Source organism: Genypterus blacodes, unplaced genomic scaffold (genome assembly GCF_046128005.1).
Source record: "Genypterus blacodes isolate CSIRO-AG114 ecotype Tasmania unplaced genomic scaffold, CSIRO-AGI_Gbla_v1 ptg000072l_1, whole genome shotgun sequence".
Classification (NCBI taxonomy): domain Eukaryota; kingdom Metazoa; phylum Chordata; class Actinopteri; order Ophidiiformes; family Ophidiidae; genus Genypterus; species Genypterus blacodes.
Window position 1 is genome coordinate 2,607,450 of NW_027466882.1, and position 144,179 is coordinate 2,751,628.

Here is a 144,179-nt window from a genome sequence, read left to right on the forward strand (position 1 = left end):
GTCATTGGACATTGTAAGCCTCCCACGTTTTGATTCACTATTGGGTCATTGAAAGATTATAAAGGAGCCTTTGTTTTACAAGAGGGAGAAGTAATGAATGTGCACCTATGGAGACACTTTCAGAGCAACCACCTTTATAAGCTTATCTGGACACATCACATTCATAGCCGGGGTGGAGTCGAAGGGGAAAGCTCTCAAGAAATTCACCCACTGATTTGCATGTAATTGATGTTTTGTGAATTTTCCAGCAGGGGGCCTCAGCGAACTGAGACTGCAGCAAAAGGCTGACTTTTTTTTCAGGAGCAGGACTCTGCTCTCAGCGCTGCAGGGCAAAGCTTAGCCCTGCTGTGTCTGACCCATTCACAGACTTAATCTACTCTGCCAGTACCTCACTGTAGAAAGTCCAACAGTCACATAAATGGCTTGTACCACACAGCAGCTCATTTGACACAAACTACTTGTATGTGTCAATGCTGAGGTAATCAATCGGAACAAAAAGCACCCATAGGACTTTGTGGTTCATCATCAATGTGTAATTAATAAACATGAGAGTAGATGGAAAGGTATTGTAAAAAAATGCTAGAGGAGCACTGAAGACACTCGGTGGTATCCAAAGACAGAGGGAAGCGAGGGAGTAATAGATTTGAGCTGCTTGGCCACCCTTCCCACACAGTCGCAGTCCCAGCTGTGTTTTCTGTTTTAATAGGGAGAAAAGGGTGAAGTCAGCAAAAACAAAATGCCGCCATTAAATCATCTTCCTGGATCCGGTGTCAGAACAGTAATGGGAAACACACTTATCATCTGAAAGGTTGCTTCTCTTCCAGAACCTCCCTGCTAGCTTCTCTCTCTCTTTTCTCCCTGCACCCTTCCCATGTCTGTTTGTCTTATCCTGCAACCAGAACACAGCTGGACTTGGACTGATCTCTCCAGTCTACTGGCCAAGGATGGAGGGTTTGAGGCATGTACAGTCCACCATGGTCAGCTGGTCGTCAGTCCACTTGTCTTTATCCTAACTGTCATGTTGAGCAAAAAATCACTACCAATCTAACTACCGACAAACTATTGTTATGTGGTTTAATTGTATCAATGTCGATCTCCTGTGAGTTTGGTCTCAAGTGTCAGATTGATATTAGCTTTATACTTATGCTTTATACTGTCTGATTTATACTTTATCAGACAGTGTATCATCCAGGTTAAGATATCTGTGCACGACACGACACGAATTAGGCTACCAAGGTCCGCACCTTGACAAATTTTCAGAAATTACATTACAGTCATTTAGCAGACGCTTTTATCCAAAGCGACTTCCTTAAGAGCGTTCAACATAGGTAGGCAAAAGAACTTCAGGTCACAAGAAATCGTAAGTGCATTTCCTTCCAAAACCAACAGCTAAGAGCATAACTAGTGCTAGAGTAGGAGTGCAAAATCTCTAAATAAACATTTGGTTTTATAATTGATACATACAGGGTCTCCTTTGATTGTCTTTCCAGCAGCTGAATGTGTGTGTGGCATTGGCGACTGAGCCCAGTGTTGACAACTTTTTTTTTAGCGGAAGCTGCTACAGGCAAAATGATTTTAAATGACATAATGACACACAATGACAGTACACAAACTGACTGACCACCCCTGAGGCAAATATGATTTTGGCAAATATGAATTTGTTGATTTAGATTTGTGTGTTTATTATCACATATTTTGATTTCTTAAACCAATATAAACACATCCCTTTTTGATGATATCTTTATTTTTAAACACAACACACTGAATTATTAAAAAATGTAACATTACACATCATTGAAAATTAGGTTTTATTTATTTTCGAGAAAACCTTCACACCCTGAACAATTTAAGCAGGGTCTTGGTAGTTAACATGCAACAGAAGTGATGGAAAATTATAGGTACAAGCTAATAACAAGGTATATCATGTATGCTATCTTATCAATGGCAGCTAACAAGTGAACTCAAATATGATGTGAGCTGCTGCTGCCTGTGCCTGTTGGGCTGAGCCGTCATTACTACTGTCAGTCATGATGCAAGCAGACAGACCAGGGGAGTGTGTGACAGACAAAACCGTTGTTGTGTCATTTAGAGGGAAAATGTGCGTTTGAGTCACTTTTCAAAAGTTGGTAAAAGTACCAAAATTTGTTCCACTGTGCTTAAAAAAAAGTTGCCAGGGCACTGCAAAAACATTACTCAGTTGGCATCACTGAGTGAGCCCACTGCTGTGGCCGCTCCCACCCAACCTCTGCTGACGGGACAGCTACAGATGTCAAGCAGCTAACCCACGTGAGCTGGCAGATGATGAACCGCGTGTGGTAAAGCAAAAGGTAACCTAACATTACAAATCATAACGTACGGTAAATGCCAGTGACAACATGTGCATGTGAAAGATCATCCAGGCTCCATATGTGGCTCAGGGCCAGCCGTTCCCCTCAATGACTCACAGGACTGGAAGATCGAAGCAGTAACTTATGATCACAACCTTCGTCTCTGTATCAGTATTATTTTTTGAGCAGTCAGTGAGCCATGAAGTGAAGAAAAGGAGGGAAAACAACCCCCCTATGTCATCCACAGGGTCAAAGTTCTCATTGTGTGTACCTTTATGCCTGACTTATGTTTTTATACTCCCAAATTTGAACAATTGACACTGAAATTGTTTTAGTTATAAATTTTTTTATTGCATCACAGAAATTGCAATTTCAATTATCAGTTGAACAAAACATTGCAGAGTTACAAACATACAAGCACTACTTAAATTTGAATGTCACTCAAGTCTGAATATATTGTCATTGTTGTCTTGGTTTAATTGCAATGGATTCTGGGAAAACACAGCAGTTTGGGAAATTCAAGGCCAAAATGTGTCCGTCTTTTAAATTACATGAAGATTACATTTGAAAGCTTCTTCTAAATGTTTCTGTCTAGTGAAGGTATATGAGGTAAATACTATTAAAATGAGACGTGCAAAGGAAATGAGACACAACTCCTGAATGAACATAACTTATATTGCAACCTTGTGGTAAATAAGGTGCATAACAATCCTGAAGAGCAGAATGTAAACCATGACATTCAACATTAAGTTGAATCATTATTAAATGTCTTCAGTTCAATAAGAGTTTAATATGGCTGATACAGGTCATCAGACAAAACTGTAACTGGGGAGGCAGTAGCTCAGTCGGTAGGGCTTCCGCTTGGCAACCGGAGGGTCGCCAGTCCGAGTCCCTGCCAAGGTGCCCCTGAGCAAGGCACTGAATCCACCCTCTGTAATGGGTGGTAATGTAATGTAAGTTGCTTTAGATAAAAGCGCTTGCTAAATGATCGTAATGTAATGTAATGTAACTCAAACACATATAAACATATAAAGAAATAAATTGGTGTAGGTAGATTTCAACAAATGTTACTATAACGGTATACAAATACATCACTGTTGAATACAGTGAATGAATGACTCCCTTGTCAGCGTCCAATGAAATATGCAGCAACTAAAAACATGTATTTCTCTTTTGTCTTCAACAACCTATGAAAACACTATTTACCTAAAATGTCATCAACCTTTTTCTAACCATCCAATATATGATCTCTCTCTCTCTTGTTGGGCTACATAACACAGGTGAGTAACATTTACGTAATACCTCTTCTTCGAATTACTCCAGCTAAAAGTATTTTTCATGTTTGGGAAGAGAGGAAAATGAAAGCGGCCAATCAAGTAAGTAGGGTGGATACGGAATTGGTTCAAAGTCACAAATGTATCCATGTATCCATCAGAACAGTTGGTACTTGCACATTTGTACCTTGTAACTTGCACATCTAATTTTTTGCACATTTTGTATATTGCACATTTGGTTCATACTATATTTATCTCTGCAGTCCGACCCATTCAGTTACACTTTCTGTATATAACAATGTATGTTTTTCACTGTAGATTTACTGTTGCTCTATATGTTATACCTCATCCTTTTGGTGGTAGCTCAGTTCATAGGGACTCAGCATGGGAACCGGAGGGTCGCCGGTTCAAGTCCTGTATGGACCAAGAATGTGGACTGGCAGCTGGAGAGTTGCCAGTTTGCCTCCTTGGGCAAGGCACTGAACCCCCAACACTGCTCCACGGGCAGCCGGATCATGGCTGCCCTGCGCTGACCTCTCTGTTAAAGTGTGTGTGTAAGAGGGGCACGCAAGACAATTCCTTTTAAGTGAAATCTTACTTGGCAATAATAAATCTATTTCCGATTTTCTACAACTTACAAATCTCTGGGGAGCTCTGGAATAGTGTCTAATGTTCAAAAACATTAACAGACTAATATTATTTCCAAAAACATGGCAGCCTTGGATGGAGCTATATTCTGAGCTGGTAAATGAATTGAATCAGATACGTCAGAAGTGTATTCAGAGCTGCACCACATTCAGATGATGATGTCCACACCTGTTAGACTGCAATAACTGTGTTATTTTAATTGTCCCAAATTTGGACTATGGGAAAGGTGGACTGATACACACCGACACCCACTGTGTTGTACTGATCAAAACCATATATGAATAAAGTATACATACCGGTGATGTAATGAAACTGATAAACACGAATATGAAACCTTCAGATATAGTGCCATCATGCTAAATTGTGACTTTTCTTTCTTGGCTGCAACAATTTACAGAACCCCTAAGCAGTGCCCATCCAGCTTTTTAACAGATCTCTCTGTTATGTTTCAGTTTCTTTATGCAAAATATGACATTATTTGAAATTGTGATTTTAACCTACCCTGATAATTACATTACATTACGATCATTTTTTTATAATCAGGCAGATATCAGAGGAAGTGATATTCAATCGACTGTATGGCTTTATAAAACCTGTTAATGCGCTGACTAAGATGTGACAACGCACATTAGATTTTGTGATATAATATAGACACAAATTCAGTGTACAATCTTTTTGTATTATTTCTACTATTACTATATACTATTAGTTCCATTGAAAAATGAAATGACTAAACTCAAAATAGATTGCAGGATTGCCGAACACCAATAGAAACACAAGCAAAACTACATGTCCACCATTGTATATGTTCAACCAGACATTCTGTGCATTAACACCAATATCGACAGTCCCAGAATGCTTTTTAAAACAATTTATGATGTAACCACAGACTTCAGCAACCAGTTTGTATCAGTATGTTTGTGAATAAATCATGCAATACTTCAGAGATAAGATAAGATCTCTACCATTAGGTCTGATATCTGCAAACAAAATAATGTGGACATTTAAGATGTCACCTTCATATGAGATCATGTTAAAATGTTTCAGCCTGGTTGATTTTGAAGCACACTGAAGAAGCAAATAGTTACGAATAAAATAGTAACACCTGCATGTCCGCTCAAACGGTTTGTAATGATGTCTAAGAACGTTCTATCCATTATTGCCTTCTTGTTACGGTTAGGATTTTTTCCCACAAGCATATCTCATACCTCACCCTTTTAGAAAAATTGGTTTCAAGCATTTTTTTATTATTCTGTAGCTTTACGAACATTACATGTGATGACGTCTCTGAAAGCCATGAATATATTTCTGGCATCTGTCAAAGCATTTGCGCAAACTGAATTTGTGTGTGACCTGAGTGACCAAGTCACATGTACAGTAAGCCCGGACGTCTCACAACACACGCAGCCAAAATAAAGGAAATTGATGAAAGGGTGAGGTGATATGGTGGATCTCTGATTTGGCCCACAGTTTTCATCTTTCATAATTCTAAGTTGAGGTTAGGGTTAGGGAAGGACCACAACAAAAATGCAGCTCCCATTTCATCTTGTAATGACAAGTTGTACATCGCAACGTTTTTGGTCATGCCTTCACCAGATGCCCTTGTTATCACAAACAGCATTTATTGTCATTGGTCTACAGCTGAGTGCAATGGTCAATGGCATTACCATGAGTAATGAATCCATAACAAATTTATGATGGCGAAGAAAACCAGAGCACCCAGAGAAAACCTATGGAGACAAGGGGAGAACATGCAAACTTTCGATTCAAATCCAGTGGGTAGACAGGACGACAGAAAACGAATCTAGCTTTCACAATGAAGCTGACGATGAGAGCTTTGAACTCAGGTTGATGATGTTTGTAGGTAGGTCATTAATTGGTCATTGGCTGTTCATAAGATCGTTAAATCTCTCAAATTAGTGTAAATTGTATGAATGGGTGTACACAATGAAGGAGTTGACAGAACAAAGTTGCTTGAGAATTTTCTATCTATATACTGTATTTGTTCACAACATGACAGTAAGAAAAAAAAGTTGAGAATGTTGAGAAAAGCAACATTTACCACCAACAAAGCTGACAAATGTTTACAAAAGCAAGCAATTTACAAAAATAAAAATGCAAGAAAATCACTCAAAGTATGTGAAGACTCGAAGTCAGTTCAAAAGCTGTGTAAAAAAAAAAGTTTAAAAGAATGAGTCAGAAATGCAAAATCAATCATAGCATTTCTTCTGTCGCTGAGAAAGATGGCTGAGAGGGGCTCTGCTTTATTGCTGCCAGACAACATTGTTATTGACAGTAGCTGTCAAACATGCTGTCATTAGGTCAATCAGTTACATAGCTTCATGATCAGGACACTGCCATGCTGTCCAATCTCTGTACACTTCTGCCTTCAGAAATTTACATTACAGTGCCTGGCAGGTCTGATGGACTTCTTCACTGTAGTCATGAGGAAATCCATCAGATCAGTTCAGTATTTGCTAGAAGTTAGGCACTTGTCAAATGACAGAGTGCATGACACTCAAACAAACTGCTTTACCTTTACAACAACAACTGATGACTGCCACCCATTTATCACTGGGGTGAAAAACGTTTAACGGGTTAATTAGAGCTCAGGGTCAGAGGCTGAGACACTTCACATACACAACAGCAGCAACATTCACATTCTTACTTCATACAGTGTCATAGTAATACAATACACAATAATCAGAAAAACTCTCTTAAAACAAAATAACAAATTAAGAGTTTCAGAGTATACACAGTACAAGTTTACCAATAATCAATTATTCTTTGAGTAAGTCGGCACAAAAACAAACACATGGATGTGTGTCCATTTCAAATAAATACTGTACACAGTCACACTACATATCTACCATTGGAAGCCTCCAAAAGCTTTTCTACATGAAATGAACATACAGATCTGAGGAAATAGATTCCATGCATTGCAAAACTGACAAACACTGGGTATGAGTAGTTATCAAAGGACTGGTCAGGGGGCAGTACTATGAAGTGAGACTAAGGGATAAGGTAGGTATCTAACTTCAGGCTCAAATCCTCCACAAAGTTGCCTCACTTTTGTTTTCTGTTGCCACATTAATTTGTACTCCACCGCAAGCCTTGTATGAAATAGCTCATGTTGCAGCTTAGTCAGGCTGAAATATAAAGCACCGGCAGATGACCGGATGAACTACTTTGGAAAATACTGTCACCGTTCCTGTAGGATCCTGTTTACATATGGTTTGGTTACAGGTCTCTCTGTAGGGTGGGGCAAGGACATTTAGATACTGGCCAAATCCAGGTGGTTTCCCTGAGAATATTTTTCAACAACGCTATGGATTCTTGGCGGAGGGCATACTCTCTTTGTACACTTCTTACTTGGTTTGCTGGCCATTTTGAGCTGCTGGGATTGCAACTACAACAATGATAATGAGAATAATGCTTAGTCTAAGACTCTAAGGTATTTAACTCAGGCTGTTCAACTTCTGTTTTGTAAATTAGGTCAAATCAAATCCAGCTTTATTTTAAGTGCATTTGACATGAATGTCTACATACATTTTACATACAATCATAAAAAATAGGGCAATACACACGCACGCACACACAACCAAACCTTGGTGTGATTGCACAAAGATTTCAAATACTGCCTTAGCTGAGCCTTACTAGCTCAGGAAAGCATTTCAGAGTGCACTGAGTAATAAGGTACATGAATTAACTTACGCATTTACACGATATACAATTCTCTGGCATTATTTGCAGCAGTGGTGTTGCTTTTGCTTTTTCATTACAGCTTTATAGCTGTAATAACAAAGCTAATGTAATTCTTTGCTCCTCTGACGTGAAATATAGTGCACGTGACAATTCTACCATAAAGTCGTCTTTGCAGACATGGCCATATTTATGGGAGCATGTGCATCACCACATTAAAAAAGCCTGTGTTAACAAAGCGTGTTGATTACCAGCAAGTGATACCGATTAAGCCTGATTGCGGTGTTTAGATTTTGTTGAGCCAGCTAACGCAAACAAGGCCAAGGTCTGTTAAGCTGCCTTTTAGTAGAGCCCCCAGGAGTCGAGTCACTCCAAAAAGACAAAGTCGGCATAGTGTTCTTTCTGGACACATAACCAGCAAAACAAAATCAGAAAACTGCACTGGTTTGACTGCTCCCAAATGCATGCATATAGGGCCTGTGTTAGGGAATAGAGTGACATATGAGGGCAGAATGTGACACTTGTCATTAACCCAGACAGTCCAGCTGGCAGCTGTTGTTCTGACAGCCTGACTGTGGGTCATGAGGGACATAGAGAGTACGCTGGGCTTCATTCTGGTGTCAGTTTAACTGTCACTTCAAGATATAGAATGAAGAAAGGAAGACTCTGAAAGGCCTAAAGACACTGAAGACATATGAAATTTGAGCTCTATCACTGCTTACTATACTATTATGTTTCTACTTCAGATGCTTCATGGTAGCATTACTGTACTGCTATACCTGATATACCACAAACATTTCTTCTGTACACAATGACTACATAACAACTTTTCTGAATACATACATAGCCTTACTTAACTAAGAAACACAACATAACATCATAGCAACACGGTGATTCGGTTGCAATTGGCTTCAATCAAAATCACTGACTACTCTGATGGGAGAGCTAAAGAACACAGCACTGTCCTAGTACCATTGAGAAAAAAACGTTTGCTTATCTAAAAGAATTTATATGTATGTTATATACAAATGAGCACCAAGAAAGACTGAAAAAAATGTAGTCAGGACTGGGTCAATAGACTCATTGCCAAAGCTCATAGCACTGTTTTCAAAGAGTGTAAGGATGCCTGTGCCTGTCAGATCACCAGACGTTATAAGCCATCAAACTCACTGGAAATCCACTGGAGGTGCAAAATGAAAGCTTTCATCTAACATTAAAACTACAGGAATCAATATCTTACACTGATCCTTAGACAATAGATGAAACCTTCGACTGAGTCAATACTAAGTACACTTCTAATCAAATTTCATAAACTTAAATTCTTCCCAAATAGCAGTTGAATATACTCACCTAATTATTTAATAAATACGGAACTTCACTTTCAAAAGTCCACAGATCTTGATCACAACACAGATAAAAGACACTTTCCCGCCCAGAATCAATCAAAACAGACAGACGATCAACCATGTTCCTAAAAGCGATTATAAGCAAGTACGAGTCAACACATAAACAAAACGTAGGCTCAAAACAACACATGAGCACTGAGATACCACATCTTACATTTTTTACAATCCCACTCAATTTTATTTAGACAGTTGTTGGTCCAGTTTGGATCAGACGTCGCTGTAGGAGGGTTGAAGGTGTTGTTCTCCAGTCTGACCCAACTCTCAGCCTTCAAACGCCTCAATTTGCCACTCTCTGTCTCTAAGCCAAAGGTCATCTCTGTCCCAAGGTTTTATGGGAGGCGAGGTGGCTGCCTGGGCTCTCACAACCTGTGCAATGCAAAGATAGAAAGAGTCAGGTCAGCACGCCTCACACCTGACCAGCAACCCGTATAACTTAAACGCTGCTACAAATGAATCACAGATATTCTTTCATTAAATCAGGTTTCCCACTTGCAGGAACAGTGTCTTTTTCGGTTTAAAATTACATAGAGAAGATGTAAATTTAAATAATTCAAACATGTGTTTTTGCACCTTGTTTCTTCTTTGAACTCTAGTACATTTTGCTGTATTAAGTAGTGCAACCATACATAGCGAAAAAAATGGAAACCGAGTATTACTGTCACAAAATAATTGTTTTGAGAAATAATTGCAAAACTTAATACATTTGTAGCATGAGAAGAAAAACTACAGTCAAAGTTTGTTCAAACTGCTTCAGTTCTGAAAACAGGAATGATACATTTAAGCCTTAAACAGGATTAGCAGGGTCAAATAAAACAAATTAGAATTACTGACTTACTGACTCCAGCATGACAGTTATTTTCTCACATTTTCCCTCCATAACATTTACGTCTGTTCGATTTCTTTCTGTTAAGTGTTTTTCTCCTTAAAATCTGTGTGGGATAAGCTTTATATCGGTTGGCATTATGGAAAACCATGATGAAAACGTGTTGCATTTAAAAAATGGCTGCTATGTTACAATTATGTTACAATTGTGTTGTAACTTAATTTTGAGTTCTAAATGTACGTTATAACATTGATTAAAAATTGATGGAAGGACAATATACGATAATGAAGGGAATTGTCTTCAATCAGGATCTAATGAGAGCGGAGATGGTTTGGGTGAAAAAGACTCATCACATGACAACATGCTGACAAGGTGCCTGCTCTCATTTAGATTTTTTTTCCTACAGAATTCCAAAGTCCAAGAAAAATCCTGTTTACTGGATGCCTGAAACATGAAATACTGAAAAAGGCCCAGAATAAATTGTGCTATTCATTGTGCCTTAATGGACTGTGCAAATGTATGTGGCAGGTCAATATAGGGGGCCTATGGAAAAGATACTCTCAGCCCACTCGCTCTGCAGAGCCAAGGCGGCGAGGGCCTAATGAAGACTGAACTTTAATCATCAGGAGGATACGGCTGCCTCACATGAGACAGTCACACTCACACAAACAGTGCATGTCTAATAAACCAACGCCCGTTCCATCACTGAGCCCAGCACGCATTTTCTCACCTCACAAGGGTTTCGTTGTCACCTGGTCCTTTGCAGGTTGTACACTCAGTGCTTGTGTCGTCGCCTTTAGGTTTCTTCTGCATTGCACTCTGGCGTTGCCTGCGCTCCCGTGGTGCTGGTTCCTATGGAAACATGGCTGATTAGAAGGGCTGTAAGAGCTCTTGTTATCTGGATGTAGAAAAAATAAAATGTTAACTTGTAAAAAGATAAAGAACACAATGTTGCAATATTTCATGAATATAATTCAAAAATCCCAGTGGGTTCATTACAGCCAATGCAAGAAGTGAATTTTCTGGATTAAAGATTTTTGGATTTATCACTGTTGAAGATGAAATAATGAGAGGATCCATCAATCAATAAAATACCACACAACAATTACTTGATACTTATAAACATATACATGATATATATACACACATATATACTCACTCTCTCTCTCTCTCTGTCTCTCTCTATGTATATGTGACAAAATGTTTACAAAATTTACTGAGAAAGCGCAAGCCAAGAGTGAAAGACATTAAGCTACTATTGTTAAGAAAATGCGAGTGTGTTCACTATGTATGGTAGAAATAATAGTATATAATTAATAGTACTAGAATCAAGTGACAAACCTCCGTTTTATCCTCTTTGTCTTCACAAATGGGCAATCTCTTCCTCTTCTGCCCTCTGGTTCTCTGTGGAACAAAAACATGTTTAATTTAAGTAATGCTCATAATCAAGAATTTCATCAGTTTCTTAGGATTGGGGGAGTCATCCTAAACATTCTAAAAGCCAGATTTACTAAGCATGACGCAAATTACAATTCAGCCCTGATCAGGTAAATGCGCACAGCCACAACCAAATTGAACGCACCGCGCCACAACTTAAGATGCTTCTCTCGACTGTCAGGAAAGCAATAACAAAATTGCCTCTTGGTTTGGAAATATGATGATAAAGCGCAACACAGAATAGCTTTCAGCACCAGGGACAGCGCATTTGATAACAGACAGTGAGATCCCGGCTAGTCTAGTGACCCTGCGCTAGAATGAGGCAGAATCCATGAAATGCAGCGTGGAGAGAAGTTTTGCCGCTGCAGGGATGGCATGGCTTTGCTTTGTTGTTGGCTCCAGATCATATGCAAGCTCATCCAGTAACTGGAGTATGGCATGACTTGGGAGCCTGTAGGTCAGGGGTGGGGAACCTCCGGCCTCCGAGCCGATCCGGCGATCTGGCCCACCCGGCCACGATTCGGCCTGCCCGATCCGGCCTGCCCTGCCCGCGACTCGGCCGTCAGATCGCTGTGCAAACTTCGGGGCGCGTTTTGTGTTCAATCGCTGTGTTATCGTTCGGTAATTTAGTATGGCCCCTGAGGGCTGATGACAACTTTAAAATGGCCCACAATAGGAAAAAGGTTCCCCACCCCTGCTGTAGGTTATGCCAAAAAGTGATATTCTATTCAGAAACACTCTCCTTTTGCAAATGTACTCCACAACGCTGACGATGTCTCCTATTAAGAATAACAACCGCTACCACTTCAACAGTCTAAGTCTGCAAAATAGCTAACAATTGCTTTTTAAAGACAATAAATCACAGACACAATTGGTACCTTTGCCGCAAAGGTGACCAGCCATGATGAATCAATTACAGCTACCCATATACATACATTTCCACTCTCTCTACCCATTTTGTTGTGGCTTAACGTCATAACACCACGAAATGCAAATACATTAACCCCAAAACACACACTTTAGGGTTGCTGCTTTTCTCTTATTTTACCAGTGCCCCAGTGTGTCACATTAGTTAACTAGTAAATTTGGCCCTAAATATCAAAGCTCGAAACGATTGTAATGAATATTATTTGGAACTGATTTGAGCTCTGGGTTGGGCTGTTAGCATCCATTACTTTGCTAATTGATTAATCATCTTATTATTTAAATTATGGAAGTATGCAAGTAATCTTTACTATTGTGTGCTCTGAATATATGAAAATAATTGTCTTTGTCTTGCTTTAAGAGAGAAGGAGAAATTTATAAAGCAAATTCCAAAGCCCAACAAATAATTTCGAAACAAACCCCAATTCCAAAAAAGCTGAGAGCGTGAAAAGTACATATAAAAAATATTTTTAATTCCCGTCTCTTTTTATGTATAGTTAATTGATAACAGTACAAATGCAAGATAATCAATGTTTTAACTGACCTAAATTTCATGCTTTTTGTAAATATACACTCAATCTCAGAGCAGGTGACTGCTGGTTAAGGATAAGCGTAAACATGGTAGGATTATTACTCAAGCCGGCTTGAATGACACGGAGGTCGCCAAAACTAATATTGAGTTGGTGTGCACATTGGCAAAAACAGTTTACAGACTAGTTTTCTCTGGGCCCCTCCCCAATCTGACCAGGTGGTGTCCAAAAAACAATGTGGGCTTTACAGATAATTGGCAGACTTTCTGGGGAGGACCTGGTCTGAGAAAATGTACAGGGTACTCTCAGGTACTCTTTTGCCTAAGGTTTCTTCCCGTTAAAGGGGAGTTTTTCCTTGCTGCTGTTGCCAAGTGCTTGCTCATGTGGGGAATGTGTTTAGGCCAATTACTGTTCACTTTATATCTGGTTCCTTTAGGCTTTATTATTTGGAAACACTCCATAAACTTACATTGCTATGCATATGATACCGAACTTTATCTGTCAATGAAGCTAGACTGACAGCTGATTGGCTTATGATCATTTTGTGACGACAGAAGGGGGTGGGATGTCTGTGAATTTGATTGGATAGAAATTTAAACAGGTTTACCAAGTGGCGTTGTGTTGTCAAACTTATGTATTCTTTGAACCTTTAGCAAGCTACTAAGAAATGGGTGGCGATGGGTTATTCTGCTTTAAACCTGTTTAAATTTCTATCCAATCAAATTCACCGACATCCCAAGTGGCGTTGTGTTGTCAAACTTATGTATTCTTTGAACCTTTAGCAAGCTACGAAGAAATGGGTGGCGATGGGTTATTCTGCTTGGCCTTAAACACTTTAGAAGTGCATGATCTAATGACAAAGCCACTGTGGATAACATTACCCTGTCCTCCAGCGCCACCGTAAGGAACCTAGGAGTTATCTTTGATCAGGTTATGTCCACACAAAATTCCACATAAAACTAATTTCAAGGACTGCCTTTTTTTGCTTATGTATCATTAAACTTCCACGTCCACGCATTTGTTACCTCGAGGCTGGATTAATTCATTATCATCAGGCTGCTGGTTCTGCTTGAGGTTTCTTACCGTTAAAGAGGAGTTTTTCCTTCCAGCTCTCGCCAAGTGCTTACTGATGGGGGAGTGTTTGATTTCTTTAAATGCTCTATAAGTAAAGTGCCTTGAGATAACCTTTGTTGTGATCTGGTGCTATATAAATAAAGTTAAACTGAATTCTAAATTGGATGCATGCAACAAATGACAAAAACATTAGGACAAGGGCATGTTTACCACAGTGTTGCATCATAGTATTTCCTATTAACAATGCTCAGCAATCATTTTGGAACTGAGGACACTAATTGTTCTAAACTTGAAAGCTGAATATTTTCTTCATTCTTGCTTGATATAAGACCACTGCTCAACAGTCCAGGCTCTCTGGTCTCGTGTTTTCCACTTAATAATGTTCATATATCGGAAAAAGGTGTGGGCTGCGGGTAGGCTGTTACACATACAGAATGTGGCTTAGCATTGCCTTAATGAAATAAGCAGGGACATCCCTGTAAAACAGTGGTCTCCAACAGGTCGCTCGAGAGCTACCAGTAGCTCGCCACCCGTTTCTGAGTAGCTCGCGAAAGGTTCAAAGAATACATACCACGTCACTTGGTAAAGCTGTTTAAATTTCTATCTAATTGATATCTCAAATGCTGATTGAGTTGTACTGTGGGATAAGAGCATGCTGATGTCAAGTGAAGAGGAAACAAGCAGTCTGACTAAAGACAATCTTATGATTGACTCAGACAGTGTGCACCAAGATGTTTCCTGTTGATATAGACAAACTGATAAAGACTGTGAATGACAGGGACAAAGTCCTGCTGAATCGCCAGTAAACAAGACAATGTCCTGGCACGCGCAGGGGAGGTGACCTCCTGTATAAATACTACTACTTGAGCTGTTGAAAAATCAGTCAACCCAGACTACATTGATAACCTGTATCATTGTAACGGACTTGGCTCCTTGCTGCAAGGAATAAGTTCAAACCCAAGTGTTCCAAAGTCTCTGTGCCTGAAGAGAAGAATTTTCTTAACAGACATCCTGCCCCCTTTTGTCACAAACGATTATAAGCCAAACAGCTGTCAGTCCAACAAATGACGCTGCTGTCATGTTTGGTTACATGACACCATAACATTCAGCTAGCAAGCGCATTTGACGATGACCGCCCCGAAAATAGCCCTGATAAAAGGCAACAAATATACTTTTTTCATGTGTGTGTGTCTCATTTGCGGCGCGGATGTTCACAGTAACTTTTCACGGGACTTTCCGGCTGCTAGCAGGGCGTGATGTGTCATTCCCGAAGGAGCCGGCTCAAAGACCGGCTCTTTTAGGTGAACGATTGGGAGCTGGCTCCCATCTGAGAGCCGTTTTAAGTTTATCTGCAACTTAATACGAGACAGAATGAAAGGATGGTCTCTGTCTACTACAGGTACTATAGGTACAGACGCGAAAAGATGAGTGACAGCTGGAAAAAAACAATTGTGACAACACAAAGGCAGAATGCAGAATTTGCAGAATTAAGCCGTCATGTCGAGCAGGGTCCACAAAAAACCTACTGTCAGTGCTTCTACAACTGTTGGGATTTAGAAGCTCCACCCAGGCTCTCAATCCAGTGTATGTTCTTCCAAACAGGAAAACACTGCAAGAACATTCCAAAACTATTTTAATTCCTTGTGAAAATAGTACTACACTCTCTGTCATCTCACTAACATCAGAACAGACTGAATGCATGTGAAGTACAGATGATATGGGAACTACAGGGAATTTCCTGAATTACAGGGAATGTGAAGGGAAATTGTGACAGTGATTTGTGGACAGACAGAAAATGTGAAATATGAAAGGTATAATATAAGTAATAACATTGTTTTGTTTCCTATGAGATTACCTTGAGATTAATATGATGTGATTAGTGTGAGCTTGGAAAAACATGCTCATGTTGCTGAATTGAAGTGCATTTTGATACAAAATGTGAGTGTTAAATGTTGGATATCAACATTTTGTAAATGTTCACACAAAAGACGCTTATTCAGCTGGTTTGGTTGGAGAATCAGCAATGTGGATACATTTTACTAATAATGTAAAACAAAAGTACCTCTCAGAGAAAAAAAGGTTGGAGACCACTGGTGTAAAATAAGTTATTTTGAGAGCATTATGTGTAATGTAAGTAATGGTATCTCCCCAGATGTGAGATACCTTTATCATGGGCACTAACACTACTGATGGTGAGATGACGCTTCATGAAGCATTGAAGCTTTCCATCCAATTGATTCACTCATGGGCCGAAGCTTCACGGTGCTTCATTTGCTCTACCAAATGGTAGGTATCAATTGTGTCTGTGCCATCAAGTGGACAATAAATGAAAAACAGTCAGCGTGATTATAATGACGCGATGGCTTTGGTGTGTGAAGCTTTGAATTGAATAAATCAGGAGTGGTTAACCAGTCCAGCTCATAGAGCCACAACACATCCCAACACCATTGCGAAGAGCCATAGAGAAGAGGTGACAGTGAATAAATCCAAATACGGGCCGGCGGTAAAATAACTAACAACTCATTCACTCACTCACTCACTCACAGAAAGAAAAAAGTACAGAAAGACAACCCATGACTTGATGGGAAAAGAGCTGGAAACAAAAGATAAAACCCACACGGGTAAAGTGCTTAAAGATGAACTAATAAAGAATGTTCAAACTGTAAACAAAGAGACCGGCCCATCCTATAATCAGACGGCCTCGGGAGACAGAGACACAACAGCGCAGCAACGCAAAACATCCAGTGTTCATCTTAATATTTTCGTTGAGAAAAAAAATCAGCTTTTGGTCTGTATTGCCAAATAAAGGCATATGCATTTTGTTTATTTTACAATATGAAAATTCTGACCAAGAGATAAATCAGTGAGCACTCGAGCCAAGCTGCATGTCAGTCGGCAAAGAGCCGCAGGTTCGCCACCCCTGCTCTTAGGGGTTCTCCAATCTTACAATGTTTGTTTCACCCAGGTACGTTTGGACCTCCACTGATACGTCTGCAGTGACATTTTGGGTCCTCGCTAAAAAACGCGCAATAAAGTCCAAACGTCACCAACACAAGCCTCAATACGCGCTTTGCAAAAATCTTCCTGGATTACTCAAACACGCTTCGAAGCCTCGACACAAAAGGACACATCTCTAACTAACACACCGCCACAGATGCTGGCTTTTGAACTTGGAGCTTTTGAACCTTTTCCTCTTTGCCCCTGAGAACTCAACATCCATTATTTATAGAAACAATCTGAAAGGCCAAAATAAAGTGTAAAGTAAATCAGTCCATTACAGATGCACTCGAGCCCAGAGAAAGAGAATTTCTGGAAGTTGATATATGGCCTAATCTTTGACTTCGTTATTAAATACGAACAATATTAAAAGTACAATGCTTGGCTTGGCATTGGAAAAATAAGTAACTACAAAAACGTGTTATGTGAGCAAAAATTTGCAAAACCCAACTAGTTAGTAAAAGTAGTAAATGGTAAACTGAAGACCAAAAGGAACAACACAAAAAGGGAGAATACAAAAATTAGACAAAGAAAAACAGAATGGAAAAAGACTGAGGTTAAGAGGAGAGTCTCCTCTTTATCATGTCTCAGACTGCTGCATGTCATAGTCTGGGCCAAAGCTTTCTGGTACCAAACCATGCAGTTCTTTATCCTGTCAAAACTTAAATTACGGCGGTTGCAAACGCCCTATATTTGAATCCTGCATGTCCAAAATTCACCATTCACCCATTGAAATGTTTGAACACAATCAAGTAAAGGAGATAAATACAGACAGGTGAAGTAAAAGCAGCATTCTTAACAGTTACTTTGACTTGATGTGTCTAAATTTATGATAGGCGTTATGTTAACATACATTTACTAACTGGACCGTAATAATTCACTATTGGATCATTTTCTATAAACAATTTATCGTAACACAAATTAATATATCTACAGCACATGGGAATACAGCCCCCACGAAAAAATTCTGTTCTACAAAAGGGGGGCCCTGCAGAAAAAGTTTGGGAACCACTGGTCTATACAAATGAAGTGGACTTGACTTGATTTGGAGAGACTTGTGTGTATAGCCCATAATAAAAATGAGAACATACACTCACCGGCCACTTCATTGGGTACACCTGTTCAACCTCGTTTATGGACATATTTAATGAGCCAATCACATACCAACAAGGTAATGCATTTAGCCTGTTGACATGGTCAAGATGACCAATGGTCCATGGTCAAGACAAGATTTCTGCTGTGACATTCGGATGGTAAGGTCAGAATTCTGCGTAAACAACATGAAAGCATCGATCTACCTGTCTCACCTGTCTCTCAGGAACCTCAGCTGTTTTGTCAATCAATTCTGGTGGACCCCAGATCAGTGGTAAAACCAATGAAAACCTGTCATCTGGTTTGGCCTGGAAAGCTTGCTAGCAAAATCATCCTTGCTGGGTCAATTGAGAGAGATGATAGAGCTGCTTGACCCCCTCACCGGCTGTGCCGTGGTCAGAGAAGGGCAACATTCCAGCAATAGAGGTGTCAGATCAATTGCGGCTAGTATATTTATTTAGTTAAAAAACATTAATTTATTGGCAATGGTTTGTCTGTAAGCAGACTGCAAAGGGTCAATGTAACAGAGTTTGCTACTGCTGATATAAGATTGATTTGATTGAATTGTCTTTATTGAAACTGGGTTTGATCAATTTCCTTCCACATTAATCAGTAAATTTTGCTCACGTATCGCTTCCTTTCTCCTACATCTTAAACTGGCATATTAGCTCATGCAGTTTTTTTGCAAATTGACCCTCAAACCATCTTTGCTCTCAAATGACAAAGACATTCGTGAATGCTTATTTGATTGCCAATTATGATTGTGTCACCTTTTACCTACAGTATTAACCTGTTTACATGTGGAATGTTTTTAACCTTTCTCAACATTCCCAGCCTTGCAATGCCCCTCTCCCAACATGTAGTATGACTATATATTATATTTACTATATATACTGACGATGGCTCCACACACAACATATAGTTTTTGTTTTTTTTATCTGTAGTGTTTTTACTTACTTAAATTCTGCACTCTGTTGCTCATTCAATATGACTGACAAGCACTTATGGTAATCCGTTTTTCATTGGACACAGACTTTTTCAACACTTTCCGGAGCGCAAGCTGGGACTCCTTGCCAGGCCACTGTGGTGTTTACCAACACGTCAGCGGAAGAGGAAGAAAAGAGGTAAACGAGCCAGTATCCTCTGCAGATCCCGCCACTACCGAGCATTTTACTGGCAAATGTTCAATCCCCGGACAATAAAATGGACGAACTACTCGCAAGGATTTCCTTCCAGCGGGACATTGCAAGCTGTTGTGTTCTGGCGTTCACTGAGCCCTGGCTGGATCCTGCGGTGCCCAACTCCGCCGTATCCCCAGCTGGATTTTCCACCTTCCGGCAGGACAGAACCACGGAGTCAGGTAAATGCACTCACGCTGGGGTATGGATGTATCAGTCTAAACAACGCACTGCTCACCAGGCCTGGAGCTACTAAATGTAAAAGTACGTCCCTTCTACCCCCCACAGGAATTCAGCTGCGCCATCATCACAGCTATTTACCAACCCCCCCCAGGCAGATAAACCCACGCGCTAGAAGACCTGCATAGGATTATCACTGGACTAGAAAATGCTCACCCTGAGGCAGCTTTTATTGTTGTGGGCGACTATAAAAGGGCTATGATGAGGAAAGTTTTGCCCAAATACTACCAGCACATCAACTTTCCTACCCGTGTTATCAGACCCTCGACCATTGCTAATCCAAATTGCGGGACAGCTACAAACCCCTCCCCCGCCCTGCCTTTAGTAAAGCCGACCACATCTTCATTCTCCTCCTGCCCACCTACAGACAACCCCTGAAACAGGAAGGACCGCTAATTCGGTTATTCGAGCAGTACAACAGCTTGAGTGAGGAATCCACCGCCATCCTCCAGGACTGCTTCGAAACTACAGACACACAGACTCTGCCTACATCGATGATGTAGTTCCAAAGGTCACTGTCAGGACATTCCCCAACCAGAAACCCTGGGTTAATGGTGAAGTCAGTGCTAAGCACTTGGCACGGTCGTCTGCCTACGACTCAGGGGACCTGGAGGCCTTGAGGAGATCCAGATGCGACCTCCAGAGGGCCATCAGAGATGCCAAAAGATCCTACAGGGACAAGCTGGAGTCTGTTTACCACAGCCCTGACCCAAAACGCATGTGGAATGGACTGTGTTCCATCAGAGCCTACAAGGGGAGGAATAGCAGTGATTAACCGCCCACCACATTTCTCCCAGATGAACTCAACACCTTCTACGTATGGTTTGAGGCGAGCAACAACACCCTCATAGTGAGGCTAGGACCAGGACAATTGCACTCTGTCCCTAGCCACAGCCGATGTGAGGAGAGTTTTCAAAAGAGTAAACCGACGGAAGTCTCCAGGGCCAGATGGAATTCCAGGTGTCCTCGAGTGTGTGCCGATCAACTAGGGGGGGTATTCGCCTCCATCTTCAACCTCTCCCTGAACCTGTCTGTAGTTCCCACCAGCCTCAAACAGACCACCATTCTCCCTGTACCCAAGAAACCCTCCATTACCTGCCTGAAAGACTACCGCCCTGTAGCACTGACATCCAGCATCATGAAGTGCTTGGAGCAACTAGTCAGAACCCACATCTGTTCCACCCTTCCTGACACCCTGAACACCCTTCAATTCGCCTACCAGCGAAACAGATCTACAGACGACGCGATCGCCCTGACAGTGCACACCGCCCTCTCCCATCTGGTGGACACATACGTGAGGATGCTGTTTGTAGACTACAGCTCAGCATTCAACACAATTGTGCCCACTAAGCTAGTCCCCAAGCTCAGGATCCTGGGTCTTAACAACTCCCTTTGCAACTGGATCCCGGACTTCCTGGCAGGCAGGCCCCAAGTGGTGAGAATGGGTAACCTCACCTCCTCTGAACTGACCCTGAGCACTGGAGCCCCCCAAGGCTGTGTACTCAGCCCCTTGCTATACGCCCTGTTCACACATGACTGTGTGGCCACACGAAGCTCCAATGTCATCATAAAATTTGTTTATGACACCACCATCCTGGGTGTCATCTCCAACAAACATTGAGACCACCTACAGAGAAGAGATTAGTGCCTTGGCAACCTGGTGCCAGGAAAAACTCTCTCTTGCTTGTATGCAAGCACCATTATGGCACATTACCACCACCAAATGTAGTGGGGTGATATTTCCAAATAATGAATTTAATTTTTTGTTTTGAATTGAGCAGTTGATTTTTGCTTGAGAGATCACTACATAAAAGTGAAGCAGTCTCGAACCTACAATACACAAGCAATAGTTGTATGCCATAATGTAAACACTGGGAAAAAGTGATAGTTCTATCTTTTCCATATCACAATATAGACACAATTACGCATTTATTATTATTAGGCGTTACAAAGTGTTGACATTTTAAAAGCATGTGCAGAAAGATCAAATGAAACTAGTATGGATGGACAGAGGTCAGCTACTGGTAGAAATATCAAATGTGCATGATCACCTGAAGCAGAGACACATGCGGCCTTGTTTATAAAACCTTGTGCAGAATCAAGACATAAACATAACAAACAACTAAAACATAGTGTTTGCTAAGCAACATGGCATAGAGAAAGAAAGAAGTATCTGATTGTTAAGACCATGCACATAAACTTCTTCGCAATGTTCCGTTTATGAATCACAACCAATGTGAAAAAGTTTACATGTGAAAAAATGTATCGATGTTTAAAAACTTGAGATGCAATTTACGTACTTGCACGCATACCAGGAGTGTCCCTGCGCCACCCATCTGTGTTCTTTGGAGGATTTGGAAATGCAGTGCAGAGCACATGAGGGCGTCTGTCACGACAGGATTTACTCGAGAAAACCTTTATCTAAGAAAAAAGTAAATCAGATATTTAAATGGTCTGATTATACAGCATATGTCCGCACATGGGCATTGGCGAATGTGCTTATATGTGGCAATATGAATAATAAATTCACACATTTAAATTCAAAATATTTGAGCCACAGAATTTACACATTTGAACCATAAATGGTACGACAGTGGAGAGGTATTGTTTGGGAGCTGGTGTTGCTTAACTACAGACATTCTGACATAAACACATTTGTATTTGCACCGTAGGACATTTTATGAGGATTTTATAAAATCCTTTTAGAAGGATTTTTTTAATAAGGATTTTTTATTAGGATTCTATACATTTTACACTAAGGAGGAAAGAATTGGGTTGGTATGATAACCTTTTTAAGTAGATTGTGAATATGATTCCATCTGTTGCCTCATAGTTGGAACCACTCAGCAGATGGGTTATCATTATGTTCCCATTGGAATTGTACAGCCCTTGACCATTTCACCATCAAACAAAAGAACCAACATTATTCCATAAGTTCTCAATTAAGGTATTGTGTCAGGTAAAGTAATATTAAAAGGGCATTAAATGCTGACAGAGAATTCAGTGCCTGCTTGGGCTCAGAGTCATTTGAAAAACACTCCATTAGCCATAGAGCTAATCACAGGCTCTCCTCGGGTGAGGAAATTACAACTACAGGCAGTTTAGAAGTCCCAGGCAAAATCAATCTTTTAATTAAGTTCATCACTGCATCTTTAACAACCATGAATCATTTCACACAGGATTAGAAAGATTAACAGACCATAGAAAATGATAGTAACTATACATTATCTTAATTCTAATAATTTCCAACTGACGGCATACATTCATATGGTATTATTTTTAACGTTTTTAGTGAGGGTGGGTATTATGCAAACTCGGATTTTTTCCTCAAAGGTTGGCTTAATTTACTTAACATTTACAATAGGAACTGGCACCTGGTTGTGCCTTTTCAGTACTAATGATAAAATGAGTTAGACCAAGGTTTGTCCACTTATTCTGCATAACAAAGCCCGAAAATCGGTTTCGGTCACAACTAGATCACAGCAGTCGAGTGAAACACATAATCTAGCCTTAACACTGTTAACACAGTAGAAAAATGTTATACTTATTACTGGGGCAACATCACAAACTGTCAATTTGATTTACTGGTAAATCCATCAGCTAATTATGAGAAATAGATCTCCCATCATCAATCTTTCAATTAATACAATCAGTATTTTCAACTGAATTGGTGAAATTGTCAAAAATGAATCACTTGAGGAAGAACAGTGAGAACGACCAAGTCCGAAACAAAGGAAATAATTATAGAAACAAAAAAGAAATAATGAATGCGGTACTGGAGCACGGTTCGAGCAGAATGAGATGTTGGTTAAATATGACAAATAATTTAACTATTGGATATGTTTACTTTGGCAACAGTAATACTTCAAAAAAAATAGATTTGGTTGGTTGTACTGTTGTTAAACCTATTAAGAGGGATATTTTTAGATGCAACTCGGACAGCGAAATTCCTACTTGTTGATGAGGATGAAATTGGCTGCTGTGATCTTTCGCCAAACACTGACCACTGATGATGTTACGATGGTATGATGTCACAAGGGAAACAGCAGAGTTTACCAGTTTCTAGGTGCAGCAGTGATAATGTCATTGCCCGTGTAGGAGACAGTGGCTCAGTTGCATGTGGTCAAAGTGGTGCAAAATGGAAAAATCTGTAGCAAAACCAAGTGGGCTGGTATTTAAAAAGAGTAGTGGAAAAGAGGCTTCCAAAGTTATTTGACGTATTTTGATGAAAGAGGAATGTAAATTCTCCAGAAAGCTATAACTAAAAGTATAGTTTCCAAAATCATGAATTGTGTTCATGGTATCCTCCTCCAGAAGCATTTTTTGATTGAGTTTTAACATGAAGTTTACCCTGTCCATCCTGAGATGAGAATACAAAGACAGCTTGTTCACGCAATTCAAACTATTTCAATGAGACAAAGAACAGTCATACCATTATATATTCACCCTTTATTGTTCTCCACATTGATATATGTGACCTAAGATGGTGCCACAAATGGCTGCCTCGGTGTGTTGGTGCGCTTAGTTTTTTGTTGATTTTGTTGTTTTTATGGCAAATTCTGCTCTGTAAATAACAGTGTATGTTATTGTTTAGATTTGCTCTTTTTTTTGCTCTTAATATGTTGATTGCACCAACTACCAAAACAAATTCCTTCTAAGTGAAATCCTACTTGGAAATAAAGCTCTTCTGATTTTAATTCTTCTGTTTCACATACACACACATCTTCCCTAAAATGGCCTTTTTTGTCACTTTTTAAGCCAAAGTTTGTAATAACTGCTTAATAAGGATCAAATGTAAAAAAATAAAAAAAATAATAATATAAAATGATATTTATATATAACATTTTATATTTATATATAAATACAAAATTGACTATAACAAAGACTGTAACAATAATCATATAAAATTAATGTCCTATCTACCATGGAGAAACACTGGCCCCCTGATGAATGTTTCCTCCAATACTTTGTGTTCTGGTCATCCCATCTTCTTGGTTAACTCTTTCTATTTGTCATATGTAAAGAAATGTGTTTTAATAGCAAGTGTGTGAGTGGCATACTGTACATATTGTACATATTATTGTTATATTATATCAAATTATTATAATGTTATTAACATTGAAAAGTTAAGCAAACAAATGCAGATTTATTGAAGACCATATCTTTAATTTAGATCAGCGGTCCCCAACCACTGGTCTGTGTTGCAGTACCGGGCCGCACAGAAAGACTGATATCAATCAAAAAAATATTTTTGTATTCAGTCTAATGTGTCTTATTTTGAAAATTTACTTAACATCACAAAATTAAGCCCAGAAGCTAGCAAAAATAACTGACAAAGGTCTAATAAGAGCCACCATTCTCCGCGCTGGAGATTACAAATGACAGTGGCCTTAAAGTTAGCTTCAGACAACAACTCTGCCGGTGTTCTTGATTAAAATCAAGGCAGAATATCCTGGGATCGCCAAAAAAGCTCTGAAAACCCTGCTTCTATTTCCAACATCCTGTCTTTGTGAAGCGGGATTTTCTGCAGTGACAGAGTGAGTGAGTAGACTGGCCATAAGGAACACACTTCGGGTGTCATTGTCTCCAATAAACCCTAGATTGGACCGGCTCGTTGCAGAGACACAAGCTCAGGGCTCCCACTAATTCAGCCTAATTGTGAGTTGTATTTTTGATGCACTTTATATTTGTTTTTATGCCAGTCGTATTATTATTATTATTATTAATCCCCCCACACCTTGAATGGCGGTCCATGAAATTATTGTCTTATGTGAAACCGGTCCGTGGCCCAAAAAAGGTTGGGGAGCTCTGATTTAGATATCTAAGACAACACAATTGATTTATATAAATGTCAATTTCACATGTATGAAGTATGGAACCGTATTCATGTTATTTAATTTAACAGTGTTTTAAAATCATCACTACATGGGTCATGGTGAAATTTGGAAATGTAAGATTCAATGGGGAAGGGTTTTGTAACTATCGTAAATCAAACTGAGTAGTGACAAGACTAAAAACTGAAGGTAGAGCAATGGTTTTGGCGCAAAAAGCCTCAGTTCAGCATTTTATATGCCCATGGCCTAAAGCCAATAACAGTTTGAAGTTTTCTCTGTTCTCAGTTGTTCATTTAGTTATTCTTTGTTTTCAGTTTCTGTGTGTTTCAGCACATTCTGCCCCTCCAAGGAATTCACACCTTAATGTGGTTGAAAGGTTTGTGCGTCTCAGTGACCCTGGGGGCTGTGTTGTCGGGGGCATCAGCCCCTGGTAGGGTCGCCCAAGGCAAATTGACCAGAAGAAAGGGCTGCATGGTCTTTAGGCTTAAGGCACTACAGTGTCAAGGTTGCCCCATGTCACCGGTCCTGTTTGTGACATTCATGGACAGGATCTCAAGGCGCAGACGAGGTGAGTGTCCGGTTTGGAACCCTAACCTCAGAACTGCTTCTCTGCTTTTTGCAGATGATGTAGTTCTGTTGGCTTCATCAGACCGTGACCATCAGCACGCATGAGGGCGATGCAGCTGGGACCTGAGGACATGGTTCACTGCTGGAAAATGGTGGAGTCCCCTCTAAGGGTTAGGAGTGGGTTACTGCCTCAAGCAAAGGTTCAGGTTTCTTGTGGTCTTATTTATGAGTGAGGGTGAGCAGTGAAGCAGATGTTGTACCGGACTGTCATGGTGAAGACAGACCTGCACCGAAAGGCAAAGATCTCAATTTACCAGTCTCTTCTTCTTTCCACCCTCACCTATGGCCATGAGCTTTGGGTAGTAACCGAAAGGCCAAGATCATGGATATAATCGACCAATGAGTTTCCTCTGCAGGGTGGCTAGGTTCAGCATTAGAAATAGGAATGAGGAGTCCAGACATCTGGAGGTAGCTCAGAGTAGAACTGCTGTGTCGAAAGGAGCCAGTTGAGGTGGTTCGGGCATCTGATTTGGATGCCTGCTGGGCAGCTCCCTTGGGAGGTTATTTTAGGCACGCCCTACTGGGAGGAGACCCCAAAGTAGACAAATAACCTGCTGGAGGGATCATATATCTCATCTAGCCTGGGAACGCCTCAGGATTCTGAAGGAGGAGCTGGAAAGTGATGCTGGGGAAAGTTTTTTTTGGTATTCCGTCTCTCACTGTAAAAATAAATCGACAATTAAAATTATAGTTCATGTATTTCTTTGTCCGTGAAGAGACGAAATGCAATTAAAAGGCAGCATCTATCCTGGTGTGGGTAACTACCTTATGAAGGCACCATGAATGCAGAAGAGTACATATGCATTTTGGAAGCCTGGTACAGAGAGGTTTGTTATATTGGGAGTGCTGACAAATAACGTAAATAATTAAAGTATAAAAACTAATCAGGAAGTGTCCTAGGCTGCACTAATTTTACAGCTAAGCCTTTACTTAGATGTTCAATACAATTCAGTCACAGTTCAAAGGTTGACAGGTTAAAGTTTCTGTTCCAGTAGGCACCACCCACTAACAAGGGATATCAGCCCCAACAGGCTTGGGTTTGTGATAGTGCCATCAGGCCAAGTTAGACCTTGTGGCCAAATGGACACATACAGAATTGTATGTGTCCATTTGGCCACACACTAGCACATACACTTCTCACAATAAATAGGGGCTAACTGATAAATTTAAACATAAAAAATGCTATCCAGGGCCCTTTTAGCATCTGGCATTGCACACCTTGCATTTCAAGAAGTGCTTAAGTGAGTGCCTTGCCCAAGCAGCTGCGGCTACAAAAAATCATTCTAACAGTGTCCTCAGCAAACAGTTGGGCCGATGGTGTCCAAATTAAAACAGAAAAACACATTACCTATACTGGCGCAGGCTCCTCCACTTTACAATTTGTCCTATCAGACAGTGTAGAGAGAGCAGAAACGCAAAACATTCATTTTTTTCTTTGTTAATTTCTCTATTTGTAACAGACACTTCAGGTTAGTAGTATTGGCTATGCCGTGTGCATCCACTGTCAGAAGTGGAACGTTCTTGTAAGTCCCAGATGAGGGGCACTGGGTCAAATATCGACAATCTAAAACAAAAGGGAAGGGAAAGACAACCCCCATCTTCAGAACCCTGACACAACAACCTCTCTGATAATAATCTTCAGTGTTTCTCCAGGGAGCAGGGAGGGGGGCTGTATATCTGAGGATCAGGGCATGGTCGCAACAGATAAGTAGGATCCACTGAGGACAGGAGAGTGGTTTTCTTTTAACTGTCAGCATTGAAAAAATATGTTACACCATCTAGGACATAGTCCATAAATTGTAGCTATTTTTTTCTCAAAGAAAAAACAACTAAGAACACAGCAAGCAGATTTGAGGCAACATGCCAAATTCAAAACAAGACAGATAGAGAAATTGATTAATCAAATTTGTGTGTTAAACAATATAATCATCTGCATTCCACAGTATTTCTCACACTGCCTGCATATACAACATTGAGGCAACAGAGAGCATCTCACTTTTTTAACAGATGTAAGAGTTGATGGGATCATCAAGAAAGGTAAGATTTCTCACTTGGTTATACACCAGTGTGCCCGTTTATTCACATACTCCAAAACACCTCAAGCTTATATTGCCACAACGCGCCCGCTTTAATACAAATATGGTGCTGCTGTTGCCATGGCCACACTATGCTCTCTTAAGGGGAGCACGGTCATGTTAACTGTGAGCAGCGTGAGTGTAATATACCCTGCCCCCACAACCCCACAGTGCATGCAAAATCCATCCTACAAACACCTTTTGGTGAATTATGTCTTTATGTAACCATGTACCACTACACAGCATTCATACTGCATGTGCAGTGTGGTGAGGTGTCAGAGAAATGTATTGTGAGTGAAGCAGATGTTCAGCAAGTTTTTTTACTGGGTTCTAATGTCTAATAATCTGCTGCAGCTGAAAATGGGAATATAGTGGCTTGTGGGAACTGTTTAAGTATTATTGATGTAGCAATGTTTTTAAGTATATATAGACTGAATGAACATTTTTCAGGACATACTGTGTACAATACAGTGTATACAGGACATATGTACATACATAACAAGTGTTTGTACCTTTCCAATTAAAAACAAATCACAATTTTCTCACAAATGAGTTTATACCCCTTAGAAGTGATAATGAATAATTGGATTGAAGTGATATTTCAGGAAAACTATATTCTTTCATTAGTATCGCCAGTGTCTTCAATCTCTGTCTTATAATCAGTCATTCAGCTAAATTAAATAGTGTTTGGTATGCTAGTGTGCACAACCCTGAACATTGACAAGAGAAAGAAGAGAATCATCTGAAATGGTAAGGAAGAAAATTATTGCCTAACCCTACCATATATGGATTATGTACTATTTTTTGACATTGTAATTTTCATGTATCATTGTTAAAAGTTATTCTTTCATTATGCAATTGTAGAAATCCCATACAAGCCTATACATCCAATAACCCCTGACATGTTCTATCCCAAGGGTCAGCAACCTTTACTATCAAATGAGCCATTTTCAGCCATTGTGGCCAAACAAAATCTGTCTGGAGCCACAAAATGTATTTGAGCCTTGTAATGAAGGTAACACAGTCTAGTAAGTCAAAATAAGTCAGCATTGTTTTACCACATGTGACTAAATGTGGCTACATGTGGCTAAATATGATTATTTGGTACTTAAAACTCTGCATTTCCATTACAATAATACATTTATGAAATTATAAAACTACAATAAAGAAAAAGTTTTAAGAATTGTGTTTTTTTTGTTGGGGGATGTTATTACCAACAAACTGAACCATAGTGAAGTGAAGAAGTTCTGTTCCGTTTGGCCCATCAGAGCTCATATACCTGCACAGCAGCTCTGTCTGCTCTGAATCATTTACATCCCAATCACAGGTAACTGGAGCTGAACTGAAACATCTGCAGACTGCTGATATTTCTTTTCAGTTTCATGTCTCTGTCTCTGATGGCCAGTTAGAGGCATAGCTTTAATTTTCTGAACTATCTGTTTTGTTTTTGTCTGAGAATAGATGCACTGATAATTCAATGAACGACTCATTCATGTATTCAAAGTCCGCAAACAGATTATTAGATTTCAGCGCTGTATTATCTCCAGAGCATCAAGCAACAGTGGTGGAGTTTGGAGATTTGGTCTGATTCTGCTCTGCTCTCTGCAGCAGTTCTGAAGTCGGTCTCTATCTCTCATCCCCAGAGAAAAAAGTAAGCTATGACGCACATTTTAGTTGCCGAAACGTTAATGTTAAATTCTGTGGATAAGCTACACAATTCCAATAGGAGAATGTAAAATTCACAACAATAACACATGAAAATTGAAAATGTAAAAATGTAATTTTCATAGAATTTAGTCAAAACCACATGCCCCGCAGGTTGCCCACCCATGTTCTATCCAGAGCTAGAGGATCACAATTGGCTGAAAAAGTTCCTCTTCATGGTGGAGATGACAAGTCAAATTGAAAGAGCTGGAAGATGTTTTAGTGTTTGATGTACACTCCCCTCCCTGAGAGTTCAAAGAACGACACAATTATATCAATTGTGATCTTTAGAATGCAAACTGCATTTGGGGAATGATTCACAGAGTTCAGAAAGGAAAAACCTTCACTTGTTGCTGTTGTGTTAGCTCACACCACTGGACAGTGATCTATCCTTTTTGAACATATCCGCAATCAAAGGAGTTATTCACTCAAAATCTATCTATCAATAAAGCCAGATAAGTCCAGTCCGTTGGCTGAGTCAGTTACCTGGCTGAGGAAAAATGAACACTGAAATGCACTTTAGTTGAAATTATACTTTTCTTTACTATTTTAAACAATTAGGCTTCTATATGTTTTCATGTATCATCAAGTAGGATAATTGTTTTCTATTATTACAGATTTATTCGTAATTCGATGTGGTATTCGTTACTCGATGTGTGCTGTGCACTTGTCAGTCAAACGTGTCACTCTGACCAACAATGGTCATGTCACACCGATGGAGGATGACTGCATGGAGGACTGCATAAGAGAAAAAATTAGAAAAACAGATAACCTAGACCAGAAGGCAGAAGCAATGACATTTTTTGTGGTTGAATATTCCGGTGCAACTTTTATATATTTTGATATTTTTAACAAAAGTCAAACAAGCATTTTCAAATAGATGTAAATGAACGTAAATGTTAATGTAATGTTGATCAAAAGGATTGTTGATCACAGACACTATTGGCTTCATGATCGATGAGCATTTTGAATTACTCGTTTAGTGTGTCCACTGTAAACTTTGGCTTTCGGGATCAATTTCTTCCAGCATTTGCAATCCTACTGTGCTGTATACAGATTCAGCATACCAAGGGAATCAACGTCATCATGACATTCTATGAGCACAGATTTGGAATAGACCTTTTTGACCAACATATTTTGCACCACACACACACAATTTAGTGTTGACATAAATCGATAAATAAATAATTAAATTATAGTATGCATTAATAATAGTGACCATGTTTGTGACACACATCATTTGACGAATCAATGATGTCATTGTGATCGGCAATTAGGAATAAAGCCTGCAGACTAATCAAAGTACTGTATACAGAAGTTGCACCCTCATCACAAAAAAATGACACACTCATTGCATCTGCCTTCCAGTCTTGATGGTCAACATCACTAACCAGATAAACAACGGTTTTTGGTCAAAATCATATCTCTACATGCTAAATAATTTACCAGTAGGTGTAGTGGAGTCATAGTAAACCAACAGACCCAACAGTCATGACAAGCATGCTGCTTGAACCAGAAAGACGTGAAAGTAAACGGAAAACTACAATTTGAATGGATCGAAGAATAGACTCAGCCAAAGGTCAGCTCCAGGGTGAAGAAGGTCTAAAGTTACCTGTGAGTACTGTAACTATTAGAAGACGCCTGTGTAAAGCCAATCTACCGGCAAGAAGCCCCTGCAAAGTCCCATTGTTGAAAAAAGGACATGTACCGAAGAGGTTACAATTGCCAAAGAACACATCAATTAGCCTAAAGAGAAATGGCGCAACATTAAGCTTTTTTTGACAGTTTGTCAGAAGACCCCAAATGCTGAATTCCAGCCACAGTACACTGTGAAGACCATGAAGCATGGTGGTGCGAGAATCATGATATGGGGATGTTTCTCATACTCTGGTGTCGGGCCTATTTATCGCATACCATGGATCATGGATCAGTTTGAATACATCAAAATACTTGAAGAAATCATGCTGCATTATGCTGAAGAGGAAATGCCCTTGAAATGGGTGTTTCAACAAGACAACGACCCCAAGCGAGCAAAATCTTGGTTCCAGACCAACAAGATTAATGTTATGGAGTGGCCAGCCCAATCCCCGGACCTTGATCTAATAGAATACTTCATCAATAACGCTGTTTCTGAGGCAAAACCAAGAAATGCAGAGTGTAGTCCAATCGTCCTGGGCTGGAATACCTGTTGCCAGAAGTTGGTTGACTCCATGCAACACAGATGTGAAGCAGTTCTTCAGAAACAGTGGTTATACCACTAAATATTAGTTCAGTGAGTCCCAGGAAAGCTAAATGTTAAAACATTTTCAGTTCATACAGTAAATATTTGAGTTAGTAAAGAAAAATGCAGACACTGCTACTTTTTTGATAAGCCTTATATTCCATTTTCTTCACTTTCTGTGAAGTAAAAAACAATTTGATAATTCTTTCTTTTTGTTTTGATTTGGAATTGAATGTGCAGTGTTCCCAATTATTTTGTGAAAATCAATGCTATTATAAGGATTTTGAGCTTTACTCACTTTTTTTAAACACACTGCTATTATTTTTTTTATTTTGAACACAACTGTATGTGCATTATATCCTGAAAATCACAACTTCATTAAGAGGAATTTAACCAATTTCACACACAGATGTCACAGTTAATGACATCATTGACACACACACACACACACACACACACACTCACTCACTACTTTGAGAATCATGAATGACACACTGCTTCCAGGCTATGGATCTCCCTGCCCTCACACAGTCAGACAGACACCATATCAGCATTCAAATCCCACCTCAAACCTTGCCTGTTCAAAGTAGCTTTTCTCACACTGCCTGTTCAAACTGGCCTACAGTGTTTTTTAAAATATTTTTTACTGTTTTGTCCCCCTCCTGGTCGTGCTGTCTCTCTGTCAGGAGATTGCCAAGTTTTTTTTAATGCATGTTGCCTTGAAAGGCGCTCACAAATAAAATGAAATATTATTAATTCCGTCACATTATGTTATGGGAAGGGCTTTTAAGGGATGGTGATATTTTAGGGGAGGGCAGGGAGGAGCACAATATCAGCATATTCATTCTACATATGTATGTACACAGTGGGTTCCAAAAGTCTGGGACATACTGGAAGCTGAAGCTTGAAGGAAACTGAAGGAAGTCGTGCACAAGACTGTATACAGTACATCAGAAGCAAATTTCTCTGCATTGGCTAACAAGAGATTCAGCTCCTCTGTTCCTTCTAAATAGCCTCATAAATTTATTACCAGACGTGTTCCAGAAAACTGCAAATATATGTCCACTTCTTGGGCAGCTATAGTAAACACTGCATGAATGCCCATAGTATAGAGAAGGAGTGTTTGTTACCAGTGTTATGTAGTTTAGTCTTTTACTTCAATAATATACAACTGATATAATGACTCTATGCTGTTCCTGTGTCTGACTTCCTGCCCGGTTTGGCACAGTGATTCACGGCTCGTGGACTGCGGTTCCCAACCACCGGTCTGCGGGCCGGTACCGGTCCGCACAGAAAGACTGATGATCAATAAAATATTTTGTAGTCTGTCTGAAAGATGACAGGAAGCATCCTTCTGCGTATGTGTATCTTGAGACATGTCAAGACGCTCGTCTCAGTTAAGTGATACTCTCGTCGAAAATTAAGCCCACAAGCTAGCAAAAATGAGTGGAAAACAAACGTCTTTAAAGAGCCATCATTCTCCGCGCTAATTACCTGTCTTTGTTTTTAAGTGGTACTTCCCAACTACAAAAGACCCAAGAACTGCAAAAGAATGGATCAGCGACCCATTTGTGAACAAACCAGGTGAATCAAGCCCGTCTGTGCCAGAAGATGATCAACTGCTGGAGATTGCAAATGAAGGTGGCCTTAACAGTTTGTTTCAGACAACAACTCTGTCGGTGTTCTGGATTAAAATCAAGGCAGAATATCCTGAGATCGCCAAAAAAGCACTGAAAACTCTTTTTGAAGCAGGGATTGGAGAGTCTTTAAAAAACACATTCTGCATCTGTAATGAGGCTACGGTTGACTCTGGTCAATTTGGGTCTGCCTGATTGTGTTTTGGATACAACTAATACAGTTTCAGCAAAGCTTACATTTGACTAGTGATATAGGAATGCGGAATCTTAAATATTCTCTCTTCATTTTACATGTCATAACTTTTCTTTGTCATAAAATGTTCAATGTTTTAAAATGGTTTATTTCCAGGTTTAAATGGAAACAAAATCCCAAATTTTCAATGTGATCTCGGATGTTTGGACCCCACTGTAAATGGCAATTTTGAATGTGCTTTTGTTGCTGCTAGACTTGCATCTCTCCAGCAAAGAAAGAAGGTCACATTTCAACCTATGAGCACTTCTGCATTTGAGCTGCTGGACATAGCTTAGTTGCTGTTGTGTTAGCTAAGTCAATGTGCCATAATGAGATGATTGAGATGTGCTGGAATTGTACAACTACAATACTTTGTTTTGTACTTTGACAGTTTCCATGTTAACTTGGCCATTTAAGTTAGGTAGAAGGTCCATGGTGAGACATCTGTGTGCTACTCATGTTGACTTGCAAATTCTGTCCAGGCGCAAGATACTGTAGTTAGCTTCACAGTCAAATGTCGAGTTTTGACAAAACTTGTCCATGGACAAGGTAGTTACATAGCTGAATAACTAGCAAAATGTGCAATAGATTGTTTTACATTTAAAAATGTATTCTCCCTCTGTGCAGCGGTATATGAGTTGTATGTCTCAAGAATCATGATTCATGACAAAATGATTTTTTTTCCCCCAACCCGAGAAAATAGATCTTCTCTTCTGATGGTTCACATTTATGTTTGTAAGTGACTTGTATTCAGCAGGCCTTTATACTATTATGTGCTTACTTGAGTGTTACATACAGTGGGTTCAGAAACCATTCAGACCCCTTCCATATTAGCACACTTTTGTTCACACATTTTGTTGTAGATTTAATTTAAATCGATAAAATTGCCCATCGACGTAAACCAGCAATTTCCCTTGGGATAATTAAGTTTTAGCTTGTCTTACTCAATGACAAAGCAAAAACATATTTTTAGAAATTTGTGCTAATTTAATAAAAATCAACAACTGAAATCTTTCAGTTAAATAAGCATTCAAACCCTATATTTAGTACTTATTTCAAAAACCTTTGCTATTACAGCCTCGGGTCTTCTTGGGTGTGATGTCAGGGTTTTGCCTACCATTCTACACAAGGCACAGCACCTTAAAGTGTTTGCACATTGCCTGAGCCGAACGACCAAAAATAAACACATCGATTTTATTTTATTGGGGGTTTTTTTCGGCGGGGGGGAGGGGGGAGGGGTGTATTGCTGACTGTATATAGATTGAAAGGGAGAGAATAGTACACAAATGCAAATTGAGGGTTTTCAACATATTTTGCCATAACAAAACAAAGACCAGTCTCATATTTTCACGAAAGGACTTGATCCTAGATGTCTTACACAGTTGCTTTCACACACATAAACATAAACACACACTCATATGCACTCAACATAAAAGCTATAAATACATCAGTCAGAGTTGGAGCTTAAAACACAGGATTGGATACAGTACAATATCATAGAATTCCTTTTTATTACATAGTGTAAAGGATTCACTGTAACCCTCGTTTTACCAAAGGGGCTGGACGATGTGATTGTGAAATAGTACATGTACGCAACATACAGTGCGTTTAATCAAAGTCTACTTATTACACAAATGTGGTAATGCTGGTGGTCCAAAAAGATGAGAAAATTATTATCGACAGCTTCATTTCAGTTATCACTGCAAAGGGTCTGAATACTTATGGGGATGTAATAAAAAATTTCGATAATTTTCATTTTGATTAGGTTTGAAACTTCCTCTAAACTTCTGTTTTTGCTTTGACATAATAGGTTGATGTGTGAAAACATGAATTTAAAAGATTTCAGCACAAGGCCATAACATAACAAAACGTGAAAAATGGAAGGGGTCTGAATACATTCCAAAACCACTGTAGGTATATGTAGGTTTGGAAGCCAAACTACGCTTAGCCAGTATAAATGTTTATGGTTGCGTTTTATTTTATTTTAGTTGCGTGTGTTTTATATGTGTCTATACTGATCTCTGTAAAAAAAAGTCCCTTTTGGACTGAATGGTGACCTTGTGCAATCAATCACTGGGTGGTGAAATCAAGGTTTCATAAGATTAACAACACTTATTTGTAATACATGTTTCTTTGTCACTAAGCAGAATGTGTCTTTCACCCACAACAGCATTGTTGAGTCCTTTCTATAATGTTCTCTATCGGCATTTAATTCCAAAACGAAAGAAGAAAGGCTAATGTTCTTCTTTCCAGTGTGTTGATTGCTCTTCTGTCACCTCCTGCTCTCCTGGATGACTTTTACATAAATTCTGTTATTGTCATATTTACTATTCAACATATTCCTCTGTTTCTGTTGTCAGGGTGCACATAATTATTTGGATCTGGTACTAAAATGAGAACCAATATGATTTATGTTTGGTGCAGAATAAGCCCGAATATGCAGCTTTATCTTTGGGATTGGCCAAGAATCAGCTTCTTCTAATGTAGTTTGTGGAAGGTGAGCTAAAAAATTAATTTCCAATATCAACATGTAGGGGTAAAAAAAAAAATCTTTCAACTTTAAATAACAAATTTCCGCTGACTGCATATTTTTTGCCCAATTTTGCAAAGTCAGTAAAGCCACACATGTATACACAAACCTGTCAGGGAGTACACTGCTCCAACTCACAGAGCCTTGAATGCAACAAAGTTATCCTGATACTTAAAAAAACATGTGTACTGAGCTGTTTGTGTTCTGCTGCAGGTAGATAAAGTTCAATGTCTCTTACCTCAAGAAAATATGCTCGAGACAGGGTGAGAGAGGAGGAAAGGAGACAAAGTTAATGCGAGAAGGACAAAGTGACAGGGAACTGTACTTGAAAACGCAAGGGCTCTTTGGTCATTTGTTCAAAAAAATGTGCATACCAGAATAAATCTACTGGTTCCTCTCAGACCAAAAATTTATGTGTACCCCTGATTATTACTATTGGCATTTTTCATTTTCAGTGTGTTAGTACACACCGTGCCTCTCACTTGATGTTTCTTGGGCTCTGGTGACATGTCCTGGGGGATAAATTTGATTGGTCCTTTGATCTGCCTTCTGGACCTCTTGGTGCCATCTGGTAGAGTCTCCATGGCAATATCGGCCTCATCACTGCTTGCCTGGTCACATTCTGAACATTGCCTAAAGAGAAGGAAGAGAACCAATGAACTGTATTGATTGTCGTTTTTATGAGTGGTGAAAATCTTTCCTCCTTATGGTTCTGAATGGGGGAAAAAAGTTTTACCAATTCAGAGTTTGTGACTTAACTGGGGCACTTAAGTGGGATTGCTTAAGTCACAAGATGTGCAAGGAAAGTTATTTTTATTCATTGGCAACACACTCAATTTCTGGGCAGCACATTCAGATTATTGAAATAAAAAAATGTTTCATTGCTTTAATCTCAGGATGTTAAGATTTCTTGGATATTGGAGATATTTCAAGGTGTCTTGTCCATTTCTTTAAAAGAAGCACCTGCCTCTTTTATGTTTTATCTGTTTCATTTATAAAGATGGCTTCCAAAGATGGCTTCCAAACGATGAAATAATAATAATAATAATAATAATAACAATAATACAATACTCATATTCCATGTTTTGCCTTAAAAGGGAAGAACAGAGAATGACATTTTTAACAATATTTTTAATAATTATGACTTTCCCACAGAACCGAAGATCTCTCAGCACCTGGGTCATCTCAATTCCTCAGGAGAGACCCACCTGATACCACCCTAGGAAGCCAAGCACACCCTCCAAGAGAACAACTCGAATGGCCCAAGATGAGTGACACCAAGGAATGGCACCAACTGCTCTTAAAGTAAGCTGATGGCAGAGGGATCTACACTGTCCACTCCTCCCCCAGCTCTTCAGCCATCGACCCCCCTAAACCCTCCAGCCCCACTGATTTCCCTCCCCCACCATTCCTCCACAACAACACCAGGGGTGGGGTTACGCGGTGACGTAAACTGACTACGTAAATACGTCAGTTTGCATAACCGTGCGCCGACGCGTCATAATGACGTAAGATTGCTGCGCCAGGTGGACTCATGCATGCAACCGAATAACAAGCTGTGGCGTAAAAAAGTTGCCCACGGTCTACAGTGAAAGCATTGCGGAGCCTTTGTGTCACCGCCCACCAAGCATGATACAGTAGGAAAGGGGTGGCGAATACGTGGCTCGCAGGCCGCATGCGGCTCTTTGCCAGCTGGCTAGCGCCCCCCCCCCCCAACACACAAACATTATTAAAATATAATGGTAAATATAATACAATTATTTATATTAATATCTATTTAAGAGGATTTTATGTTGGACTGGTAAACTTAAGGTTGCACAGTTATTTCTTCTGACTTGAATATCACACTGACTTGAAAATCCCATTGCCTATTGTATTTTTGTTGTTCAATGCAGATTGCGCTCAATCACTTGAATTGAATAAGCAATATGTTGGATTGTAAAACCGAGATTATCAGTCAAAAGGTGGCTATTTGTGAAATAATGCATCGCAAAATCTTTGTGACATTTGTTTGTTTTCAAGACAAGATGATTGAAGAAAATATTGAAATATTAATCATAAATCATAAATATAATCTAGATTAATCAACTAATCGAAAAAATTATCTGTAGATTAATCGTTAAAAAAATAATCATTACGCGCAGCCCTGAACAATACCATACCTTTGGGATTTATGGAAACAAACAATTGCGTATCGTCCGCATAAGCATGAAAACCTATGCCAAACTGACAAATGGGAGCATAGAAATTGAAGAGTAATGGGCCCAAAACAGAACCCTCTGGAAAGCCAAACTTTACTTTACATGTTTTTGTGTCTGTGTTTGTGTCTCAGTGGACAGGAATTTCAGGATATTTTTTTCATGCTGAATAGCCATTAAAGCAGGAGTTAATACAGCTCCCATCTTGGAGGGACCAAGTGCACTGAAAACAATTTAAGTCCCAAGTTTGAATCACAGAAAACTGCAGACTCTGAGGGAGAAACTCTATCCTGTTCACATAACTCACACAAGGTGCTTAAGTCCATAAGTCTGAAGCCTGAAGCCCAGAAGAGCATAATTATTAATTGTATGAAACCCAATTTACACACATATCTCAGCACTGAATCGGCCCGAACACGTTCAGTGCCATTTCTTTTAAATTAGGATGATAATCCAGGGGTAGAGGGTTGCCCATCTCTTCAGTACAATTGTTGTCTTTCCAGCATGTGGAGATGGCTACATTTGCTGCCAATACACTGGTTAAATGTATATCAAGTTGGGAAAATCAGATATACCAAAGTAAAAGTGTCTTCTCACTGGATAAAGAACCCCAGAACTTTGTTGAAGACACTGTGACATTTCCACCATCTCAGCATCAGTTTTTCTGCTGCTACTGACAAGAGGAAAATGTCACTCATTCATGAACTTCATTTATCCTGACCCTTCCGGCCACAGGAGGAATATGAGCAGCATTTCAATTAACATAATGGATGTTTTATTATCTGAATGTTAACTGGAGTTGTTCAAATGTATCATTCATTAACCCAACCATAAACCATCAATAACCAAAATCTAAACCAACGTATATGTTGGTGGTGGTAGTGGGTATACTATTCCTGCTATGTTTGTAGGGTTCTCAAACTTTTGTTTGTTTGTTTGTGTTACTACAACAGGAGGTATGTGACCAAAACATTATGAAGTTGGATACAGTCACAATCTATTATTACAAATACAATTTCTTAGGGGAATATTTCACAGTATGATTGACATTACAAAATTAGTACTAACAATAGTAAGGATTCTGAATGTAGTTTCAGTGATATCATCATGTGGTTACTATGCAACGGTACAGTAGTTAGAACATTACTTCTTTATTCCTTTACATCTTAACTTAAATAGTGTACTGCTACTCCTGACTTACTCACACAATACAACACCTCCTCTCTCTGCACCCTGTCATATGCTTTCTCTGCATCTGACCTTCTACATACTTCTCCATCAACATTCTCAAAGCAAATATCACGTCTGTAGTGGCAATAAACCATACTGCTGCTAAATAAATATCACCTCTCCACCTCGTTCCCAATTCTATTTCCCATACGGTCATGCTGTGGCTGATCAACTCTATGTTTCCAAGATTGTGTTTAACAATCAAATTAAAAACTCCACCGCACTCTCCCTCTACCGGTACTGTATGTCAATGGGACCAACTGCCTTTCTGCGCTTCACCCTCTTTATCTGTCCTCACTTCATCCTTGTTCTCTCTCTCTCTCTCTCTCTCTCTCTCTCTCTCTCTCTCTCTCTCTCTCTCTCTCTCTCTCTCTCTCTCTCTCTCTCTCTCTCTCTCTCTCTCTCTCTCTCTCTCTCTCTCTCTCTCTCTCTCTCTCTCTCTCTCTCTCTCTCTCTCTCTCTCTCTCTCTCTCTCTCTCTCTCAAATCAGTTTGGTAACTCACCTGTGATCTATATCCAGGACTTTTACATGTACATAAGTAATTCCTATGTAATGTTGCCAATACAAAGGATGACAATGGAAGGAAGGACGCTTGAAGACAGGAGATTTAATCACCGTCATTTGAATGAAATAAAAGAAGCTGGATCAGCCTCTGTCAGTAGTGCTCACAGCTCCAACAAGACAGCCATTAACAAACAACCCAAACAACACTGGAGAGATTTGAAACCAACAACCTGTATGTCCAATAAATATAATCTTTTTCGGTTTGATTATTTTACTACAACAACAAAAAAAAGAAGAATCACAATAAAATCCATTTAATGGCTGCTGTGGATTTCTTTTAAAGCTCCAACCCCACTGCCCTCTTTCCCAATGTTTCTTACCAGTAGCTGTTCTTTGTCTTCTTGGGCATACGTGTTAGTGGTGGCTCTAGGCACCCCAGGTGATAGTATAGCTTGCAGGTGTCGCACAACACGAGTAAATGCTGATCCTGGTTCTTCTTGCAGATCCCACAGCTGCAGGGACACAGTTCCAACAAGCAAACAGTCAACATGACACCCCCAACCAGTGAGGCAAATTAATGTAAGTCTTAGCAATATTTCGTAAGTGTGCAAATCTCCAGTCTGTCAAAATCAGATACATGATCTAGTGACTCCATTGTCAGACTGTTACTTCTTTGAATTGGTGAAACTCATGAGGCTCCACTGTACACATGATGCAGGCACTCCATTAATGCAATAAACCAGCTTTTTCCAAACATCATGTATACGCCTTAATGTGTCTGAAATTGGCAGAAAACTAGAGTGTTTACTTCGAGTAACAGATCTAGTTTACGATTGCAAATCGATTTCCTCAGCCATAGACGTGTCTTAATAGGAGTGTGCTGCCTTCGCATGCATTTCCTCAATGGGAAGACTGACTTTCTACATTCTATGTTTGATTTCACGCATGTATACTGCATTATCACTTTTGTCTGTAATCATGGTAAGGACAAATACTCAAGAATACTGCGTGCATGTAAATATACTGACTGCTGTACGTCATAGGGCACCGACAAGAATGTGTCATGGTTATTCCCCTTTTTAGAATATCCTAGATGCTTTCATTCTCTTCTTGCTTCACTCCAGTAGTGCCTGCAGAGTCACCTGTAGAGGATTGCTGGTAGGGTGGCTGACTTCCCTGGGGTTCCTCCTTCTTTCTTACTGGGCTTCCTCTCTTTTGGGGCTCTTAGAACAGCTGGGGTATTTAGTTTCTGTTAAGACACAAAGGAACAAGCCATGTGAGGAAAATGTTGAGGTGTTGTCCACGCTTGTCCAGATAATTTTGAAAATAATCTTTGTCGGTGCTCGCATGTCCACAGCGTATTAGAGAAGCCGGCTGTTCACGCAACAGCATGTGAAAATGCATAATTCCTGTATGGAACCGAGTGTTACATCTTATAGCAGGGAATTCCCTGTAGTTCCCATTGCATCTGTAATTCACAGTCTTTCCGGATGTTAGTGAAACGAGAGAGTGAGAGTGTCTTCAGGAGTGTCTTCTCTCAAGTTAGCTCTTATGGAGCTTGTTTATCTTCTCTGAGCGTAGCCTGCTGGCATTCCCGTGAAAAGTTGCTGTGTGCTCGACACGCTTCCTCATGAAAATAGTACATTTGTTGCCTTTTATTAGGGCTATTTTCCGTCATCATTGTCAAATACGGCATGCGCTTGCTAGCCTGCTAACATCGGCTCATGTTACAGTGTCACTAACGTAAACAAACATGTCAACGGCGTCATTTGTTGGACTGACTGCTGATTGGCTTATAATCATTTTGCGAGAGAAGGGGGAACCTTTAGCGAGCTAATCAGACAGGGGTGGCGAGCTTCTGGTAGCTCGTGAGCGACGCGTTGGAGACACCACTGTCTTATAGTACATAAATAAATACTAAGTGGAAGAATTAAGGTTTCATTTTACACATATTGACCAAAAACTAACTTTAACCCTGAAAATAAGGAACTGGCCTTTTTAATATAATCTTGACCATCACATCACAAAAGAAAGCAAATAGAGAAGTAACTAAGTAAGGAATGTGATAATGGATAATTATTTCCTTGCCACAATAAAAACGTCAACGCATCTCTAGACAGAATCTGAATAACTGAACTTCGATTCACCTCCACTTTGTCAAGATGTAGATCTATGACACCATCGCATACACTTTTGCGGCGCAAGAGCATCTGAGGAGAGCCACTTCACTAAAGTCCACAGCAACTTTTTACAGGACTTTCCGGCTGATAGCAGGCTACTATAGAGAAGTTAAAGGAACTCCATAAGAGTGAACTTAAGAGGATACACTCCAGCAGACACCACACACTCTGTCATCTCACTAACATCAGAACAGACTGAATGCATGTGAATACAGATGATATGGGAATTACACGGAATTCCCAGAATTACAGGGAATGTGAAGGGAAATTGTCACAGTGATATGTGGACACACAGAACATGTAAAAATATGAAAGGTATAGTATTAGTAAAATAGTAAAATAAGTAATAACATTTTGTTTTCTATCCGATTAATATGTGTGAGCTTGACACACGGAAAATGTATACAGAAAAAAACAAGCTCATGCTGCTGAATTTAAGATGTGATGATAAAATGTATGTGCTGAATATCAATATTTTGAAGATGTTCACACAAAAGACGCTTATTCAGCTGGTTTGGGTGGAGAATCAGCCATGTGAATAAATGTTACTAATAATGTAAAACACGAGTAGCTCTCAGATACTTTTATTTTGTCAAATTAGCTCTCAGAGTAAAGAAGGAGACCCCTGACATAGATCCTATCATTCTAGACATCTTATTCAATCTAGACATCTTAAGTCAAATAATTGTTCATGCAACTGCTGCCTTTATTTCACATGTCTGTATTCCTGTTCATTGATTTCCTTAATTTGATTATGTGGGTCATGATGAATTTTGGATATGGAGGATTTGATCATGTAGGGTTCTGTAATGTAGTGACAAGTAAAAGGAAAAGAGAAAGGGAGAGCTATGTTTTTTTTTCGCAAAAGAAACCCTGCCTCTCACACGCCCTAGTGCAGCCGAGACTCTCTGGGCTCCCAGTTCTTGTTCTCAGTTCTCAGTTTTGAGTTTTTGTATTGTGTTCTGTTAAAGTTTTTTTTCAGTTAGTCTTTAGTTACTTTAGTTTAGTCTTTTTTTACATCCTCAAGCACAGGGGTGGCGGACCTGCTCATGTGGCTCTTTGCCACATGCCTTTATTCTCTGTCACCTCTTCTCTATGACTCTTTTGTTATGTTGAACCATTTCATGCCATTGATGGTCAGGTAACTCTTCGAAAGGTTCTTGGGTTTTGTTGTGGCTCTTTGAGCTGGATTGGTTAGCCACCCCTGCTCTAGCACATGTACAATTTTTATTCTATTTTGCGTCATTTTTCTTTTTGCCAAGATATGCATAGTAATTCTTACACAGGTGATAGTCAACTATATTTTTAATTTAGCTCACACTTTGTTACTTGAAGTTAAGTTTCTTTTGGCCGGTGAAATTATTTTTGTGATTTTTACGTCGAGTAATAAATTAGTGACATATGAAACTCAGAGACTGATCAACATTAACTTTTAAGATCCCTTCTGAGATCTTGAAACTGACCGTGTCATAGCAGTTATCCAACCAAGCTCTATCCACCAACTCTGGTTAACCCCAGATCACTGGTTAAAATCCACTGAAAACATCTGTTATCTGGTTTTACTCACAACGCTCGCAAGTAGGAACCGGCCTCGCTGGGTGAATTGAGAGAGACCTCGTGATTCCCTTACCAGCTGTGCTGTGGTCAGAGAAGGAAGTTTTCCTTAGTTCTATTCAATTCAAATCCCAGGGAACTTAAACTTCCTGAAAATATGAGCAACAACAACCTGGAATTAGGAGCATCAAGCTGGTTCTTGTAGCCTTTACCATGACCATGCTTGGCAATAATTGTTAATTCTTATCTTCTCAGGCATTCTCTTGTCAATGATCAGTGTGATGCACACACTATTACACATCACATGGGGAATATTGCCCCCATGTAAATACACTGACAATGACTTGATATCATGAGATATTGATATCTTGATATACATCCAATTATTCATCACTCCTAATGGGTATCAATGATGGCCATTTTCATTTGGCAAAATGCCAGTTCTAATAATATGGAACAGAGACTGGTGGATGCCAACATAAGGAAGCAGAGTGGTGCATTCCCCATGGGGCACACGTTTGCAGCTGCTCCTGACGCAAATTCAGCACCTCATTTCCAAACTAGTCGGTATTAAAAGAACTGGGCAACATGGAAAGGGGGAAAGTGTAGCCAGCATTGATGGGAAGATATGAAATGTGTGTATGCAAGTGTGTTGTGAGATGGTATTTTATGTGGTTTGAGAAAATGGTTTAATGTTGAGGGGGCTAGATGGGGGGTCAGTCGATTGGAAGTTCTCAGCTTACATTGTTTAACAGGATTAACAAGTAATAAATAATTATACTGTGATAATAATCCCCCCGTCAGACCGGCTGATCCCAGCGCAAACTGTGGCTCCCAAGGAAATACATTTAGAAATATTTGTTTTTTTTGGATCTCCCACTTAAAAAGGTTGCCGACCCCTGGGCTTGATAATTATAATGGCAATTTCTAAAGGCCTTTGACCAATTCAGGGTGGCTTTCCACTCGCACGCAGCTCCATGCGTGTTTATAATTTGTGACATCCACTGTTAGTTTTTACTTTGGAGACCTGGTTTGTTTCAGTTGGTTCCTAGTTCACAGTAATCTTGAAATTTAATTTATATGGTTCATTTCTTTATTTGTGTTTTATTTATTTTATGTCCTTTTTGCTTACGTTTAAACACTATGGTTAGAGCCATTTCTGTAATAACAAAATGGTTTGCACTTCGCTCTGGCATTCCTGCTGCCTTTTGTGGCTTTCCTCCCCAAGCCCCTCTTACATGCAATTACATGTCAGGTTCAAATCATTTCAGAGAAATGTTTTTGGAAAAATAATAATAAAATATTTTATCGATAATCTATAATATTTTCTATCGTTTTTATTTGCTTAGTTTTTGCTTGGGTTGTTTATATTATTATTATTATTACTATTAGGGGTCCAAGCACAAAGTACTGCCCAGGTTTTGTTAGTCATTGCTATTATCATCATAGGCCCAAACACCAGTGCTGGAGACATATTATTATTATTATTATATTGTGGGTCCATGCACCAGAGCCTGTCTGTACTGAGTCCAGTGTGGTGAGATGGCCGTTTGTTGAGAGAGCATGTTTCATTACCACTGGGGCAGAGCTCCGAGATCACTTCCTCCGAGGGATATTCAAATCACCCACTGGAAGAGTTTTGTTCCGACTGCTTAACAAAATTCAGAATTCTGCAAAAACCACTAACTAACTTCACTAACATGCAGATCCATTCTATCATCCTGTGCATGTGCTTGCCAAACACAAGCCTGAACACAAGCCTGAATCACACTGTCAATATATATTGTTTTTTATTGGCGTAGTTTCATTGTAGAGCAGTGGTACTCACTAATTTTCATACAGGATTAAGTTAAGTCAAATTAATTTCTGTGGCCCAACATCACATACAAGAGATGTGGGATATTTTTCATATGTCTGTAGTTTCCACAATGCTGGTGATATGGCAATTTTAGGGCTAACAAGCAAACAGTCAATTGACACTTGTTGTTCTGTATGCAACCAGCGACCACACATCCCCGAGGAATCTCTTATCTGAGTGTGCTCCTGAAGTGGCTTAAGTGTCCCTGTAGGGCAGTGTGATGGACGGGGGCCAAGGTGACCAAAACATAAACGGCTACAGGGGCTACAGTGTTGGTCACATACACTTGTAAAGAACATGTAAGTCATGATGATAGTTTCCGATAATTTTTCTGTGATAGAGTGATAAGAGCACACACTTCTTTGTCACAGAAAACATTCATGAGGTTTGGTTCTTTTATGAATTCATTATGGGTCTACTTAAATTGTGACCGAATCTGCCGCAATGCCCAAATTTGGTTACATGTCCCATAGCCAGTTTCACCTCAATTAGGCCCTTTTGGTAGTCATCCACAAGCTTCTGGTTGAATCATTGACCACTCCTCTTGACAGAATCAGTGCTGTTCAGCTAAATTTGTTAAAATTTTCAGTAGACCCATAATAAGATGTATGTTGTTCAATCACTCTATCACAGGAAAAATAAGAGTTGTAGAAATGACTGGAAACTCAAGACTGCCATGACATACATGTTCTTTACAAATGTATGTAACCTTTTGAACACAACTGTATCTCCAAACATCATGGCTGATGCTTCCCTGCATCCAGCCACGAGTAAACCCCTGTTGATACAGTCATTGCAATACTACAGTTACTACAGTTACAGATACTACAGTAACTTGGCTTATCATTCAGATGAATAAGCTCAAAGGCATAGATCAAAGTGAGTGAAAAGAGCTACATACAGGTTTGAAGGCTTTTAACCCAGTCTGCGAGGTTTTTTGGGGAAACTAAAAAGTCAACTGTGCACTTTCTGTGCTTCAGAACATTTTCTTCCCATTCATTTCCCAAATTTCCCTTTAATTTTTAGATCTGTGCGTTATGTCAATGAACAAGTTTACAACCTTGAACTGGTTAAGAGTTGCTGAACTGGAGTGAATTACTAAGGAATGAAAAACTGCTGCATGGGCTGATATAGCTGAACGATTATCTTCAATAGCTCACACCACCGATTATAGGGCAGTTGCTAATGGCCTACGACAAAGAGGCTAAGTGGCGCTATAGCGACCAAGTGCAGGCTTACATGAAAGATTGTGACATGTGTGGAATGAACAGACAATCACGTACTCTCGACGATGAGAGTGGACAACTTATATTAACACTAAACCAAATCCAAACACACAGATGTGTATATATGGATACAGTTTCTCATCCCTATTTTCTTTACTTATCTTAACATAACACACAAATACTTTGCACAGAAACTGAGTTTCCCCTTCAATTCCCTGCATGTTTTTCTTTGTAATTCTGTGTATGTGACAAATATATAAGACTCCCTTTCACACTCACAGAATGACCCATCACCCATAGTTGGGAACAAGAGGACATTTTAACCTTTACACACAGGTCTGAATTAATGCCAAATGACAGGTCAGTGGTCACATGACTTGATTTTATAACCAAGGCCATAAAACATTGCGGTATCAACCCACCATGGGTCCTGTGTGTGCTACTTGTCTTTGTATTAAAATTTTTTTTTTTTAAATAAATAAGAAAATCTTCCATACAACATTTTTCTCCAAAAGCAAGGGGAACAGGATGGGTGAATAAAAGCAGATGGGAGGGCAATATGTAAAAGGGGCACTGGTAATACCTGTCCCAGGATGCCCCCCAGCAGAGTCCACATGGCCTGGCCTTCATTACGTAGGTCTCCATTCACGTTCAGAAGCTCCTCCAGAGACTCACACAGCTGTTAAGGGCACACAACAGAACAAAAAACAAAAATTAAGACATTACATAAATTCAATGATTATCTCCAGCCATGTATAAAGTGATGAAGATAAAGATGTGGATTAAAAATATAGAATTATTCTATGAATTGATTCTATTTTTCTTATAATGTAGATGATTGTGCAGACTTTGAGGGGGTATGCACTTTAGTGAAATATTTTTTCAAGATTGAATATATATTGTATATAATATATTATAATATTTCACATGTGCCTCCTTCTTCGCTGACAAAATCCAGAAAAGACAAGCAGTCAGTGCCTCTATCACGTACAAGACATGTGTTGCCTTTGTGTCCACCTAAAATCATCTCCAATACCATGACACAATTTGATCCAATAAACCATAAAAACCTTGAGGACATTATACAACATCTGAAATCCTCCTCCTGCTGTCTGGATATTCCACCAACAGGCTTTTTCAAAAATGTCACAGACCCCAAAGACTGCAGTCATCAGGCCACTCTTAAAAAGAATAATCTAGACAAGTCGTGGATAAACAATTATAGGCCCATATCAAACCTCCCGTTTTTAAGTAAAATAATTGAAAAAGCTGTTTTTCAACAGGTGAACAACTTCCTGGCACTAAATAATTGTTTCGATGTCTTCCAGTCAGGTTTTCAAGCACACCACAGCACTGAGACTGCTCTTGTTGACGTATTCAATGACATCCACCTAAACGCAGACAGTGGCAGAATTTCAGTATTGGTATTACTGGATCTCAGTGCTGCATTTGACAGGGTCGACCACCACATATTACTAGACCGACTACAAAACTGGGTAGGACTTTAAAGCACAGTACTAAGCTGGTTTAAATAATATTTAAAGGACAGGGACTACTTTGTATCTATAGGTAACTACACATCTTAACAGACAAATATAACGGCTCCCTAAGGCTCCATTCTGGGGCCTCTACTGTTTAATATCTACATGCTTCAACTGGCTCAGATTATGGAAAACAAAATAAGTTACCATAATTATGCAGATGACACAAATTTACATAACCCTGTCACCAGGAGACTATGGTCCAATACTTCACTTAGTAAATGCGTTGAACAGATCAATGACTGGATGTGCCAGAATTTTCTTCAATTAAACAAAGACACAACTGCGGTGGTTGTTTTTGGAGCCAAGGAGGAGCGATTAATAGTCAACGCCCAGCTTCACTCAGTAATGTTAAAAGCCGGAGACAAGCCAGAAACCTTTGTGTAGTCATGGACTCAGACCTGAATTTCAACAGCCACATTGAGACAAGTACAAAATCAGCCTACTGTCACCTTAAGAATATATCAATGATTATAGGATTTAAGTCTCAGCAGGATTTAGAAAAACTCCTCAATGCATTTATCTTCAGTAGACTTGACTACTGTAACGGGATCTTAACAGGTCTACCTATAAAATCCAACAGAGAGCTGCAGCTGATCTAGAATGCTCATGCTCGAGTCCTCACTAAGACCAAGAAAGTGGATCACATCACTCCAGTTCTGAGGTCCTTACACTGGCTTCCTGTCTGCCAAAGGATGATTTCAAAATACTACTACTGGTTTATAAATCACTGAATGGTTTAGGGGCAAAATACATGTCTGATCTTCTGCTAGATTATGAACCATCCAGACCTCTGAGGTTGTCAGGTTCGGGTCTGCTTTCTTTCCCCAGAGTCAAAAGTAAGAATGGAGAAGCAGCGTTCAGTTTTTATGCCCCACATATCAGGAACAACTTCCCAGAAAGCTGCAGGTTAGCTGCAACCCTCACTTCTTTTAAATCAAGGCTGAAAACTTTTCCGTTTGCCGCTGTCTTTCATTAAACCAAATCATCTTTCATAGCACTGTGACTTAATTTAACGTAATTTTGACCTGTTTTATTCTGTTTTTTTTATTTTTTTCAATTGTTTCTCTGTTTTTAATTGCAAAAAAATTTAAGTGTCCTTTTCTTTTCTCTCGATGCTTTTAATATTTTATTGTAAAGCTCTTTGAATTGCCTTGCTACTGAAATGTGCTATATAAATAAAATTGCCTTGCAATTCCAGCAGCAGCATTCCAGGCAGATAATTTAACTTTTTGTTAGGCCTATTTACGCATTTATGTAACAATAAAAAAATGAAAGAATTGTTCAATGACGCCCTTTTTTGAGGAATAATAGGATCAGGAAAAAAAGTCTGATTTCTTGCATTACTTTTTAAGCTTGTAGGTTTTGAATGACCATAACATAAAATCAAAAACTGATACACAGGCTATAGTTTACACTTAAAATCAAAAGCATACAAGCATAACAATAAGAACATCTCTGTACATGAAGTTTGAAGTATAGAGTGGCTTTTTAGGCTGTAAGCCCAAAAAGCTCACTTTTCTGCACTAGTGGCCTATGAAGTCGTATTTACGCCATTATTGACTTGCACTGTGAGATCAGAGTTCACAATATACAAAATGTGTCAAGATGTGACACAGTTTTAGGCTTTTTAGTGTGCTACTGATTTAAAATAGCACATTCTCTGCCACACATTATAGCAAATAATGTTTTCATCTGCCCGACAACTGTGCGCAATACTGGCTAAATGCAAGCTTTTAGCCAGCTGTGCAACTTGTTTTCTAGTTGGCATTCATTTAATCTGCTCACTCGTGCACTCGTGTGTAAAAAAAAACAAATCAGCCTGATTAGCCATCTATGCCACTGTTGATCTTCGAGCGGTCCTGAGCCGCATGTGGGTTGCCAAGCTTTAAATTACATCGAACTTAGCAGATAATAGTTCAAAATAATGTAGACAATACATGTGACAAAACCAATAGTGGATACTATAGCCATGTTGACATAGTTTTGAGTTTCTGCTTGAACTCGGACCCGTTGGAGGCTGCACTGGTTGGTGTGCAGGAAATAAGACCCACTTATGGAGGAGGCTTCTGCTCCTACCCGCAAAGAGAGAACAAGGAGCGGAATTTGTCGTACTTATATCTATTACAGTGTTTGAAGCACCAGGCAGTGTGGGCAGAGCTGACGGTTACCCACTTTTTCAAGATTTCACTACGACATGAGTTTCAAGATAAGGAAATAACCCTTCACAAAATGTGATGCAACAGGTTATGCATGTAGCACTGAACCAATTAGGAAACCACGGGCCCAGAGTTCAGATATATGGATGTAACTGTCCTGTATAAAAATCATTTACAAAAACCATTTGGCCACATTTCTGTAGGTTGGCTCCTCCAAGACCACTACCTGCCGGCTTGATCCTCTCCCTGCTAAAATTGTAAAGGATCTATGCCTCTCTGCTTAATATTAAAAATAAGTCACTCTCCATGGGGGTTGTGCCTGCTGCTTTTAAAACAGCTGTTATTAAACCTCTGTTTAACCTCCTCTAGACCCAGACATTGATGATAATTACAGACCAATTTCTAATCTTCCTTTCCTCTACAAATTGAGCATCTAGTAACGGCAAAGCTTATGGACTACCTACATCAAATAATTTGATGATTCTAGTGCTATTTCGGTTCTAATTCTACTCGATTTAAGTCCAGCCTTTGACACTGTGGATTACTATACTACTTGATCATCTTGAAAATCACATTAACAATATTGCAATGTCTCAAAAGGCTTTACAGGCCTACATCAGTAGTCCAGTCTTGAAGTTACAAATACACAAATAAGTGTTTCAGCATGTGATATTGGACTTTACAAATAAAATAGACTTTACTTGAGTCTGAGTTTGTCCAACAAAGAAGAGGATAGGTCAACAGAAAAGCGTTGTCAAGTCATATTTATTTCTATAGCCTAATATCACGTGCAATATCTCAAAGGGCTTTGTCTGATATTCCAGGTATTGCGCCCCCCATCCACATTAGGGTGGCAGCATGAAATTTCCCATATTGCAGGTTAAGTGATCATTTCCCTAAACCATAAACACAAAAACCAGCAACTCTCTGTCCAAGTCAATTTAACGCCAATTCTTTCTCTTCTTGTTGTTTTACTTCTGATTCAGACCAAAACAAAACCACATTTAAAACAAATAACATATCGAGATGAGATTCTGCAACCAGTGGCTATCCCATATCTCCACAGTCTGGGACCGTACTCCATCCTCCAAGATGACAATGCTCACCCCCACAGAGCGGGGTTTATCAGAGACTGGTTGAGGAGTGGAATGCCATCCCACAGCAGTGTGTGACTAGGCTGGTGACCAGCATGGGAGGAGGTGCCACGCTGTTGTGGCTGTGTATGGTTTTTCCACAAGCTACTTTGGCTCCTGACTGTTTGTTAAATGAATAAATTGTAAAATTGCCAACATGTCTTGTTTCTTCCTTGTTACTGATAGACTTCAATCATCCAATCCACCAAACAAGAGTCAATAGCGGGTCAATAGCAACAGGACAATAAGCTGTTTGGCATTGGCAGAGAAGATTTGGCAAATTTTTCATGAGCGCAACCCTCATACTCAGCTGTGCTGCTCATCCCACAAATGCATATACCTAACAAATGGGAAAAGAGGACTAAACAGGCTTTCCAACGGTATAAAATGTATTGCCAAGAAGCATTGTTACAACAGAGAAATAATCTACCAAAGACACATTTCCTGACTTTTTGTTCGATGTTTATATTCATGATATATTTTAGTTGGCAAACAGCCTAAAAAAACTACTCTAAAGAAATCTATGCACATAACTGTATTTTGCAATGTACTGGATGACGTGTCATTTGAACACGTACTGAATATGTTTTCATCTTTCTTATTAGAGAGATTGTGTGTAATTACAGATATACCGCTACTGTATCAGTCCAGTCTAGAGTTTTAATTTTATTCCTCTACCATCATTCTCTTCAAGGCGAAATCCATGCAAAAGCAACTCAAGCAGTACAATTAGCTACACACACTCCATTAATAATGCTTAACACACATGGCAGTGGACTGAATGCACCATTAACTTTTCTGATTTTTACCCTGTGGTTTTATTTCCTTTCCCCATTCTGACAGATGGAACAGCAGCCTCTTGGCAGAGGTCACATATTTCAGGAGAAACGAGAGAAAGGGAGGGTATTTTTTCCTTCAGTTTTCAGCACATTTGACAAAGACTGTGGTCAATCAATTTCAGAGGTCAAGCTCAACATTTGTTAAAAAAAATAGAGGCAAGGATGCTTAAACTATAAACTACTATGATGATAGGCCAAATATAGAAATTAACATTGAGAGGCAGAAGTAATCCAACTTGTAAGTAAGTAATCCAATGTAATATTTGCACCAGTACATATACAATGACTCAGATACCTTTTCAGGCCCATAGCAGCAAGGCTTTCTAACACAGACCAAGCTCTCTGCTCTCATTGTCGAGGAGAAACATTGGAAAGAATGATTCACTCTGCACATATTCTGCCAGATCTGCAATAGGAGCTGCAGGTGAGTGAGCAGGCAATTAAAAAATACATTTGTTTCAGTAAAAAAAAAATCTATCTTTAATCATATTATTGATGATGGACAAAGTTTGCAAAGTTGATAAAATATGAAATAAATAAATAAATAAAGAGCTGGTTAAAAACATCATGGAATGTTCATGAAGTTGTTGACCAATATTACATGAATATTCATTCTGCTACTTACCTTGTTGTACTCCACGTGCAGTTTTTCCTGCTCGCTCTCTAGCTTGTCTTTTAAGTTCTTCTGTTCAGAGATGTTGTCTTGGATCTGGATCATTCGCATGTTTCTCTCTGAATATCAATAGGACAAAAATCAATAGTGTGATCCGAATCTATATGCAAAAAAAGGCATGAGAAAGGGTACTGATGCTACTCATTAAACTATTATATATAGTATATATAAAATATAAACTATTTGTGCTTTGCATAAAATTGCAGAATTGAGATTTTAAACTCAACTCCACTTTGAGTAATTCCCTATTAATTTCACCAAAAGCCATATTCTTACCCAAATAGTAATTGACAAAGTCTGCTGTGAGGGCAGGTTGCTTGTGTTTCCTCCGTCCATCCATGCTGGTGTTGGTGTCAGAAGTGTCAACTGGGAAAATGTCTGTGCTGATACCCATCAACTCTGCTTTCCTCATCAGCTTCCTGATGGCCGAGGCACTAGATGTCAAAGGTCGGGGCAGCTTTTCCCGGGGAACCCATGCCTGAGGCCTAGTGTTCCTGGACAACTCTGCTTTTGTTCTGTACTGCTGTAGTCGAGTAGTAATACGGGCCTACAGGTAGAACGAACACACACAAAAACATGTTAATATAAAAGCAGGAACTATTCACTTCAAGCATGTGTATTTTTCCATTGGTGATACTAGTGCCAGGAGAATTATAGAGTTATTTGCAGCAAAACATTTGGTCATAAAAAATGCTACATGAGCACAGAAAAATACTGATGGGTGCATGCAAGTTACATGTTCTCAAATAGAATGATATACTGCAGTGTTTTCAACCTTTTTTGAGCCAAGGCACATTTTTAACATTAAAAAAATTCCTGAGTCACACCACCAACCAAAAGTGTTACAAAATGACACAAAACTTGCGCGCTTTGAAATTTGGGCTGCGATCTGCCGGTCTGTATCGCTGGCCGGATCGACGGATCGATTAGCCATAACATAAAAAATCACCTGCCTAATATTATGTACAGTCAGGTCCATAAATGTTTGGACATTGACACAATTTTCACAATTTTGGCTCTGTACACCACCACAATTGACTTAAAATGAAACAACCAAGATGTGCTTTAGGTGCAGACTTTCAGCTTCCATAGTTCCATGGCCAGATGTGTGTTATTCCCTTCATTCGCAAGGAGCCAATAAAAGGTCTAGAGTTCATTTCATGTGTGTTTTTTGCATTTGGAATCTGTTGCCCTCAACTCTCAATATGAGGTCACTATCAGTGAAGCAAGCCATCATTAGGCTGAAAAATCAAAACAAACCCATCAGAGAGACAGCATTAGGCGTTGCCAAATCAACTGTTTGGTACATTCTTAAAAAGGAAGAACGCACTGGTGAGCTCAGCAACGCCAAAACACCGGGAAGACCACGGCAAACAACCGTGGTGAAGAATTATTTCCCTGGTGAAGAGAAAAACCTCTTCACAACAGTTGGCCAGATCAAGAACACTCTCCATGAGGTAGGCCTATCGGTGTCAAAGTTATGCTGCAGTAGGCCTAGACTGCTGGGGGACTTCCCATGATGAACTGCATCCCACTAACTGTACTTCTTCCCCGGAATTGAATTGAATTGAAAGTCAACAATCAAGAGAAGACTTCCCCAGAGTGAATACAGAGGGTTCACCACAAGATGTAAACCATTGGTGAGCTTCAAAACAGGAGGACCAGATTAGAGTTTGCCAAAAAACATCTTAAAAAGCCTGTACAGTTCTGGAAAAACTTGTACCAGAATGATGGGAAGAGAAGAGTATGGAAAGGGGAAAGGAACTGCTCATAAAAGCAAAGCATACCACTTCATCTGTGAAGAATGGTGGTGGTAGTGTTATGGCGTGGGCATACTGTATATGGCTGCCAATGGAACTGGTTCCCTTGTATTTATTGATGATGTGACTGCTGACAAAAGCAACAGGATGAATTCTGAAGTGTTTGGGCTGGGGGCTGGCAGAGCATCAACAGGGACGAAACCCAGCCTCTGGTGATGTCTAAGTCAGTGGTTCCCAGGGTCGTTCTGCAGGGTCGCCCTTTTGTTGATAACAAAATTTTCACAATTTGTCCCTTATCAAAGTCACTCAGATCCTCACGCTTGCCAGTTTGTCCTGCTTCCAACTTCATTAACTGATTCTTTACTTGCTGACTAATATATCCCACCCCTTGACGAGATGATCAATGTTATTCACTTCACCTGTCAGTGTTTAATATTTTGGTTAACCTGCATTTATTTCCTGGATCGCTTTAAATTATGTATGTATATACTGAGTTTACAGTATATGTATATACAGTATCCGATGTGAATGAAATAGGAATTAATAAGGAATGTTGCACATTACCTGAGCTTCAGGAGTAAGCTGTTTCTCTCTCTCTTGAAGGGAGACCTTACAGTAAGACTGAAGGGCCAGATAATTTTTTCTTTTCCACTTTCTGTCAAAGCGGTCTGCATGCTGTTTGCAGTATGCAAAAAATGGATCAGCAATATCCTGAGGGAACACAAATACACATCTATGCATGACACAGGACAATACTTGAAAAAGAACATGGACAAGACATGAGAAAGACTAAAAAGATCAGAGACACTGCAGCTGGTGGGTTACAGGAAATCATTTAAAGTTCTTTTCATCAATGTGAGATAAGTGATAAGTGACATAAGTGCATAATACTGTATGAACTACACTTCAGTGATTTAAAGACCTTTTTGTTAAAAGTTGGACATTTCACAACACAAAGTCACTTCGTAAAGCCGTTTAAATTTCTATCCAATCAAATTCACAGACATCCCCTTTTGTCACAAAACGATTATAAGCCAATCAGCTGTCAGTCCAACAAATGACGCTGCTGTCAATTTTGGTTACACCGTAACATTCGGCTAGCAAATGCACGTCGGATTTGACGATGACCGCACCGAAAATAGTCCAAATATACTATTTTCATGAGGAATTAAAAAAGTGTATGAATGTGAATGACAAGTGTGTGCGTGTCTCATTTGCGGTGCGAACGCGTCTGTGGAGCGGCACTTCACCAAAGTCCATAGCAACTATTCCGGCTGCTAGCAGGGCGTCATGTAACGTTAGCGAATGTTTCTTGAATTTTCAGTGAAAGATGGGAGCCGGCTCCCGTCCGAGCAGTACAGTATGTGCTTCACTGCAAGAACATTCCAAAACTATTTTCATAGTACCACACTCTCTGCCATCTCACTAACATCAGAACAGACTGAATGCATGTTACATGACATGGGACCTACCCATAACCATGGGAATTCCCTGAATTACAGGGTATGTAAAGGGAAATTGTGACAGTGATATGTGGACAAACAAATGTGAAATATGACTTATCATATTTCACATTTGTTTTGTCCACACTATACTTATATAGTATTGGTAAAATAAGTAACTAATATAAAAAATAATAACATGAATTTATTAGTGTGAGCTTGAAAAAAAAAGATGTATACAGAAAAAAACGTGCTCATGTTGCTGAATTGAAGTGCATTTTGACAAAATGTGTTAAAATCGACATTTTGTAAATGTTCACACAAAAGACGCTTATTCAGCTGGTTTTGGTGGAGAATCAGCCATGGGGTAAGATGTTACTAATAATGTTAAACATGAGTAGCTCTCTGACACTTCTATCTTGTCAAAGTAGCTCGCAAAAAGGTTGGAGACCACTGTCCTACCTCCTCTGCTGCAGCCTCAGAGAGAAGACCCTCCCTCTGTGCACAGGTGACGTGGAAGAAGGAGCGGCACATTCCGGCATCGCAGCTAATGCACACACCGGTCCTGGCAAAGCGTGTATCTTCACAAAAACTGCACTCCTACAAATACAAAACAAAAAGGGGTCAAGTTGAAGCTGCAACAAGGACATAGGCACATAATTAGACTTGCCAAATTAAGTTGGCCTTACTGTATGAATGGGGCCACAGAGACTTGTGATAAGCAGGGAAAGACTATGAAGTTGTGCTGAATTAATGCTTGACAGATTCACAGTAGAGATGAAAATATTTTCCTTCAATCATCAGTCTGCACTTTACTTTGACACTACATCAAAGTTGGGATCATCCTGATTTAGATGAAGTATTGAGTCTTCTGTATTTCACCTCTGATAAGCCATAAATTAATAATCAGCAAAAATGGAATTGGAATTTAGTATAGTATTCATTGTTTAATCTTCTTTTCAGGATGGATAGCACATTGCCTAATTTAGTTGAAATGAGGGTCTAATTCAGGATGTTTACAACTCCAAAGACATATTATGCCTGATTCACAAAGAAACTTATACCCAGATTGCCTCATCATGTGAAAGGTACTTGCCTTGGACCCATATTTTGAATAATTCATCTCTGTGAGTGTCACTGGTCGTAGTTTATCAATGTCTCCAAATGCTACTCCAGGAACATAAAGCGCACAAACCACATGTACCCATCTGAAAGACAGTAATAAAAAAACGTATTATTGTTTGAAGCAGAGGACAATATACAATAATACAATATAATGCATATTTTTTTTTAAATTCAGCAGTTGGCCATTCACACTTGTTTTAAAAAAGGTGGCATTTTAAATATATTGATTTATATTTGATGATTCCAAGGAACACTAATAAGATAATAAGATACTGCAAATGCAAATGTTGCAGTAAGTTCCACATACAATTCACAAGAAATGGATTTGCAGATTTATGTAGCCCTATACTCTGGTTACACATTGCTATGACACAATTTCAAATGCAGACTTTAGGGGAACAGATTCCAAAGTCCAATATAAAGATATCCATCTCAAGCAAGCAAGCGCTTCACAGTTTAATTTGCTGTGTTTTTCATGCTCTAGTGAAGTAATAAATTTGGGTGCAGCCTTGCTGAGGAGCACTATCACTGATAACGTGGCTGAAGTCTCCACGCTTCACATAACACCCTTTTCTCTCACTCATTTTTCTTCCTCCATCCCATCTCTTCTCCTCCACTCTAGGTCTCTCTCTTAATCCAATCCTTTTTTCTGTCGTACTGAATATATGTAGAATTTAGATAACCTTTGGCTGCCTTCAGCATTTTGAAAAGCAAAGGTCATTAGGTTATTTGTTTTGGAAGATGTTCTACTCTAAACCTTAAATGGCAACTGACCAGTGGGCTCAAGTGCTGGTGCATCTCACCTCCCAGCATCAGTCTCTTTGAAGATTCCATCCTGGTTGGGGCAGAGTTCACAACTGGGAGCCACTCCATTCTTACATGCATCACAGAACCAAGGCTCTGTCGAATTTTCCGAGGCAGAGCTCATGATTGAGTCACTCTCACCATCAACACCATAGCATCCTGGAAACAAAGAAAATTAATGCAATGTAAAATTAGACTGCTAATAAAAGACAAACTCAGTCATCCTAGTTTCCATGTCACTAACTCTCCTTAATGTCAGTAACATAACCATTAATGTCTGTCACCACCATAAAAGAAACAGAAGCCAATGAACGGTTTATACCTCAGTGTAAATCAACCATGAAAACATACTAGTAAGCAAGGTAGCTCACAAATCTAACATCATGCTTCAGGGGGAGGCGCAGGAAAAACACTATTCCATAGTTATAACTAATATAAAGATGTGTTATTTTACTATATACTAAGGAGGTCATGTTTATACGTGTGTTTACCACACATATAATCGGCGTAACCCCAACCCATGTCTTTTGAACCATAGTCAGAGAATCACAATTCTACATATAATTTCTTCCATTCAGATTCTTTCCCAAAGAAGAACAAAATGAAGAACAAAGCTATAACTTTGTTTGGGGGCATTCCTTACTGTTTTGCAATAACTGGCTGGCGAAAAAAAAGGTTCGGTGGGAGTGGCTGATTCACCCAAATTGCTGTATATCAGAAATTGCTATATCTCATGAATTAATGAATTAATCAGTCTATTATTTTTAAAAACTTGATGCAATAACTGCTTAAGCAAAAAATGAAACATCGATCGACTGTTAAATTGAGCGTTGGGACAGAGCCATAATTGGGGAACGTTTGGGCCCTGGCACAGGTGTGCTGTGCTCTGTAGTTACAGCATGTATAGTATTTGCTGCTGTCAGAACCTGCTCTCTGCTCAACAGCATTTGCCTTGCATTTCTTAAAAGGTTAACACAGCTAGCATAGGCATTATGCTCATTTCATTAGATACATTGCGTTTCCACAACATAACTTTGTAAGGTCACATTCATAGTTAATCGTCTAGCAATACTAGATGTAATCATCAGACATAATTCAAAGTGGAAATATTTCTGTGCAGATTTACGTCCCAATCTGCCACAAGTTTTTTTATCACCAGAAATAACAGCACTCAGTAAGTACAAAGTTTCTATTATAATAGATAGCAAAAATAGCAAAAAGAAAGAACCCTGTACTGTTTTGAAAATGGAAGATTGTAGTAAAGACACTATCCATAATGAAAATCATTATTTCCTCAGCAATTGGCTAACACTACTGCCCTATTCTTCTTGGAGCTAATGTGGCGGACTTATGTTGCTCATGAAGCTTCAAAAAATTAAAATCAAAAGGGCGTCACCAATGTTGGTCATACACTAGATTCTACAAAACCAACAATTACACAGAAAACACAATGAGGACATGTCATGACACAACAGCACCTAGATGGCCACTGAAGTGAAAACTTCAAACAAGCCTCAACAGAATATTCTAATAATACTGTACATGATAGGAACATATAACATAACAACAAATAATATTTTCCTTGCTTTGACGCCATAAATGTTAGAAATATGTAAAAACTCTTCGCATGCTCTTGAGTCAGCATCATCTACAATAGTTTGTCCTATCTGTCTTTAGTGCCCCATACGTGGTCCATGTGCTCTTATTGAAAAGTCTCATGGAACTAATAAGCCTTATTTTTCATTGAGGTTGGTGTAGCTTTTGAAAGAAGAAATATGAGGGGAGGGAGGGGTTTGCTATGTTAAGCAATCACTTATTCAATTAATTAGTCTATCCGTGGATGGGTAACCTGGGGCCTTGGTTATAACCGTTGTGTTCATGCAAAATGGGGCTTGAAACCTGTGTATGGCACTCACTACGCAGAAATGTGGATACTGCGGAATGACTGAGGATAATCACTAACACAGAACCTCTATGATGGAAGAAACGACAGCAACAGGGTAAATGTATGCGTGTTTATGTCCGAATGTCATAGCAGTTGACAAAACGCTTACTCTCAAACAAGTCTTGTCCATAGCTGATCCATTCATGGTTCAAATGACTAATTCCTGGCAAATAATTAAAATTCAAAAGGAGCAAATTTGTTATTGGATGATACAATTTCTCTGCTGATCAGAGATTGTGTTCAGCACAGAGCTGCTTAAAATGCTGCCACATTTTTTTATTAAGCACAATCCTAAACCTCATTCACTGCTCTGGGAGTTGCTGAAAGCATTCCTTAGAGGTCAAATGATCTCTTATTCCTCGTACCATTTGTTTGCTTTTTGTTTTCATTGAAGAAAATATTTACATGAAACAGCGCAAACAATTATAGGACATTTTGGAGATAATTTTTTAAACTGAAAGAGGGGGAAAAGGAGAGAGAGAGAGAGAGAGAGAGAGAGAGAGAGAGAGAGAGAGAGAGAGAGAGAGAGAGAGAGAGAGAAGAGAGAGAGAGAGAGAGAGATAGCAAATTTCGAACCGCGCACCCCCCCTCAACAGAAGTGTTGCGCAGCGCAAATTGCGAAGGCATTATACATTGTATGTCGCAAGTACAAGGACAGTTACACAGTTTGGGCATGGGTTACACAGTATTTTGGTTTAACTTAACTTATTTTTAACATTTAATTTATGGCTGAATTAACACTATCGACAGAATGCACAAACTTTTGATTACAAGGACAATAAAAAACAGGGTGCGTGGTCTAAAATAGCTGGTGTCCTTGATACAAAAACATTTATTTTTCTGGAAAATAAATCCACATTGCAATCTGAAAGAGAGAGCAGGGAAGAGCAGACTGCATTTAGAGCAATACTTAATTTGAGAGAAAGAATGATTTGCATGACCTCAAAATAGACTGAGCACCTACTGTATATGGGTGGAGGAGTATGCATTTATGTAAACAAATCATGGTGCACGGACTCTGCCGTTGTGGATACCTATTGTTCTGCTGTAGTAGATCCCTTCTACCTGAGTTTACCTGCATTGTTGCTGCTGTGGTTTATGTCCCTCCAGATGATAATGCATAAGTGGCCATGAAAGAACTTTATGCTGCCATTAACAAACTGCAGACCATGGATCCAGGTGGGGCCTTTATTGTCGCTGGGGACTTCAACCACTGCACTCTACAGCCTGTTCTTCCAAAGTTTCACCAGAACATCTCCTGCACCACAAGAGGACAAAGAACTTTGGACCACGTTTACACCAGCGTGGCTGAGGCATACAAAGCCACACCCCAAGTACTCCCTCATCATTAAACAGGTAACCCACAACATGGACCATCAAGATCTGGTCCGAGGGTGCTGACTCTATTCTACAGCAGCAATTCCAACAAACAGATTGGAATGTGTTCTCCGCTCAGGCCACCACAGACTCTCTGATCAACATTGACATGCTCACAAACTCTGTCCTGGATCATATCAACAGGTGTGTGGACAGAGTGACATCACTCAAAACAATAAAAATTTTCCCCAACTAGAAGCCCTGGATGAACAGAGAGGTTTGCCTTCTCCTCAAAGCCAGAGATGTAGCCTTCAGGTCTGGAGACCGGGAGGCCTACAGCTCAGCTAGGACCAACCTGAGGAGGGGTATCTCACAGGCCAAACATTGCTACAAACACACTCTCCATCTCAGAGGTCTGTTCCATCCTGAGCAAGGTGAACACCCGGAAGGCAGCTGGCCTGGGAAGGCAGCTGGCCTGGGAAGGCAGCGGCCCCGATGGAATACCTGGGCACGTGCTCAAAGCCTGTGCAGAGCAGCTGGCCGGGGTCCCTGGCCCAAGCAGTTGTTCCCACTACCTTGAAGACCGCCACCATCGTACCAGTGCCGAAGCACTCCACCGCTACGGCACTTAATGACTTCCGTCCTGTTGCCCTCACCCCCATCATCGCCAAGTGCTTCGAGAGGCTGGTCCTCTCACACTTGAAACCATGCCTACCTGCTACTTTGGACCACAGCTCACTAGTTTGCCTATCGCCACAACAGGTCAACTGAGAACGCCATCTCGGCAGCACTTCACTCCACATTGAAACACCTGGACATCCCGAACTGTTACGCCAGAATGCTGTTCATTGACTTCAGCTCAGCATGCAATACTGTGATCCCTTCCAAGTTGATCTCCAAACTCAGCCAGCTTGGTATCAACACATCCCTCTGCAACTGTACTCTGGACTATCTAACCAACAGACCCAAGTTTGTCAAGACAGATAACCTCTCCTCCTCCACTATCTAGAATAGTGATTGTGGTATTATTGTATAGACATGCAAATAGAAAATGGAGGTAAGGAAGGTGGGTATTTTAGTCCGTGGGAAGAAAAAGAAAAGTGATGAGCAATTCATCAGAGTGATCAAGCCATCAGTTATTCCGACAGCACATTGGTGCCACACATTTTCAACTTGGAAGCACTTTCATAGTAATAATCTATACCCTTCATCATGCCCAATAAATATATTAGTGACTAATAATGTTTACTCTATAGTGCATAGTGTTTGTGTGTGTGATGTGTAAGGGGGAACAGATTTCAAGTTGCATGTGATAAACAATGTGAATTGAATCTGACCTGACAAAATAAAGTATCTTAAATCTATAAGCAAGGGGAGGGGGTCGGGATACACTTATGAGATTGAATCAAAAATGTTTAGTGCTGCCTTTACCCCTGTCAACTGTCTCCTACTATTGAAGAAGTTGAGCTGCATAACATTCCGCACGTCAAGCATACTGAAAATAAAGCACTCGGTGAACATCTGCTGGTAAGCCTGCTTAAACAAAATTTAATAATGAAAACTGAAACCTGCAAAATGTGACTAATATTAGCTGTGGTTTCCATTTAGAAAAATGCTAACTAAATTATATGACTTTACCTCCTCTGGCCACCTCAATCACTAACAGGGATGGAGTGGAGTTTGCATGTTCTCCCCTGGTCTGCGTGGGTTCTCTCCAGGTACTCCGGCTTACTCCCACAGTCCAAAGACATGCAGGTTAATTTCGGTGACAAATTGTCCGTAGGTGTGAATGTGAGAGTGAGTGTTATGTGTCTATGTGTGCCTTGTGATGGACTGGCGACCTGTCCAGGGTGTTGACAGCTGGGATTGGCTCCAGCGACCCTGTGACCCACTAGAGTAGTGGATGAGCTAGTGCGTCACAGGGAATGGATGGTCGCAGCATATACAGCCACACATAACAGAGGTTTTTCAGAGGCACACAAACTAAGTCAAAATCTCTAGTAAGCGATCTCTCTAATAACTGGACAGTTCAGTTTTCCTGTCTTTGTGTTTGATGCTTTTTCAGAAGTCTATTATACAAAAGGCATACATGCGTTCATGTGGCTTAAATAACAATACATTACAGATTTAATTTATAATACTACATTGCCCGACATGGTTTGCAATCGCAATTATAAATTGTTCATGCTATTAAAAATGTTTAAAATCTTGTTACACAGTGGTTGCCCAATATGAAATCCACAATTTGACATCATGGGTAAAGTATGTCTTACTTGTGCTTCATTATTTCTTTATCACAGTATTCATGATGATTTTTTCCTTGAAAATAAAAGTAATGGCTCGGAAAACAATAAAAAGAAAACAAATTTATTAAAAGAAGGTTGAATCGGAATTTGATTTAACACTGAGGGAAATGTCCTTTTTTAAGATTTTAATTGAAATTATGTTGATTCAGCTTTTATTGAAATTCTTTCTACTGCTATCTTTGAAGGTAAAATGTTTACCATTGGTTGCATTTATAAACTGTCAGATGTAAATATTAATTAACACAACAGATTTTATATTCTTTTCTCAAACTATGCATATCATCGTATCCCTAATTAACCAAGCAACTATTACCTCTTCCTCTGATCTGACTTCACAATTTCCATGACACTAAATACCAGAATCAAAAAACATGATAGCTAGCTAGCTAGATAGATGGACTTTATTTATCCCAAACTGGGAAATTATTCATTAAATCAAGTGCCGAATGTTTAACAATAGAATTATAATCCATTTTCAGTTGCTTAGGGAAGCTTCAAGTGATGAGTGATGTCTCATTTGTTACCTTGCCGCTAGATTATTGTGACTCAATATCAGGCTTCCCTAATAATTCTCTAAAGACTCTCCAGTTGGTCCAAAATGCACGTGTACGTGTGTTGACAAAAAACAGAATAGAACTCCTCCAGCACACTTGGCCTGAGCTCAAAGCTCTAAATAGTGCAGTGTTGAGGAATGTATTTTCTGCTTGTTTTATACTTATAACTCTATTAACACATCAGAGATACGAAAAACAGATACAACTCCATGAGTTGAATGTCGAGATTTATCGTTCTAAATGAAAATACAAAGGTTGTGTCAGCAAAAGATCATGAAATTATTAAACTTTTATATCTATAATCCTCCACAGGAGTCATAAAAGTCACTAAAGGATGCAGAAAAACCCCAACAATTTCCTCTTGTTGAAATTGGTAGCAAATTTGAACCATGCGTTTCACTGGGAAGCAATATAAACCCCATTATAAAACCCTGATGATGGATGGATCAAACTGATGGGTAGCTCTGATCAGTGTGGTATGGATTATAGTTGAAGGACTATTCAAGCTTCAAAATTACAGTGAGTGTGCAAATTTATTCCATATTTTAGGGGCGTTATGGCTGAGAGAATGTCATAACTCCATGTCAAAGTTTAAAGGGCAGTTCTGTTTGCAATTTTTTGTCCAGTGGCTGTACAGGCATGTGTGTGTAGTGCTAAGCTAAACGCTACTTGGTGTGCTTGGGGAGGTTGCTAACTACTTTGTTGTAGTGAAATAAGTTGTTCAAACACTTTTATAAAGCATTTAATGGCTGTTGTATGGATATTGGTGGGTTTGTTGACATAATATTTGTACAAAGAGGTATAAACTCGTATTTATTACAGGAAAACCCAATGGTTTCCCCCCCTAGACTCAGAGCCAAACAGGAGCATCCACCATAGGTGGTGCTAGAGACGCATCAGGTCAATGTACATAAAACTCATGTGGGAGGCATCGCATGTACTGGTTATGTCCGCTTACAGTAAATGTAGTCCTACTGAACCACACACATACAGTAATATATCAGTGGAACCCTGCAGCTTACCCTCGTGGACAGTTACCCCACAGTTGTCACACTGGATGATCTCATCTGCATCCTCGCTATTGTCTCCCAAACAAACACAGCAGATGAGAATGTGCTCCATTCGCTGAGAGGTCCAGCTCTGTATTCGGTCCAGCGATGAATCCTGGGGAACCAAGAAGCAAAATCACAGTTACACCACTTTCACTCCCCAACACACACACCTTTTAATATCTTAGATCCAGTTACTTACACTAAGCCAATATACAACAACAGTAATTACGTTCAATTACTACAACGCCAACTAGCTGGCATTATTGTTAGCTAAAGTTGGTTCTAGCAAGCAAACCAACTTGAATGAAGTGGTGAGGACAGAGGATCATAGAAACTTCAACCACTTTCCAACTGTGATTTTGACTGGTTCATAACACATCATAATGTGAGAGCACTGCTACTGAGAATTAATCAACACTGTAATACTGCAATCATACACCACCCCTACATTTCAGGTTGTCATCATCTTGTTAAGCATCAATGTTAATTCAGCTATATGTTGAGCTAAGTTGAGGTGACGTAAGTTTCTTTTTGCAGGGTTCCTACACTGCATATGTATGTGTTCTGTTGGTAATTAACACCAACTTGCACTTTGACCCACTGCTTGTTACATCTCGGTGGTGGCAGGTAATGTACATGTGGCTTTATATATCATTCATCATCGAATAATCAATGCATTTCATTTAATTTCAGATGATTTTATATGATATCACCATACATGAATTGAAAACAGGACAAATACTGTACCCAATAGACAGAAGAAGTTTATTTAATTACCCTACAAGCAACAATACCAAGCCTGAATCCTGAAACCATGTGAGACTAGAGTTCCACTAACCTCATTGCCTTTTCCCTGCGACATGCTGTCATTGGTTAGCTCTTCATCAAAAGTGCTTGAGCTCCTCCCCTTTTTCTTGGGCATTTTGACCTCCTTCTCGCTATCACTACTACTGTTATTGTTGTTGTCTCCATCTTCCCTCTCATCTTCTTCACCATCATCCTCATCCTCATCATCTTCATCATCTTCATCGTTGTCATCGTCATCATCACTAGCGCTGCCAGCATGCTCTTCCTCTGTCCCTCCTTTCTGGGTGGTTACTTTGTTTTTCTTCTTCCCTGCTTTGGGCCTCCAGTCATTATCATCCTCACTGTCATAGTCATCCATCTCATTCAGGTCCTCCATAGTGGTAAAGTCCAACAGAGGGCGGTTTCTGCGGAAGTTCCATTTCTTGGGCTCAGCCTGAGATTCTTCTGTGTTCATGCTGCCAGATCCTGACATTGAGGAAGAGCCATTACCACTGTCGGTAGTTGTAGCAGGCTCAGAGGCTGAAATCTTTTTGCTTTTACGACGTCCCTTTGATGGGGTCACAGCAGGGAGGTCTTTGGTGGAACCGTCTGAGGATGGCACTTGTTTGGCCTTTCCTTCATCCTCAGTTAGGGTGTCGTCAGCAGCTAGGTCTTTGGTCTCTACCTCATCTATACAGTCTTCTGCAGAGCCAGTATTTTCTGACTCAATGTCAGAAGCGACAGCACTTGCAACAGACCCTTCCTCTTCGCTACCGTTTCCTGTGGCATCCGATCCTAGAGGGCGACAAACAATGGTGACAGCTTATGAGGCAACATTGAGAAGACTTGAAAGGTGGCAAATAAAAGGCCTGAAAAAATGCATGTGTGTAAAACGTCTTGGAAGTGCTACTAAAAACTGTCCTAAATTTAGATTTTCGGGCTCTTAAAGCTCTTGTAGACCCGCAGGATTAAAATGATTTTACTGGAATAAAACAGTGAGGTTGATCTTTGCAAAACCCCATGAATTATGTGTTGCCCCGAGTCATTTTAGAACAAGAGCTATGATTTATTAATCCAACACAATTTGAACATACAGGGAAATCTTTTTCCTGTTAATGTGTATTTCCTCATTTAAATACAAACAGACCTATGAGAATAAGCAATGATTGAAAAACACAACAGAAACTTGCAAACCTCATGAAAGTGGATTGGTTTTGGTGTATGGTTATGAGCAACTCAGTACAGAGAGTTAGTAAAGTGGTGCTGTTTGGACAGTGAGAACTGTAGATCCATCTTATTGTGGAGGGTTGCATCGATGCATTTTTACAGTTGAAAAAAACATGGTCATTATTAATAACTTTATTTCTGCATGTATATACCTTTCTTTCATAAAGTGGAGAGTTACTGAATTTTTAAGCACACTGGAGAGACACCCCAAGGCTCCAGTGGAGGTGCGGTAGATTAGCCCGGTAGGCAGCCTATATAATACATATCGCCAGCTCTCATGTTATTACATTACATTACGATCATTTAGCAGACGCTTTTATCCAGGCGACTAACATTACATTACCACCCATTACAGAGGGGGGAGCAATTGAGGGTTCATATTTTTCCACATACGATGGGTGTAAGATTGTCCTTTATTTTCAAATTCAATTCCTATCCATCCTCCATCATCTGACTAAATTGTAGACTGCTTATTGGAGAAAAAAATCTGTTATGCCCAATTTGATAACAGGGTTTGATCTCAAAATAATAACCATTTTCCAAGGTGGACATGAGACATCAAAATACTATGCAATGCTAATAAAGCCGATGTGACAGGCCTCAAATCTAAAAAGAACCTGGGAGGTCAATCTAAATCACTTTTCCTGACACAGACTGGAAAATAATTCTACGCAACTCAAAAAAGTCCAATGAACTTAATTATTAATCGATCAGCACAATTAAAGATATTCAATAAAGTATATCGGACATATCAACAAGACTGCATTAAACTTAGAGACAGCCGACTTGCTGGAGATGTGGTGATGCTAATGGTACACTCCCTATGGGAATGTCCCATGAAACACAGATCATTGGCAAAGATATTCCTTGTACGCCTAGTCCAGTAGTCTCCAACCTTTCTGGCTCTGAGAGCTAAAAAAATAAAAGTGTCCGAGAGCTACTCATGTTTAACATTATTAGTAACATTTATGCACATGGCTGATTCTCCACCAAAACCAGCTGAATAAGCGTCTTTTGTGTGAACATTTACAAAATGTTGATATCCAACACTCAATTCAGAATCGGGATCAGAATCAGAATAGCTTTTATTGCCAATTAAGTTACACTTAAAAGGATTTTTTTCTGGTTATTGGTGCGATCAACATATGGGGGGGAGTCACACTGATAAGTTCTATAAGAGATGACAACCATTTTTTTCTTTCTTCACAGATCTACAGGCTATGCCATACCAATGACTTCAAACGTTGGGTCTTTAGGTGGGATTCCTTCTCTTTGTTTTATTTCTCTCTCTTTGATCATTGCATCAACATCACTGATGCCATTCGAGACACTGCGTCCACACTTATATGCCATGTTCTACCTGCTGTTTTCTATTTCAATCTATTTGTACTTCATATTGCATTTTTTATCTCAGGGCCTTCAAAAAAGTTAAACAACAATAATTATAATTATACAACTTTCTTTCCATTTATCTATCTCTCTCCTTTTCCCCCTCTTTCTGTCCAAAATGTCCTATAACTGTATGCGCACTGATATGTCAAATGCTTGCTTCAATAAAAATATACAATATAAACAACAAAAAAGAAAAAAAAGGGGGAGCTTTCCTAACGCTGTTGCCAAGTGCTTGCCCATTGGTGAATGTTGGGTCTCTTTAGATGCTCTGTATGTAAGTGCCATGAGCCATAACCTTTGTCTTGATGTGCCGCTATATAAAGTTGAATACAATAGAATTTGGAGAGCTTGAGAGGTATTGGTGGTTCCTTACCCGCATTAGGAAACAAAGCCTCTACTGCAGAAAGTTAACAAATAACAAACATAGTAACAGCAATGTAGAAACACATTGTCCAATATACTGAATACATATTCAATTCAATACAACTTTATTTATACATCGCCAAATCACAACAAACGTTATCTCAAGGCACTTTACACACCAGAGTATTTAAAGAAGCCCAACATTCCCCCATGAGCAAGCACTTGGCAACAGCGGTAAGGAAAAACTCCCCTTTAACAGGAAGAAACCTCAGGCAGAAACGGGCACTAGGTGGGCAGCCATCTGTCTTGACCGGTTGGGTTGAGAGATGAGAGAGACATGATATTCAATATGCTGACTGACACTGAATTGACTAATTAAGATTGAGAACACCCATGATAAAATAGTGTGCTATCACTAAAATCCATTTTTATCAGTTTTAATGGGTATCAATAATTTTGACCTTGCCATTTTCATTTGTGTTATTACTTAAAATAATGTTGAAAATGAATGTTGAACCAGTATCGGTTCTATGAAATATGGAATGACAAATGGATCCACTTACATTTGACAGTTTCAAGTAGTTTCAGAGAAAATTGTGCTTTTTGTGTTTTTTTAAGCCACATGTGTATATCTGTGTGTGTGTGTGTGTGTGTGTACTCACCCATATGATAAACTTATTGATGTAGGAAATCTCAGACAACAATGATTGAATGATCTGTAACTAGAGGCAATGGCTAAATCATGGTTGAGAATAGGGCTAGGTTGACGCTTCAACGTAATCGATTACGTAATTGCAACGATTTGCATAAACATGTGTTGCCACGTCGCAATGACACAAGACTGCTGTGCCAGGTTAAAAAAAAAACAAGCTGTGGTGAAAACAGTCGCGCAAGGTCAAGTATGGGAGTATTGTAGACGCACACCAAATAATATAAAGCTCTGCAAAATAGAAATGACTTTTCACAGCAGTACAACTGCTCTGCACGAATACCTAAAGCGAAAGCATCACGGAACGCATTGTCAAGGCAGCAGCGAGACCGCAATGTAAATCTGGTTTACTTTGAGTCCCCGCCCACCAAACATGATACACTAGGATGATCAATACGCCAAACGTATTTCTGTTTGTAGGAGTCACTTCAAATTGAATTTGTGACTGTCCATGTCTTAAGTAATTTCTGCACCGCTGTGAACGTAATGTTACAACATGCATTGTTATTCAGCCGTCTTATATTTTCTGTAAACTCATACATGAGAGCTGAATGGCGAACTATGTTTCTACTCAGGACACACGGAGACCCATGAAAGAGAAAGAGAGAGAAGGGGAGTGAGGAAGAGGGAGAGAGTGTGTGTATGTGCACGGGTGTTTTAATTGAAATTTGATTCAGGTTGCTGTTTTAGTTAATTGAACAAATTTTACTGCAAGATGATTTTATGCTGGGTTGCTAAACTTGAGGTTGCAGTTTTTTATTCTTAAAGTGGCTTGAATATCACATTGCCACATGTATTTTTGTTGTTGAATGCAGATTGCACTCGAGCACTTTTTCTTGTATTGAATTAGCAATTATGTTGGATTGTAAAACAGAGATTATCAGTCAAAACCAGGCTATTGTTTGTTGTGGAATAATGCATTGCATACTTTGTTTTGTTACCTTTGAAGATGATTGAAAATATTGAAATATGATTGAGTTTGATATAAATTTGATATTTCTTTTAGGGGAAATAATTGTTATATGAATGTGTAATAAAAATAATCTGAAGATTAATCGACTAATCGAAAATGTATTGTTAGGTGCAGCCCTAGTTGAGAAGTAGTTGAAGATGTTTGTAACAAGATGCTGGTCATCATGCAACATAGATCTCTGTAGCTTACCGCAGCATCTGCTAATGACAAACTATCCTTGATTTACTGCCTATCTAGCTGTAATTTGGTTTATAGATGTTTGTCTTGGCTTATAAATAAATGTCAAGTGCATTGTGTATATGTAATATGTTAAGGGGGGCGGCAGTAGCTCAGCTTGGGAACCGGAGGGTCGCCGATTCGAGTCCTGTATGAACCAAGAAAGTGAACTGGTGGAAAGTGGAAAGCTGGAGTGCTCTCCAGCTGCCAGGTTTGCTTTCAGGGCACAGTACAGACCCCTCTGTAAAAGCAAGTGTGTGTGTGTGTGTAGGAGGGGCACGCAAGACAAATTTCCGATTGCCGTGTTTGCATGGTGACGCGTTCACATGTGTGATTTGATGATCAATTAAGACATGACATTTTATTTCCAGGTTACTGGCTGGTAAGCACTGCACAGACTGTAGTTACCTGAGGCATCACCCACTTTAAAGTCACTATCATCTGAGCTGTCGTAATCCAATGCATCTAGGAGAGAAGCAGCAAGTGGCTTTACCTGCCGTCGCTTCATTCCACGGTCCACTAAAAGAGGAAAAATACACAAACCATATACATATTTACATAAGATCTCCATGTAATTGGAATAAGGAGCATAACTTCTGTAGCCCAATTGAATGCATTGAATTCACTAGTTCCGCGAGTCACTTTAGTTTTCAAACTTGCGGTTTTCAGCACCAACATCACAAACAGAAAACTTGGAATGTCATTGAGGAGTTTCCTGAAGTATCCACATCAAAACACATCAAGTATGTTAGAAACAAAGCACTTAAAATGCTTTGGGTAGATATGCTGGAGATCAGTATGTTTACATAGACATTTAGACTTTATACTACAATTAGGGCAATATATTATTTTTCTTCCCAAAGCAACGACCATAATGCCACTGAATTCTGCACAACTTGAGGTATGCTGACTCTAAATATCAAATAGAGATTATGCAAGTGGAAAGTCACTAGCACTGCTATTCTAAGCATCAGAGGACAGCTGTACTGAAACAAAAGAGGGCTAGAGAGGTGTGCAGTACATACTGTATTGCATACAAAATTCTACACTAATAGATGCTAGACGCTTGTGTTTACCTTGCACCACCTTTGTGGTGCATCATCTGTGTATTATCATTTTATAACGCCAACTTTCTCTTTAATTTTTGATGGAAACCCAAAAAGTCGATTGTGTAATACTGGATGTACTAAAACAGGAAAATGAACAATGAAATACATAAGTCGATCACATTCCAGTAACTGTGTCGCCATTGGTGTTGTGTTGAATTGTTGACCTTGATTTGGATTGGTCTGAGGCTAAATTTTGATGTAAGAAATAACACACTTATTCACTACATTCAGAAAATATCATTTAATGTGTAGCATGGCTAAACGATGTCAGAATTTGAGAAACACCTTATTTTATAATACTGGCTTTACAACACATAAAGCTTCTCTACATAGGCGGTTGTGGATAAATGTTTCCGTGTAGTAATCACAACATAACGTGTAGTTAGATCCCGTCTGGTGGCTTTGATTGCGCGTAACACCGCTAAGAGACGTTCACGTACACCTCAAAATTAGCAAACCGCTAGTAAACAAAGAGCACCGTGTTCGCTTTAAAACTAGCAGTGCCGGACTGTAATCTTACGTTGCTCCGCTTGACACAGGTCAACCACACAGACAACAGTTGTTGTAAACAGTAACAAGTAGTATCAATTGAATACAGTGTATATATTTACACAGTTTAACTCAGATGCTCCAATTGTTTAACCGCACCTCCGTACCGTGTAGCTAGTAGTGGCTCGCATGTACAGCGGCTATTCGCGTTAAATTAACTTTGTCTAAGCACTTTGGGAAGGTTGTGTTTAGTCACAATTTAACATGGGTAGCGTAATTGAACAACCAGAGTGGAATGGTAACAAAGCAAATACAAAATAAGATAGTATTATTAACAACGCCTGTCACTAAGTCATGCTGGGCCTAGCTTACCCTGCTAAGTAAATAGCAACAGCAAGAAATAGCAGATAATTGTTGCTACATCAGCAAACTGACTTTTAAATTACATTCTGACGTACTGGGAGAGACAAGACAAAGTGGAAAGCACCACTCACTTAATCGGCCTCGTATTTACTACAGGAAACAAAGCAGATCTCCTTTTAGCGGCATGTTCTGTAGACAATCAACGGAGAGGACTGGAGTGACGTAGAGACATGTTGCTGACCTGGGGTCGGTGGAGGACAAATAGCAGAAGATAAAAAATTTAACAAAATCGAAAGAAACTAAACACAGAACAATCTCTCATTCTATACATCCTTTACTTTCATTCAAGTATAATTTTTTTTTATTTAATACACTGAAAAGTACATCTCCGGTTTTGGAGAAACAATTACGCAATATAAAACATTTGTATCTATGAGGTAGAAAAAGCAAGAAAACGAGACTGTAGTATATTGTTATTATTATTACATATATAAATAAATATATTGCATCAAATATATATACAACACATTGCGAACAGTCATGACACGTTTTATAGAAAAAAGATTTAAAAAATGATACTTTATTCATCATCTTGTTGCATGCAATTCACAGCAAATCGCAGGCAATTGAAATCTAACTTGTTATTGTTATTGTCGTTGGTATGAATTAGTGGTGGGCGGATCGATCTCAAATATGAATGTATCAACAACAACAACGTTAGTATCGGTATTGATCAATACTTGAGTGGTGAGATCGATACTTAAGTTTCAGTTTCTCTTCTCTACCGTTCAATACAAAACTCCCGTAACATCAGGGTGCAAACAAAACACCGCTCCTCTCACTCACTTCGCTCTTGCTCGCTCGGCTTGTCGCTCCCGGGAAAAGTCGGCAATGATTGAAATTTTACATGATAAAAATACTAAATCAAATTAAAGAGATATTAATGAACATAATGATATGTATAAAGCAGTGACTTAAAATAAAACTTCAGTCAACAATGACCATTATTTAATCACATCTACTGCTGCTTGATGCGCTGGAGATAATACAGCGCTGAGAGCTAATAATCTGTTGGGGACTTTGAATACATTAATGAGTCGTTCATGGAATTACCAGTGCATCTATTCTCAGACAAAAACAAAACAGAGACAGTTCAGAAAATTAGAGCTATGCCTCTAGCTGACCATCAGAGACAGAGACATGAAACTGGAAAGAAACATCAGCAGTCTGCAGATGTTTCAGTTCAGCTCCAGTTACCTGTGGTGATGATGATGTGAATGATACTGAGCAGACAGAGCTGCTGTGCAGGTATATGAGCTCTGATGGGCCAAATGGAACAGAACTTTTTCACTTCACTATGGTTCGGTTTGTTGGCAATAACATTCCCCAACAAAAAGTACCAAATAATATATGTAATTATATAGCCCACTCATATATAGAGTGTCACATGTGGTAAAACATTTGATTGAATGCTCATTTACAATGATTAGAAATGTTGACTTACTTTGACTTACTAGACTGTGTTACCTTCATATACATATAAGGCTCAAGTACTATTACAAAGATGTAAGTTCAGTGGGGGTCTCGCCCTGCCAAACCTCCAATCCCAATACTGGGCATTCCACATCGCCAAACTACGCTACTGGGTGAATTCAGCAGGCTTGAAGCCCAATCGTGCTCCCTCCCTTCCTCCGCCACTGCCCTGATCTACGTGTCTCTCCCAACCAAGATCTCTCAATTCACCAAGAACCCTGTTGTTCTTAATACTCTAATGATTTGGTACCAATTCAGGAAACGCTTTAAATTCGTAAACCCCTCCCCCTGGGTCCAGTATGCAACAACCACCTGTTCCCACCCTCATTCTTGGACTCTTCCTTCTCAGCCTGGCACCACCAAGGCATACAAAGTTTCCTTGACCTGTACTCCGATGGCAGTTTCAACAGCTTCTCCACTCAACTCAACACAGACTACATGCTAACCAATTATTTAAGTACTTCCAAATCGGACACTTTGCCTGCAGCAAATTCCAAAACTTCCCTTCCCCTCCCCCTCAACTCATGTGGGAAGACCTGCTGTCGTTCAGGACTCCGCCAAGTGGGACCCTATCTGAGATTAAAACCCGTATTCTGGACCTTCGGGACCTATCTAATTTGAAATCACGGGCTGCCTGGGAGACGGAACTCGAACTCCATCTGGACATAGACTGTTGGGACGAAATCATACGCAATCTGCATACTGCCTCATGCAAGGTTCAAATTTTCTAAATCCAGATCGGCTGAAATGTACACAGACGTAGATGACAAATGTAATAGATGTTCGATGTCTCACTGTAACCTAAGCCACGCCTGCTGACGGCGCCTGCTCCTACATTGGAAATCCCTCACCCCTCCCTCTATTTCGCAATGGCTTAAGGATACAATGTACTTTCTTAGACTCGAGTAAATCAAGTACACTATAAGTTCTATCAGAGATGGCAACCTTTCCTCTCTTATTTCACAGATTTACAGGCTATGCCAGACCAGTGACTGGATACCAGAACACCGAACAGTTCCTTTTTATTTAATTTTTTCATTTAATTTTACATTTCAGGCAGGCCAGGACGGGGTTGTGTGAATGCGGGGTTGGGTGGGATTTCTGGGTGGGATGTCCCCTCTCTGTTTTTTTTGTTGTTTTTTTTCTGTTTCTTTCCCCTCTCTCTCTCTCTATCACAACCTATGATGTGATTTGTACTAGCCTACATTGCTGTTTGACATCAGCCTGTAAGAACTGTATGTACCCTATGGCATCATTGCAATTCCAATCTACTGTACTTGTACTCTACCTCAGGGTCTATGTATAAAGTTTAAGAATAGTAGTGATAATACAACCTTCCTTCTCTCTATCTCTCTGTCTCCTCTTCCCCTCTTTCTATATAAACAATTATCTCCAAAATATCCTACAACTGTATGCACAATGTCATGTACAATGTTTGCTTCAATAAAAACAAATCAAATACATTTTGTGGCTCCAGATAGATTTTGTTTGGCCACAATGGCTGAAAATGGCTCTTTTGATAGTAAAGGTTGCTGACCCTTGACCTAGTGACTCAGCTTGGAAACCGGAGGGTTGCCGGTTGGAGTCCTGTATGGACCAAAATAGTGGACTGGCAGCTGGAGAGTTGCCGAGGTGCCCTTGAGCAAGGCACCAAAGCCCCAACACTGCTCGACGGGCGCCGTATCATGGCTGCCCTGCGCTGACCCCTGTCTAGTAAAGCGTGTGTGTGTGTAAGAGGGGCACGAAAGATTGCCGTGGTTGCATGGTGATGTTTTAGCATGTCTGATTTGACCCAATAAAGTATCTATTAATCTAGAAAGACGAGGAAAAACTCCTGAGATTCCCCCTCCGCAAATGGCTGGGTGTGGCGTGTGACTTGGGAAGTCAAATTTAAGTTATGTAAGTTATTAAGCATGATACAAAGTATGACATACCAAACAAGCAGAACAGGCAGAACCAACAGTCAACTCACTAACTCTTCCTTCTATAGCTCCTACACAACATCAGAGAAAGCCCAAGGCAAGATTTATGAAATATGTCTTAAAACAGTATGATGAAAATATTATTATTATTTCTTATTTTGTAAAAGAATTGAAATTAACAACACTATATTCCCTACAGCCTAGGTCACCAACAAGCTGACCTGTTATGATGGGCAGGTGATCAAGTTATTTTAATGTCAGCCCAGCTATGCAGAACAGACACCAGAACATGGAATCAGGTAGCAAACCAATTTAATTAACAAGACACAAACCAGGATGAAGCTGGGAACATGGAGGCTGGGTGCTGCAGCTGGAGAGGCTGAACATGGAATGCTTGACAAAGTGAGAGTAAGTGAATCCCAAAAACACAATCCCGGAGCACTTAAACAAAAACAGCAAAGCATGCATTGTCCGACTAAGGGTCCCATGAACAAACGGATTACTTGACTGAAACGGAATTGAATTGTACTGAGTAGTACGTAGTGAGTACTCTCCGACCAGGCATGGCTGGCTGACCTGGAACCTAAATACCACCACTAATGAGCACTGAAATGGTGGTCAGCTGTGTGGAAACAGATGGCGGGAACAGGGATCAGGTAGCCAAACCTAGCCAGGAAAAACATACAAGCATGAAAACAATGAATACAAAAACAGAGCACAATCACGCACAGACCCTAACAGGACCGCTGTGCGGGCCCGGACCCAGAAGCCGTCCCATATGAACAAGAAAAGACAGGGTGCTTCTATTATAACCGGTTTTGGGGCATACACAGTTTTGAGGCTTGTAAATATGTGAGGCCTTCAACACATTTATGAAGCCTGTCCCCACATGGCTGACTCTGATAAGGCATGGAATCCCTTTGTCACAAAACAGGCAAAAAAACTACAATCCCCAGAGTTGTAGTGCACCAACCCCCTCTTCACACCTCGATGTGAAGATGTAATAGACCCAGCTGCCGCTACATTGGCCCAAAAGGTTAACCCTTGCCTTGCCTAAAGCCTGCTTCTCCATTTGCTTTCAAAAATTGTCTGACCGGGATTCAACTTGTGGACCAGGCAGGGATTTTCCAACTTCTTCAAGCCCGGAACTGAAGACCTGGAGCAAAGCTCACCACAACAGACAAACCGTTGACTCAGTGGACCCTCAGCGCAGCTGTCCAATCTATGCTACAGAGAATCACAAAACGGACGTGATTCCATTAAGTTAGGCTTTGATGTTTGGGCAGATTAAGATTTGGAGTCACATTTAGGTCTAAGTTGATAAATACACTGTAGGGAATACTGTATTTTCTATGTTTAATATTTCTGTTATTGTTTTCTTTAAGTTTTCTAACCGTGCTTTTCAGCATGCTGCATGTTCTCTCTCTCTCTGTCTCTCTCTCTGTCCCTCTTGGGTGATAAACCCTCCTGTGGTGTTAAGACACACGCATGGTCCCTCACTGGCCAGGTTCATTGACCCAAAACTGAATCGACCATCTTGGCTGTAAACCTTTGCTCCAAGAACTCCGCCCTCGTGGGTGTGTTAATAACTCCGCCACTTCCTGTACAGAGGAAGGGATGAGGGATCCCTGTATGAGGGATGCCGGCACATCTCCTGGACACTGTCGAGGTGCCCTTGAGCAAGGAACCTAACCCCCAAATTGTACAACAGTAATGTAAAGCATAACTGAGTGAGGAGAAGAATTTCCCCTCAGGGAAATAAAGGTGTTTCTTTTTCTTCTTCTACATGTCACGCACACACTCAAGCTTCACTTTCATTGTGATTGAATCGGTTATCATCTGAACTTCCTGCTATTGTTTTATGTCTTTCCGGTCTATGATATTTATGGTGATGACTTTTAGTTATTATTTTGAGTTAATAAATCCTTTCACATAATAACAAAAGTGTCTGATTTGTTTGCTTTCAACGTTGGATGACTCAGCCTCTGCGCAAACCAAGTCTCACCCTTCCAGATTGATTTCGAGCACAAAACTTATCTTTAAATTATTCCCATTTAATTAATTAATTAGATAACTTCAATGATAATTAAGATTTATGGTGAATCTTTGAGGCTTAGGTCAATTATCTGCTATCCCTTTCTCCTTGTAAATCAGGGGTGGTTCCCCAATGACTTTAATTTATTAAAGTTATTATTTTTATTTATTTTTTATTTCATTTTGATAGCAATATTTGATGAAGTAATAACACCAACACCAGTGCCGCTTTTGAAGTTTTTACGGTAATGGTTAAGTGAGGAATTCGCACAGACCAATTGCATCCAATTGCAATTGGATTAAAGCCATCTCACATGATACTACTCAGCCAATCAAGTTTGTGCATTCCAGGCGGTAAAATTTACGACTCTACAGTGCAGACAGGGGAGAGAGAGTTAGAGGTAAGTTAAAGACGGTAGAAAGAAATAGAAAGAGCGATACAGGTAAGAGAAAACAAAGAGAGATATTCAGACAACTGAGCCGGAGAAAGTTAAGAAACAGAGGACTGCGCTGGAGAAAGTCAGACAAAAAAAGGGGGGAGAAAAAAAAGTGTGTAGCGAAAATAGAGCAATTAATCCGGAATGGACAGAGTAATTTCTGTTCATGCTTCCTACTTGGAGCACTAAACCAGTGTATCTCACATGTCCAGAAACGGTGGCACTAAATATCGTTCCAGGTTTCCTGGAGTAATAATAAATTACTACTTTAGTCACATACTTCAGTTAAACGTGTCAGTATCAACAGATGTCATGTTTTTACAACGCAAGTGCATCACTAACTACCTGAAAACAGATTCAAACAAACAACAGAGTTTGATTAGGTGCATATGATGATGATGATGAGGTGATGAGGAAGGAATTTAAAATCCTGGCAGGACAAGCTAGAGCTCAATTCTCTAACTGAGCAAAAACGTGCAAGAGTAAGATATAAGAGGGGAAGAAAGTGATACTCTCAGAGAAATTAAACATTAATATGGGCATTCGTATTTATTTTTCTAATGCATGTCCATGTCATTACTCATCATTACTGCATTTCACTAACTCTACTTCATCCCCAGAGTTTTCTGTGTGGACTCATTTCACAGGTTCTTGTTGAAGCCTCTCCTGTAGAGATGAAGACCTTGTGCTGCTAGAAACCCATGCATTCTATTCGTATTAATATCATTTTTATATCATATTTACACTAACAGGTAATGTTGTTTTTAGTGCTGTGCCTCTCTGTGTGTGTCTCTCTCTCCTTTCTTTATCTTTCTCTCTATTCCCGGTCAAGGAAGATGGTTGCCCAACTAGAGCCCGGTTCTGCCTGAGGTTTCTTCCCATCAAACAGGAGTTTTTCCTTGCTGCTTCTGCGAAGTGCTTGCTCATGGGGGAATGTTGGGTCTTTAAAAGCTTGGTATGTCAAGTGCCTTGAGATAAGGCTTGTTGTGATTTGGCGCTTTATAAGTAAAGATGAATTGAATTGGAATCTTCGTCATCATAGATATGGCATATGGCATACAGTGTATATATGTGTGTACTTTATAACAGTGACACAAAGTGACATAATCATATTTGTACATAAGCTGACAGGTAGCTACCTCATCCCCCAATCACCACGTTGAAGACGACATTCAGTTCAACTTCGTTTAATGTTGGGTGAAACTGAGGAACACAATAAAGAAATATAAGTAAGCTGTAAATAAATAAAATGTTACCATAAATACAATGTTCATCAAACATGTTGAAGGCTCAAGTATTATTTCAAAGTATAATGCAAACATGATAATACGTTAACAAAAAAACACTTCTCACTTTTGTCTCATCAAGATTGGAAGGCATGTTTAGTTAAAAAAAAAAGCATTAAAAAAGCTCCAATGAAGTTAGTTTCCCTGTCAGACCACATCTGTTTGATGGCCATAAATCGCCTCAGAACATTTATGAAACAGGAGGCATCCATGTGGATTCTGTAGGGAGAGCGTAGTTACTGGTTCTGCTCATGCGCAGGCCAGAAATAAATGCTTTAGCTGGAGCAAAGCGTTAATCCTTCGCCCTCTCCTTATTGATCCACAGTGTAAGGGGGAAATGAATAGACCAGCAATACATACAATAAGGAGTGTGGGGTCAACTTAAGGTTTGCCTTCACAACTAGGGTTTTGGCTCCAGGAGTCTGTGGTTTTGTTTGAATGGATCCTTTCGGCGAGCGACTCGGAAACGCTTCGTGAGCGACTGGTAGCTCGCAAGCGCCGTGTTGGCGACCCCTGCCGTACTTTATACAGCATGAAATATGGACCAGTCATGAAAATCACATGTTTGTGCTTTTCCTGATTTATTTCTCATCATTGAAAAAAAAACCTAGGGCTGCTGCCACTATTAGTGATGAGTTACAGGCAGCTCTGGCATCAAAGAGGGCTTTCCTTTATGTTTGAAGACTAACCTGTCAGACTAAGCAAGTCTCTTCCAGTTTTGTGGAAAGCCATATACTTTCAAGTTGCAGCAATGTTTGCTTTGGTTTGTAGGTTTGAGAATTATACACTGGAGCTAACCGCTTTTGCTTTATTATCTTATTTTTTAAAGGAGTAATGGAGTCAAGAGTAATTAACTGTGACTCCAGAAATATTGACAAGATTTCAATTTCGCAGGGACTAAACTCAGAATTAGAGTCATCTATTGTGTTGAGACATGGCATTGAATCCAGGAAGTAAACCAAATGATATTCAAGATTCAAGATGTTTATTTGTCACATAGCTGCCTCTTTCTTGTTCTATCCTTCAAAATAGGTACTGAAAGAGAGAAAAAAGGAAAGAAAGAAATACAGTTTGTGCGCCTGTTAAACACAAATCAAGGTCTCACTGTGGAATGTGGTAAAGATGAAACAGCACTGGGGACATTTTCTCAATCAAGTCCAATTTCATAAAATTAACCTCTCAATCAGAATCTCTCTCACTCTTACTCTCTCTCTGTCTCTCCCTCTCTCTCTCTCTGTCTCTCTCTCTCTCTCTCTCCCTCTCTCTCTCGCTCATTCTCTCTCTCTTTCTATTTCTCTCCCTCTCTCTCTGTGTCACATTCTGTCTCCTCTAGTGCCGCTTCCTGTTTTATTTTGAAACTCTGTCTTGTCTCTGTTCCAGGTGTCTTTACTTCCTACCCTCCTATGCTTCTCCTCAGTGTGATTACCTTCCTTCCCGAATGTGATTCACCTCATTGTCGCCTCCCCTGTCTGGTATATATACCCCTGTGCTCCATGTGTTCTTTATCAGATCGTTACCACTGTTACGTTCCTGTACTCCTCTTACTCATGTATAATCTTGTAATATGTATGTGACGATGATTAATTTCCAGGGCAGTCACACACTCGCTCTCGCTGTATCTCTTGCTCTCCCGTTCTTTCGCTCTCCCTCTGTCTTTTTTCTCCCTCTCTATGTCTTTGTAGAAACTCTGTTGCCTCTGTTTATTGCCGTGAGTCAGTTGGAGTGCCTGGCAAACTCAGTGCATTCCCACAAACAGGTTCTCTTACAAGAGCTCTGAAAAAGTTTCCAGTTCAATAGAAAGAGTGATGAAACAAAACTTCACGATGAAGGTGGTGTGTTCAACGACCATTGGACACTCTCATTAAAGATATGGATTGTTTTAAAGATTCACATAAAGAAAACTGAAATATTAATATGGAGGATATATCAATCGAATCCAAATTCCTCTAAGAATTGTCTGAGGAATGTATAAAACAAATCATTAAAAAATGGTATGACTATTGTACGACAAACCTTCAGATCTACATAGTTACCATATAACATCATAATTCAATCCCTTTTTAGGATTTTTTTTAGCAAGACATTTCTTAGAATCGTTTTGCCAATTACACGTCTCTAAGTCAAAAATCCAGGGACTAGTTTGTTACTGTCTTCATGGGAGTTTGGTTTTGTCTCCGTTTTATTTAATCCTGCCTCCTGTTCTGCAATGCTTTGCCTCTGGGTTGTCTTTAGTTTCCCTTTATTCCCTGAGCATTACTTAGCTTGCGTATTTTGCATTTTTGTTTATTTTTTATTGTTTATGCTTATTATCCAAGCTTATTGTAGTTACCCTGCTTTAGCCCCTTGCCTTATATGAATGTCTGACTTTTGAGTTTTCAGTGTATCCGTTTTCACTTCTGCCTGTGTTTCTTGCTATTCTTGCTTGTTATTAAACCTGTTTCTCTGTTACCCCTTGAGTCATCCCTCATTTTCGCCCACATCCAGTAATCTTTCGTCTCCTTACACTTGATCAGGCTATAGTGTTCATTCTCTGTCCAATAACAGCAAGTTATGAACCATTATGTGTCTTTTGTCCATTATAGCGCTTCCCTCATGGTTGTCAAGTGTGATTTTTGTCACATGTCCAAGCCCCCTTATGTAAATCATTAACCTCGGCATGGGGCCAGTTGTCAGGGAATGGAATTTCGGGTGAACAGGAGAACATTAATTTCCTTGCATGTTCTCACTGTGAAGGATTTTATTAAGTCAATCTCAAATACTTGGTTTTATAGAGACATAACTGTATTCATCGGATATGTTTTCGAACATGGTAAATCTAACAATAATATTCTGGCCTAATCTTTATTGGTGTCACAGTCTAGCCATCAGTCAGAGTTGTAGTTTCCTCTGAGTATAACCCAGGGGCCACACCGGACGCGGAAGCAGCGTTGAAGTGTTACACCAGCAAAAACGTGATTGAGGGGGGCCACACCAGGCGCAGAAGCACCGTGAAATGTTGCCCTAGCAATATCCTTTTTGAGGGGGGCCACACCAGACATGAAAGTGCCGCAAATAACCACGAAGCGCTGTGGCTTGCAGTTATTTTGATATATTGATAATATGAATACATCTTTGGGTGGTAGTCCTCCCTGGAACTCTCTTGCTGGAAGCCTTATAGTAAATAATTTCCCTGGGAACTAAATGGACGACAAACAGGCAGAACCCAACGCCTTGACATTTGCCATGCAACTGGCTGGCCTGCAATATCATCCAGGCAGAGCTCCTCTTCAACCTCTGTACTTGGTAAGGCACAGCAATGGACAGCTGCAAAACAGAGAACTAGCAGCAAACCTCACAAATGACAAGTCTGCAACAAGATAACAGATGTACTCCACTGCTGAAGGACCCTGGATCTCCATCTGTTGACCCGGATAACTTCTCATCCTCACACAGCAGGGTAAGGATTGAAAGTAACTGAGAAAGTAGAAGGCTGAAGGGAAAGCTAACGACCTCAAACGGGCCTCAAACTCTGATGGTGGGTGACTTTGCTGTAGAAGAAAAGTGTGTGCAGTAAAAAATCCACACCAAAATCCTGCATACTGTGGCTGCACACCCAACTGTGAAGAACATCGTACTGCACATTGGGTCAAATGATGTTGTAGAGCAGGGGTGGGGAACCTCCGGCCCGTGGGCCAGATCGAACTGCCCGCGGCCCGCGAGACAGACGGTCAGATCGCAGCCCCACCCGTCAACAAAAGTTTTGTGTTCAATTGCAGCAAATTAATTAGTATGGTCCCTGAGGGCTGATGGCAACATCAAAATGGCCCGCGATAGGAAAAAGGTTCCCCACCCCTGTTGTAGAGCAACAGTCTGAAGTACTGAAACATGACTTTATTGATTTGTTAAACACAGTCAGCTCTCTGAATGCTGAGGTGTTTTTTCAGGGGTCGTCTACCGCCAGTCAGAAGAGGAATTGAGAGATTCAGCAGATTGTTGGCACAAAACACATGGCTTTCAACTGCATGTACAGGCCACATTTTATTGACAATTTCAACTTCTTGTCGGACCATAGACATCATTTTAGGACAAATGGACTTTGCCTGAACAAGTCAAGAGTAAAATTGTTCACCCCCAACCTATTTTACTTCCTGCGTCACCCATCTGTTACCAGCAGAAAACCCTGAAGGAGAGCCATCTCAGCCCAACGAGAGCTCTGATTATGGGAGATACCAGAGTCTCCAACCACTTTACCCCCTTCTCCCCTCTTTCCAACACCAAAGCCTGTAGAGATCCACCTCTATCAACTATGGACTGATTCAGCATGTGACAGAGGCCATACACAATAAGGGGCACAATCTGGATTTAATTATCTCCAAGGGTCTGCACATTTCTAAGGTTGTGGTGACAGATGTTGCTCTTTCTGATCATTCCTCAGTTTTCTTTCAGAGGACTATCTCCATGCACACAAATATTCAGGTAATCACAAAACGGTACATTACTGAAAACACCAGTGAAATATTTATCCAGAACTTTTCTTCCACACCCACCCTCTCTTGGATGTCAGTAAATGATCTTATAGATAATTTGAATTACAAAATTACAAATGTTATTGATGCCATTGCACCCATTTAGGTGAAGACTCTCTCTGGTAAGAAAAGATCTCCATGGAGAAATGCCACACAGGTAAGAATGGAAAAAGAGATTGCGAAAAGCTGAGCACAGATGGAGAAAAACTAATCTCCAGGTTCATTATCAAATCTATAAAAAGAGACTCCACACTTATAGTCTCGAACTGAGAAATGCAAGACAGTCCTTCTCTGACATCAATAATGCACGTGCACTCTTTGCTACTGTGGACAGACAAATCCTCCTGTCTCAGGAGTTTCGATGTCTTCCAATCATGTTTTAGAGCACATCAGAGCACTGAGACTGCTCTTGTTAAGGTATTCAACTGTCTATGTCAATGTCTGATCTTCTGCTAGATTATGAACCATTCAGACCTCTCATGTTGTCTTGTTCGGGTATGCTTTCTGTCCCCAGGGTCAAAACTAAACATGGAGAAGCAGCGTTCAGTTTGTATGCTCCACATATCTGTAACAAACTCCCAGAAAGCTGCAGGTTAGCTGCAACTCTCACCTCTTTTAAATCAAGGCTGAAGACTTTTCTATTTGCCGCTGCCTTTTATTAAACCAAATAACCACACATCTCTTTCGCTGCACTGTAACCTATTTTATTCAGTTTTAGCTTGTTTTAATTTTCTATTTTCTAAAGCACTTTGAATTGCCTTGTTGCCGAAACACGCCATATAAATATAAAGTGTGTTTGTGTGTTGGAACATTACATCATATTTGTTATAACTTTATCGTCAAATAATCTCATGAAATACAATATCAATGAATATCAATATCAAATTGACATCTTGTGAAAGCATTTGTCTAATGGTATGTAGTCCAGTCCCGGAAATCAAAAAGTCATTAAGTAATGATCCGAAAAAACGGGGTTTTGTTGAAAAACTATTTAATGTTCTGTATCGATAAGCCAGAATAAGGTCGAGGGTGTGGTTATGTCAGTGAGTGGGTTTATTTATACTGTGAGAGAAGCCAATTGAGTCTAATGAAGTCTATGATAATAAGTCTATAATTAAGTAAAGTAAAATAAAAGGAGTGCGAAAGGCATCATTATCCACATAAATATTCAAGTCATCTTCTATAATTATTTTATCTGTACTAAGTACTAAGTTTGATAAAAACTCTCAGAAGTGAGATAATAATTTGGTCTATGGCCTAGCGAGGAGGATGATGCACAATTGCAAATAAAACAGGCTGTAAAGTTCTCAAGGATGGGTGTGAAAGAGTAAGAATAAAGCTTTCAAATGAGGATAGGATAGGATAGGATAGGAAAGGACGGTTATTGATCTCACAGATGAGAAATTCAGTCGCTACAGTAACAAAGGTACAGAAGAAGAAATACTCGATAAATACACTCAATACACAATATACACACAAGAACCAGTATACACAATATACACACAAGAAACAATATACACACAAGAAACAGTGTATACAATATATTACCTTATACACAATACACCTTTTGTATGTATGAGCAAGAAAGAAAACCCACTAATATTTTGTTATCATTACTATTATATATATACACACATTTCACCGTCAAAGTATCATACATATATACACACAACACATGCACACTGTTATGTCATATTATTAAGTTTTATTGCTGTTGGTATGAATGACCTGCGGTAGCGTTTGATTCCTACTTGGTGGCTGCAGCAGTCTGCTACTGAAGGAGCTGTTTAGAGCTCCCTATCATGGAGGGGGTGAGAGTTTCTCTCATGTTCATTTTAGCATGTTCATGATGGAGGTCAGCATATCTAACATACTTCTCTTACACACTACCTCGATGGAGTCCAGGGGGCCGTCCAGGACCGAACTGGCCTTCCTCACCAGCCTGTTTAGCCTCTTCCTGTCCCTCTCTGTACCTGCACAGCCCCAGCAGACCACTGCATAGAATATGGCCGACGCCACCTAAGGGTCATAAAATGATTTCAGCAGAGTCCTTCACACTCCAAAGGACCTAAGACTCCTCAGCAGGTGGAATCGACTTTGGCCCCTCTTGTACAGGACGTCTGTGATGTGTAAGCAGTGCAGTTTATAGTTGAGGTGAACACCCAGGTAATGACACGTTTCTGAGTATGATTGGTTGGTGCCAAAAGATCTTACAGGGACAAGCTGGAGTCTAGCAGTGAAGCTAGCTGAGGACCAGGACAACTGCACTCTGTCCCTTACCACGGCCGACCTGAGGAGAGCTTTCAAAAGAGTAAACCCACGGAAGTCTCCGGGGCCAGATGGCATTCCAGGCCGTGTCCGATCAGCTAGGGGGGTATCCACCTCTATCTTCAACCTCTCCCTGAACATGTCTGTAGTTCCCACCAGCTTCAAACAGACTACCATAGTCCCTGTACCCAAGAAACCCTCCACCTGCCTGAACGACTACTGCCCTGTAGCACTGACATCCACCATCTTGAAGTGCTTCGAACTCAAACTCAGGATCCTGGGTCTTAACAACTCCCTTTGCAACTGGATCCTGGACTTCTTGACAGGCAGACCCCAGTGGTGAGAATGGGTGATCTCACCTCCTCTGCAATGACCCTGAGCACTGGAGCCCCCCAAGGCTGTGTACACAGCCCCCTGCTATAAACCCTGCCACAAGCTCCAATATCATAAATTTGCTGATGACACCACCATTTTGGGTGTCATCTCCAACAATAATGACACTGCCTACAGAGAGGAGGTTAGCGCCTTAGCAACCTGGTGGGGGACTCAGCTCTGGAACCGGAGGGTCCTCGGTTCTAGTCCTGTATGGACCATGAAGGTGGACTTGCAGCTGAAGAGTTGCCAGTTTTCCTCCAGGGCACTGCCGAAGTGCAACCCCCCGTGTTCGCATGTGATCTGACCCAATACAGTTTTTTCTTTTTCTTCTTCTGGTGCCAGCAAAACAACCTCTCTCTTAACATCAGCAAGTCAAACGAGATGATTGTGGACTACAGGAAATGGCAGGAGGCTGCAGGGCTGAGGTGGAGAGAGTCTCCCATTTTAAGTTCCTTGGTATACACATCAGTGACGATCTTACCTGGTCTAGACATTCTGGCATGTGTACCGTCGTACCGAGCCTCCTCTCTGCTGCATTACTGCATGGGATGGCAGCTGCTCTGGAAGACCGCAAGGCCCTCCAGAGGATGGTAAAGACAGCGTAGCGCATCATTGGCTCCAACCTCCCCTGTGCAGGCATCTATTACTCACGATGCCTTGGGAAACCACGGAAAATCGCCAAGGACCACAGCCACCCAGGTCATGGACTGTTCACTCTTCTGCCCTCTGGTAGACACTACCATAGCATCCGGGCACAGACTACTAGACTCACAGGCAGAATCTTCCCACAGGCCATCAGGCTCCTTAACTTCTAACTCTGTACTCTATTCCCAGCACTCATGCCACTTTATATTTGTAATAGTTTATATTTTTAATCTGTTGTTATTCAGACTGGTCTGCACATTAATTCCATTTTCTTTATTGCTGAGTACTTTGCACAGATTTCAATATGGTGTTGTTGTTGTCACATCACAAGGAATTTCAATGTATAGAATGACCCTGTGTTTTACTGTGCAAATGACTTATAAAAATAATGAATAAACTTGAACTGAACACACAGAGTGTGGTGCTTCAGACTCGTTTTTGAACAAAAAGCTTTGGCCTGGTTTGGTCTGTCAAGCTCAGGCAGGTGAGTGAAAATCCTCCCTAACCTTTATTGTCCCCAAGTTTCATCATTTGCCAGAGAAAACTTCACATTAATACGCACACTCCATGCATTTCAATAAGTTGTAGTGGTGACAATGACAATTGCACCTATTGTACATCAAGGCAGGATTGTAGGATTTAACAAATTCAATGTTTGAATGTCTCCTGATGAATAGTACTCCATTATTAGAATGATCAACCACATTTTCTATCTCAGTCCCTTGATTGTCCTGCAATCAATGCCCTGATTGCAGGACATTGATTGTGTTTGATTTGAGTCATTATCAGACACTTCAATAATTTGACAAAAGAAAATCAGCCACATGCAAACATAAAGCAAAATCAGTAATTTTTCCAAAGTCAAAGCCTTTTTTTGTTTCTCGTTCTGTGCACATTTTGCAATTCATTTAATAATAGATACATGTTTAACTATTCCAATTAATCCAGTCATATCAATATGAGGATTTAAGTATTCTTCAACTTTAGTCATCTAATGAAATTTATTGCATTCATTTGAATAAATCAAGAGTGTCAAAACTGGCTTCCATTTGGACCATATATTGTATTTATATATATATAGATATATACTAATTTTCCTAATATTGAAGTGTATTTCAAGAGTGAACTGGCACTACAAAGTGCAAGATTTAACATGTTAGTAAGAGTAAAAAGCAGTCATAACAATGATCTCTCATTCATAAACATCTGTTATCCAACTCTTTTTTTTTTTACATTTGCAAGTTGCGCTATTCATAAAACACACATGGACATGGACCTAAAAGGGTACGTTAAGGGTACTGGAATTCATCATTGAAGATTTGTAAAGAGCAAAAGGAATTTATTCATGGTAGACTCAAGAGCTTTTAATTAAGTGGGTGGACAATGTTCAACCATGCTAGATAGACTGGGAACTAGGAACGCTTTCTAAAAGGCCTTGTAATTGCTTGCTTGTTGAGACCAAAATATATAAATTGAACAGCCTTGTCCAGGCATGCTCTAACCCACCAAACTGACAAACTAACCCACCAAACTGACCCCACTGATTTGGCAGTAACTAAACTGAACCACAAAACCAATTAACTGCCTCATAGTAGTAGTAGTACTCATACCAGTACCACTACTCCTACTAGCAATATTTATACTAGTGCATTTAGTACTACCATTGCTATTACTAATACTACAATTCCTAATAATATTGGTGCAAATATTCAAACCAGTATACTACATGTACTACACTTTCTGCACTCATTAAAGAGGCAGACTCTCTTAAAACATTTTTTTCCATCCTGTCTAAAGACACACTTCTTCTCAGTATACTTTGATAATTGCTAACTCACCAATGAACAGGAAGCACAGTATAATTTTTGCAGGAAAGCCAAAACCAGGTTTAGTTCAGGGCTTAGAAATACAGTTAGAGAGACATAGATAGTGCACTCTTGGTCAGTGATACTGTGAGTGTAGTGAGAGGATGGGGCACATCAGCAAATTTCTCCCTCTATCTTTCTTTAACCCCTCAATGTTATATTGACTGGACTGACCACTTCTTTGGCCTTTTGGCCCCACACTCGTGAGTGTGTGCTTACCTGCACTACTCCCCCCTCCCCTATGAACTGCTGCTTTGGCGAGGCTTGTCTCTGATTTATGGATTGAGCTGTAAACCAATCAGAAACTAAGATTCTAAGATCACTTCCATTGCAACCACAGATAGACTACCAAGATCATACACATGCACCTCCCTGATGGTACGTGTGTGTGAGCTTGATGTGAGCAAATATGAATAAGCCCCAAATACTGTTATAGTTTGTGGGAGAGTCATTTTGAGTTGTTAAAACTAGAACTCTGCATAAGAAATGTAAAACTTAAAGGATGATTTTAACAAATAAAAATAAATTTGTGATGTACATATGAATCAAGGCAAATATTTCAGATGGCATCAGTGTTGCTAGTAAGACAATTTCCAAGGTGTGGTGTTTACAGGATGACATCATTCCACTGTACCAAAAAGGTACAGTGGAATAAAAAAGGAAAGAGAAAAGAAAGAAGAAAACAAGGAAAATGGTTCTTGAAACACCATCCCGATACCCCCCCCTACCCTGGCCCACCTGTGATAAAAAAAGAGAGAGCTATTATTTAGTGTTAAGTCAATAATCTGACATAACCTGTAGATCTATGAAGTGTGAGTTGTGATGTGTGATGTGTTCTGTGTTTAGATGACATGAGTCGAGTGGATTCCTGAAGATGGCAATATGAGGGGAGGGTTGAATATTGTCGTGAATGTTGTGTTAAAGCAGCAGATCCACTTACAACAAAGAATAACTTGATTAACCTTGTTTTTCTAGTGTGAACCAGGAAAGATTTAAAGTGCATTTATTTGCCTTAATTTCAACAAAATCAAATCCTCCAAAAACTATTTTACTATACTATACTAATATACATATATTAAATTGATCAGCACCATTACCTCAGGAATTTGTCTTTCACCGGCACGTTTTCGCTGAAAAAACTCAAGCGGCTTATCAGCGTGGTTGGGCTGTGATGTGTTTAAGTGATGCCTTAATTTATTTGGCTTCATGCTGTCTGCTGCCAACATTTTTAGACACAGTAAACACACCAGTCTTTCCTTGTCTCCCACCGTAGTCATATATGCTTCGACATATGTCGATATAGCTTTCGGGAGACTTTTGTGTGTCTCATTATCTCCGTCTCTCTTTGCCTTTCTTTTCATCCCTGTTAAGTATTTTTCCAATGTGTTTTCTGTGCTGGCTCCGGCTCTGTGGTGTGTGTGTGTGCGTATGCTCGGTGCTTCATATCTTCTGCTCTATAGTGTGTGTGTGTGCGCGCATGCTCGGTGCAAAAAAAACCACACCACAGCAGAGGAGCTAATACTCCCTGCGCATGCTCTAATAATCAGAGTAAATGGCACACTACATGTAGGCATGAAAGCGCCACTGCAATGAAAAAGCAAACCAAAATGATTGCAGTGTGGTTTCAAACATCTATCACATTTGTCCTCTACCTCTGTGTACGCTTCAGACAATTTGGAGAAGGTGACTTTAAAACAAAACTGAGTAACCTATTTGTTGGTAGGTGGTGGCCTATATGCAGGCTGCCACCAAGACGAAGGAGCTGGTGCTGGTGAAGTCACCCCCCACACCTCTGTCCATCAAGGGGTTGACTGTGGACTCAGTGCAGATATACAAATACCTGGGAGTCTACTTGGACAACAAACTGGACTGGACAAAGCATACTGAGGTAGTGTACAAGAAGGGCCAGAACCGACTCTACTTCTACTACAGGCTCAGCAGAGGATCATCAAGATCGCTAAAAGGGCTGGTTCCATCCTGGGGGTTGAACTGGATTCGTTGGCGCTGGTGTCAGGGAGAAGGATGATGCTCAAGCTCTCTCCTGCAGAGTCCTACACCGCAGCGGAGCTTCTGGTTTTGAAAGCAATCCATCTTCAGAGTCAGCAATGTTTTTTTTTCTAAATTGTTCTTTGCACTTTGTATAAAACTGTGTTGTGAAAGAAAATCCCAATGGTTGGTTCTTCTAGATTAGAATAGCGAGTCAGGGGTCCAGTAGTCCCGGGGTTGTACGGTGTATGGTGCATGGGAATGTCATGGGTTTGTGTGGTGCGGTGTACACGAACCCAGGCACAGGACAGAATTACTAAAATGTAGTATAGATTCAGATTCAAGAATGAAGGCTAATGAAAACCAGACCAGAGCCGGTTACTATCTTTTTACTATTATTTTTGTTTAAATAGTTGTTTTTCTAATCATTCTATTTCTTTACCTTTTATTTTGTATATAAATGGAAACTTAAAATCCTGTGAATATCTGTTCAAATAAAAAACTCATAAAATCTGCTAAGCTCCAATTGGGTTGGTCCTCATTGTTTAACACACGAGGACTGGAAACTCTTCTCTCTTCTTCCAAAAGGAAAATGGCTTCACCCAGGTAAGCTTCAGCACATCCACACCACGGCCACATGACTGACATAACACATCTCACACCAGGTAGGGAACTTTGTTGTAGGACCCCTCCCTGGACCAACTGATGAGTGTTTGTTTCAGGCAAAACTTTATTGTTAAATGACGACCTCACCGTTTCCTTTGGGAACAGTTACAGTCATAGCTACATCCATGGGGCAATAGGTACATTAATGGTTGAGTCTATGGTCCTACTCACAGTAGTTGTCCATACTATGATCAGCTCTATATCAGCAGTGTTAACGGTTGGTGGTTTGGCTGTACTCCAATTAGATTAGATTAGATTCAACGTCACATAGCAAAGTACAGGTACAAGCCAATGAAATGCAGTTAGCGTCCAACCAGATGTGCAAAAATGTACTATAATATATACAAGATAAACTATATATACAGGTAATAAATTAATAAATAGTGAGTAAAATAGTGCAAGTGTCTTTGTACAAAACGGAAAATTAAATGATCAGTGCAAATACAGAAGTTTTGCAAATGGCAGTGGAGTGCAAAATGATGCTAGTGGGGGGGTGGAGTATAGTGGGGGGATGGAGTAGAGTTCAACAGGGTCACCGCCTCGTGGAAGAAACTCTTCCTGAGTCTGCTGGTGCGTCCTGAGGAGGAGGGTAAAAAATGTATTATTGGGGTGGAAGGAGTCTTTTATGATGTTCTCCGATGCTATCCAACTGTGTACGGGTGATCCTTTGGGCGGTTTTCACCATCTGCTGGAGTGCTTTCCAGAGGAGCAGTTGCCATACAGCACTATGATGCAGTTTGTGAGAATGCTCTCAATGGTACAGCGGTAGAAGTTCACCAGGATCCTAGAACAAAGTTGAGCTTTTTTAAGGCTCCGAAGAAAGTAGAGGCACTGTTGCGTCTTTTTAACCAGGGTGGAGGAGTTTATGGACCAGCTGAGATCATCGGCGATGTCGATGCCAATTAACTTGAAGCTGGACACACGCTCCACCGCAGCTCAGTTGATGGAGATGGGGGTGTGTTCATTGGCTCAAAGCCTGCCTGAAGTCCACAATGATCCTTAGTTTTCTTGGTGGTGAGTGCCAGGTTATTGTCAGCACACCACGTGGCCAGGTGCCGTACTTCATCCGTCTCGATAGGCCGTCTCATCGTCCCCTCTGATCAGGCCTATCACTATGGTGTCATCTGCAAACTTAATTATGGAATTGGAACCATAGGTAGGAGCGCAGTCATGGGTGAATAGGGAGTAAAGGAGAGGGCTCAGCCCGCAGCCTTGTGGTATGCCGGTGTTCAGGGTGATAGTGGAGGAGGAGAGGTCATCTATCTTGACAGACTGGGGCCTGTTAGTTAGAAAGTCCAGCATCCATTTGCAGAAGGATGTGTTGATACCAAGCTGGCTGAGCTTGGAGATCCACTTGGAGGGGATCACAGTATTGAATGCTGAGCTGAAGTCAATGAACAGCATTCTGGCGTAACAGTCAATGAGATGACACATTGGTGATTAAAACCTCATTTGTAATGGGAGCTTGGGTTGAAAAAACTACCTGGCTTATTGGTCCGAATAATTTCATTAACTTCAAACTCAGAGTCATGCTCCTCTACTCTTTAATGTCACTCAAAGAAATTACAAATTTATCACTTTTTCCTGTGATACTTGTACACTGTCGCCTATTAAGTTGAAATAATGTTTTTTTCCAACTTTATGGGCAACATTTGAAAATTCAATAACATATTCCTTGTAGAGGTTTATCTTGCTTGCATTTACTTCTAAAATCCACCAGCCTGGTGTTGCATATACTTTGAAACCACATTCGTCAGCTGGTCTGGATATTACACCGTCCAAATTAAGGAGTCCCACAAATGACTGAATGAAGTACAATTACTCTGTGACTCATTCCTTCCACTAGGTTTTGCGGTGGAATGTACTTTCTTATTTTCCTGAATGTCATACTAGTGTTCTCTATCTGTATTTGAAGTTTCAGAGTTGGTGTTTCAATCACTACATTTTGCATCCTCCAATCCCACATGTGTTACATGACCAGCTCTTGGCATCAACACATCTTGAGGCTTTGAAGTTTTTACTTTAACTGGAACTTGGAGTTGTCACTCACTTTTCGGGTGCTTATTGAATTATCATTTTCTAGCCCAAGCATCATTTGTGTCATATAATATATTTTCCTTGTAGCAGTTGCCCCTCTTACCCTGACTTCTACATAGTAATATAGTCTTACCTCCACTGGGGCTCAGGTGTCACTTCAACTCTTCACTCATCAGGTTTTTGTGTATAGTCATTTTTCATTGCTCTAATCCCTTCCCCTTTTTCCTCATACATTACAATACCACATAACTGTGCAGAATTCCATTACAGTCATTGAACTCTGAACTTCCCCCAACATCAGTTCCTGAACTGTAATTTCAGTTTCAGTTTCCCATTTCCTTCATTGCTGATGGGGATAGACATTGATGATGGGAGATGGTTGGACAGGAGGAGCAGAAGGTTGAGTGACAGGTGTATCTCCACCTGACTGGAGCTTGAACCTTTTTCTTGTTTTTGTTAGTCAGTTCACTGAGTTGTAGCGGAGCAACTTTTCTTTTCTTTCTCCTGCTCCCTCGAGCTCTCCTCGTCCTTTCTGTATTTCTCTATAGCATGTATACAGAATGTACAAAACTCTGTGCTGCTTTGATGTCAGTCTCACAATGTCCTCCAATCTGGACATGGCTGGACATGGCTTAAATCGCTGATGTTCTGAACAGTGTGGTCAGTAGAGAAATGCTCTCAGCTTCCTCAATTCCCTGCTTTCTCCTTTTCAGGTAGCAGCCAATTTATGCTGCTGGATTCTCAGTGTCATTGAGTGGCTCACCATTTAGTGCTTTGGGATCAATTTTGACAGGTTATTCCTTTCTCAGGGCTCCCCATAAGCAAGCTCGATATAGATTGAATTCAGTTCCATCGGCTAATGGATTAATCATCCAGTCAGTCCCACTTATGAACAAGATGTTTTTCATCTTTTCATCCATTTGTTATGATCTAGCTTGGGGAAGAACCCAGAGCTAGATCAAAGTGCAAAGAGGGGAAAAGTACTCAAGGTTGCAGGCAACATGAGGGGTAACAGGGACACAGGTTTAATCACAGAATCAACACAAATGGAAACCAGAACACAGTCAGAAGGGATAACAAAAAATAGATAACTGAGAACTCAAATGTCAGATACATCTATAACAGCTGTCCCCAACCTTTTTTAGGCCATGGACCAGTTTCATCTAAGACAATATATTCGTGGACACGCATTCAAGGTGTGGGGGGATGAATAAATATAAATACGATGATACGACTGGCATAAAAACAAATATGAAGTGGATAAAAAAATAACTCATAATTAGGCTGAATTAGTGGGAGCCCTGAGCTTGTGTCTCTGCAAAAAGCGTAAAAAGGGTAATGACACAAAAGCAATGACACCTGAAGTGTGTTCCTTATATCCAGTCTACTCCGTCAATTTTGGTTGCTGTCACTGCAGAAAACCACACTTCACAAAGATAGGATGTTGGAAATGGAAGCAGAGTTTTCAGTGCTTCTTGGCAATCTCAGGATATTCTGCCTTCATTTTAAACTAAAACACCGGCAGAGTTGTTGTCTGAAACTAACTTTTAAGGCCCCCGTCATTTGCAATTTCCAGCCGATGATCTTCGTCTGGCAAGGACAGGCTTGAGGCTTGATTCACTCTTTTAAAAGCAAAGACAGGTGATTGGGAATCAGCGCGGAGAATGATGGCTCTTTAAAGACCTATGTTTCCCGCCCATTTTTGCTAGCTTGTGGGCTTCATTTCTGATGTAAAGTATCACGTAACTGAGACTAGCATTTTGACATTTGTCAAAAGACACAGACGCACAGAGGGAGGGTTCCTGTCATTTTTCAAAATAAAACATCTTTCGGACTGAATTTGAAAATATGTTATTGATCATCAGTCTTTCTGTGCGGCCCGGTACCAAATGACCCGCGGACCCATGGTTGGGCCAATCTAAATAAAGCAGGGGACTTGAGCAGGGCACTAAAATACGGAAAAGGGAAACACAAATACAGGAGCTAAATAATGCTGAGAGAATGAGGGAGGACTAAAGGCTACTCACACAGAGCAACAAAGCACTAAAATATCAAATACAAAGCCGAAGACAAGAGTGTGGAGGAACTGTGCAAACCAGGAAATAACCAGGACCAACAACCAGGAAGATACGCAGATAACAGCCAGGGACAAAAACAGAAGACAGAACCAGGTACACACAGGAACAAATCAAGCACAAACCAGTATGAACCAACCAGAGGAGAGGGAAAGACGCAGACACAGGATTGATGACAATGGGGAACAGTTGAGGACAATCACACAGGGGGAACCAATCAGATTACAACAGACAGGGAACAATGGAAGGAAGTAAAGTGAAACACCACATAAACTGCATGCCAAATAAAACAGGAAGTAACCTCTGAAAACAGAACACAAGATCCTAACAATTATCGAGGATGCTTTGTAGTTGTCTAGCTCAACTTCTCCAGAGATTTGAACGATTCCAGCCAGATTTGACTATATTCCTGCAACGCATTGTGACATCAGCTGTTTCTCTACTTTTTATTCTGCTTGTACTCTTTTGCCTTTGAAGTTGTCACAGATTTGAAGGTGACAGGTGAAGGTGATTCCTTTTAACAGTTTTATTGTTTCTTCTTGTTCCCTCTCCTGTTGTCTTTTCCTGCTCTTATCTGTTGCACTGTAATCTTTTATTTGACGCTCCATTTTCACATGTATGGACATCAAATGCTTGTTGCATGCTGATTGTTCGGGCTGGCCAGGCCCCAGCCCGAACAATCAACATGGTGCCGCCACCCTGTGGGCTCACCACCTGCAGGGATGGATATTGGGGTGGGGCGAAACGTAAGCCGGGTGGCAGGCAGAGGCAGGTACCTAGGCATGCTGACCCCTGGCAGTTCAGGCTGGCGTTCAGGGCATGGAACTTCAACATTCTGGTGGGGAAAGAACCAGAGTTGGTAATGGAGGTGGATACCAGCTAGTATAGTTGGGCTCCAACTGTTGTGTGTGCTTATGCACCAAACAGCAGCTCAGAGTACTCTTCTTGGAGATTCTGGGTAGAGTGCTGAGAGGGGCTCCATCGGGGGACTCTATAGTTCCACAACGCCTGCGAGGGCAACGATGGAGAATCCTGGAAGGGGGGGATTGGGAGGAACGACCCGATCTTAACCAGAGTGGTGCTTTGTTATTGGAGTTCTGTGCTAGCCATGGTCTGGCCACCATGTTTGAGCATAGGGTGGCTCATAAGTGTACCTTGTACCAGAGCACTGTAGGCCTAAGATCGATGATCGACTTTGTGGTAATATTATCAGATCTGTGACCTTATTTATTGGACACTCTGGTGATGAGAGGAGCAGGGCTGTCAACCGATCACAACCTGGTGGTGAGTTGGATTAGGTAGCGGAGGAGGCTGCCGGACGGACCGGGTAACCCCAAGCATTTTAGGGAGGGTGAACTGAGAACGTCTTCAACTCCCACCTCCGGAAGATCTTCTCAAGCATTCCGGGGGAGATTGGGGACATGGAATCCGAGCAGACCATGTTCAAAGCCTTCATCGCAGAGGCAGCTGGTAGGAGTTGCGGCTGGAGGGCCATTGGCACCTGTCGTGGCGGCAACCCAAGAACTTGCTGGTGGACACCGGCAGTAAGGGAGGCTGTCAGACTGAAGAAGGAGGCCTTTGGGCTTGGATGGCCTGTGGGTCTCCTGAAGTGCCAGACAGGTACCGGGGGCCAGAGGGGCTGTGGCTTTGGCAGTCGGTAACACAAAAATCTGGGTGTGGAAGGAGATTGGGGAGGCTTTGGAGAAAGACTTTCGTTTGGCCACTAAGAGGTTCTGGCACACTGTACGGTGACTCAGGAGGGGAAAGCAAGGCTTGGCTGAGCAGGTTGTCAGGCAGTGGAAAGAGCACTTCGAAGAGCTCTTGAACTCGACTAACATGCTCTCTGTGGAGGAGGCAGAGTCTGAAGACTAAAGGGGGATTTTCATCTATATCCCTGGCAGAGGTCACTGAGTGTGGATGAGATCTGCCCTGAGAAGCTGAAGGCTCTGGACATTGTGGGGCTGTTTTTGCTGACTTGCCTCTTCAGTGTCGCATGGAGGTCAGGGACACTACCTGTGGATTGGCGGTGGTGGTTCCCATTTTCAAAAAAAGGGACCAGAGAGTATGCTCCAATTATCGTGGAATCACACTTCTCAAAGTCTAGGAAAGCACCCTAGGGTGCGGGAAAGGAGGCTCTGATAGTTGAACCTCTGAGTCAGGGGGAACAATGTGGGTGAAGTTCTGGCCATGGAACAGTGCCGAGCTCTTTACCCAGGCGAGGTTCCTGCGGGGGTGCTGGGAGTTCACCCATCCAGTCTACATGTGTTTTGTGGACTTGGAGAAGGTTTATTACCAGTCCCCCGGGGAATCCTGTGGGGGGTACTGCGGGAGTACCCCCCGTTGTTACGGGCCCTCCGGTCCTTGTACAACATATTGTTTTTTAAAGAAACTCACTCTAAGCTTCTAGGTCATTATAGGTCGGCCAGGTCTACCACTCTTGCTTCAATTCCAAATCTAGAGGGGTTGCCATTTTAATCAACAAGAGAACTCAATTCTCACATACCGATGTTATTGCTTGTTAAAATGTTAGATTTATTATAGTGGCAGGCACAAGGTGTTACAGGTAAATACCTACACGCCTAAGTTTGATGGTGTTGAGTTCCCTAATAGATTACTTAGTACTATCCCTCACCTAAATACCCACCGTCTAATAGTTGTTGGTGATTTGAATTGTGTACTGGACCCAATCCTAGATCGTTCTCTCTCGCACCTTATCCCACTCACCTATGGCTAAAGCTTTCTCTGACTTCGTTTCCCAAAAGGGTTTGGTTGACCCCTGAAGATTGTGCAATCCCTCGGTCAAAAAGTTGTCATTCTTTTCTCAAGTACACAACTCATACTCTAGACATTATTTATATATTTTCTCATAGATGACTCTTTCAAAGTTGCATTCTAATAAAAAAAATACAATTCCAAGGTAACATAGCTCTCCGCTGCCATTACCTCTCTTGACCAACAGTGCACAACATATCCCTCCCCAGAACTTCTTAAGAAACATCTTAATCTTCAGACAGAGGTTGATCTTATCTCCACTAATGACACTGACTACAAACCCGAGCTTCTTATTATGAATCATGGATAAAAGCAGCTGTCTATTGGCACACCAGTTAAAATGACAATCCACCCCGTCTGATACCCAAAATCAGTACTGATGCCAAGACCACTACTACTGACCCCTTGAAAATAAACACCACATTTAAATCATACTACTACCTTTACAAATCGAAATTTCCTTCAGACACCTCAGAGATCAATCAGTTCCTTGCTAATCTCAAAATCCCAAACATCAAAGCCAAGACTGTGACAGCTCTGGACTCTTCACTTTGAGAATTGCACTCCTCAGAGCTATGCAATCTAATAAAGCTCCAGGCCCCGATGGGTTTCCAATCGAGTTCACTAAGAAATTTATTACTAAACTTGCACCCCTACTGCTATCGATGTTTAATGAATCCCTCGAGAAAGGCTCACTTCCTCCCACTCTAACTCAAGCTTTAATAGCTGTTCTACTGAGAAAAAACAAAGTCCCCACCGCCTGTGCTCATATAGACCTCTGTCCCTGTCAAACACTTGAGATTCAGGTAGTGGTGTTTGGCTCGTGGATTGACTGCAGGATTGGAAAGAGCTGCGGTCACGGGCCATCTTTGTCCAAGGAGCCTGGACAGCATGTGAAATGTGCTGTTCCACCGAGTACTTACATCCTGAACCAACCTTAGTGGTGGCATTCCCATTTGTTGCTGCTTTTCTTTAAGTTTGTTACAGGCCAGTTCACTCTTCTTAAAGTGTTCAACCAGGCATCTCACAGAAGCGTCACAATTAGCAATGGTTTTGTTCTTTTTAAGTGTGCTCTGTACAACCAAATTCAGTGTGCCCTGAGCATCTCACAGAAGCCCACCCATGCCTCTTCTTCAAAATTCTTGCTGCCGCAACTACATTGGCCCAATTGTCATGGACAACTGCCTTCACCTTTGGAAATGGAATGGGAAATTTGGCAGTGGTCTCCAGCCAGTCTGCAATATTGGCAACTGTGTTGTTGATAGGGAGAGGGACTTCATCTCCCAATCTTCCCCCAAAAAGTGACAGGTCACCCCGACACTAGTCCAGATGTCTGTGGTCAGTGCAACACACTCTGTGTCCTTTTCAATTTCTCTGTTATTTCTTGGTGCTTCTTCTCCATCATATTTGTGAAATGAGTTTTTGATAGCATGCTGTATTTGAAAGTTGAAAGTTGATATCATCTTTCTAAATCCCTTGTCCTCCACGATGGACAGTGGGCACATATCAGTGACCATCATATTGAAAATGCTCTCTGTTAGCAAGGCAGCTTCTTCAACAGTGCATGACGGAGCTGGCAGAACAAAGCTGTCCATACGCCGCTGTGATGTGCAAAAAAAAAAAGTGATTAATATGCATACCAAATGTCATGATGTAAACTAGCACTATACTCACTTCAAAGTAAACATCTTATTATTGATTTGTGCATCTGCAGCATTAACCATTACTACCAAATAACCTATTAATGTCTGCCTATATGGTGTGGTGGTAACCTTACACCCGGAGTAAGAGTGTGTTTGTTTGTGTGTGCACGCGTGCGTGAGGGAGAGTCAAAGACACGAGATGAGTGTGTGTGTGTGTGTGTGTGTGTGTGTGTGTGTGAAAAGTAATTATTTGGTGTGATCTATTACTTGCTTGCAATTTAATACAAATTACTATAGTTTCCACATCTTAACATGATATCTAGTCATACCGACATCAGGCTACAGCCGCTACAAATACCATACGTTCTAACTAGCGATGGTAGGCTACATTACAATAGCTAACATCAATGTTCAATGTTGTAAGACAAGGTTTGTCTGTGCATTAAACACAGAGGCAAAGTTGGGTCCTGTGTGCACTGGGTCCATGTTTGGCCAAACCATTGTGCTATGAACAGGCTTAGTCTTTTAGATGTACCCAAGGTTGTGGACACAAAAAACATGGAGAGAGTGGAATGGTAATCCATAGGTTTATTAATACAAAACAACATATATATATAATCATGTAGAAAAGATATGTGCAGGTAGCGCAGGAGCGGGAGTGGCAGGCAAACAGTGGAGCTGACGACAAGCTGGAGTGGAGAGAGTATCGAAGAGACTAGGCACAAATGGAGAAAATGGAATGTGTATCTGGAATTCCGACGCAACCCAAGACATCAGGCAAAACAACACAAGTGCAAATCTAACACTAGACAAAACAATCGAAGAATGGATGGATGAACTGGTTTTGACTATTGGTGAATGGCAGAAGAGTAACCGGTTTGTAAAAGAAGTAGTGGGAACAGAATCCTGGTACCTATGCCCAGCTAGGTACACACTTGGACTTAGACAAACCTTACTGTCATTGAAGTTATACATTGTAGGGGAAATCACTTTTTTATCAAATATCGCTATCAGCTAAAATAGCACACATGTACACAGGAGAGAGAGAGAGAAACAAAGACAGCATGCAGCATGGAGAATCTATGCTGATAAGCACATAGATAGTTGCACTCAGTTGCAGAAAACTTAAAGAACACAGCAGAAGCAATATTAGTCATAGAAAACACATTATCCAATACAATGTATCTATCTAGATCTAGATCTGCCCAGATGCCGAGCCTTACTTGGTAAATCACTTCCGTTTTCTTGATTATGGGTAGCATCGAATCAGGTTGTCGGCTGCACTGTGCTGACGGGTCCGTGTGTTGATATGTTGTTCCGTTGTGGTGAGCTTTGCTCCAAGTCTTCGGTCCTGGGCCTGAAGGAATTGGAGAGTTGTCTTCGTGATGTGGAGGAAAAGAGGAGAACCAGTCGTTTCTTGATCCACAATTTGAGTCACGGACAGACAAAAAGATGAAAGCAAACAGAGGTATAGGTCTTGGAGGTCATGTGTTCACTGGCACGAAAGTCCAGGGCAAAGGATTTTGTCCCCTATCTGCTGCAGTTGATAGCACCGAGAGAAAGAAGTCAAAGATTTGGGCTCCAAACAACCTAACAGGCGAGGGATAACATTTGACCAATGCTGCGACAGGGTCAGTGGCAATTTCCCCTTTAAGGTGTGAAAAGGGGGTGGACCCTAGGTAATGTAGTTATCCTGTAGTTATACTGTCTGTTTGTGAACAAAGGGAGTACATACCCTTTGGATTTAAGCACATGGCCCACATGTCCCACATAGGTCATATGGCATATGTTGATTGGGATGTTCTACGTGGGCCCAACAACATATTGTGTACATTCAAACAAAATTATGTTGCAATTGGCTCACCGGGTAGTTATTTACAGCAGAAAAAAAAACAATGAATAATGTAGATATAAATATATACTGCACTAAAATATATATACACAGAGTAGGGGAATGCTATGCTACCTATAGATTGCACAGAATAAATTAAATGATTGCATTATAATAAATGTAAATTTAAGATATAAAAGTATAATATATAAAAATAAATTATTGCACATATAATAAATAGACTGTGTCCAGAAAGTCTTAGTAGGGGGACGGGTACTGGGAAGTGAAGGGGGCATTTGTCCTGGTGACAGTTCGGTGGGAGGGGGGTTATTATGAGTTTATATTTTGAGTTTAGGAGTCTGATGGGTTGGGGGAAGAAGCTGTTGCAGAATCTGGCTGTTCTGCTCCTGAAGCCCCGATCTTCTCCACTGTTGTCATCACTCTCCGCAGATGCTGAGTCTGAGGCGTTGCAGCCTCCGAACCAAATAGAGATGCAGCTGGTAAGCACGCTTTCTATGGTGCCTCTGTAGAACATGGGAGGGTGGAGCTGTGCTCTGTGGTCTTTTTATCCGGCGTGTAAAGTGCAGACGCTGCTGTGCTTTTTTCACCAGTGATGTGGTGTTGAAGGACCAGGTCAGACAAACACAACTCACAACTTCAACATACTCATAGCTATATACAATCTTAACTAACCCTATTTGTTATAAAGATCAAACAACATAACTTACTTCCTTAGCAAATAGATTAAATGTGTATTTAAAATCGATACTCGTGCAGCCTTCCATGGACTAGAATAAATTGTGGGCTATCTCAGAAGACCATGCTCCAGATTAATACATGCGCATTAATTCGACAAAATCATTAAATAAACATTAAAATGTAATTTGAAGAAAAGTGTTAGTGTAACTATGTTATGTTGTTTGTTGTATTTATGTATGTATGTATGTTATTTCAGCTTGTTCTGTGTCTTTGTGAATTGTGCATTTCTCATAAATTCCTAGACAGAAAGACAATACCATTGTTATACATTGGTCTAAACACATCAGAACTAAGTACTTTATAGCTCTGATGTTAAGTTGTATGAAACATGTCTGCATTTCATACAGGGAATTACTAAAATATTCCTGACATTTGTTACACATAATCCATGCAGAACTTTGACTGCTGTGATCTTGCAGGTCACTTGTTCACCTTTAAGTGCTTTGACATTTCAGTTTGTCTCTTACATCAAGCAAATGCATAGCTTTTCATCATATAACACATTTCCACACTAAGTGTAGTGTGCAATCATCGTGTACTTTGCAGCTTCATTTATCCACAAAGGAGTCATTACTCACTAAATGATCTGAATTTAATTCCACTGGTCTTGGAAATTCACTGTTAACCACCCTTCGAAAATGTAGCTCAAAAAGCATTGTTTAAGACATAAAGTAATGTTCATATTCCGGAAGATTATAGAATCTCTTTGCTGAGCATGACTTTGTGACAAAAAGAAAGCTTGTCTACAGAAAAATACAGCCATTATGTTTTATTTAATATGGAGGTCCAGTACATGCAAAGTAATGATGGGAAGAAGACAATTCATGCTTTTTTTTCTCTAATTGAGCTTAAATTAAGTGGAAGAAATTGCAAGACAATTAACTGTGGTTTTTTATCAGGGCTGCACAGTCTGAAGGAGGTTTAGTGGCGGCCTGCCTGCACTGCCAGCCATAATCTTTCCCACTGCTTTTCACAGCCTTTGTTTATCTCATTTTTCAATTAACCTTCATGATTTAACTCCTTCATAAAGCCAGGCGCATGTTTGCTCCAAAGAACAAATAAAATAGTCCCTTTCCCTCTCTCCTGCTATCTTCCCTTTTCTGTTTCTTGGTCTATCCCTCTGACTCTCTCTTGGCTGTGGTTGTTCTTTCAGCCTGGGATGCTCTGCTTCACAGTGCCTTGCAGGGTTTTAGCAGGCATGAGGCTGTATGTGTCAGATTAAAGAGAGGAAATCTGTGGCGTGCAGAGAGAGCTTTGTAGATATGGCAATTTGGTGATAACTTGCCACCCCACCCAACCCCCCACCTTGCGTTCCATTTGGAGAATGAAGAAAAAACTGCTGCAGGAAAGATTGGACAAAAGAAATCTTTTCTGCAGATCTGGGCCTCCCTGCCAGCTATGGGGGAAGTGGAATGCATGTTTGTTTTAAATCCAACAATCCTCAAATGAGCTGAAAATGATTTGAGGCTAAATTAAAAATGTGTCTTACTGTCACGCTTGAAAAGCTTGTTAGAGCTTGCCCAGGTCAGCAGCCTGTTATTTAACACACATGGTTACATAAACAGAAAGTGTTATTGCTGGTTGCTGACCAAAATCACATCTTATGTTCTTCTATGTATTAATGATTCCTCAGATTCTAGACACTTTTTAACTGCAAAATTAGAGCAAAAACAAACAAACACCCATTGAATAAAAACAAAACCTTAGGCTCATTTGATTTTTTTGTATAAGCCCATCTTATAATTTTCAAGTTTTAAACTTTTCATGTTTTGGGGCCCATAGAGATTCATTGAGGCTGCTCTAGAAGTTACCACTAGGTGGTAGCAGAGATTAAAATACTGACCAGAACAGATTGTGAAAGCTGATTGAAAGTTTCTGATAATTCTGCATACCTAAACCACAAAGACATTAAACAGTGCTGAAATGTACAAAATATAAACCAGATTCCGTAAACCTAAAAATGAATATATGATTATTTGTAGGGTTCCCTTTTGATATGTAGGTGACGTGGCTGTATGTTCTCGGGTATTGACCACAGACTTCTGGACTACTTGAGGGAAAAAAATGCATTAAGCAGAGGCAGGAAACTGTCCGTGGCTGGGAAACGGACACACAGAAGGCAGGAAACCGGAAATGGAGATGAATAGATCTGAAATAACATCAATGCGATACCTGGACAAACAATGTTACATTGTTTGAACCTTATCAGCGTGAAAATTCATGCTGCATCCCCGTTGGTTAGAAATATATTATGAAATTATCACATTTTGGTCCTAAATTTCAGACACATAATTTTGGTAAGGGCTGAGTCTAGACTGCTACTCCATCACCACTGGTTAAAACACCACTACACAAGTATGCTCGTCCATGATCATAATCATTGCTAAAAAGGTAGGAGGCCCACCAAACCCACAACAAATCAAAATGAATTAATTACCTCAAGAACATAGAGTGCTGGAGTAATTGCATAGAGTTTTCAGAGTCACAGGGGTGCCATTCTCCTTTGCAATCAAAGGCCAGATTTGAAAATCAAACACAATACCATCTTGGGGCTGTAGTACTTCTGACAAGGCTGATTGAATGAATGTATTACCCACCGCTAAAAGAAATGCACAGTGTTTGCCAAAGCAACCCCTCCTCCTCCTCCACTGTAGGGGGAATGTTTATCAGTGCCGCAGTTTCATGGTTATGGATGATCTAGGCACAGTGCAATGACGGTTGTCCCACCCCGAGGAGCTAGAGTGCTGCTTATTTCAGCAGAAAGCTTCACAGTAGAGCAGGTGTTTAGCAAGCATAATCAACGGACATGGTGAATGCGATGTCAACAGAGGGCCTTTAATAGATCAATCTGACACTCCTAGATAAATCAGAGGCTTTATGATCTTGAACAGTGCAGTGGTCCCACCCCCACTCAGCAAATCTGGGATTTTGGGTAAAACAGATCCAAGAATCTAATTAAAGGTGACCAGTGAACTTCACCAAATGTTCCTGTAAACCTAAAATGTACCTACAACATATCAAGTTACACCATTATAAAGAAACAACATTCCACAAATCTGCATCCCCTAATATTGTACTTATTTACTTTACTTATAGACTATTGCTTTGTGCCAAAATATAAAAATGTATTTACATTTATTCTCTGTCCCTACCTTTTGCATTTTACTTGTGTCTACTGATGAAGTTTCATTATATTAAACCAATGGCATGTATTTTCTGTCTTTACTTTAGTAATGTGGATCCACACTGCTACTCTCTCTCCTTCTTTGTCGTTCCCCTTTCTGTATGTTGGTGAATATTGTCATTATCTCAGCATAGGTTACATCATATCTGTCCTCAGCCTTGCAATTTACTCTGGGCTATTCTGGATGATCTCCTTATCAGGCACAAGAGCACTATAGAGCTTGGAAGCCCACCCCAGCTATCACTAACTGATGTGTGGTTTTCATCCGTTTCTGTATCAAACCAGCAAAAACATGGTTGAGTGCTCAGGAGACACAAAGCTGCTGAACTTACAGAAAACCAGTAACATATATCGATCTATTTATTTAACTGAGAAGCAGGCGACCATATCCACACGCACAACATATCCAACTAATCAATAAAACAATTCACTCACCAGCACAGCCAAACCCCGACTTCAAAATGTCCAGCCCAGTGCTATAAAAATGTGTGAGAAGCTGCATGTTTGTGCCTGTTGTGGTTGTTTAGTAATAAAGACTATCTACCTTCTCTGTGTATGCATTTGATTATGTAAAGTTAAAAGATGATACACTCATAATTCACTCATAGCCTGTTGCAAGTGTTTATTTGTGATCTACAAAATGGTCTTAATCGGATAGCCTGAGATGGATTGCTTTTGTCTCCACCAACATACCTGGGGAAGTTGCGGTATTTTTTTCCATAAGAGTAAAGCAATTACTGAGAAAACACCACCCTATCAATTGTGAATTCATGTGTATATATTTTGTCATATTTTACAAGTGATATTTGTATAATGTGTCTCATGCACTTCATTTTCAGATTGTTGAATTTTGTAGGAATTTGTTGAGCTTAAGCTTCTTTTTGCTTCACAGTATGTTTCAGTGAACCACTGCATGCTTTGTATCTTGAATAGGGTTTGTACTATCGACAAAACTACTTATTACTGAAAACTTTTCAGTTACAAGATTATTAATTATTATTAATAATGTTTTTCAAATTCATTACAGTAAACCATTAGTTGAGGAGATATTATCCTGTCACTCTGTCTCCCCGTTTTCAGGGGCGTAACAATATCACTAAACCTAGCTTTCAAACAGCCATTTAATACTTCACCTTTTGAACATGATTATTTCACTATGACAAATTAATTAACGACCTCCCTGAGCTACCCAAGCCGCATTAAACTCAGGACATGCTCATAGCTCGGCCAGCCGGCCAGTCTCAAACAAGTTACAAACAAAACAGGCCATGAAAATTTTGATGTTGACTTTTGATTTTGGTGGAGTTCTAACATTCTCTGAGCCATAATGCTGATTAAATTCAAATATGGAATGCATTTGCAATCTTACCGTCAATTTGAAGCTAGAACTGGCTCAAAGATTAATCAGAGTGCCTATCAAACTGTTAGCATATCACATGCTCCAATCATCGGTTTGGCTGAACTGAAGTTTAACTTTGAAACTATTAAATTGTAAATGAAATTGCAATTGCAATTGGATTTTTTTCCACAAATACGTCAGCCCTACTGGATGTGCTATCTCTTATTGTCTAACTGCAGGAAATTTCATTTAGATTAGCCATCTGCTCTTGACCTGTCCCACATGTTCAAGCATGAGTTGATGCCGAAGATATTCAAAAGATGCCTATTCCCCCTCTGTTCTCCCTGAGGTAACCTGTGCACTTTTAATTCAGTTGGGTGTCCAGTTGTCATAGGCTTCTCTTGGCTGTCCTTTAGCACTTTTATATGGGCAAAGCTGAAGCACAACTATTATTTATAAGTCCCTCTGCACACTGGCATTGACTGCACACATACTATATATCAGTGAAACCATTAGTAGACACTAATAATGTTTACAGAAACATGAAAAGCATTCTGTAAACAATCAGGTGGTTTGTGGCTGTAGGAGGCCCAATGACTCTCCCACTGCTATCTCTCTTTGGAATATTTAATGAACTTTCAGCTGGCACGGCTGGTACTGGGACGGAGGTGACTGCTGGCAAGGCTGATACTTGGATGGAAGCAACCGCTGACATGGGAGCAGGAGCGGCGCTGGCCGCTGCCAACATGGGAACAGGGACGTCGCCAGCCACTGATGACGCGGGAACAGGGGTCACGCCGGCCGATGACGATGCTGAGACAGGGGCTGCAACAGACACTGGAGCAGGGAACACCGTAGCTACTGATACGGAAGCTGCAGACACTGGAGCAGGGAGCACGGTAGCTACCGACACTGGAGCAGAGAGCCGTAAGAGCGCCTCGCGGAACAAGAAATCCCACGGGAATTGGGTCACAACAGATAACAGCCCCCAAACAAACCCTCTGTACGCGCTCGGCAAGTAACATTCTGTGGAGCCACGGATTGTGCTGTGGATGGGGAGAGAGGGGAGAACCTCCGCCCCAGAGAGTCGGGTTGAGTTTCCATGTCATCATCAGTGGATTTGTCCCGGCCATCTGGGATGTCCCCAAGGAGATCAGCCATGACTTTGTTCGTCAACGTCTTGTGTTCTGGCGTCAACCTGGGGCTGGCCATGACAATGGTACACGGAATCGCTTGCTTATGCCACAAATCTACCATCATAGTAATGGACAGAAGAGGCCTGGCCACCATCGTAGTATTCCCACAATTTCTGGTCGTTGGCCGATAACTTCCATTGGAATGGTACTGAATTCCTTCCTGGTGTTTCCAAGGAGAAACACAAATTGGTTTGGCCTCGTGCACCAATTCTCGCAGTTTGTTTGGGAGTGACAAAAGATCCCACTAGTGGTGTGAACAACAAAATTCTTACAGTAGTAGTAATGGCACCACATCCCGGTTTCCACATCCAATAACCAGTTAGCCCCGCTGGTGCTGATGCCATAGCTAAGACACTCTGTTCTCTGAAAAACAACATATGTTTTAGTACAGCAATACATATAGCTAAAGCGTTAAGCGGGAGACCTTTGCCATTGATCTCATCTAATTCTGATCCCTGGCCTTCCTATCTTGGGCCTATTTAGCCAGCCAGGGGGATTTCAGGACGAAGGGGGGTGGCGTAGGGGTGTCTCAGTCCAGTGGAGTGAAGAGAAATCCAACCATCCAATAAATGCTCCTTTGCCTAAACCTGTGTCCAATGTGATTCTTCCAAGCATGTTGGTGGCAAACATGGATATCGCCAGTTGACCTTAGCCGAACCAGAATGCTTGGACAAGTAGTTTGGCTATTCAGAATAGCAGGGCAACGATCCTCAGTGGTTGATTCAGGGACCAGCGTCTTGCACAGCAAAAGAGAATACAGATGATTACAAAGGCGTATCAATGACACTTACTGTGAAGGGTGTCAGTCCCCGGGTTGAGGTGGTTTTGTTGGCCATTATTTTTGTTTTTTCTATTTGTCTTGATGTCGCTGGTTTTTATTAAAAATTCGCGCAGAGCTCTGGTACCTTTGAGTTGAGGAACCAGACTGAGTTTGGGGCTATTCAGGGCTTGGTTTTTTTATACCCATGACTCCTCCTGCCCTTTCCGGAGGAGGGGTTTGCGTTTGCAGGGGTTTTTCATTGGCCGTCCCCTTGCAGCAGGACTGGCAGACTCCTGCAATTCCTCCTTTGACCACAGCCACGATGACTGCAATGAATATGAGCAGGCCAAGGGCCATTGCCAAATAAGGCCATGGCCATTCAAACAGTGATGCTACCATTCCTTTTATCCATCCTCCCACTACTTGGATGCCTTCTACAACTGTCTCCTTAACTGACCATCCGGCTATTGCGACCCATTTATTTTCGAACCAGGAGCAGTCTGCGTATTCTTTTCCGTCGAGTTTTTCAACCTTGATCCATGGTCGAGTCGCATGTGTTGTCTGAAGTTGTTTGGTTTTTATCTGATGCTCTTTCTACAATTCTTTCTTTCGTTACCCAGCAGGTCTAGGGCTTTGTTGTCCCATGGTAAACCCTGACATGGGTTTGGCTCCATGGGGTTCTCCCAACGTAGTATAGGATGGCCACAACAACCATGGGTCCCATGACTATTATTGCCATTCTGCCGCATGCAGGGGTGCAGAAGCGTATTCCATCCATTGTTGGAATTATCTTCTGCTTTGTAGCTTGTGGTTTTAGTTTCTCCTTGGGGGTTGCCCATCATTTGTCGGTTGTTTTTTCTAACCAGGGCATTTCCATGTTGGAAATGACTAAGCCTAGTGTACCGGGGGAATGTCAAAGTCTTTCTAAGTTCTTGTTGGGTTGGTCCTAACTTTATATCTTCAGGGGGAGGGTTTCGTGACATGGATTTCCGTTGGGGGAGGGTCTCACTGATCAGGGTTGCTCCAGGAGGGCCCGAGGGGCCTCTTTCCTCCTTCTCATACGCCTTTGTTTTTTTCTGCGTCTGCTCTTGGGGCTGTGTCTGCTCTGGGGAATGTTCTAGACACTACATCTTGTAGGTCTGGGATCCTGGGCCTCTGTGCCTTTTTGACCACCGTGCTGTTTCCTGGAATCTTATATCATAATAGGTACCATACGTGATGTTCCTTTTCTGATCTACCCATATGCTTCTACGTAACCTGAAACATGTCCCGTACTATACGTTTCGAGCTTGCCCTGTACCTGTAGTTTTCTTATGCTGCTTCCGTTGAGAGGCAACCAGCAAGTTTTTGTCATATCTATCCAGGGGTACTAGGGCTGGTGTGTTTTCCCCATTCGTAGCATCCACCATTGCCGTAGCATGTATTTTTCCTCACAAATAACCACGTTCAGCGTAACCATCTGGGTTGGTGGGTTTTTTCCATCACATTAAATATCGATAAATTTCATATCCAAGTTGTCTATGCATTTTCCCAGGGTGGTGCCATCTTAGGTATCGATCTTCGGCTTCTTAAGTAATAGTCAGGAGGGAATTCGTGAAAAATCATAGGGATTGTGCACTTCTGGAAAAGTTTTTGATTTTTGGCAGGGTGTTAGGTATGGGCCTAAGGTTTTTAAAAATCCGTGGATGCAAGTTGGGGCAGCCCCCTAGTGGCATAAATACATAAAAATCCAAAATGGCCCCCGCTGAAAAGAGAAAAGATTATATCTCAGCTTCCTTTAGTCTTAAATTGTTGTATAATGTAATTGTTCTGCTTTGTTTGATACAAGGAACGTAATTCTGATTTAGTCTTCTTATTTGAAGTCCATTTTTATGTTAAATGTATTATTATAGTCACTTTATGCTTGAAAAACAGTCCATCTCTGAAATTAAATAACATATAAAGATTATTCAGGCCTCTAAACCCATATGCTCACCCTTTAGGAATAATATTGAACAAATTACAATCATTCTAGTGTGAAAAATATTGTTTTGCAAAAGCCTTTACCAGAAACTGGCTATTTCTGAAATCAAGTCAAATAAGGTGCAGAAATTGTTTCATTGTTCTATGAAATGCTCCAGAATGTGTTCGAGCAGTTTAGCCAAGCTTTGCCATCGGATACAGTTGGTTTTACTAGAATATTTAGTCCATTGTAAAATGTAAAAAAACAAAACAAAACAGAACCTTTTGGCATAAATTAAACAAGGCGGTTTGCTTTAACCACTGAACCACTGAGACACCCTTGGATGTTTCAAGGTCCTACTTCCCTACTTTCCCAAGACAAGAAAAATCATATTCTGAGGTAAGTGTACAGTAATTTTACATATTTTAGGGTACTGATTTTCCCACATTTCTCTGTGTAGTTAGTTTTAAGTTGCTATGTTGATTACTGCGCTTGCTAGCTAGCTAATGTCTCCAAATTCCTCGTCATTTCGACATTGAAAGAAAATGAGAACAACCAAGGAAGTTGTGTTAAATATATTTTAGTATTCGATTTGGGGAACCCTCTCATAACAGCTGCAACCATTTATTAGTGGGTAATAATACATGATAACATATGAACATTTAATTTAAAGTGATGGGAAACCAGCTTTTACCTTGGCTAACTTGATGTGGGTAGTTCTTAGAACTCTTCTTGGAAGTCCTCGGAGAGCTTATCTAGAGGTGTATATACCCATTTTCACCCACATTTCAGACATGGGTGACTTGATTCCGCTCAACAGCCTTCACTGATTAAAGCCAGGCCTACAGTTTAAACTGATCTTGATTACTGAGGTAGCTAGTCATAAAAATATAGCCCTGGAATGTATATGTAGCCAATTTCATTGTTAAATTAATTCAATTCAGAAGTCTCTAAACATTAGATGACATATCAATTCTGATGCGGCTATCCTTTTACATTTCAGGCTTCCCTCTTCATATGCCAAGTCTAAAGATCTACATATCTCATCATGAGTGATGAAAATACGTTAAGTACAAGACGAGGAATAGATTGGGCATTGTGTTGCTTGTGTCAACAGAAATCAAACAAAGATTTGCGATGTCCATATAAAATGGAGCGTTATCTCAAAGCATATCAAACCCTTGAACAAGATTTGATAGCATTTGCTGAAGCTAATATCCCATTGCCTCTCGGAGTGACATTGGAAAGATTAAATGATGGATCAGGGATAGCCCGCACCTTGGAAAAAAATCAAGCAAAATATCATCATGGATGTCGAGGACACTTCCGGTCTCATAATTTGCAGCGAGCCAGAAACAAGAGAGCAATAGAGGAGTCAACCAGTGAAGTGACTACTTTCAGTCCCAAAAAAAACAGGTCACGTTTTAATGCTAGCCTAGAACGTAAAAAAGTGCAGTGTGTGTACTGTGAAAAACATGAAGATGATTCCACTGAGCCCATTCACAGGGCTAGGAGTGACAACTGTTGAAAGAATCTCCAGAAATGGGCCATGGAATCAAAAAACTGAGCAGTATATGCCAGACTCAACACGGTAGTTGATGCAAGTGCTGGAGATATTAGTTATCATGCATCCTGCTACACAAAACTAAGCAATGATGCTCGTGCAGAGGAAAGAAAGAAATCAGAAGCAATGAAAATGCCAATGCAGTATGATCCATTAGTTATTACTCAGCTTGTAGCATATGTGCAGTATAATGAATCTACCTTTAAGCAAGCTGACTTGAGGAAACTTTATGATCCTACGAGTTGGTGCTGCAGTGGCTCAGACCTCTTGCCTTCAAGTGACCGAAGATGAGGCGAAGAACATTGTTGAAGTGGGTCTTAATGCTGCGCAAATACATCCTTCTGCAACAGATGCCTTTCAATGGATCCTTTACATCAACTTGTCTAACTGAGCCAGTTGCAAAACCTCTTCAGACCCTTCTAGATGTGTTGATTCAAGGCTCAGGCTCTGTTGAGCAGGATGAAGAGAATCAGGCCACCATCAATATCAACTTTATCAGAATTGGATTCCTTTTATCAAACAAAGCAGAAAAAATACATTATACAACAATTTAAGACTAAAGGAAGCTGATATATAACCTTTTCTCTTTTCAGTGGGGGCCATTTTGGATTTTTATGTATACCAGCCACTAGGGGGCAGCCCCAACTTGCATCCACAGATTTTTTAAAACCTTAGGCCCATACCTAACACCCTGCCAAAAATCAAATTTTTTTCCAGAAGTGCACAATTTTTTATGAATTCCCTCCTGACTACAGGGAGAAGTGTCTTTCTTGGATCTTTTGTGTCATTACTGCTGTTACATCGACAAATAATTAATTTGGTCTTTTAATGTGTGTTGTTCGGGATGAAATCTACCCTGATTGCAGCACATTTGTCCATTTCATCAATGACCTTGTGTTCAGGTTATTCTTATGCAAATATTTTCCATCCCTTAAGGCGATGAGATTATTGGGGCATTTTAACCATACTATCAGTTTCCATGTTGCATAGGTATGCATTGATACTTGAGATCAATTGGCTAATAAAATTCTTAGGTGTCCTGTTATAGACAGGCTTTAACGGGTCATAGACACCTCAGCTACGCAGTCTACAAGATAAGAAGGGTCCTCTACCATGGTGTAGAGGTCATTCCCCATCCAGTACACATGTTCCAGATTAACCCGTGCCTGGTGGGCAATTACTTCCTCGGGCCCACGGACTCCTTGGCATGGACGTCTCGGCGGGCCTGCTTCTCTTCGTATGTGAGTTTGTCATATTCTTCTTTTGGCAGATAGCTACTGGATCTGGCTGGTGGCCCTCTTTGATCTGGACCTTGTTCTGGGCTGGCGGCTGGACCGGGAGTGAATCTCTCCTCTCGATGCTCGTAGGTTTTGGGTGCGTTGTCATAATGTCTTGGTGGGCCTCCGTGTGTTCTAGGAGGGTCGTCGTAGCCCCTTGGAGGGCCTGTGTAATTTCTTGGTGGGCCCTGTCTGGGACAATTGTATCTTTTTTGCACAGTCTGCTGCTGCTGGTGTGACCGGTCAGCCTTGGCCGGTGTTTGTAATTGGGAGGGTGGTTTCTTACTATTCTTTCTGTCTTTTCTCCTGGTGCCATTGTTTGGCTAAATCCCAGCTGGCGACGGCTTCATCCAGCCGGCCGAGGGTTGTTCCTTTCGCCAGCAAAGGTCTGTTCACCCCTTCGTCCTTTGGTGACGGCTCTTAGGGCTTTGACACATTTTCTCGGGTCAGGACTTTTTTCAGCTGATGCCATATTTGAGTTAACGACTGTCCCCGGGCTAACTTAGCCATTGCTCTTTCTATTAGGGCGTCTTCATCATCAGCAATCTTCGAGCACCAAGTGCTCGTTATGGTCTTGGGCTGGCTTCATCATCATGGCCTGGGTGTGAAGGCCCAGGTGCCATTGGTGAATTCATTTTTGGTGACTGCACCGAGACTGGTGCAGTTGGGGGTCTTGGAACTGGGTTTGTCGGTTAGAATGGTAGTTGTCATCTGTGTCCGATGTAATGACATGCATTTCCACATCTTTTGCATGTTTAAATGCGTCTTTCTTCATTCGTCTTAGCATCACGTCATGTAAGATTGCCAGATAGGGTGTTCTGAATGGGGCAGTTAAGTTTGCTTCTGCCCACTTGCCTAGGGTAGCATTTACAGGCAGGGCGACCATGTTGTGCTGTCGGTTTTCCCATGACGTTAGGATGTCATAGCTGGCTTGCCCGACTTCAGGGGTGAAGGCTCTCCTGTGGTCCCTGGTTTCAATTGGCCCCCTGCTTATGTTTCGTGCCATCCTCTCAGAGACTTCTCCATACGTCTGTTTCCTGACTTCAGGATAAGGGGTGCAGCTGCATTGTGTCGGGTCATCGGAGGCATTTCCTCCGTCATCATCACTGTCGCTAGAAGCCCCCTGCACGTCGTGTGAGATGACGGGTGTAGGCAGTAGAGGTATCAATATTGGTGCACCGGGTGGTGTGATGTTGGGGAGGGTTCCCGGCCCATGTGTGTCGCCCCTGCCATAATGTCCAGTGATGTGCGCGAACAACCTCTGGATGTCCCTCAGACTGAACCCCGGCTGTAGGACAATGGCTCTGCCAGACCCATCTCCCCTTGATTCTCCAGACACCCCAGGCATTGGGTTACTTGGGAGAGCTTTGTAATCGCATTACCTGCGCCACAGGTTCAGAGAATCCTGCTGGTGCGATGTATGGAGCCTGCCTGGTGACTGTGCTCATGACATTTTCCAGATCTGGTCACGACAATGACGGGTCCCGTCTGGCATTGGCAGTAGTTGAGGGGCATAGTCTCTTGTGCTGGTGTCGTCTGCCCGCGAAAACAGATCTCTCATCTTTTGGGTGGGTTTCAGGTATGCTAACTTGCCTTTACCGTCGGCCACGCTCTGGATCAGTGTCTGTGCGGGTGTAGGCATGGTGACCGGGAGTGACTGATGACTCACATATGGGTTTCTATTGTAGAAGTCTTTGATTCCGTCACTGTTGCTGGACTTGCCCCTCATTTGATTGTCCATAGTTTATTTTGCCACTGTTGGGGCATACACAGGTTTTGAGGCCTGTAACTTGTTGAGGCCTACATTACATTTTTGAAGCCTGCACCTCTGTCTGCTTTCAAAAATTGTCTGACCGTGACTCAACTTGTGGACCAAGCAACGATTCACTTCGCCCTTTTTCTCCTACACCACGAAGACAATGTCCAACCTCTTCAAGCCCAGAACTGAAGATGTGGAGCAAAGCTTGCCACAACAGACAAACCATCGACTCAGTGGACCCTGAGCGCAGCTGTCCAATCGATGCTACAGAGAATCACAAAACGGACGTGATTCAATTAAGTAAGGCTTTGATGTTTGGGCAGATTAAGATTTAGGTCAAGTAGATAAATACACTGTATGGAATACTGGATTTTCTATGCTTAATACTGCATTGGCATTGAAAAAAATAAGTTAGCCTATCGTTAAAAGTTAGCCGACACTGGCATCGTACTGCAGTGGCGCCACCACTCGGCGGTATCAATGCTTACCTCTGCTCCTGTTGCGGTTGATGCGTCGTAGTTACCTAGGGTCTCTTCCCCGGTTGCTGGTTGTAAATGTTCATCCATGTTGTCGTCACTCCCTCAAAGCCTCTCGCAGCACGTTGAGTCAGGGATGAGGGGTTGACTGGTCAGCGTCGTCGATTCAATTTCTCTCGACGGTTGCTCTTATTCTCATCCTCAGCGAAGACTTGACGAGACAGCAGTTCTCCTCTAAATAGATCAGTGCACTTGGTTAGTTGCTAGGTTGGGTATTAGTGGCTCTTGTTTTATATGAGCCCCAAGGGTCTGTTTAGTTTTGCCTTACGCTGGAGTTAAACTGTTTGAACCGTTTTTTACCTTTACTGTGCTCACACAATAAATTAAAGAAAACTATGGCAGAAACAGGGAAAAGTTGGCTGTACTGCCTCCCTATTGTTGCCCTGAATATGCAGATCACCCCTACTGTAAATGGCCTTATCTCTGTCCAAATCCTCCCTATTGGTTTCAGCTGTGGGAGTGTGTAAGGACCGCCATAGAGTAACTCATATGGAGTAAGGCCATCTACAGTAGGGGTGATCCACCTATTCAGGGCAACAATAGGGAGGCAGTACAGCCAATTTTTCCCTGTTTCTGCCATTGTTTTCTTTAATTTATTTGTTATAGTGCCATTGTGTCTCTCCACCAATCCTGCTGATTGTGGATGCTAGGCGCAATGATTGTTTAATTGAAATGATATCCTCTATGACTGATGATGTTATTCACAAAATGGCTCCCGTATATTTTCTCTGGGATCCCAAACCTAGGAATTAGCTCCCTCACTAAGGCTTTTGCCACTGTGAGTGAATCTGGAGTTTCGGTTGGAAATATTTCTACCCACTTGGAGAACATATCTATGATTATCAGACAATATTTTTTTCTTTTCACACTTGCTCAATTCTATGAAATCCATGCATATTTATTGAAAAGGGTATTGTGGTTTTGGCAACTGAGCTCATTGTGGTCTCATGTTTCCTCGTGCATTGTGTTTTAAACATGTTGTGCATTTTGCACAAAAACTTTTTGTGTAATTTGTAAAGCCATATGCTGTGAATATCCTTGATATTTGTGTTACCATTCCTCCTGTTGAGACATGGCTCAGCCCATGGCTCAATGGAGCTGTATATCTGTACAGATTCTTTGGTAAGATGGGTTTCCCTTCTGGTCACCTGTGGATGCGATCGGCCCCCACAGTACCGACCTTTGTTTAATCAACGGTTGTTTTTCTGCACTCAGCGAAGAGTGCCGCATGTCAGCTAAGACTTCTTGATCTACATGTGTGGCTGTTGTGTCTACAGCAAGGATGTGCTGCAAAGAGCAGAAGCTCTCGCAGTTGTGTCTGCTTTCTCATTTCTTGTTGATATTGGGTCTGCTTTTCCTGTATGCGCCGTGCATTTGCATATTGCTACCTTTGTTGGCAGCTGCACAGCGTCAAGTAAGGCCAAAATGAGAGATTTGTTTATAATTTGCTTCCCTGTGGACGTAACCATTCCTCGATTTTTCCATTGTTGCGCAAAAACATGTATGGCTGAAAATACATAATGACTATCAGTCCATATGTTAACCATTTTTCCTTTACAAATTTTGCAAGCTTCTGTTAATGCCACTAACTCTGCTGCTTGCGCTGAATAATGTTTTGGCAGAGGTGATCATTTTACTGTATAACCTTGAGTGACTACAGCATATCCTGTGGCATTTGTGCCATCAGGGTTCTTTTTGCTTGCCTCTTCCTCTGGGGTCAGGGCAAAAACATATCATGGTAATTTAGTTTACTTTCCCTGTAAGTAGACAGCTGTCTTAGCATGCATCAATGGATGAGAGGAAAGCTGACGGCAGATCCCTCAGAGAAGGAGACGAGCCAGCCTGAGGACACGGCCCAGGAGACAAGCCTGAAGGTTCATACAGCTGAGGAAGAGGAGGAGGAGGAGGAGGAAGTGCAGGGCACAGAGGAGGAAGTGCTGCTCAGAGAGTTTGAACAAAATCACAGCTGCACCCCTTATCCTGAAGTCATTGTCCAATTCAGAGGACATGTGTAGACCTCGCTCTCGGGGCTGTATTGGCATGGGCTTCTTCACCCCCTGTTACAAGTTTTCCAACATCCAACCACCTGTTTGTTTTGCATTTTGAGAGTGAGACGTGGTGCATTCCAAGATCTTAAAAGCTTCTTCATGTCGGGCTTTAATGAACAAAAATGGAAAAATTTCTTTTCATAGCATAACACTGGTCCTGATGTATATTTGAAATACACAGTGCAATGCAAATCTTCTGGTTTTGTCAATTGTGCTTGAGGTTTAATCTTTTTCATTAAATCAGTGACTACAGACCTAGGTCCTGTTTTGGACAGATCAGGGCTGTACCAATAATGTGCTGGGCCTATCCCCTCTATGACCATAATAGGTGTCATGCGTTGTGCCCTCATGCCATCTTCCGTTGGCACGGTTGCTATGCCCAATATTTGCATCAGATCTCTGCCCAAAAAGTTACATGGGCAAATCTGAGATAAAATCACTTGTGTTTTAGCTTTCGCCTCTGTCTCTGGATCTATTATTTCTATTTTTCTGATAAATCTTCCCTATGTACCAGACCATTTGCTGCTTTAAAAGAAATCCCACCTTCCGAAGGTTTAACATGACCTACATCGTCAGGATGTATTACAGTCCTTGATGCACCAGAGTCACGTAGAAATGTAAACCTTCAGGTTTCTCTTCCCTCTGTAGCATTGCATACACTGTGTCAAGAGATTGTATAAATTTCATCCTCCGTCTCTACTTCTGTTACTGACTCCTCTTTATCTCCTCCTGCGTCCGCTCTCTCAACCTCAGTTCTTACTTCCTCTCTTCACTCCCTTTTCTCCTTCACTAGTCACCATGCTGGCTCTTATCCTGGCTCTTATCCTGTCTATCCCTGCAGTGCCTGCAATCTCATGCCCCTCTTCCCACAGAAATAGCATCTCCTGTGTGGTCCCACCCTTGGCGACCATTTCTTCCACCGCTACCTCGGCCACATCCTCGTTCTCTCTGCCTATCTGTACTATCATTCACAAAGTGCAGTGTTGTTCCTTCTCCTACAGTGCCATCTAACACAAACACTTCTCCCTAAAGTGTGCTTCAGCATGTTTGGCATATTCATGCACCTCTGTCAATCTTGCGGTGCTATGGGTAATCATATGTTTTGTTATGAAGCTGCTGATCTGTGGAAGACAGCCTTTTAGGAAGACATTCTTCAATTGTTGTTCATATGCTGTGTCTGCCTCCATATTTGCCGGCTTATTCATGCCACTGTGAACATCAAAACAAGTGGTCACGCGATGCAAATAATGAGCAATATCGCCATCATCTGTCTGAGTACTGCGATTTATCTCTGTCCAATCTGCCCTATTAAGCCAGTCACCGTGTGGTAGTGGTTCTCCGTAGGTTCCGTTTGGGTTCCAATTACCGCTTATCAAATGCCAGTCCCCTCCCAAAACCTGTCTGCTCGCCCTTTCTACTTCGGTACCGTCTAGCTTGTAGCTCATGCACAGCCCTGTGATGTGATTATGGTAGTTACTGGGATCTACTTTTGGGTGGGGAACATGTTCAGTGGCTCTCCTAACATCTTCCATCTTGTCTAGGGTTTGAACACATACAGTACATAGTTGGTGCTGCCCCGTTTTCTGGGTTCGAATGGGGAACTTGAATCAATGAGAATTGACCTTGAGTCTGGTCTGGTGGTGGCTGGTCAGCGAATGGATTGGATACTTACCAGAGAGTTCTTCACGACCAGTTACTCAACCCGGCACTCTTGTTAAAGTCAGGGATGGACAATTTGGCGTGTTTGGAGGTGCTTTACAACCTCTTTCTAGGTTTGGATAGAGCGATCCTGGAGAGCGGGAGGGGGCTGTTGGCTGTGGACTTGCCGTGGAATAGACGGGTGTATTTATGGCCGCACCCGGATATGGGCCCCGTGGAGGGTCGGAATACGGGCCAAGATCATGATGACGTCTGGCAGTGGTGACAGCATTTATGTCTTCCTTATCTTCCGACATCATTGAAGATTTACCTTCTTTATCTTCTACTCCTGATTTGGCTTGTCCCATTTTCCGTTTATTTCTTCCGTTTATACTTCTGCCGGACAGTTTCTAGCCTCTTTTAAGCCATTCTTTATATTTCTGTTTTTATTTCCCTTTCCCTCCACTTCAATAAATTTTCACCAATGCCCTACATTGTACTGGTCCCAATTTACCTTGAAACCCGTATTTCTTTCCCCATCTTTGCAAAAAATGTTGGACTTTCAGGATCTCTCTGACTCTATATTTGCCATCATCTGTCAGTTCTGCGGTCACCTGTTTGCAACAACAATTCCCCATGATTTCTTAGCAACAATGAAAAAACTCTTCACACAGCTTTAAAACACTGCTTGTAATTGACAGACAAACATGAAACACAAATCCCCAACACTGCAGGTTTCTTAAATAATTCAGCGCTTTTCAAGAGGTTCTATATGATCAGTATATGGATCTACTTGAATTGGGAATTACTTATGATGCTGTGCGCTTTGCCCCTGCTAATACAAACCTGATAAAATCAAATTAGAATTTTTTTTCCGTCCATACCCACTTCCGCAACCAGTAAAGGGCGCAAGGACGAGCTGGAAGAGATAAAAGTGAAAAAGGTGCACCCTCAGGGCTCCCATAAACAAGAGCCACTAAAACCCAACCTAGCAACTTACCAAGTGCACTGATCTATGTAGAGAAGAGTGGGTTATTCGGCCGGGGTCAGCTGGGGGAAGCAGGGTAGATGTTCGGAGGAGGGCAGTTAGCAGTTAGGCGAGTCTCCTCGCCACCAGCTTAAATAATTGCCTGTCAATCTCAGTGAAATTTCGCTGGGGTAATACCTCGTGGAAACTGACGATTTGTACCCTTGAAACAGAGAGCTGAACTAGTACCCCCCTGTTAGTAGGGGAGACTTGCGGATCCCCAAACCAACCCTCCTTCGCGCTCGGTAGAGCGATAGCGACGGCGGAGCTGCAGTTCCTCGTCTTTGATTAACACTCAAACTCCAACTAGACATGGACTGGTGGGACGAAAGCATATGCAGTGCTGTGCTTCTCTCACTCTGATCCTGTTTAAGGTTGTACACAGGGTAATTTTTTCTAAATCTAGATTGGCTGAAATGTACACAGAAGTAGAGGACAAATTTAATAGATGAAATCCTCACTGTAACCTAAGACAAGTGTTTTTCTCTGCCCCAGGCTGCACATTTACTTGTCCGTTTACTTCAACACATTGTCTACCATATTGGGAACCCTCTCCTCATATTGCCATCTTCAGTACACCACTGGACTCACAACAGTTTAACACCGCGCAAAAAGAAATGATAATTTTCACCTCTCTGCTTGCTAGACGCTGCTTGCTTTTGCATTGGAAATCCCTCACTCCTCCCTCTATTTCAGAATGGCTGGGGGACATGATGTTTTTTTCTTTAAATCAAGAAAATCAAATACACTATGAGGGGATACACTGATAAGTTCTATCAGAAATAGCAACCATTTCTTACCTACTTCACAGATCTACAGGCTATGCGAGACCATTGATTGAAAACCTGAACAGTTTCTTTATCGCCGGCGGGCTAGGACGGGGTTGTGTGAATGTTAGGGTGGATCGAGTCTTTTGGCTGGATATCGTCTCTTTTTGTCTCTCTCCTGTCTCCCTCCTTGTGTGTCCCCTTCTCTTTTTCTTCTCTTTTCCATCACAGCCTATGATGTGATCTGGTTGACATCATCCTGTAAAAAAAGTATCTATGACAACAACACTGATGTCATCCAGGACATGGCGTCCACAGTTTACACAACCTTCGCTGGCCCTGGCTCTCTGCTGTTGCCATGTCTGTTCTATTGTTTCAATTTACTTGAACATTACATTGCCTATTGTGCTTCAGGGTCTTAGTTCTCCTTTCTCTCTCTCTTGCTAGCTCTCTGCCTCGCAAATTAATAAATACACAACCTTCTTTCTTTTCTCTGTCTGTCTCTTATTCTCCCTCTTTCTGTATCAAAAACAATTTCCAAAATGTCCCATAACTATATGGGCACTGTAAAGTCAAATGTTTTTGTCAATAAAAATGTACAACAATGAAATTATTTTGTGTTCATTAACTTGTACATTTAGTTTTGTTTATCAAGCGTAGTCATTCTTAGTTATTTTGTTGAATTAGTTTGCTGAAATCTGCAACTCAGGGCTAATCACCACTCAGAAATCCCTTCAAGGACTTCACCCGGTTTGCTGCTTCCAGAAACATTGCCCAAGCAGTTTCAACTGAAAGAAACTAACCTATGTTAAAGTGACTTTGGTGGAACACCAGATCAGTTGAGAGAATCTGTTGATGGTCCCTTCCGTCTGGCTTTCATCTACCTCTATCAAGGAAGAAGTCATTGTCAAACCATGAGAAGACACCCAGTTGAGCTGTGACTTAGGCCAACGACCATTTAATCACCGTCGGAAATCGCTGAGTCACCGTGGGTTCATATGTAATCTACAGATTTGATCTAAAAAATCTTTTAAATTACTCTCCCAATAGTTTTATTGATCACCTTACAACAGTTCACCATAGTCCTGTTGTCAATTGTAATTTAAATTCCACTACATTTCATCTCTTGATTCTGTCACACATTCACTTTAATTCATTTGTTAATCCATTTAGTTAGTACTGGGGTCAATGTGACAGAGAATTCATTGCATCTGTTATGAGTTGAATTAATTTGATTGGTTTTGGTTCATTTCCACCAGATTAATCAATTGAGAAATTAAAGTCCCTGGGGGTGGTTCCCTGATAACAAGTGTGTATTGATAAAATGGAGCTATTGTTTCTACATGGCACAGCTCCTGAACACCATCATCTGCGCCAGATAACCCAGGTCCTGCACATTAGTTGTTCATTCTGTTCTTTCCTGTGAGGGAGAAACATGGAGAGATTGGGAGAATGAGTGTCTTCGTACACTTAATGTATATACTGCTGTGTTTATTACTCACTCTGCATTTGTAAAATTTCCAAATGCAATATCACACCATGCTATATGGATGCATGAATTTGGAGATGGGATTGGACATGGCTATTTAATCTGAGTGTGCCACCCAGAAATACAGTTAAGCACCCACCAATCTCAACTCGGGCTACATGTTACTTTCCCTGTGGCTCTTCTGACTTAAACAGCTCCACTTATGTGCCCTAATTGTAATAGTCACATCTAATATAGTTGAATAAAATTGACAGCTGAATATCTTGAATGTCACTTTAAGGCGGGTATATATGAAACACTGAGTAGTTGATGACAGCATGTGATGTCGCTGGAGTGCCTTTTGGGACAGTACTATATAGTATGCAGTAAGCCTTCTGGTTATGTTAACTTACATTGCAGTTCTTTATCAAATAAACAAGTTAGTAAAAAGCGCATATTTGTCACACCTTATGATTAGACAATCTTGTTAACTGATGCTATAAAACAAAACAGGCCAAATAGCAAGCTGGAACAAGCTTTTGGGGACGTACAAGTTGGTCCCGACCACAGTCAGCTTTAGGATAAGCTCTTCTGCTAATGTTATTCCAACACACAGGAAATAATTTCAGCCACTGGAACCTGTGACACGCTCACTCTTTGGCTATGAAGGAGAACAACTAGCTGTTGTAAGAGTTGAATGTGGGTGGGTTCAATTTGTGGTTTGCATTTACAACCAGGTTTATTGCTCTTGCTGTTGATTATTCTGTTTATATTGATTTACAGCCTCCTCCAAAGCTCACCAGCGGGGCTGGTCAACCATTTGGGGGTCTGTTAAACTATTAACTTGTGACCAAATTTGGGGGGGAGCATTTTCTGGTTCTCAAGGGTTTAATCTATTCTTTTAGAATGTTGAATTACTAATTTGGTCATATGAGTGTCAAATTAAGTAAGTGAAAACGTACTGATTCTGAAATTGTACCAGATTGTTTCGATGTGACATACAGTTGTGGTCAAACGTTTACATACACTACACGGCAGTCTTGAGTCTCCAATAATTTCCACAACTCTTTTTCTGTGATAGAGTGATTGGAGCCCATACTTCTTCGTCAGAAAAAACATTCATGAAGTTTGGTTCTTTTATGAATTGATTATGGGTCTACTGAAAATGTGACAGATCTGCTGGGTCAAAAGTGTACATAGAGCACTCCTAATACAGTATTTGGTTGCATGTCCCATGGCCAGTTTCACCTCCATTAGGCACTTTTGGTAGCCATGTTGATGTTAACACTGATGTCTGGACTTTAGTCTTATTCAATTCGTTATGTCTGTGTTGAAGACATCTGAGTTGCACATTATGGGGGAATTTGAAGATGTATTCACAGGCTTCTGCCTGTTTCCTGGTAAATGCACAATTTACCTTGTTTCAGTTCTGTAGTAAACACACACAACAGATACTTGTAAAAGTCACTTAACCTACTGAATGTTTTAACTCGGTGGCAGCAGCAGAGAAACCACACATAGGCAAACTGAGAGTGTGCCTGAAAGTGAGTGCATTGTTAATTTTAATCCCCCGGGGTTCATGTGTGGCTTGTGTGTCCTGACCTATGTGCACTCGTTACACTCCATATTCTCCCCTGGAACTCTGTCAGGTGTTATTATTGCTTTGAATAATGGCAAGCATCCACAGTGTGTGCGTATTTAGGTCATGCTTCCTGTGCCAGGGTATGTCTCCTCTCCCTCTGCTTGCAGGCTCTTCATAAGATAAATCCCCTGTGGGTTGCTCCCACAACCTCAGTCAGAGGAGAGTTGTGATTTAAAGACTGTATACAACCAGGTGCCCAGTCAGTACAACATGGTGTATATGATACAGCTAATAGTGTGGAAGAAAACATTATATCTGTGACATTTATTAATTGATAGATAGATTATTTAAAATCATCATTAAAGTGGAGAGAACTGGCCACTTTTGACAAAGTTACATAAGCAGCCAGGACTTACAATAGCAGGAAATGATTACAGGAAATAAGCTCTAGCACCCACCCTTACACACTCTGATATAAAAAATAGTTTCCTCTAAGAATAATTTACCTTGTTATGCAACGCTATTGTATGATTAAATAAAAGAAGCAGCCTCTCAACTCTGTTTCAGCTAATTGATCATTGGAAACTTAATTATTAGTCTGTCACAAAACAATCACAATCACAATCACAGCAATGTCAGGTGCTTCCTGTTAGGAGAATAAAAAATGTTTTCCATCACAACAGTTTCGGCACCTGATTGCCCTCACCATCAGTGCTGTCTATTTACAGTAGTCTGTGTCTTCCACTCACTCCTTGTTGGTACATTCTGGTTTTGTTCGTGTGCTCTGTGTAACTCTGTGTTTTCTTGTAAGTGTGATTCTTGTCCCTGTGTTCCGTGTGTATCTTTTTGTTTTATCCTAGTTTTTGTCCTTTCCATAATGTTTGTCTTGAGTTATTCCCAGTTGCTTGAGTTCTTCCCTCATGTGTGCCTTTATTTGACTGACCCTGTTTTCTCTGAGATATCTATGTTATCTATGTATCTATGTATGTATGTACCCCAGAAACTTCCGGTTCCGGCGCTTTGCAAGCGGCAGCCAGCAACAGTTTGTGCTCATTCTCTTTCTAGCCTTTTAGCTTTTTTCTATTAATGATATGTGTTTTTTGTTACTTTATCAGTTACGTTAGGGTTGACTAGTGATTTCCTGACATCACATCACAATGCTGTGGAAAGTTGTTTGCGTTTTCCTCATTTTTGGGACACTTCTTCTCAACACTACGGAGAAATCTTTGTTTACACGCGCAGTCAGCTGGTTTCTCTTTGGCCGACCGCGTTAGCACAGGAAAAGCCTGAAATCCCCAAGGAGTTGAGAAGGAAGTACAGGGGATGTAAGGCTGGGCTGAAACAACGACAGAAGAAATGGAGCTACAAACCGTATCTCCCTTCGATCACCATGGGGAACGTGAGATCGCTGGCTAACAAAACGGACGAGCTAGCGGTCTTGGTGAGGATGCAGTGGGTGTATCGTGAGAGCAGTGTTTTGTGTTTCACGGAGACATGGCCCCACGAGGACATCCCGGACTCGAACATGAGTGTTGACAGCTTCCATACTGTTCGGGCGGACAGGATTCACCGAGAGAGCGGCAAGAGAAAAGGTGGTGGGCTTGCTATATTCATTAACAACAAATGGTGTAATCCTGGTAATGTCACTGTGAAAGAACGTTTGTGTAGCACAGACATTGAATTGCTGGCTGTGAGTCTTAGGCCGTATTATTTGCCGCGTGAGTTCTCACATGTTGTCCTCTTGTCTGTTTACATTCCTCTTTCGGCGAGAGCGTCGATCACGAGTGACGTCATCCACTCATCGGTCGCAACATTCCAAAATCAACACCCGGACGCCTTCATCGCGATACCTGGGGACTTCAACCACGTCTCTCTGGCAGCGACACTTCCCACTTTCAAGCAGTTTGTGGACTGTCCAACCAGAGACAGCAAAACACTGGACCTGCTGTATGCCAATGTTAAGGAGGTCCGTGGCCCTTCCTCCACTGGGAAGGTCCGACCATAACCTGGTCCACCTGCAGCCCATGTACAAGCCTCTCGTCCAGCGTCAGCCTGTGACTTCAAGGACAGTGAGGAGATGGTCACAGGAGGCTGAAGAGGCTCTGCAGGGCTGCTTTGAGGTTGCCGACTGGGACGTGCTTTGTGACTCGCATGGAGAGGACATTGATGATCTCACAGACTGTGTAACAGGGTACATCAACTTTTGTGTAGACAGTATTGTTCCCACAGAGACTGTACACTGCTTCCTCAACAACAAACCTTGGGTGACCAGAGACATCATGGCCCTCTTGAATGAGAAGAAGAGAGCCTTCCGGCTCGGGGATAGGGAGTAGATGAAGCGCGTCCAGAGGCTGCTGATTGAGAAGATCCAACAGGGCAAGGACACCTAGAGTAAGGGACTGGAGCTAAAGCTTCAGCAAAGCAACCTGAGGGAGGTGTGGAGCAGAAGGGGACCAGGTCTGGGCCAATGAGTTGAACCTGTTCTTCAATAGATTTGATGAGAGGCCCATTGACCACTCCGCCAGCTCATCAGCCATCGACACCCCTCAACCCTCCAGCCAAGCTGACTCAATACCAGCTATCCTCCCCCTGGCACATCTCCCCCCACCAATACTGAAACCACTCACACCTTTCTTCACAGCAGAGCAGGTCAGGAAAGAGCTGTGCAGACTCCGCCCAGGTAAGGCTGCAGGTCCCGACGGAGTCAGCCCAAGGGTCCTGAAAGCATGTGCAGGCCAGCTGCGTGGAGTCCTGCAGTATATCTTCAACCTGAGCCTCAGATTGGAAAAGGTCCCGGTGCTGTGGAAGACATCCTGCCTGGTTCCAGTCCCAAAGAAGTCACGTCCCAGCACCCTCAACGACTACAGACCGGTGGCGCTGATGTCCCACCTAATGAAGTCATTGGAGAGACTGGTACTGTCATTCCTTCGGCCCCTGGTCAAACCGTCACTGGACCCTCTCCAGTTTGCCTATCTGCCAAAACTGGGAGAAGAGGACGCCGTCATCTTCCTGCTTCACCGTGCCTATGGCCATCTGGACAGACCCGGCAGCACTTTGAGAGTCATGTTCTCGACTTTTCCAGTGCATTCAACACCATTCGGCCTGCCCTGCTCGGGAGTAAGCTGTCGGCGATGCAGGTAGACTCTCCCCCCGTTTCCTGGATAGTGGACTATCTAACTGGTCGGCCGCAGTTTGTCAGACTGCAGGGATGTGTGTCTGACACTGTGGTGTGCAACACTGGGGCCCCTCAGGGTACGGTCCTATCACCATTCCTGTTCACTCTGTACACATCCGACTTCCAATTCTGCTCGGAGTCCTGCCACCTGCAGAAGTTCTCAGATGACTCTGCAATAGTAGGCTGCATCACCGAGGGGAACAAGACTCTGCCCGACAATGCTGCTTAGACAGAACAATTCTTTCTATCTATCTATCTATCTATCTATCTATCTATCTATCTATCTATCTATCTATCTATCTATCTATCTATCTATCTAACTAATCATATATTGTGTTTATGTTACTTAAGAGTGGAGCATGCAGTAACACTCAATCCAGTAAAAAGCACCTTCTGTGCCACAGAACACCACTACTTTGAAGATCAACTTATGGCTGACGCCATCAAGCCAGAACCTGATAAAATTATTTCCATACGGGACAAGGAACCACCAAAAGACAAAAGTGAGCTTAAAAACACGAATGCATGAAATCTTATAGGAACAAGGGAAGCACAATATGATGAAGCATTACAAAATCATACAAGGAACTAGGACAAGCTCTGACATACAGTATATTGACATAGCAAAAAAGATACCTCAAAATATGGTTTGGTTGCAGTAATACTTTAGAATGGCAAGCCCATCAGTTATGCATCAAGATGACTACTGTAATGTGGTGGAAATTCTTGGCCTTACATAGCAAGACAATTGAGAAGACTCAGTAGTAAACAGTCGAATCAGTTATTCCTTTACACTGCAGTGGGTCATTTCTGGTAACTAGACAGAAAAGACAACGATACAATACAGACATGATTTCTTCTACGGGCAAGAGAAAATAAGTGGGGATTGGATGGTTCCAGGGCGTCAGAGGCGCCTCTGGGTGTCCACTCCCAGTCACAGCGCAGAGATAGACAGGCGCCTCTCCGGACCCAAGGCCAGAGAGTACCACAACGGGCACAATGGAAGCCTAAACAATCTCCAGGTATAGGTGTAAAAGGTGAAGGCGGCCCAAATCATATTTGTACCATCACAATTTGATCAATTAAACACATTGATTGGTTATTAAATGCTTGATCATTGATGGTTATTGATACATTACAGTACATTACATTATGATCATTTGGCAGACGCTTTTATCCACAGCGACTTACATTACATTACCCCCCTTCGCAGAGGGGGGAGCAATTGAGGGTTTGGTGCCTTGCTCAGGGGCACCTCGGCAGGGACTCGAACCGGCAACCCTCCGGTTCCCAAGCGGAAGCATTACCCACTGAGCTACTGCCTCCCATACACAAAGATACATACACACAGATAGTTATTTTTCCACAACAACTAACAGACAAGTGAAATTAATTAAGTGCTGCTAGAGAAGGATCTGTCTGCGATCACCTAGTGTCAATGACACTAGGTTTATGGAAATCAGAGAGGAAACTGACAAGTACAAACAGCTCTCGAGCACAGATGTACCTTTGTGAAACATGCAATGCAACTTGAGGCTAGATGAGAGTGTTGTTTTGCATCCCCAACTACGTGAAATTAACGTCAATTTACTAAGGTTGGAGCTAATTACACAATCAGCAAATGTGCCTTCCGGCCAAGTGCATTTGGCATGTGAATGAAAGTTTAAAAGGCACAGTTAAACGGTGGAATATGTCATGGAGCCCTCAACAAGCTTGGAAAATAAATGAAAATTGAAATTCAGTGAAATTTCCACACTAATTAGTGGATTCAAAAAATATAAAAACATTTAACAGGGACTTAACTTCTGCTTTCTTTGTGTGTATTACTTCTTAAATCCATCAAACAGAAGTCACCAGAAGAAATACAGAGGAAATTAAAAAAGCATATGCTTATGATCTGGTAGATGTTGCTGTTCCTGAAGATGAAACTGTCATGGAGAGATCAAGGATACTGTAACATGTGTGATTCTATGCGTAGTATCAAGACTACTTGTTGTAAAGGGAAAATCCCAATGTTGTGCTTTCATAATGTATGTACATATTGTTAATAGAATTTAATGTCACATAATGCATGCTCAGCATATTAAGCAATTTTGGTCAGGGTAGCTGTGACAAGCAAGAACTACAGGGAGCCTCGGTTAGCTAATCTGGCCCGGCCAGCTAATCTGGCCCGCGGGCCGATTAGATTTGGCCCGCGGGATAATATCAAATGTCTATTAGAGCTGGCCCGCCGGTATATTGCGCATGCATCGGGAATACTACACATCCCAGAATGCTCTGCCAGTGCATTGGCCAACAATGAAGAACCGCGAGTGACCCCTCCTCCTCCTCCTCCTTTTCCTCAACCTGTTTTCAGTCACCTTGTGCAAATTTAAGCTAAGAAATCGAAAAAATGGCCACACGAAAGATGGAAAACAGGAGCTTTCAAGACAGGTCGGAGGCAGATTTTCTGTTCACGATTGTTAAGGACAGACCTGTTTGTCTTGTGTGCGGAGTGACGTGGACGTGGCTGTAATGAAAGAATATAACATAAGAAGACACTATGAAACGAAACACCACGACAAGTACAAGGACCTGGACATGAAGCAGACGCTCCAGAAAGTAGAGGAGATGAAAAGAAGTCTTGTTTCACGACAGTCTATGTTCAGAAACACCAAATCACAAAGTGAGGCTGCTGTTAAGGCTAGTTTTATCGTGGCAGCAGAGATTGCTAAATCATCCCGACCCTTTACTGAGGGAGAGTTTGTCAAAAAGTGCATGATGAAAGTTTGCGACGTCGTGTGCGAGATAAAAGGCAATCATTTGCAAATGTGAGCCTGAGCAGAAACACCGTGGCTGATCGTGCATGTGAGCTTGCCACCGATCTACAGGAACAGCTGATGGAAAAGGGAAAAGATTTTATTGCATATTCCCTTGCTGTGGATGAGAGCAGCGACAAATCCGACACTGCACAGCTGTCAATATTCATCCATGGAGTGGACTCAAGCCTGTACGTTACAGAGGAACTTTTGGGATTAAAATCAATGCATGGCACAACCGGACAAGAACTCTTTAAAGAGGTATCCAAATGTGTCAATGGAATGAGGCTGCCTTGGGATAAACTTGTGGGACTGACGACAGATGGTGTGCCCGGGATGTGCGGTCGGAAGAGTGGCTTGGTGGGCAGGATGTGAGAGAAGATGGGAGGCAGTGGCTCAGTGGGTAGAGCTTCCGCTTGGGAACCAGAGGGTTGCCGGTTCGAGCCCCTGCCGAGGTGCCCCTGAGCAAGGCACCGAACCCTCACTTGCTCCCCCCTCTGCGAAGGGTGGTAACTGTAATGTAAGTCGCTTTGGATAAAAGCGTCTGCCAAAATGATCGTAATGTAATGTAAGATGCGGGAGAACAATGCAGGTGAGTTTACAGTTTATCACTGCATCATACACCAGGAAGCGTTGTTGTGGCAAAGCCCTGAAAATGGAACATGTTCCATAAGTACCATAACATCAGTGGTGAACTTTATAAGAGCCAAATGTTTGAATCACATTGTAACAACACATATCTACCTCCGTGTTGCCGAGTGCACAGTTTGGTGAAAAACATCCTCAGCGCCGAGTTTACCCGGCAATTTAACGACTTCGGAGCCCTGAAATCTAGGTTTGGACTTCTTAGTAACCCTTTTGCTGTGGAGGTGGAAAGCGCACCAACCAACCTCCAAATGGAGCTGATTGAGCTACAGTGCAGTGACACGCTCAAGCAAAAGTATGACTCTGTTGGCGTTGCACAGTTTCCTCGTTATATCCCAGACACAATGCCCCATCTCCGTACCCAAGCTGCTCAAATGTTGTCTATGTTCGGCAGCACATATCTGTGTGAACAGCTCTTTTCTTTGATGAAGATGAACAAAACATCTCACAGGAGTCGTCTCACCGATCAACACCTCCACTCAATCCTGAGGATTTCCTCAGCTCAGAGCCTGACCCCAAACATTGATGAACTAGCATCTAAGAAGAGATGCCAGGTATCTGGCTCAGCCCAATGTGCACCAGAGTAGAGTGGAGCAAATTGAACTTGAATTAATGCTTTCATTACACTCTAAAAACAAAAGCATTGGCTCAACAAAAAAAATTAACGCAACAGTTTGCATCAATCTTTTTGAGTTATGACAACTTCTAATGAAATTATGTTGAACTAACAAACTACATTGAGTTAGGGGAATTAGCATTTCCGCTACAATCAAAGGTATTTTTTATTACGGCTTACTTAATAATTGGTAGCATAAACACAAGTTTTTAGGTTGATTACTCAAAAAATGAAGTTGCTCCAACTAGTTTTTCCACGTTATCTAAAATATTTTTTTAGTGTTATGTACTTAATTACCGTAATTGTGAACACAAGTTTTTAAGTTGACAAATGTTTAAAAAATTAAGTTGCTCCAATTAGATTTCCTTCTATAGTTTTTTTTTTCTTCAGCTTTTTTACATTACATTAGGATCATTACAGAGGGGGGAGCAGTTGGGGGTTCGGTGCCTTGCTCAGGGGCACCTCGGCAGGAACTCGAACTGGCGACCCTCCGGTTCCCAAGCGGAAGCCCAACCAACTGAGCTACTGCCTCCCCCTTTTTCAATAAGCTTTTAAGAAATGAATTAATTCAACAACAAAATTGTTAGGCAATTAACTATTTTTATTCTGAACTGCAGTTGTGTAAAAATAAAAAATAAAATAGAGTTGTGTATTTAAAAACACAATATTTAAATCTTCAAAAAAAAACTTGAAAAAAAACTTGAAAAAACACATCAGAGCAAAGTAACATGCCTGTACGAATTTAGCTTAGTTTTGTAGCCTCTTGATTGGCCTTAAAAGTACAAAAAGACGTTACAATTGTTACAGTTCACAATCTCCCTCAGAGCTGGACAATATTTTTTTACTTTGATGGGAAACATTCAGAGATTTCAAGACACCTAAGAGGTACAAAAATGAAGAGGTACAACAACGTAATCTGAAAGCGTAAAGAGCCGACAGGCTGTTTAGATACTCACATGTGTGCTGTTGGGAATTGGCCGATTGACAAGGGCGAAAAGGCGGACAGGAGTAAAAGTAGGCTGATGGAGCACCGAAAGGTATCCATCGCTTTGGTTTAGTTCCCAATCAAAGTCCAACACAAAAAAAGGATCCACGCAAATCCACCGCGCCACTGGCCAAAGCTCACGCCGCCATCGGTGCGCGTTTGGAGGCAAATCTCAACTTGGATCAGTGGCCCCCGCCAAGGAGTTTGGGGATTGGGACTTTCCCTTGGTTCCGTGTGTTTATGAGTGTGACTGCAAGTGTGTGTGTGTGGGGGGTCTCAAACTGCGAGAGGCTCACAGACGCGATTCACGGTGTGTGTGTGTCAAAATATAAGGTACAGAGGTACAAAAATTAAGAGGTATGAAAATAAAATCACCTTGTCATGACTAGAAAAGCAACAGACTCAGTGGTGTCCAACCAATCTTTTCGTAAGTACCATAATAAACTCTTAATCCAGGGGTAATATACCCGTGGACAACTCAGTTTTGTAAAGTTACTTAAAAGTACAACAACGTAATCTGAATAACAGATATTGGACAAGGAAAGAGGTATTTTTTAACGGTATTTTCGTTAAAAAATACCGATTCCACTTGTTTCACAAGTTTCAAGTGGAATCTTCAGAAAATACCATTCTTCAGACTCATTACTCTAGCACTGGCTTTCAGTCCATCAAGGTCAAGGAAGAGCTTCTGAAACACTTCAAAAGTAAACTTCAGTTCCTTGGGATAGCTCAAATTCAGGGCATATATTATGCCCATCAGCAAAGCACAGCACCTTGGGATATCCTTCCCCTCCACAATTTTTGTTCCCCCGACCATGATGGTTGCCATCCTGTGCTCAGATCCTGGGGTACCGATGATGCCAATTTTCATCACTTGCCTATCAAGGCCTGCCTCAAACTCTTCTGTGTCCTTGTAAAGCAAATGAAAAGATAGGTTAGCGTGTTACAGATTTCTTTGTGAATTCAGCTGATCAGTGGAGCCATTATTTATTTTATTTTAACCCTTACACACACAAATACACACGCACCCAATTACTCAAATGGCCTAAATAGGTCAATAAGCATGAGAATTGTATTAATGTACACAATTTTTATAGCTGGGATTTCAGGTGCACTCACTTTCAGTTTTATCTTCGCTTCAAAAATGAGTTTGGCTTACCCAAGTTGTAATAAACTAGAAATGTCCCTCTCATAATATAGTAAATCATTTTTTGTTTTTCAAGGATTTTTTATTTAATTTAATTACATTTGTTTTTAGTTGACCTTCAATTTGACTCTACACCTAGATATTATATTTTTCTTTTTTGCTGGTTTCGTACGATAATTTAACTGGTTAAGTGAAGAGCAGCAGCCACTTGTCAAATTTTTCAGAAGCCTTTTCCCATGCCATTTCTGTGTTTACACTGTGCCCGGTGTGGATTTAATTTTCTTTCAAGAATTGAAGTACTTACACTAAACTCCTTGAAAAGGTCGTCTTGCTTCTCTCCAAGGTACACGTCAAGGCAGCGGATGGCTACTCTCTGCGTACTTCAATTGTATTGTACTATTTAAGAAAAAGGAAAAAAAAGATCAAGAGAAAGTACCGTAATTTTCGGACTATAAGCCGCGCCTTTTTCCCCATTTTTCGACCCTGAGGCTTATATAAAACGGTGCGGCTAATCTATGGATTTTTACAGCTAACGGCCACTAGGGGAATTCCTAAATCTATGGATTTTACAGGTTACAGTCCTCCGGAAGGCGGCCGTGTACTGCACCTTAGCCTAAAAGATGAAGACGAGGATTAATGACTTTTCTGGTAGGCTGATTACCGTATATTTTAAGCAGCCGTGTTACTGCAACTTTAGGCTTACGCGCTTACTGTCGTGTTACAGGCACTTTATTTTGCACTTTTAAATAAACATTTAATTTAGCCATTGATATTGCCTCGTCAAGCGCTGTAAGCTTTGTTTTTTGTTATGGTACTACTGTAGGCTATAATGTAGATCAGTGGTTTTCAATCTTTTTCATGCCAAGGACCACTGCTGTAGATCACTGCCGGTACATGCGCTGGGAGCGCACCGTTTAAGTTTGAAAGTTGAAAAGTTTGTGTGTCTGAAACGCTATGTGATACAGTACAGTTTACACAGCATAGTACATGTTCTGTAGCTACTATTGCACTAAATGGTAACACTTGAAAACGTTATGCAAATATGCAACTTGTTTGTTGAAATGTTAATAAATGGGAGCTTCCTCAAACAGCCGCCTCTTTCCCGACAATCCCCTCTGTGCACGAACCCTTACATATGGTAATTAAACATTAAAAAACCGGCGGCTTATAGTCCAGTGCGGCTTATATATGTACACATCATTCAATTTAGCTTCTGCGGCTTATAGTCAGGTGCGTCTTATAGTCCGAAAATTACGGTACATAAATATAATATATAATATAATATAACAATATGAATGAGTGTCTGCCAACAACTTGCAATACAAAGATGAGTCTAATTAATTAATTATCATACCTGAAAGAGCATGTCCTTGATCTGCCTGATTCTCATTCCTGTAGCTCCTCCCCTTGATGAGACTACGTCCATCAGTTTCGGGGTGCAATGGTCAAGTTTGGCCATAAAGGTAGATTCAAGGCTTACAGTGGTAATTCTCCTGAATTCTTCATTTATCTGTAGACCACACAAACGGAAGAATTAAATCTTGCAGACAATTAGCTATACTGCATTAATTCGTACTACAACACTTAAGAGGAAACAACTCCTAAATCTGTGTGAACTGAAAAAAACAGGGCTTTACTTTTACACTTGCAGAGACTTAAAACTTGCTGCAAATAGATAATCATCACAGTCCACATTTAGCATATACAGTATACTGTATATACCGTATATATAAATTTTTTATCATGCAATACTGAAGGTGCAAGCACATACTGTTTTCAAAACTATGCTTGGTGTGGTGTATTCAAGAATATTCCAATGTATGAGTATGTTTTTCACTTCTTGCATTGATGAGGATTGTTATTAGAAAATCAAATACAGGAAACAAAAAGAGGAGGCATATGAGGATGTTGAGAAAAGGATCAAGTAAATTTCTTGCATTCTTGTTCAGCCCTGTTCTCAGCAGTCTGAAAGATGGGGATATCAATCAATCAATCAAACAAGTCAATTGGCGACCAAACATGGCTTTCAATTTAAAACATAAGAGGAAAAAACATAACTGTGTTGCGTCAAATAATGCAGGCCAGCGCTCCATGATGTCCCTGATTGCAGGGGCATCATTAATAACTTCTTGCCTACGAAGAGAGAATGTCTTGGCCATTTTTTCAGCAACCACCTGGCAATTATCCCTTTTAGTCACTTCACGTAAGAGGTCCACTCTCTCTTTCTCCAAACTTTCACGGGTTTCACCTTGTGGATGAGGTGGTAGGTAATTTACTTCTGCCTTCTTAGGCTTTTTAACATTTTTAGCAGGAACCTGCTCATGTGCTGGTTTCCTCTTGAGTGAGTTTACCACAATTTCTGGACAGCCAAGACCTCAAAGTTTGGATCTGAAGTTGTTCATTTTATATTTGAGTCTCTGGATCCATCCATAGCATCCATTGAAAGATCCTGGTTCTTTTAGGCAGGGATGCTTTTTGATCAGAGCCTCTGATACTTGACCTATTTGTGCACTTGATGGATATGCAGTGTACTCATAAATTACCTCAGCTAATCTTCCAAGAATGTCTGGAACTAGTGAGATGAGATCTTTGGTACCGAAAAGAGTCCCAGAACAACTGAAGTTTTCATTGCCTGACTGAAGCAGCATCTCTGAACTGGAAGTGAAACGGGGGATTGCAAATTCCGAGGGCCAACCCTTTGACCGCTGGGCTAGGCTTTCTGTCATCAGTCTTGGAGAAACAGGCAATGTGTCATGGGAGGACCCAGATGAGTAGGCATGATGAGAAGGCTGAAGAGAACCATCAATGATGCTCGAGAAGGAGCTGTCTGTTAAGGTTAAAGTTACTGTAGGTTCCTGGATATACACAACCTTGATAGTGTCCTTATCCTTGATGTCAGTTGTAGAAAGCAAGGAGAAAAAGTCATCACCAAAATCAGCATCCTTGTAATGCAAACAGAAATCCCCAGAAATCCCAAATGTATCTCCAACAACTGAATGAAGTTCTTCAACTTTTCCAGGGATACCACATGGTAATTTCAGTTTCTGGACAGTATGGTCTGAAAGTACCACTCTGAGATGGGCTGATTGCGACCTTAATCAATCTGTAATACACAAAATGTTTGAAATGTTAGTAAGTACCATAACTACAAAAGTCAGTAAAAATACAATTTAGTGTTCCCCCCCAGAGTTGCACAGGCTTCACACAGTGCCAGGCCAACACACCAAACTCTATTCTTTCATTTTTTTGTTCAATTCATTCTTAAATGAAAACTTGAAAATGAAGGCCACATAATCAATAATTGAAGAATCAATCATAATAACATACTCGGTTCCTGCACTGTATTTATGTCTTGTATGCACATCTTAATGTAACTTTAGGCCTCAATCTCATCGTCAATCTATGTAACAGAAATGTAGCGTTTCAGGGTTACGATGCTTTTTCCACCAATCATGTAAGGTGTTAAAGGGAACATGTCAGACAGCTCTGCAGGCTCTATCACTTTCAAAGTGCGTGTTTTCTCAAGGACATAGCTCCTGAGATGCTCAACTGACCAAGCACTCAAGCATTTCACAATGAATACAAGAGTGCCCTTCGCAACAACTATTTGGATCAACTCTCCAAAATCAGTTTGACCACCTGTTGAGCCATTAGCCAAAATCATTCCAATTGCATACTTTGTGCCGCTGTAACACACATTTTTTCATGCTGTACTGTAACTGTTGCACAGTAATTTCCCTCGGGATAATAAAATTTCATCTTATCTTGTCTTATCTTATTGTTGGCTATCTGGATACGTGTCTCACCAGGGAACTTAGCTTGCAGTGCTTCCTGGATATCTTCTCTTAGCACAGTAACATCTACAGTAGACAGTCGTGTGGCCTGTAATACAGGTTTCACAACACTGGGATCATGCTGGTTATATGCAACCATCAGCTGATGCTTCATTGAAAGTGACAGCAGAATATTTCGAAAGCTGTGAGTGTGCCTGACAACACGCTTAAAGAATACAAATAGTCTCCTCTGTGTGAACATGACTTACAACTAGCTCAACTATGTCTTTGAGCACTAGAAGTACTTCCCATGCTGATTCACCCTCAGGGATTTTTGGTCCAAGTATGAGGGGCAGGAATCTCAGCAATGACCAGTTTTCATGGGCGTTCCCTCCAACACTTTTCCTTGCTGCAAAATTCAGACGGACCTGCTGTGGAGCATCAGTCTTGTCTGACCATGTGTAGGGGAACGTTTTGATGCATTTGTTAAGTTCATCAAGAGTGAAGTATTTACTCTTGACAAACACTTGAAGACATAAAGCCAATTCTCGGGGGACTACACCCTCGAACAGATCGTGCAACACATCAGGTGGGTAACCTGACAAGACACTGAATTACTTCAGATTCTCTGTCAGTGGACACTGCCTCTTGATTCCACAGACATGAGTCAACGCAGTATTCTCCTTTGCAGTCTGGACATGCATTTCATGCTGTTCTTTAGTTCTGAGATGAAATGCCCCTGTTCTCACTTCTTCCACCTGAAACTCTGACTGCTCACCCAGACAAAATCTGCAAACAAATGAACTGGAGAAGCTATCTACAAATCCCACATTCACATCCTCAGCCCTACAGAGAATTGCTAAGAAGATGGAGGTCAGCGAAGATCTGAGCAGTGCAGGAACATCAGCTAACACCCAGTACACAGCTGTGACTTTGTGTTTCTTCCTTAATGTGCCCAGAGGATTGCATATCTCAAAGTCATCAACATAGAGAATGATAGCAATGGTAGAATCTTCTCCAGAAAACAACTCATTTGTTTAATAATAAATGCTAACAGAAAATGCCCTGTACTGACTTTCACCATTACTTCGAGCTTCTCCGTCATGCAAGATCAAATCCTGGATCTCTTTCCGGCTCAAAACCTGAAGCAATGACTTCAGAATAGGGACATACTGGAAGCTTCTATCTTCCTCCCTACTGAGTACATACTCTACTTGTTCCACCACAGCAAACTGCTCCTTAAAATAAGCCCTTCTCTTGTAGGCAGAAGACAGTGGGCCGCCACTACTCAGGGTGGAGGTAAAGGGGTTGGCATCACAGAGCTCTGTCACCATGTCTGACACAACAGCTCTCTTTGGGTGGGGGCTGAGGTGGCTGTCCTTCAAGGTTTCTGCTGCGCTGTTTTATGTTATCCTCCTGTTTTGATTCCTCTTGTCTCTTGTCCTTGGCATAGGGAACAGATGGGTGACACAGGAAGTAAAATAGTTTAGAGGTGAACAATTTTACTCTGCACTTTACTGCAAAAGTCCATCTGTCTTAAGAAGATGTTTACTGTCCCATAAGAAGTTGAAATTGTCAATAAAATGCACTGAGTGGACGGTACATGCAGTTGAAAGCCATGTGTTTCGTGCCAACAATCTGCTGAATCTCTCAATCCCTCTTCTGGGCCACTGATAAACACCTTAGCATTCAGAGAGCTGACAGTGCTAACCCTAACCCTAACCCAACAGATCAGTAAAGTCCTGTTTCAGAACTTCAGACTGTTGCTTTAAGACATCATTAGACCCAATGTGCTGTTCCCTGGAGTCCCTATGAAACGAGTCACTGCCACCCCATGCAGTGGTAATGCAGTGGTTCCCAAAGTAAGGGGTGCGCCCCTTAGGGGGGTCGCAGAGGTATTGCAGGGGGAGGGTGCCAAAACAGAGAAAATGTGTTGAAAGCAGAAATGCTGTTACACAGTAAAAGTTACCTTTGAGTTACACCTTTAACAATTCCACTGTAAAGGTGATTTGTGTCTTTATTATTTATTTTATTTTGTTTTGTTAAATAAGGTGCAGTTTTATGAATTGCAATGTTTAAAATAAATTCCAGTGGAAGCTACAGTGTGTGTTTGTGTGTGCACGCATGTTGGGAGGCAGTGAGGATTTTCTTATCTACAAAAGGGCGGCCCTGCAGAAAAAGGAACCACTGCTCGAATAATTTGGTACCAATTCAGGAAATTTGGAAGTGCATCCCCACCGGGTCAAGTCCGCAACAACCACCTCATTCTTGGACTCTTCCTTCTCAGCATGGCACCACAAAGGCATACAATGTTTTCTTTACCTGTACTCATACGGCAGTTTTAACAGCTTCTCCAATCTGTCAACTCAATATAGACTACCTGCAAACAAAATATTTAAGTACATCCAAATCAGACACTTTGCTTCCAGCAATTTCCAAAACCTTCCTTCCCCTCCCCCTCAACTCATGTGGGAAGACCTGCTTACATTCAAGACATCACTAAGAGGGACCATCTCTGAGATCTATTGTCACATTCTGGACCTCAGGGACCTATCCAATTCTAAAACAGTGGCCGCCTGGGAGGTTGAGCTCGAACTCCAACCAGACACAGACTGGTGGGACAAAGGTCCTGTGCTAGTCTCGCTCTCATCCAGATTGAGGTCATACACAGGGTCCATTTTTGAAAAGCTAGACTGGCTGAAATGAACTCAGAAATACTGTAACCTAAGCCACGTATTTTTTCTCTGCCCTAGGCTGCACAACTACTGGTCCGGTTACTTCAACACACTGTCTGGGTTGGGTCGGATCTTTGGGTGGGATTCTTCTTCTTCTTCTTCTTCTGCTGAGAGGAGTGAGTGAGTGGAAGAGCTGAGTGGAAGAAAGAGCGTGAGAATTTTGTTCTATACCTGTCTTTCTCAATGTTAATGTTGTGTTGTTAATGTGTGTTTGTTCTTTTCTCTCACTTTTGTCAGTTGGTGATTTGGAACTTTCTGTGGCTTTTGGGGCATCTGCTAGCAGCGGGGCTAGCTAGCATGACTGCAGGGTTCGACAAGCTGACACGCCAGCACAGCGTCAAGCTGTGTCCGGTTGTTGGTTGCACGGAGGACTGTAGCTTAGTGGTGGGGAAACTGGTGGGTTACGATAGCGTGAAGTCGGCCTCACGCATGAACAACGCGGTGGTGATCTTCTTAGATAGGGTGGAGTAGGTGGACCAGGTGGTGGGTCACAGGGTGGAGATTCACGTCTTCACTCCTGTCCTGGCTCTAGCTAACCCCGCTAAAAGAGTGGTAATTTCAAACGTCTCCCCGTTCCTGAGCAACGAGGCTCTGGAGAAGGAGCTAAGCCGACACGGCCAGCTCCACTCCCCCGTCAGAATGATCCCCCTCGGCTGCAGGTCCCCCTTGTTGAGGCATGTTGTGTCTTTTAGGAGACAAGTGTTTATGACTTTGAATGACAAGCGAGAGGAGCTTAACCTGGCGTTCAGGTTTAAAATTGAAAACTTTTTTTACACCGTCCATGTAACTACTGACGGCATGAAGTGTTTTGGGTGTGGGAGAGAGGGGCACCAGGTGCGATCGTGCCCGGAGAAAGCAGGGGAGGGCCGGCAGGCTGAGGTTTCAGACGCCGCCGGGGCGGAAGCGCCGGCCGCCGTCGGAGCAGAGGCTCCGGCCACTGCAGGAGTGGAAGCCCCGGTCGAGGCGCTGGCCGCCGAACCGCCGAACCATCGAACCATCAACCCCCCTGGTTGAACCGACGCCCTCCGCGGCAGCATCAATGCCACCCCAGACTGCCTGGCGCAGCAGTTTTACGCCATTGTGACGCATCAACGCATGGGTTTATGCAAATCGACATAATTTACATAATCGGTTATGTCAATTATGACGCATCACGCCAGCCCTAGTGTGTTCCATTTTTCAACCTAATTTCTACTATTTCTATTTTCTATCAAATTTAATAGAATATAATAGAATAGAAATTTAGAGAAACTTGTACTGTCCTTATTGGTACAAACACTTTTAGCCACATTTTTTAATTACAGTCTTATGTTTGATTATAGTCAATAACGGTAATAAGGTTCATGCAGCTCAGACACTGTCACAGAAAAATTAAGACCGATTTCAGTTTCACGCCTATGCCACTGGTGTGTAAATGTGTTTGTTTAAATGTATACGTTATACACTCTAAAACTATCATATGTCAGACCTTGATAAATCTGCATAATTTTTTGTATGAGTTGAACTGTGGCAATATTATACATGGTGTGGACATTGTGAAGCTGTTTTTTGCTTCTGTGGCATACAATTGGCAAAATTGCTGTCACACTATCATATGCTACCCATAGGCACACACAGGATGAGTGAGAGGAATAGGATACAAATGCACACAGTATACGAATACACAAAAACAAATTAACCATGGTCATAACACAGACCACATATAAACACACAAACACATGTGTTTAGATATACCCACATATCATACATATTCATTCACAACATACAAACTCATTCATATTCTCAGATGGCACTTAACATGTACATGTCTTCTAGAGGGTGTTGGCTGCTGGGGGGCATCAACTCAAATTAAATCACCAGCATTAATGCTGCCTGTGCTCTTACTGGCATAGATTAATAAACCAATCAACACATCCCGCACTTCATGCACACAGACTCCCACACATAGAATAGAATAGAATAAAACAGAATAGAATTATATTGATCATCATGCAATCCACAGCAAATCCCATGCAATTGAACTTTAACTTGCACCTCAT

The 144,179-nt window shown here is 41.0% G+C and overlaps 2 protein-coding genes and 1 pseudogene across 8 annotated transcripts; 1 reads left to right on the forward strand and 2 right to left on the reverse strand.

Annotated features, from left to right (window-relative positions):
• Positions 1–4,964: 4,964 nt before the first annotated feature.
• Positions 4,965–73,778, reverse strand: phf14 (PHD finger protein 14). Of its 7 annotated transcripts, none has more exons than XM_076157246.1 (17): positions 73,672–73,778; positions 71,988–72,098; positions 66,752–67,494; positions 65,884–66,025; positions 58,739–58,898; positions 57,907–58,018; positions 57,273–57,410; positions 55,933–56,079; positions 53,885–54,155; positions 53,561–53,667; positions 47,847–47,942; positions 41,588–41,694; positions 40,826–40,957; positions 36,995–37,145; positions 11,522–11,584; positions 10,911–11,032; positions 4,965–9,723 (listed from the first exon to the last, which is right to left on the reverse strand). In XM_076157246.1, coding segments are annotated over exons 1-17 (2,610 nt in total). In that variant the 5' UTR covers positions 73,673–73,778; the 3' UTR covers positions 4,965–9,716. The 7 variants fall into 7 exon arrangements, 6 of the variants coding, with proteins under 6 accessions (XP_076013361.1, XP_076013360.1, XP_076013364.1 ...); XM_076157245.1 differs by having other exon boundaries at positions 4,966–9,723; positions 36,983–37,145; XR_012964088.1 differs by lacking the exon at positions 4,965–9,723 and having other exon boundaries at positions 10,999–11,032; positions 36,751–37,145.
• A 58,055-nt stretch (positions 73,779–131,833) lies between these two features.
• LOC143005734 (general transcription factor II-I repeat domain-containing protein 2-like) lies at positions 131,834–133,471 on the forward strand (annotated as a pseudogene).
• Positions 133,472–135,101: 1,630 nt separating this feature from the next.
• LOC143005735 (uncharacterized) lies at positions 135,102–137,091 on the reverse strand. Its single transcript, XM_076157093.1, has 3 exons — positions 136,982–137,091; positions 135,937–136,009; positions 135,102–135,395 (listed from the first exon to the last, which is right to left on the reverse strand). The coding sequence occupies exons 1-3, from the start codon at positions 137,089–137,091 to the stop codon at positions 135,102–135,104; spliced, it is 477 nt and encodes a 158-aa protein (XP_076013208.1).
• Between the last annotated feature and the right edge of the window lie 7,088 nt (positions 137,092–144,179).

Coding starts and splice junctions, on each gene's coding strand:
- phf14 (XM_076157245.1), bottom strand. Junction 66,026..66,751: donor CGCAGGGAAAAGGCAATGAG/GTTAGTGGAACT, acceptor TTGGTTCCCCAG/GATTCATCGCTGGACCGAAT. Junction 58,899..65,883: donor TGGGGTAACTGTCCACGAGG/GTAAGCTGCAGG, acceptor CTTTGTTTCCAG/GATGCTATGGTGTTGATGGT.
- LOC143005735 (XM_076157093.1), bottom strand. CDS start 137,091: ATGGCCAAACTTGACCATTGCACCCCGAAACTGATGGACGTAGTCTCA. Junction 136,010..136,981: donor GACATGCTCTTTCAGGTATG/ATAATTAATTAA, acceptor CAATTGAAGTAC/GCAGAGAGTAGCCATCCGCT. Junction 135,396..135,936: donor ACCTTTTCAAGGAGTTTAGT/GTAAGTACTTCA, acceptor TTGCTTTACAAG/GACACAGAAGAGTTTGAGGC.